Below are 144,179 nucleotides of genomic sequence, written 5' to 3' on the forward strand. Positions count from 1 at the left end.
CCCCACCCTTTTTTCTTTCAGAATAGTATCTTCTGAGAGACAGACAAGCAAAAAAAAACCAAAAAAACCCAAACCCTTTGTGACTACACAGGCTATGGAGTATATCATGAAATCTACACTGAACTCTTAGGAGTTTTTTCTACTTTGTTGAAAAGTTGGAAATGTTTTTAGGTTTTCTTGTTCTTAAAAGCTTCTTCAAAGCACTATGTTTAGAAATGTTGGAGGACTCAATAATGAACCATTCAGAAGGTGAAATCAAAGCAAACTGAAACAAAATGACCAGCCAGTTATATAACACCCTAGGATGTACTACAGAATAGGCAGTTAGAGCCCTTCTCTAGCTTTTTAATGGTGTTAATTGGTTCCAGAGAAAGACCAGCTGTATGTACACATACAGTCAGCTGAGCACACATTACAGGCTCAATTCAGTAAATAGCTCTATGGAGCCATCAGATTTACACAAACTATTTCTGACAGAGTTTTTAAAATTTATATGTAAAAAATAGAATTTATACATAAAAATAAAAGTGTTTACATTTACAAAATTAGTTTATGGCCAATAAAACCATTGAATACAATAAAGAACTTAAGTCATAGTTTGTGTTATAATTATTCTCACCTTCATTAGTATTCTTAAATAACTCTCCTGCAGTAAATGTGGAAAAAAATTAATAATATCCTTGCAAGGAATTTGATTGAACATTTAGAAAGGAGAATTAATGAGAATATTTTGTTTCTATAATTAACTTAAAAAGGTAAATTCTGAAAAAGTATTTCTTTTTCTCCACCCCAAAATTTTGGCAACTTCAAATAAATGAGCAAAGAACATTCTTTCATTATTATTCTTTTTGTTGATAAAGGTAGGAGAAGTGATTGAAGCCAAATTCCCCAAGTGACTTAAGAAGATAATATTTTGTTAAGGTTTTGAAGGTTATGAAAGTATCTGTTTTTAAAAAAAATAAATCCTACATCTAGTAGTGATGTAGAAAAGTAATTTCATTACCCATTTTAGACAAATCAGTGAAAAAAAAATGTATTAGTTACTTTTTACCCAAAACCTGTTTTATATCCTTGAAAATGCCTAGAGTATGCCCGGGATCAGTGTGTTTATAAGATCATCAAGGTCAGGAACTTTGCAGGGTATGAGATTTTAGACTAATTGCGGTTAACCTTTTGTTCTGCTAGTTTCATGGGTGGCAGCAGAAGCAGGAGAGTGTTGGATTTGAGATAAAGTACCATTCACATCCCATAAAGCAATATGAAGGTTCTCCTACATCCCCAGTTACTTGGATGTGATGCAGATAGGTCCACATGGTACATGGGTGGTAGGGATGCATCACAGCTGAGAAGCTACACACACAACCTAGCTTTAAACATACGTGGCGTTTGTTCTAGAAGAAGACATTATCTTTATTACACTGGATGGAAAGAAAATCTGCCCTTTGCTCCAAATGGAGCAGACATTATATTTTTCAAAGCTGTTTAAAGCACATAGATCTTTGAAAAGACAGCCTGGGACCAAAGGGCTATTTGTGCCTTGTTTGTAAAATGTGCAGAAATACCAGAAGCTAATGGCTCCCGACAATCAGGAGCTATCTGATTGTTAGTTTACATAACTAACAATTGTATTAAATGTAACTTACTAGATTTTACTAAGATGTTTTGCCATCTTTTAAGTCATATACTCAGTGAATGATAAAGAAGCAACCTCATATTATAACTGTGCCTGAAGTAAAAGTAGAAATGCGTATTTCTTATGGATTCATTGTATTTTATGTTTAATTTTTATTTGGTTTTAGACATTAAAGAAATTTATTGAGTCAGTGAGTAAATAAATAGGGCTGTGATTAATCTGGCATTTAATACTGGGACAATTTCTGGAATCCGTTGATAGTCTCTCATTAGAAGATCTCTGATGTTAATGTTTTAGAGCAAAGAGGACTAATTTATAACCTCCTAGCATAATTTTTATAGGCCCTCTTGTGCAATCTCTCTGTTTTAAAGTCACCTAATTTCGACCCTCAGTACACCGGTAGAATCCCTTCTCAGCAATACCTAGACTACTGCATGAATAATGGGAATAAGGTTTGCTCAGGGGGCTGGCAGTGTGGGAGCCACCTTAGAATTCTGTCCACCACACTGGCCTCATACCTTTCTGAAAGTGTCAGAACTTCAACACACTTGGGTCTATTACACTGTCTTCTAGGAAGTGTAATTTCAAAATAAATTACAGTCATTTCATAACTGGCATTGAGGTACCTTGCAGCCAGTGGCAATTAGCTACTCCTGTGACCCCTTTGGGGCCCTTGAGTCTCTGAAATGGTTCAAAAGCCTGGTGCCAACATCCAGTTCTCCAGGGTACCCACCCAGCCCTCTCCAATCATTTTTCTTTCTCCCATTTTCTCTCTGCCACAGACCAACAGGTAAGCCCTACTCACTAGAGACCTCTTCATGTTTAAGCGAAATCATTTCTTTTCTCCAGCTATTTTCAAGGCTTTCTTCTTTCTGTGCTTCTCTCTGGGAGACCTTACTTACACACTGCAAAAACAGTGCCCTCAGGTAGTTTTTGCAAATGCTCCTGAGGTAAAGGAATAGAAGGATCTCAAAGATTTTATTTAAGGAATAAGATGAAAAGAAATAAGATGCAATAAAGAAAATAAAAAATATATCAAGGGAGGGACAAATTCCAAGTATGTGGTTAACAGATACAAACTACTATATGTAGAATAGATAAGCAACAAGGATTTACTGTATAGCACAGGGAATTATAGCTGATATCTTGTAATAGCCTATAATAGAATATAATCAGAAAAAAATAACAGAATCACTGTGCTGTATACCTGACACTAATACAATATTGTAAATCAAGTATACTTGAATAAAAAAATAAAAAAATTTGTATATCAAATTATCATGTCAAAAATAATTTTATAAGAGTTCCCTCCATGGTGCAGTGGGTTAAGAATCAGACTGCAGTGGCTCAGGTCACTGCAGAGGTGCAGGTTCAATCCCTGGCATGGATCAGTGGGTTAAAGAATCGGGCTTTGCCATAGCTGTGGTGTAGGTCAAAGCTGTGGCTCGGATTCAGTGCCTGGCCTGGGAAACTTCATATGCCTCAGGTGCAGCCATAAAATGAAAAAAAAATTTTTTTATATTGCTGAAGGGCATCAAGATTGATTCCTTTGGTTTTACAACTGAAAATGAACTGAACCATGGTCTAGGAAGAACTAACAGTTTGGGCTAGGATTTGAGCTTTAAGTGTCTGTACATAATAGAGCCCTTTTTGAATCTTGTCTGAGTAAAACAGGACTGCAAAGTAAAAATTTTTTAAATGAACTTTAAAAATACATTTTAAAAGTAACAAAATTTTGAGTGTGTCAGATAGTTTAGAAGCAGAAGTTTCATACTAGCATTGGTAAGTTTCTCCCACAAACTCTTAAGAAGAGCCTCTGGGCTTATCCAGCAGAGCTGTAATCACTCCATGTGCCACACTGCTGTGTGGAAGGGTCGTGTGCTCAAATAAAGTTGAAAAATGTGTGATTTTAAAAGGCTAATCATTTAACTTATGGCAGGACTTCCAGGGAAAGGCAAATGTAGCCTACTCTTGCCTGTCTAAAAAGAAAATTCTTATTGACTTTTTAAGTCTCAACTTATGTACTGACTTCATAAGCTTTTCCCAAGTTTCCTGGAACCTTTCTGCAGCCTGAGCAATTAGCTATACGTACGTCCTCCTCGGCATAGAAACTTCCAAAGTTTCTTAGAGTCAATTTCTAGCTCATCTCTTATCCAACTCAATGGTTTTTATCTTTGTATTCATAACTTCTGGTTTGATGTCGTACACACAATATGCACTGAAAATGGTTGTTTAATAACTGCTTGACAGATGGGAAGGGTCCGTGATACGTGGGAGGAGATAAGCACATTAAGGATAAGCATTCCTTTGGGGGGAAAAGGAGGACCACTTTTGATTCTATAAATAAGTATGTAATAAGTAATAATAGTAAGACTAGTAATAAGAAAATAGGACTGTGAAGTAGATGTCAATACAATTGTATTGTGGGCATGGAAAGTTAAAGGGGTTCATTCCTGTTGGACTCTGCTTTTTTAGGGCAAAATTGGTTGGGGGGAGTCACAATGGATGGGAAGAGTGTGTCAGAAAGTTTTAGAAATGTAGTTTAGGTTTAAAATAGTTGTGGGATATGGAAGAAAGAAATAGCTGGAAACACAAACAATGATCCCTCCATGACATTAAGAACCTCTATGCAGCTGGATGACATTAATTTTTAAAATGACAATGCAACAGGGCTTAGACCACTTGGGGGGAAGCGTAAGGATATCCACTGTCCAGGTAAAGGAACACTGTTCCAGGTAGCTAGGAGGCCACAGGGTACATACCTACAAATATACTCATCAAGGAAGAGTTTCCAACATTGTCTATTCGTAGTCCATGAAGAGCTTACAAGAAGAGAATGTAAGCAATTAATCCTTGAGAGTTGCTCCATCAACAGATGTCTGGCACTCAACCAGCTGCCATAAATTTTGAAAAAATATACAAGGACAGGAAATTAGCATGAGGCAGTTCTAATAGTGAAACAATAGACAGTCTATAGTAATGAGGGGGGAGGGTCCAGCTCCTAGAAGAAGAATCTTCCAAAGAAAGGTATGTAAAATTGCGCCTGGTCTAAAAGTGTGACATGAGTTAAAATTTTGTACCAAATACCAGATTTGGGCCATGGTTTATTCCACTGGCAAATTAATATATGCAGTAGGAGAATCCTGGTATTTATCGTATTTACTTTTCGTAAAATTGGATATATGTTTTTTTGCATAGTTTTGGAATAATAATTTAGAAATGTGAAATTTTTATCAAAAAATGTTTTCCACACCTCTTCATGTTTGAAAAATATGATTGATAAGAGTTACTAAATATTTCCCTCTTCTTTTTTACTTAAAGAGGAAGTAATTGAGGAGATTCATTCTTAGAATTGCAAACAGCTGGATAATCAACATCAAGTCCCTATCTCTTGCGTAGGTTGCATGTTGAAAAATGAATGCCTGTTGTTTTCTTTGCACAGCCCCAAAGAGGGTCTGAAAGTGATTTATGGTTTCATAACTAGATATTTATGAAAATTGATAAAATTCTACTGGGGACTTACAAAGATATTAGCAACTTCCAACATAAAACAAGATTTTCCTTCCATTATTATGTTCCAAAAAATTTAAGTTGTGTGGTAATCCACATTTTTTTTCTGGAACATTCCTAATTAAAGAGAAAATCATTCAATGAATTAAAATTATTTTCCATGGAGTTCCCATTGGTGGTCAGCGGTAATGAACCTAACTAGTATCCATGACAATGTGGATTCCATCCCTGGCCTTGCTCAGTGGGTTAAGGATCTGACATTGCCATGAGTTGTGGTGTGTACGTTGCTGATGCTTCTGGGATCCTGCGTTGCAATGGCTGTAGTGTAGGCTGGCAGCTATAGCTCTGATTCAGTCCCTATCTTGAGAATTTCCATATTCTGAATGTGTAGCAAAAAAAGCAAATATATATATATATATATGTGTGTATATATATATATATATATACATATTTTCCATGATCTATCCTTCAAGCATTTTTTTTTAACTTTTAGCTTCATACTATCTACTTCAGAGCTACATTTACAATATATTCCCTAGAGATGATTTCATTCTGGTAAATGCATAATATATTTTAGTTTACTAGGAAAGATGTTAAGGGAAAAAGCTTCTTTGTTATTTATTACCATGGCCAAGGACTTAATAGAAGGTGAAGTCCAAATCCATGTCTCTTTTTTATTTTAGAAAGTGATTTTCTGGCCTCTCAGCTTATTAACCGGTATAGAATTAAAAGAGTCTCCATTATATTCTTCTGCTTTATGCTGTAACTTTGGGGTTATAGATACATTTTTATCCACACAGAAATTTCTATTCCATCCATATAATGTATAATAATTGCATTAAAAATTATGAGAAATACTTCAATCAAATTCGAATAAAAGAGGCAAAGTACTTCCAGAATTTCTACTGTGTCTCAGAGGAAGTGAACCCGACTATTATCCATGAGGATGTGGGTTCAATCCCTGGCCTTGCTCAGTGGGTCAAGGATCCAGCATTGCTGTGGCTATCAGCTGAAGCTCTGATTCAGCCCCTAGCCTGGGAACTTCCATGTGCCTCAGGTGCAGCCCTAAAAAGCAAAAAAACAAAAAACAAAAAACAACAACAAAAGAAAAACTAGGAGATGGAGAATAAGAAGCACAGCCACATGTAAATATCCTTACAAACTAGAAAGTGTTTCAATGGGGCATTAACAAAGTGGCCCATTTTATTAGAATCAGCAGAATTCCTCATGTGTCCACACTCAAGTTCTCACACCTGCACATGAAAAGTACCTCTTTCCTTCCCAAATGTCACCAGTGGTAGGACCACCCCTTCCCATAGCCCTTCTTTACTCTTTCCCAGCCTGTGCCAAAATAATTCCACTTTTCACAAAGTGCACAGGGCCTTAAAGAGATAAGCAGATGGAAAGACCTGAGAGTCTCGTCTTCTCACACCCAGCTTTTGTTGTACCTCCGAGTCCCTAAACTTGAGACTGTATCTCCTGACACCCAAGAGAAGCACTAAGTGAGGGCTCAGCCTGCCAGCGTTGCAACATCAAGAGCCAATACAGGGCAGCAGAAACACGTATACTCTTAGCAATCCAATAGAACTTAAATGTGCTATAGTGTAGCATTTTTTCTTTTCCCCTCATGGCAGTCTATCCAGTTCATGAATGCAAATACAACTACATAACAAGTGAATTGGGGTGTTTCTGCATTTAAATGGACACCACAATGAATAGCAAGTTGGTAACCTGTCAAGCCAGAAGGCTAGAATCATAGAGAGTGGGATCCAAACCATGTCTGCGACCTATACCACAACTCATGGCAATGCCAGATCCTTAACCCAGTGAGTAATGCCAGGGATCGAACCTGCATCCTCATGGATGCTAATCATGTTTGTTAACTGCTGAGCCATGATGGTAACTCCCCATTATACTCTTAAATATTGTGAATTTCAAAGAGTTTCCATTTATGTAGGGTACATCTATTGGTATTTATTATATTAGAAATAAAAATGAGAATTTAAAAAATATTTTATATATTAAATCATTTTAATAAGATTTAATAAAGTCAAGAAATCCACTGAGGGTTAACATGAATAAAATGTTAAATGAAACAAACTATATTTTCCAAAAACACACAGTGAGAAGAATAGCATTGTTTTAACATTTTTGCAAATGTCTGTCTTAATAAAAAAGTGTAATCTCAGATTTGCATCTGCATTCAATCTGTTGCAATCTGTTGTTTCAGTTGAGGTATATAAAGAAATTATGGCCTCACGTGTAGTGCAAAAAGGGAAGAGTATTTTAACAACATTTTCAGATAATTGTAAATATTCTTTTTTTTTTTGCTTTTTAGTGGTGCACTTGCGGCATATGGATGTTCACAGGCTAGTGGCTGAACTGGAACTACAACTGTAGGCCTTTGCCACAGCCACAGCAATGCAGGATCCGAGGCATGTCTGTGACCTACACCACTGCTCATGGCAATGCCGGGTCCTTAACCCACTGAGCGAGGCCAGATATCAAACCTGCAACCATATATTTCCTAGTCGGATTTGTTTCCACTGCGCCACAATGGGACCTCCCTGTAAATATTATTCTTGATACTAGATCAAACTCTATAAATGGTATATTCTTATAGTTACACTGTGATCTCTGAAATTATATCAGTGAACTTTGTGTACTCTACTACATCAAAATCCATTGGTCTGTCTTTCACTATGATGAATCTTTTACCCATAAATGCTTTTTAAAATATTGTTCAATGGGCATTGGAAAATATTACTTTGATGAATTATTCAGATATATCGTCCAAAAAAAAAAAAAAGGATAGACTTCCAAATGTTGGCACCTTTCTTTATATAATTTTTTCTTTATATATAATGATTTTTATTTTTTTCCTTTATAGCTGGTTTACAGTGTTCTGTCAATTTTCTACTGTACAGCATGGTGACCCAGTTACACATACACGTATACATTCTTTTTTCTCACATTATCATGCTCCATCATAAGTGACTAGACATAGTTCCCAGTGCTACACAGCAGGATCTCATTGTTTGTACTACTCAGCCATAAAAAAGAACAAAGTAATGCCATTTGCAGCCACATGGATGGAACTAGAGACTCTCACCCTCAGTGAAGTAAGTCAGAAAGAGAAAGACAAATACCATGTGATATCATATATCTGGAATCTAATATATGGCACAAATGAACCTTTCCACAGAAAAGAAAATCATGGACTTGGAGAATAGACTTGTGGTTGCCAAGGGGGAAGGGGAGGGAGTGGAATGGTTTGGGATCTTTATATAATTTTTAAATTTTTATTTTTTTATCAATGACATCAGAAGAAGTCTTCAAATGCTAAGAAACTCTCAATCTCAGGATAATGGTTATACAGCTTCTAAAAATCCTGATTTTCACTTGAAAGTTCAGTTTTCCCTACTGACATGCTATCTGTTGTTTTTCATCACTGGCATTTTTCAGGAAAATATTGCCTGAAACATAATTCCAAGTAACATATCTCTCAGTCATTTTTTTTCAAGTAAAAATGGTATTCCTTGAAAATAGTGAATAGTTCAGCTCACATCTCAAATAATCATACATGGGCTTTTCTAGAAACAAATATCATACTTTAACATGCAGCAAAACTGCTTTACATGTAATTCCATTTTGTCACATGGAATATTTAAAAGATATGTATCAAGAGTTAAGACTTAACAAAAAATAACCATAAAATAACTGCTTTATAAAAATGGTTATCCTTAGGTGAAACTGGCTTTTTTTCCTTTCTGTTTGGTGTCTTTGGTAGTGAAGGTTACAGTGATCAACTCACACGTCAGTGCCACTGCCTTTCTTTTGTACTATGACACTAGCAGTTTTCCCTACCATTTCTTCTGTACCATTTAGTGCAAATATCAACACAGTGAAAAGTTTTTCTCCCTCTGCTCCCTTCACCTCCTAATGATGATGACAATTTTAAAAGCTTTGACTTTACAGACTCCTGAAAGGATCTTGAGGACTCTGAGGGGGTCTGTGGACTGCACTTTGAGAATCAGTGCAAAATACCATAATGATGTGTTTTAGAATATCTTTCTTCTCTCCCTCCCTTCCTCCTTCCTTCCTCCCTCCCTTCCTTCTTTCTGTCTTCTCCACATTCTTTTAATTTCAATTAGCCATGGCAAAACATTTATATTCCTGGTGGTGTTGGGTGGCATGCCTCAGTTATTTGTTAGCTGTGTGGCCTCAGATGGAGTAATAAAAATGGCGAGAGCTGGTAAAGAGTCAGTGCTCTATTGTCTGATTCATCGATGCAATAGTCTCTGAATTCCCAGGTTTATGCAAAGGGCCAACTTTTAGATCTATGTTGTCCAACATGGTAGTCACTAGACATGCTTGAAACAAATACTTGAGCACTTGAAATATGGCTAATCTGAATTGAAATGTGCTGTAAGAGTAAAATACTCATGAGATTTTGATGACACACAGAAAAGTATGTAAAATAATCTCATTAACATTTTAACATTCGTTATATATTAAAGTGAGTATGGTTTGGGATATATTGGGAAAACGACATATTAATAAATTAATTTCACTTAGTTTTTTAAAAAAAATTTAGTGTGACTACTAGAATTTAACCTTTTCTAGGTGGCTTGCATTATATATTTCTTGGATAGTGTTGCTATAGCCCTTGACAAGAATGAGACTAAACCAACCTCTGTGTAACCTGGGATCATAATTAATTTGGTTGTTTTTATTAAATAAGACTGAGTGAAGTAAGTCATAAAGAGAAAGACAAATACCATATGATATCCCTTATATCTGGAATCTAATATATGGCACAAATGAACCTTTCCACAGAAAAGAAAATCATGGACTTGGAGAAGAGACTTGTGGTTGCCAAGGGAGAAGAGGAGAGAGTGGGAGGGACTGGGAGCTTGGGGTAAATAGATGCAGAATGTTGCCTTCAGGTTGGATTAGCAATGGGATCCTGCTGTGTAGCACTGGGAACTCCGACTAGTCAATTATGATGGAACATGTGATGTGAGAAAAAAAAATGTATGCATGTATGTGTAACTGGGTAACCATGCTGTGCAGTAGAAAAAAACTAAAGAAAAATTAATTAATTAATTAATTAATTAAAACTGCAAAAAAAGACGAAAGCTCTGTCAGTTAATTTTATATGGGAAACTATTGACATTTCTCTCTAATTAAAATGCTCTCCATATCCATTGGTATATGTAGATAGGTGTGCAAATATGGCTACATTTTTTTGTTAATATGATTTCTTTTTCTTAAGAAATATGTAAGCACAAATGCATGCACATATAAACACACTCACCTTTCTAATAGATTATATTAGAGAGAGAAAAAGAAATAAAGATAGCATAATATAAGGATCAATGTCAGACATTTCTGATGAGTATTATTTAGTATTATTTCCTTTATTCTGCCATATAGCAAAGTGATCCAGTTATATATATGCATTCCTTTTCTTATCTTTGACCATGGTCTATGCCAAGAGATTATATATAGTTCCCTATGCTATATAGTAGGATCTTGTTGTTTATTCATTCCAAATGTAATATTTTGCATCTACTAACCCCAAACACTCAGTCCATCCCACTCTCTTCCCCCTCTCCCTTGGCAACCACAAGTCTGTTCTCTATGTCTTTGGGTCTGTTTCTGTTTTATAGACATGATTATTTTGCCATATTTTAGATTCCACATATAAGTGGTATATGGTATTTGTCTTTCTCCTTCTGTCTTACTTCACTTAGTATGATAATCTCTGGTTGCATCCATGTTGCTGCAAAGGAAGTGGGAGAAAGTAGTTGCAAACTATGCAAACTACAAAGGCTTAATCTCCAAAAATATACTCAACAACAAAAAACAACCTAATCAAAAAATGGGCAGAATACCTAATTAGACACTTCTCCATACTGATCTAGTAGGCACATGAAAAGTTGTTCAACATTATTAATTATTAGAGAAATGCAAATCAAAACTACAATGAGTTACCACCTCACTCTGGTCAGAATGGACATCTTATAAGTCTACAAATAACAAATTCTGGAGAGAGTTTAGAGAAAAGTGAACCCTCATTCACTGTTGATAGGAATGTAAATTGGTAAAACCACTATGGAAAACAGTATGGAGTTTCCTCCAAAAACTAAATATGGAACTATCATATGATCCAGTAATCTCACTTCTGAGCATAATATCCAGACAGACCTATAATTTGAAAAGATGCATGTACCCCTATGTTCATTACAGCACTATTCACAATAGCCAAAACAGTGGAAGCAACCTAAATGTCCATTGACAGAAGAATAGATTAAGAAGATGTGGTGCATATATACAATGGAATACTACTCAGCCATAAAAAGACCAACCACATATTTTAAATGTTCACTACTTCTGTACAGTGAAAGGCAAAAAGATGCTGGGAAATATGTGTGTGCATCTGTGTCTAACTACATGGATATCCATATTAGAAATTATATATATATTAGAAATCACTAAGATATGTGTCTTTACAGGCCTAAAACATCTAAAATTCTTTCATTGGCATCAGTTTGATTGATGATGAATTAAGTAGATTCAATTCTAATTGTCTCTTGTGACAATTAGAGTTCCCATTGTCACTCAGTGAGTTAAGAACCCTACTGAGGTAGTCATGAGATGCGGGTTTGATCCCTGGCCTCGCTCAGTGAGTTAAAGACCCCACGTTGCTGCGAGCTGCCTTGTAGGTTGCAGATGTGGCTTGGATCCAGTGCTGCTATGGCTGTGGTGTAGGCCGGCAGCTGCAGCTCTGATTCGACCCCAGTCAGGGAACTTCCATATGCCACAGGTGCAGCCACAAAAAGAAAAAAAATCTGTGATAATTAGATTGAAGTAAATCTATTCCCATTAGCCCCTTTCCATCAAAGGACTTACTTTATAGGAAATGTGGTGATGGAGGAGGGGGGAATGCTTGATTAAAACCCAACTCCATCACTTACCAGCAAGTTACTGCACAGTCTAGGTCTCTTTACCTCAAAAATGTACACAGTCTCTTTCACAGGGATTTTTTTTTTTTGAGACTCTAGACAAGATGGAATCATACATGTAAAGCATCCAGCATAGCACCAGAAGTGCCTGAAGGTATAGAAAGCACTTGGGAAAAGTTCCTTTCTCCATTTCACTTCTCCAAAATTAATAAAATAGGTGTCTTTCCTGACAATGATTTTCATTTCTACATTTATCATACAGATAAATGTAGAAATATTCTTTTGGCCCCCTGAGCCCTTCCTTCCATTCTTTCTCTCACTCTCCTTTTTTTCAGGTTGAAATTTATTTTTCTACTCACTCTCACACTGTTGTGTAAGCACACATTTTGTTCTTTGTGATTAAACAGTCCCCTTTGATTCTAGTTCTCAGCTCCTGGTTTATTGTTCCTGCTCTCTGATGTGAACTGTCCCTTAATAATGAATTATAGGAACCAAGAATATCTGTGAAATTAGCTTTTCAGAAAAAGCATAAAAATCAAAGATGAGCTAGAAAATTGGTTTTATGTTTTGTAATGACTAGAAAACGTTGTTTGGATGGCTGAAAATGGCATGATAAACTTTCAGTCACTTTTAATTGTTTTAAATAAATATGCATCAAGTCTCAGAATTTGATCCCTTTTGAGCAGGACATAAATTACATCATCCATGTGAGCAAATCACAATATGATCAGGGCTGCAGAAAAATCAGACAGGAGCCAAAGATCCCCCAAGCAGAGTAATGATAAAGGAATCAGAGATTGAAAGTCTCAGAAACATTTGATAATTTCCATATCTAATTGATTTTGTGAACTTACCAGGTTTGATGAGACCCACTGAGTTTCCTACATATTTAAAAATTCTGTCCAGGTAGATGTGTGTGCTCCGAGAAACACCTGAGGTTGACCGACATCAGAAAAATCTGGGTAGAGCTAAAACAAAGATGGAACTGGTGAAAAGTGCTTATGAGAGTCGCAGATGTTTTTGTTAATTGTCTGGATGGTACCTTAAATTTTCCTTTATTTGGTGTCTTGTATATTTCCCAGAACATAGTATATAGCTCACATGTTCAAATTGGAAATGTATGTCTGTGTGTGTGTGTCTGGTGTATTGCAAATCACACACATTCCCAGCTTTCTTTACTAATCCTAGTTAGTGCTCAAAATAGTGCCAACCTGACATCACTAGACGTATTACTCTTTTCCCCAATCTGTACCATAAATATACACATTCTTATCTCCTCAATGCTATGGGAATTTCCTATGAGGACTCTATGAAGTTTCTCAAAGCATTCCAGTGATGAGAAACTGTCCATGTCAGTATCAGAGCATAAATTTCAATCTAATTCCTCTTTGCCAAATGTTCACAGGATCCCTGCCTTTGTATAAGAACATATTGCAATTATACCTCTGCTCTGCTGTGTATCCTGTACCTTTAACAAGCTTTAGGTTACATATGCTGGGTGGACCATCTTAGGGATATCTATCAATTAGTAAATGAGATAATTAAGGCACATTTGAGGGATTTAATTCCTTATAATTTGATTCTTATAATGGCATGCCTTAAATTGCAAATTATTTTTTCATATGATAATTCTTACATTTTCTCAAGACCACTTTCTGATATCTTTTCATGTGCTCCAAATTATGCTTATTTTTCTATTGAGCATTGCTGTTAGTAAAATGATTTTATTATCACTTAATTTCAACATAACTCAGTCAACAGAGAACTGTAATGATGTCAAGCACCAAAACTGTAGTGAGTGACTTTGCCGGCATAATTAAATAATTTTTTCGAATATCTATTAGCTGTATTCTTGGTAGGCCTTCATCTCATGTATATCTGAAAATATTTTCATTTCAGTAATATATATTAAAAAATACTTCTTTTATCTCACCTCATTAGGAATGCCTGTGGTGTTTGAGCTGGTATTTAAGATAAAACATTTCCCTGCATGTTGCCCTTGAAGAGGGGTTTGGAAAATTATTCAGTAATGAAATTTCACTTGACCTACAGAGATTTGTTTCAGATATGCCCACCTTTACTTTGACCATTTCACTATTGCCCTTCCTGGGCATCACTCTTCTAACTGATCTTTCTTTTAAGAGGAATAAACAGTAGTTGGTCACTAGCATGTCTCTCCATTTTTCTACACTCAGAGAAAATAAGTGGGAAGTTATTTGCAAAGAACAGTGGAATATAGTTCCTACCTTATGGTTTCACTGCTGAATCCTCATTATGTTTTTGATATATTTTATATCAGTCTTTGGGAAAGTTATAATTATTTGGAGAGATGGTTATGCAATTAGAAATATCTTGAGCATGCATTTTGGTTATATTCTGCTGTGTAACAAACCATTCCTGATTTTTGATAAATTAAATCAAGAAATATCACTTCTTGGAGTTCTCATCATGGCTCAGGGATTAATGAATCCGACTAGGAACCATGAGGTTGCAGGTTCAGTCCCTGGCCTTGCTCAGTGGGTTAAGGATCTGGCATTGCCATGAGCTGTGGTGTAGGCTGGCAGCTGTAGCTGCAATTAGACCCCTAGCCTTGGAACCTCCATATGCCATGGGAGCAGCCCTAGAAAAGGCAAAAAAAAATATCACTTCTTTGACTCGCGTATGTGTACTTGGTACAGGGATCCTGTGTGTCTCTGTTCCACACAGCATCACTTAAAGGGGCTCCTCTGCAGGACTGAAGTGTCTGTTTCCAGTATAGCTTTGCCACAAGGCTCCCAATTTGGTGCTGACTATTGGCTGGGTCCATCGCCAGCTGACAAAGGCATCCTTTTCTCTTCATGAGGCTCCCCTACCCTCTTTCTCACAACCTGGCAGGTGGATTCAGAAATGAGTATTCCAAGAGGCCTGGGTAGAAGCCACAATCTTCTTATGGCCTAGCTTCACACTCACTGTGTCCTCTTGGCCAAGCAAATGACTCCAGCCAGCTGGATGCCAGGAGAAAGGAATCAGACTCCCTTTCTTAATGAAAGGAGTGGTGAGGAATTTGTGGTCATAGTCTCCACATCAACTATTCTGATGTCATTATTTACCCTTATCTCACATCTGAAATCAAGGACATTTTTGGTAGTGGTAGTCCTTGGATTCCATGCTGTTTCTTTACTCTCTCCAGGCTGATCGCTTCTGTGTCTCCCTTTTCTCCATTGTTTTAAGAAGGAGGAAGTTCACTCCTGGATGAACTGAAGAGTAATGAGGGTATAATACACAGAAATGGAGTTTATTTAAACCAGTTATAATTTGTGTTGCTGTTTCCCACCATTGCTATACTCAGTAAGTGGAAGGAGGGATGTTATCTGAAGAAGTTCATACCAAGATATTCTCAAGAGGAAAACTTAGGAATAAGAAAGAGAAGGCTGTCATGGGATTGTCAACAGCCACCAATCTCAAGAGTTCTAGGAGGCCCTCAAACTAGTCTGAAAGGGGAACAAATTCAGCCAGTGAGAGTATTCATCACGCAGCAAATGTAAACACCTTGGAATAAAGCTTCCATCAAGTTGTTACCAACAAGCAGCCTTTCTTATGGAGCAGAAGTGTAGTCAGGTCATATCAGAGGCTGTACTGATATATTCGAGGCCACAGAGCCTTGGGGGTTCATCACCAGCTGATGTTCCTAAAAGAATTGTCCTTATCTCAACCAGTTGACTTAGTGTACCTCTTGCCTTTAACAAGACCTTTCAAGTCATGTCAATCATTCCATCCAACATACCATCCAACATTCAGATTATTGTCACACTCAAAAAAATAATTTTAAACTTGTTTGATGTAGCTGTTGCTGAAAACTCCCTCTGGGCATTGTTGGGAGTGTCCATTCTCTGAGAATGTCAACAACTCAGACTGTCATGGGGTTTCCCCTCAAGCTTATTGACTCTTCTTCCTTCACTCACATCTTAAAAGATGAGAAGGTCTCAACATATGGCTTCAGGACTCTTTTCTCATATTCTATACTCTCATTGAATGGTCCCATTTTCCCCAATAACTTCAACTCTCATCACTACATGGATGGCTTGAAAATTTGTATCTCAAGCTCCATCCTTTTCTTATTCTTTCAGAACCATAATTTTATTTGAATTTCCCTTAGGAAATGTCTGTTAGCATCTTAAAACCAACAAATCCAAGACCGAGCTTATTTCCTATTCCCCTCTCATGAAAAACTATTTTTTCTGTTCCTCATAAGATTATTGTAGGCCTATATCCACTTGAGGCTCTTCTTTCTCTCTGTTCTTATAGTCAGTTGTTACCTGAGTCTAGTGCTTTACCTCAGAAGTTATCTCTGGCTCAGTAGTCCTGATTCTCCTATAATTTCTGCTTAGCTCTGACCCTCATCTCTCATACTTGGCCCAGTATAATAATCTTGACTACTCCTACTCTCTCCTGACCTATCTAGTCATTCCTCAGCACTGAAGGTCACATTACTGGACTAAGTACACATTTGATCACATCAACCCTCTTTCTTAAACTTCTTTTTAAGTCCAGTTATCTTACTGTATTTATAAGTTCAGCCATGATCAGACCCAGTACACCTTTCAATTTCATTATCATCTTCTTGCTCTTCCTTCCTCCTGGACTTTGGCCAAAACAGACGATTTACCATTCCCTTAAAGATTCCATAAATTTTCACAATTTGGACGTCCCATACTTTATCTACTCTTCCATGAAATTCCTTTCCCTATGCCAAATCTGAAAAAAAAAAACCCTCTCATTCCCAAAGACAAAACTCAAAATATCATAGGCTTTATGAACCATGACCTGTCAGACGGAATTTATCACCTCCTCCTCTTGTTCCTGTGGTACTAGACAGCTTGGCTTGGCTATGGCGCTAAGTAATAGTTTCCATATAAGCTTTCCTCACTAGGTTAGACAAGACAGTGTTTTATTAATTTTTATATTCATATTTCATAGTGCACTAAATTTTCATTCAATGTCAATTGATAATCTGAATTAAATGATGGGAAAAATAATTTCTTCCATATATTTTAAAGGATTAAAACTGCTATACCCTTTTAAGAAGTCAAGAGACTTTACCATGTTCATACTTGATTTTTTTCACATTTGGAAATCCATCCTCAGGGAATCCTTCTAAATATGGAGAAGGCTTTATGACAAACAATAGAGCAAACACCTTGAAACCAATTTTTATATTTTATTCATCTTGGTATACACAGCATTTAGAACAATGTTTACCATCAGTTATTTATTAAGTCAATCAACCAATAAGATAATATTAAACAAAATTGTTTATCACTACTTAACCTAAATGTACACATCTCCAAGGAAATGACTGATTTCGCATATATACTTCATGGTATATTATACAGTCATTAAGAAGCTATTCACTCTATCTCTGGCCTCAAGAGGATGCTGGTTTCCCCAGGAATCATTCTCCAGGGGAAAGCTCATGTGAGGATGAAAGCCCAAACCTCACTTTTTCCCAGCCTAACCTGCAACTCACCTTCTCATCATTCTTGTCCTTATCTCCTTACTATGCCTTCCCTCAGATCTTTATGTAGCTCTCCATATCATTTCAAATCATATTTCTAACTACAACTATCTCTAATTAGCTGAAAATAAATATTCTATTCCTGGTACCGACACCATTACCCATAAGAGCTAATGAGATTTGGGTGCCAGATATGCCAAATCTTATGCAGATACTTAAAAATGATCTGGATTTGTTATGAACATTTTTATAAAGGATATTTAATCCACATTGAGGCAAATGACCTACTTAAGTGTGGGAGATTAAAGTCATGACTTTCTTGACAAATACTTACCTGTCTTCCATTGTTCTCCATGATTAGGTACTCATAATTCTTCTCTGTCTCCTAATTTATGCCACCCTATTATAACTCACAGCCCTTTTATGTGAAGTTTTTCCTTAATCATTTGCTTCCTTGATAGGTAAGAATTACATAGTTTTTGTATTTCCAGGTCTAATTTCTAGAATGTGTTCCAGAATGATAGAATTGCATTGTTTCCTTAGTCCCCACCCTGATATAGCAAAGCATTGAAACAGCAGGCATGTTACAAATTTATTAAAGCAAAAGTACATTTTCAGAGAGAGAGCACGCAGGCTGCCCTGTGAGTAAAAAAGAGGGCCTGCCTTGCTTTGCAATTGTTTTTATATCCCCATGCTGCAGACCTGAGTGGGGACCTGATTATTCCCTCCCCAGCCCAAGGATTCTTCCCCACACACATACCCCTGGACCACTCTGCAGGCATGCATAAGGGCTGGATGTTGACTGGCCTTCATATGGGTGGGTGGGGACATTTTGATCCTCTGCTAGGTCTCAGACAGGATACCTTATTTGCATGGGGAATGGGTTCTATAGAGGCATGAGGGGTGGGACATATACTTTCCCAGTGGGGAGTAGGAAGGAACAGGCCAGGTTGCTCAAGGAGGTGCCAGGAGCATTACAATGAGACAAGGCCAGAGGCTTTTGGGTTTAATCTCCTTGAAGGGAATTTGAAATATTAGTTCTGTGTGTTACAATATACAGAGAACTCACCAAAAGGAGATTTTATCACTGCATGAGACCAATTTGCCCATACTTTGCTAAATTTAGAATGACAAGCTTGTTGATTTTTTAAAAAAATTATTTACTTCCTGACACTGTGCTCACTGCCTGTGTTGAATTTGTTACAGCATTAATGTTGGGAGAAATAGATTGTAAAACATTGCAGTGGATAATAGAATTTTTAAAATATTTATCTTACACTTAAATTTTCTTTTTCATTTATATTTGTTTTTTAAATTTTCCTTTATTTTCATTTACTATAAGTGTCTGCTCCTCATTTCCCCATATGCCACCTACCTCAGCACTGGGAGGTGAGCTGAGAAGCATAGGTGTGCTCAGCATTCTTTTCTCTTCACATTGCAGCTTTCGATCATGATCAATCCTTTTTTTTTTTTTTTCAAATTATGAACAAGCATTCTCCCCAAATCTGTTCTTCTGCTGGCCTCCTATCTGTCTGTAATATCCCTTCCCTCATCTTATTATTTCTACTCACCGACTACAGCAGAAACTGTATCCTTCTGGCCAGCCAGGTTTCACTTAATGCCAAGAAGTGGACAGTGTGCTCAGCTATGAGAGAGTGGATAATGAGGAGAGTGTTAGCCATTGGATTTGGGGGCAGTGGGCAGGGTCTTAGTGGGCAAAGAAGGAAAGTCTAGGGTGGAAGAGAGTGGAAGGGGTTTGGGTCAAGAGACAGTACATTGCAGTACAGAAATAAAAATAAAGATAACCATGGGGACTTACATTTGTGATATGAAAAATGATGTGTTGGACATCTTAATATCCTTAATGTCATGGCATAATTAGCTGTCTTTTAGCATTTCTTTTACTCCAAATACATGGTTAAATGGATTGCATGTCCAAGAGTGATTGTGGATTAGATATGACAGCAGCCCTGCGTGGATGAGGGGTGGTGGTGAGAAAGCCAGCCAGGGAGCAACTCTAGAGAAAGACAACTAGAATCTGAATATGTTATATTTTAAAACAGCTGTTAAGCAGTAGAACAGATTCAAGCCCATCTCATTTGAAAGCCATGCTATTTCCAGTATGCTCCTCTGTAGTGTTTTTTTCTTCAGATTTTGAAGATGAGATACATATATATCCAATAGTAGTGATTATAGAACAATTAGGCAATGGAGATCAACAGCCCATTTATGGGGAGTCTGAGGCACAGAGGAGAAAAACCTATTCACAAAGGATGTCCTTTGGAGGAAGTATTGGGTTTCAAAAATCTGAAAGTAAACACCACTAATTTAACTCAAACTGTCTCCTTGAGGTTAGAGGGATGTTAGGGCAGGGAGCCAGATAAGCCTTTAGTTATGGTGGAAAGAATATTTTACTTGGTGTCTAAAATTAAGGGTTTGACTTCCAGCTCTTGTCACTAGCTGTGTGGCTTTAGGTCTAGTAATCTCATGTCTTTCAAACTTATCTGAGCTGCAGTTTCCTTATCTATATAATATTTGTTGGATGAATGTGTCATGAAGAATACATTTTCTCATTACAAATACCAAATTTGTAAATTTTGACAAATTGGAGGCTGAGCTAGACAATGATGATTTCATCATCTTGTTCATGTTTACCAGGTTAATCTCTTAGTTTGAACATAATCCTACCCTGATTCACTCTATCCAGAGGAACATCTTTTTCAGTCTGATTCTCAAGGAGTCTCTAGTCTACTGAGAACCTACCTTTCTAGCATAAGAACCTACCCTTTTAGCATAAGTTCCTACTATTTTTCAACATAAATACTCTGGTCCAGCTAAGCTGGTTTATTTGCTACCCATTAAGTGCACCTAAACTTTCATCTCTAACTCTGATTTTCTCATGTGATCATTTTGTAACAGGTACAGATCTCACCCCATCTCAGCTTTCAGGACATTAAATTTGATTACTCTAGATTTAATTTTGTTAAGAGATTTTCTTCAGGCAAAGAGTTAGAGACTTATTCTGTCAAATTCCCCTTTCCTCTCCTCCCAAAATGTTCAAAATTCTTTTTCCTTCTTCCTCCACAAAAAAACATTTAAAAAAAAATCAAGGGTTCTATCTACTTTCCAAAGGAATTCATCTGGTTTGGGTAATCATCTATGCAAGCTAGAATTTTCTAACCTCTCTGTTGTCTACCCAGCATTGGGTCTGTTTGGTTCTCTCTGTTTCAAGCCACTTTTGGAAAAATTAGAACCTCATTCCCACAGGGACCCTGTGCAGCTTTCTCAGGCTCATCAGCCTTAACATTCCAAACACTTTCTGCTCTGGGGTTTTGTTATTTTCCCAGGAAATTCCTATGAGTATAAGCACAAGACCTCTGTTTTCAGATACCTGCCCTTGAAGCAATGAGTGAAAAGGATACTCCCTCCCAGTGTTTACTGACTTTTTGATTTTCACATGCATGTTTCATTTTCTCCAACTTAGAGGAACTTTATCTCGGGGCCAAAGGAGACCAATAGGGATTGGTTCAATGACACTTCCCTATTTTCTCAGACATGTATTGTCTGGGATACAAGCTCTACATTTTCCTCTTAGGGGTAGGATTTGAAACACTCTCTGTTTTTTTTGTGTGTGTTCTATCTTCCCTGGGAAAAAATCTCTGTAAAATGGTTAAGTGTGAGGTTAGAAATGTGGCCTAATATTGGAGTAAGCTAGTCCATGCAACAAACCCTAATGTGAGGATGTCTTTTCCTTGAGGAAGTAGGTGGAAAGGAGTGGGGCTCTAGACCGTGTTGTGTGGTGGAGAAACATGCACTGGGGCCCTCTGGTCCACCAGGTGCCAGGGCTAGGATCACATGCTTTAGTTGCAGCATTAAGAAAATGAATGGGGAAAAAAATTAGATTTTTGGAGTGTTAGCTATTTCTTTTGACTCTCCATAAAGACTGAAAAAAAGAAAGAGAATTAATCCAAAACAGATCAATCTGAAGGCATAGAAGGGGAAAAAGTACATAGCTCTGCTAAAAAGAAAAAAAAAGGTGTATTTTGCTTTCAAACAATCATCTGTAGTGCCTCAAATATCTGTAATTTGAAATCTGGTAGAGTATAAAAGCCAAATACTTAACCCCAAGCTAGAGTCCCTGTGAGCAGAGGTGGAGAGGCAGGATTCATCCAGAAAAGAAAAGGTTGGGCTAGGTACCCCCAGGGGTCTCAGAGGCACATTTTATGAAACACTCTTTGACTCATGAAAGAGAACTCAGTCTCACTCTGAAGATGTGCCTGGGATATAACATGGGGACAAGAGGCAAATTATTAGCACCTCCCTATTAGAGGCGATTTTTCCATTTGCCCAGAGGCAAATTACAGGATGAAGTTAAAGTCTGTTGCATGGACAGCCAGAGGAGATAGACTGTGCACAGATGCCTATTACTACGGAGCATCACTGTAGAACAGAAACTCACAGGTTCTAGGACCTGGGGTCAACTCCGTCTCTGCCTCTGGATGCAAGGCTGTAGAATTTACCAAAAGCAAATAGACCAAAGCTGGCTACATTTTTATGTGCCTTGGATCACCAAAGAAACCTCAAACTTGGGTGAAACCAGTCAGTGATTTCTTCATTCTCCCTCAACCAATCTCCTGAAACCTGAAATCATTCACTGACCTGGGAGGTGGTGCACTGCCTGGAAAGGACGTTGTCCCCAGATATGGCCTATGATGGACAAGGAGGATCTTCCCAGAAAGCAACTTCCAGAGTAGTCACTGTCTGATCAAAAGATTGACTCCATTTCAAGGAAAGGGGAATCCTTCTTCTGGCCAGCAGCATATTGTTTTGTGCTGTGGAATATTGATGAGTATATATTATTTCCCACTCCCTCCTTTATCAAGTGAGAATTTTCATTGGGTTAATGTTATTTCCCCATGATAACATATTTGAAAAATCAGTTATAGATACAGTATCTTTTAGCTGTAGGTCACTGGACCATAGAGAATTTCAGACGGTGCAGTGAAGAGGTTGGCATAACACCAAGAGGCCTTGCATGTGGATCTGAATGCAGCAAATAAAACTGCCTGACATTATCCTTTGGGGAGAATTAAATATTTTCCTATAGTTGCAGGACTTTTTGAAAAGTACATATAAAATTGTGTGTGTGTGTGTGTGTGAGAGAGAGAGAGAGAGAGAGAGAGACAGAGACAGACAGAGACAGACAGAGAGATAGAGAAGCGAGAGGAGATAGAATTGGAGAAACAAAAGAAGCAAGCATTGTGTTGATATGCTGCCCGAACAATCTTTCCATTGCAAATCCCCATGTGTTTTGGGGGTGGAGGGAGACACAAGATTCAGCCTGCTTCTATCTCTAAGCTGTTTTCAAACCTCTTGCCACAAAAGTAAATTCAGGAAATCAACAACTAAGTCAATCAGTGCATAATATTATTCTGGGCAAAGTGATTTCTTGACTTAATTCTGACCAATTGTATATGAGAGTCTTCTGGTTTAGAATGTTCCTCATTCTTCTGGTCAAGCCTGTAGAAGCCATTGTTCTTTCTCCTTTTGGATGGTGTGCTCTAAGCAAATGAAACATCTGGCACTGCTGTAGTTTTCTTGCCACTATGAGGGAAGACCACCGTAGGATGAAACTGTGACGGTGGAAGGTGAAACACTGAGAAGAAAAGAGAAAGTGCTTTTTTTTTTTTTAATTATTTATTATTATTTTTTTCCCACTGTACAGCAAGGGGGTCAGGTTATCCTTACATGTATACATTACAATTACATTTTTCCCCCAGCCTTTCTTCTGTTGCAACATGAAAGTGCTTTTGATTCTATCATTAAGCCATTGTAGCACTGAAGTCTGGCAACCTTCCACTTACATGATACAATCAGTTTTACTGTTTAAACGAAGTTAAGTTTTTGTGTTATTTGTAGCAGGAAAATTAACAGGTGTGATAATGGTTATTACTATTAATAAATAATGAATAAAACAGCTTTTATAATTTCTAAGGTGTTATAATTGCTATTATTAATAAATAATAAATAATATAATTTAGCTTTTCATCTGTTTCTTCTTTTTCACCTAACTAAAGGGTACATTCTTTGAAAGCAGAAGCTATGTCTTATATTACTGTTTCTAGCATAGCACCTCACACATAATAATGGCTTACGAATAGCTTTTAACTGGATCATCAAGGTGTCTGACATGACTGGGTGGTTTGGCCACTGATACAGCATTTAGATGTTTCCGAATTCTTATAAAAACAATAGTACTGAAAATAAACCTTTATTGAAATCAAAGAGTGGTTTATACTTGATGCTAAAGCTGATGTTTTTCAAATCATGTTTCCTGGCCAGTTCTTTAGGGTGATCTATTTCTTTCTAGTCACTGTCTGCAGAGAGCCAGCTCTCTCAAAGTCTGACTCAGTACCCTACTGAATCTCTGCAATGATGAATAGTCATAGATTGACAGTGAATACACTACCTAACCTGGGCAATGAAATCAGTCTTTGAAGATAAAGGTTATTTTTAATTTTAAATGTTTCTTTAAAAGTATCTGAGGATTCATACAGTTTCCTTCTCCAATTGCAGAGCATGAAAAAAAGGTATTCTGTGGTCAAATTAACCATTGCAAGAAAAACCCCAAATATTTAGGAAATTTTCTCTGTGTGTAAATATTGATCTCAGATTGTTTTGCTTCCTCTAATGAAGCAAGAGCATTATTTATAGGGTCATGGCCCAATTACGGACCATTTCATTTGCTCAGCTCAACCTCATAACTGCTCACCAGAAATCCCTGAAGTAAAATTTATCATTATTTTTGTCAAGTTGTTTGAAAAGTCAATGTTAAATAAAATAGTTTCATCATATCTTGCAGCTTGTACATTTTTTTGGCCCTAAAATACAAAGACTATAGCAGAGATCCAGCCAAATGTCTCATATGAAGCTTTAAAATAATGTATTTTTTGAGGTAATCAAATCTCTTATAAATAAAGTCATATTGGATGGAAATATAGGGATTATTATTACTTTATAAAATTATGGAGTCTAAAGGTAGCCAGTTTTTCTTAAACTCTTTCAAGGTTATTTTGTCTTTCCTATTTTTAGTGTACAGTTTCATGGGGTGTTACCATCTGTTATAATTCAATGCTGGATCATTGTAGAGGTTTTTAATATCACCTGTTTTCTGCTGTTTTTCATGAATCCCTTGTTAATTTTCTAGACATTTGACTCCTCAGTCTAGAAGCCCTTGTCTTATCATTTGTGTAGCTGAAGGGCACCAAAAGAAAGCATGAAAGAACTCCATTTTTAGTTTTACTATTTCTTTTGTTTATTTTTAATATCTGAATATTAGTGACTTTCCTACAAAGTTCATAAACGACCACAGTTTACTAACATCATAACAAAATGTTTTTAAAACAAAACATTTTAATAAATTCCTCTCTGAAACTTCTGGTCCAGGTATTTCAAGCCAATTGTAGTTTGCTTTTTTTTTTAATATAAAGGACTCTGTACCATTGCCTTTTACTACCATAGAGATATGATCAACAATGAAATACTGATTTTTCCCAAGATATGATCTCTCTGAGCACATTATTCCATTGTTTTCTTCTGTTCCCCCCACTTGTTCTTATTTTCCACTTATAGAAACACATGGAACCTACTCCAGAAGCCTATAGTTTAAAAAGGTATAATATGAGAGTCTCTAGTTCCATCCATGTTGCTGCAAATGGCATTATTTGGTTCTTTTTTATGGCTGAGTACTATTCCATTGTGTATGTATACCACATCTTCCTAATCCAATCATCTGTCGATGGACATTTGGGTTGTTTTCATGTCTTGGCTATTGTGAATAGTGCTGCAGTGAACATGCGGGTGCATGTGTCTTTTTCAAGGAAAGTTTTGTCCAGATATATGCCCAAGAGCGGGATTACTGCATCATATGGTAGTTCTATGGATAGATTTCTAAGGTACCTCCAAGGGAGAAGGAGTTGGATGGATGGGGTGCTTGGGGTTAGTGGATGAAGACTATTTCCTTTGGAATGGATTAGCAATGAGATCCTGCTGTGTAGCACTGGGAATTATGTCTGGTCACTTATGATGGAGCATGATAATGTGAGAAAAAAGAATTTATAGATGTATGTGTAACTGGGTCACATGCTATACAATAGAAAATTGACAGAACACTGTAAACCAGCTATAATGGAAAAAAATTAAAATCACTATATATTTTAAAAATGTATAATATTATATGACTCACTTTATTTTTTAATTTTTTTATATGAGTTACTTTAAAAAGTTGAAAACAGCTTGCTTGAGAAAGCAAGGAAGGCAGAGTGATACTGTGAATGGAACTGAGCTATGAGTCCAGAAAACTAGATGATCAATTTTTCAATAATGGTCGTGACATTAAACAAGTATGTCGTAGCCACTATTCTTTCTACTTTTGCTAAATTCTAGAATTAATTCACCAAGCGCTGCACCAACTGTTATGACTACACACAAGGCTGAAAGACAGATGATGTGTGTGGCTACCTGGGTTACATCCTCACGGAGACCCATTAGTACAAAGACACTTACATGGGGTCAGTGCTGCATACAGGGAGCCCAAGGGCCTGCAAGAAATCATGATAAGCCCTTACCACTGTCCATCTTAGGAGTCAAGGAAGGCTTTTCTTAGGGAAAGACATCCTATAATTTGAAATTGAATAATTAGTATGAATTTTGTCAGGTAAACAGAGGCAGAGAAGGAGTCCTCCAAAAGCAAGAAATACAGGTGGGGAACTAAATGACATTCATTATGGATGTGTCACAGAGCAGGTGTCTGGCACAAGGTCAAGGGAGCAAGGAAGCAAGGGAGCAAGGGAGCAGGGGGCTGAATGCGTATGATAAGACTGGATAAATACAGGATAGCAGGGGTTGGATGCATATGGTAAGACTGGGTAAGTAAGCATAAGCAAGAGGTGTCTCTTCGAAAGAGAGGGGAAATTGATTAGGGAAATGCAGAGGGATTCTGGGTCAGTGCTGAGGGAACTGTCAGGTCAGAGAAAGTGAAAATGGTGCGCACCATTCTTGATCGTTTGTATCAAGTGTAAACATCACATCCAAGAAAGCATATAATGTTTTCTTGTCTCTATAGCAATCTTTTTTTCTGTTTGGTTTACAAGTATAGGAAAGAGTCAGAAACAACCATTAAAAACCAACAACAAATGAAGTACAAGATCCTTGAGACAAATAACTCAACTTTGTCACCTTTGTCCTTAAATTTTGGTACTAAATTTTCCCCTCTTGCAAAAACAATGAGGTTTGTGCAAACCATGATAATTTAGGAGTTCTTGGAATCATAGACTTGTAGAACTGAAAAGATAATGAGCAGATAGTTTAAATTGGGTATTTTTAGGTGCCTATTTTTTCTCGGTATTAAAACTGTCATATGTTAATGATATGTTTTGGCTTCATAAAAAAGGGGGAGAAAAAGAAACTATTCACCCTCTTCCAATATCATTTTGGAATATCATTCTAGAATATGTCTTTAACAAAATTGACATGCTTGTGCTTTACATATAAGCTTCTAAATTTCTTTTTCTTAATGTTATGTCATACTTAGGTTTCCATGGTATTACGAATTCTTTATAATATCTTAATGACTGTATAATATACCATAAAGTGTGTGTATGTATGTATGTATGTATATATGTTAGCCATTTTCCTAAAGATATATACATTTTTAGTTTGTATTATTTAACAGGTTGATTTATTTAATAAGTAATTCATGTTAAACATTGTGCCAAGTGCTATATATACAGTGACTGATAAGAAACAAAAGTTGGTTTTAGGGAGTTTGCCATTTTCTTGTCAAAAAGCCCTTTTCATATTTAGGATTAGTCCCTTAGGATCGATTTCCTAATGTGAAAAGAAAAATAAAAGTATGGACACAGTAAAGGCTCTTGATTTTGTAAAAGTGTCTACCAATTCACAGTCTTTTCAAAAATATATGAAAGAAATTTATTTATCATCCTTTAATCCAGACCCTTTTTGTTATAACTGACATAAAGCTAACCCAAACTGGAATAAGTGAAAAAAGCAAAGTGGTGATGGTGGGATGGGGACATTGATATAAACTGGAGTAACTGAATAATAATTGGATAATGTTGGCTTGGAGTGTTAAGAGATTCAAGGGCTCAAACAAGGGCATCTGGGCTCATTACCTCTCCGTTTCACAGCCCGGTTTTTTTTTTTAATTGTTTGTTTGTTTTCTGTTATGCCTTCATTCAGGCAGGCTCTGTTCATTTGGGAATTCAGATATTATTCCAAGTTTCTTCCTCCTCATTTCAATTCTAGCAATAAGAGAGCTATTTGTACGTTTCAGTGCTTTTACCAAATGTCCCACAATTGCCTTTCATTGGCTTGGCTTGGTCCTTGTTAATCTTGGAACAGATCCCTGTGCCATAAAATGATATATGCTGATTGGCAAAGCCTGGATATCACACATCCCTCAAAAGATGTGACAGTGCATCTGAGAGGGGTTGTTTCACAGTGCAGACGAGGCTGCCCTCATCAGAAGAAGGTAGGGTGGGTACTGGGAGTGCAAACATGATATCCATGGAAATTACAATATCATGCGTTAAGCAGATGAAAAAACCAAACAGAGGAGATAGAATAACTCAATGTCATCCTGTTAGTTAGGTACAGAACTGACAATAGGGTCCAAATATATGTGCTCAGACTTCAGTGGTATTTGGATGATGCTATGTTTCCTCTTTTCATTATCAACAAATAATTGGGTACCTGTCCTATATAAGGTTCTGGCTCTTTAAAGCAACTTAAAATTTAGTTGGAAAAGACAATAAGCTATCTTCTACATGAGCAAAATAAATAGATAAAGGTAAAGCCAAGAGAAGTATAGGGAAGCCTTACAGCTGAGATAGCAGAATGGGGCAAACCAAAAATTATACTCTTTGTTGTGATGAGCAGAATTTTTGTGGAGGAGGCCCTATCCTGCCTCAAAAAACAAGCCAAGCCAAAACAAAACAAAACAAAACAAAATCATTTCTCTGAAAAGGTCTCAGTCCCCTTTCCCCCATCATAACAAGTGTATAGCCCTACTAGTCATGCGTGTACTGTGTCACTTGGGACACTGAGCTCAGGCTACTTTATGGACTGAATGTTTGCACACACACACCCCTAAATTCATATGTGGAACTGTAAATCCCCAGTGTGTTGGGATTTGGAGGTGGGGCCTTTGGGGAGTAATTAGATCATGAGAGTAGGGCTCTCATGAATGGGATCAGTGCCTTTATAAGAAGAGACATAATACGGATAATCTCTCTCACCACCACGAGAGGACACAGCAAGGTGACAGCCATCTGCAAGGCAGGGGGAGATGGACCATAACCTCACCATGCTGGCACTGTGATCTTGGACTTCCAGCCTCCAGACCTGTGGGAAACAAATTACTATGTTTAAGCCACCCAGTTAATGATATTCTGTTCTAGCAGCCTAGGCAGATGAAGACAGGTGGATTTGGTCAAGAGTGGACACTTGATCCAAACTGAGCCAGTAGGAACCTGGCTAAGTTGAGAAAGTTCTGTAATCTCAGAAAGAAACCAAAACTCCCCTGAGGGCTGACCCTGTGCACAGTTAAATGTTCAGAAAGGAAGCAGGGTCAAGAGATTACCCAGCCCTGAAGAGATTCCTGGATTTCCATTGACTTCTCAGTTTGCAGTTCTGGCTCTTGTGAGGCACAGCCATAGTTCTGGGCAGTCAGTGCATCACATCAATTCCCAACCTTTATTTGTTCAACTCAGCTTCTAATATTTGTTTCCAAAAAAAAAATATTGGCTATGACTTTGGCCTCACACTCATCTTTCTTTCTTTTGGCCTCATACTCATCTTTCAATTCAACTCATGAGTTGAATTCTAATATCTCCTTATTTTATTTCACTCATTTCAAAATCTTAGTGCAAATCGTGTTTCTAAGAGGTTTTGTTCATGTAGATCTTTTTTGCTTTCATTTTTCCATAAGCTCCAAGCAATTTATAGTAAAAATAATTTTGTTTACATTGTGGGCTTTTTAAGTTTCAGGCAATATGTCCTAAGAGAAGGAAACATTTTTTCAAGTTTGTTAAATTTTTGCCTAACTTCCTAAAAGAAGATGTAGTTTATTGTTCATAAATAGTAATGGACAATTCTATTTAGAAGGAATTTTGCATAATTATTTTACATAAACATTCTTCCAGTAACATAAATATCCATAATTAGTTAAATACTCTTCTTATATATGAAACTACCCCATACAACCACACAAATACTACCTTTCCCACAGAAAATCCCTGAGTAGTGATGAATTGCTCAACAAGAGGCAGGTCCCTTGTTAGAAGCGCAGTCTGTATGTGGTGCACGTGCATCTAGGGAAAATCACATTCAGTATCTCCATACTCTTTCCACCAAACTTTGTTTAAAAGTCCAGTAGATTTAAATAAATATGAATGATAGCTGTGGTAAACAAACAAAAAATATAAGAAGTGGCATTTTCCACAGAACTAGAACAAAAAATTTTAAAATTTGTATGGAAACAAAAAAGACCCCAAATAGCCAAAGCAATCCTGAGAAAGAAAATGCAGCTGGAGAAATCAGTCTCCCTGACTTCAGACTCTTCTACAAAGCTATATTCATCAAAACAGTTTGGTACTGGCATAAAAACAGAAATATATATAAATGGAACAGGATAGAAAGCCTAGAAATAAACCCATACACTTCTGGTTAACTAATCTATGACAAAGGCGGCAAGAATATACAATGGAGAAAAGAAAGCCTCTTCAATAAATGGAGCTGGGAAAACTGGACAGCTATGAAAAGGAATGAAATTAGAATACTCTCTAACACCATACACAAAAGTAAATTCGAAATGGTTTAAAGACCTAAATATAAGACCACAGTCACAGCAACGTGGGATCTGAGCCACATATGTGACCTACACCACAGTTAATGACAATGCTGGATCCTTAACCTACTGAGTGAGGCCAGGGATCAAACTTGCATTCTCATGGATACTAGTTGGGTTCATTACTGCTGAGCCACGATGGGAACTCCCAGTATGTCTTTTAGAGAGTTTGTTCTCAGAGGAGTGTAGAGGAAATACTGGAATGGGAAAGACCTCAGACCAGAGGGACTGGAGACTGGGTATGAGTTTATAGACATACAAACCCAGGATAATGCCTGTTGCAGCCTAAGCAGGCTGGCTGGGAGGGTGGGTGAGTGCCTGCATTTGTCAGGGACTGTGTTGTGCTTTTGGACCCTCAGTGCCAGCCCTCTGAGCAGTCAGCCTAAATGGTGCCACATGCTATCCTGTGTCCCTACCTGTTTCACAAACAGGAAAATATGGCTTGAGGACCCAGACAAGTCAGGTTCCCACTTTTTTGTGAGTTGCCCAACTGAGAAATAGATTTGTGACAATTTCCTGTCCCCCATCTTTTTCACTAAAAGAAACATGGCTTGTTTAGAGAGGCCAAGTACCCACAAAGCTTCTCACAGATTTCCTTGCAAACAGTGTGGCCCCATGATATGTTCTGGCCAATAAGAGGGCATTCTACTTGGGCAGGCAAAAAGAGAAAAGGAAGCAGAATAAGAAGCATTCAGCTTTGTGTCCTTTGCTCTTGACCCTCTTTTCTGTCTGTAAATAACACAGGCTGCCCGGAGGTGGAGCAGCTGCCTTACAACCATGGAAATGGAGGAGGAGGAAAGAAAAAAAGGGAAACTAAGTCCTTGGTGACTTCATGGAGCTGCCTCTCGCTAACCTTCTCTTTCTCCTTCCAGGACTGCTGATACGTGACAAAAATCAACCTGTGTGTGATTAAAGCCCTGTGGTGGGTTTCTTCTGCATTCACCTGAAAACAGTCATGACTAAACCAGCCGTTTTCTTTGTCATTGGACAGAGCCTTCTGGTATTCTTTTTTATTTTCCTTTCCTTTCCTTTTTTTTTTTTTTTTTTTATCTTTTTAGGGCCACACCAAAGGCATATGGAGCTTCCCAGGCTAGGGGTCGAATCAGAGCTGTAGCTGCTGACCTACACCACAGCCACAGCAACATGGGATCTGAGCCACATCTATGGCCTACACCAGAGCTCATGGCAACACCGGATCCTTAACCCTCTGGGCAAGGCCAGAATTCGAACCCATGTCCTCATGGATACCAGTCAGGTTCGTTAACCCCTGAGCCACAATGGGAACTCCCTATTTTCCTTTTCTATTGAAGTAGTAAAACAGAAGATCTTTAAGTGAACACATGAGCTTTCCACCTCAATTTTTCAGGCGCTGTTTTGTGATGGAAACATTCAGGAACATCTTCAAGGTCTCCGATGAAGCTGTGATAATCTTTCACCAAAAGAGACTGTGGAAATATTGCTTCCTTTCAGAGCTGTGGCCATTTACAATTTTCCCAGTCACAAAGGGAGAATCAAAGCAAATTTGATTTATTCAGGTAAATAAATTCATTTTCACAACATAATAGTAAAGAAAAAAAAAGAAGATAAGGTTTAACTCATTCATGAAACCTGACCTGTTTTTCAGTCGTGTAGATATGCTGTCTGTTTCAGAGACCTTGTCTTATCTTTGGAAGGTTACAAACCCCGCATGAAACCTCTGGCCCCTCGCCTACCTAATCCTGGTATGAAACGGTGTGCTGTTCATGCACTCATGTAGTTCTTTCACTAAACACTTCCTAAGTGCCTGTTCGAATTACTTGCATTGTACTGGCTATTAGAAATCAAAGCCCCCATTCCTGACTTCAAGAGGCTCATTATACCAGGAAGCAGGGAGACACTTAACAAGCCGATTGTGACACAAGCCCCTCTGTAGTGCAGCTGGACAGGGAGCAGGGGTGAGCTGTTCTCATTGGAGATGAACCAAGTGTCCAGAGAGGATGCAGTGCTTCCGTGAGTCTTAAATCTGCAGCATATTTGCCAGGGAAAGGGGAGGAGTGTGGATGTCAGGCACAAAAAGCAGGCTCCTCAAATCACATAGTCAGAAATGGCCTATGGCACATGAGGCTACAAAAATTATAAAAGGAAGGTTTCAGGAGCTGAGGCTGCTTGGAAGGACATGAGGAACTTGGGCATGAAGGAAACTGTGATGTGATCAAATCTAAATCTGGGTGTTAGGAGGATCATTCCAAAATCACTGATGTGGATAGTCATGAGGTCCCTCACTGGACAAAGAGAAATGATCTATTTTTGGCACCCAAGTTTGAGATCATGAGATTAATAAACTTCCAAGAGTGAAGTTTTGTGTCAGGATGAGAAAGCAGATATTAAAATAGGAAGAATATAAATGGTGTGAAGCTAATGATGGGAAGCAGGAGATCAGAGAAAGTCAGTTCCAGAGAAAATTCCCAAATTTCCTTCTCTTCTCTGAAATAGGAACTAGAGAGAAAGGAATAGGTTGGAGGAGAAAGGTTTCAATATGGTTTTAGAGATCAGGCAGCAGAGTGGTCTAATGGAAAGGTACATTTAGGAGATTGAATTGAGTTCAAACCCCAGCTCTGCAATGCAGGAGGTCTGTAGTCTGGGTCTCCCATTAACCTCCTGAGCTATGATTCCATCTGTAAAATGAGAATCATAATTCCTTCCTTGCAGAATTACTTTTTCCAAAACTTCATGGAAGAGTCTAACCATTTCTTTCTCCACCATGGCTGTTATTATTTCTTTGACAGTGAAGTGCCTACATGAAATCCAGGTGAAATTCTTCAGTGGTTGTTGGAAAGCAGAGATATATCAGTGCTTGTGTGTTTGTGCGCCATCAGCAGCAAATAAATGTTTATTAAATTTAAGTAAATCTCACACTATGAGAGATGTGGTGAAGAGAAAGAGAGGATGGATGTCTTTCTTCAGGGAGGAAGGAAACATCTATTTATAAATTGCTTTGTGCTGGGCAAATTCATATGCTTTTTCTCATTTCAATCTTAAACCCAGTGCTTTTGTCTCAAATTTAACTAAGAAAACTGAAATTCAAGAATAGGAAGTGGCTTTCCCAAGGTCATACAGCCAGTGGTCCTTGGGAATTGAGTCCTTTTTGACAACAAAACCAAGCTGATGTCACCATACCAGTGTGTGCATTTTTCTTCTTCTCGATTTTTCCTTTTCCCACTTGCCGCCAATTTTTGATGGGGAAAGTCACACGCTCAAACAATGGTTTGTCATGCATGTGGCTTAATGGTACAGGGAAAGGTCAAAACACAGGCCTGTGACAGAGCTCATGAGCACCAGCACTCTCATCATAGGCACTGTTGCAAGTGCAAGCAATTTGTAGAAGGCCTAGGGAGAGTGTAGTGTTTTGTCCTGGGAAATAAATCAAATCAGATTTTTTTAAAACATGGTGGTTCCTTCCTACATAATAAATGCCCTGCAGGTGGGATGTATCTTCATCCCACGTAGGAGATTCTGTCTCAGATGCCTTTGGTCTTGTGCTGTTGCAAGAGCAGAAAGAGCAAGCCCGGCACTCTGCCTTCTGCCGAGTGAGCTTCCTGATGCAGGGGAGCCATTTATCAAGTGTGCTTTTGTTCTAACACTATGATGTGTAATTTCTTTATTCTCACATTTTTACTTGTGTGATATCACAGAGTGGTAAGTGGCAGCAACCTGTAACCTTCCTTTAAAGATACAGAAACAAAGATGGACATGCAAATATTCAGGCCTCAAAGCCAGGCATTCTGACTTTGCCCAAACAGTCTCTGAGTGAGCCCTTGTCAGCGACTCCAGTGCATGCAATTCACTTGGGGGTTTGTACCAAACAAGCCTGTCGCCAGTGACTCTGACTCCAGTCTGGGGCAAAGGCCCTGAATTTGCATCTTTTAACAAATAAACACATATGCTGAGACAGGTCTACCACAGACCACGTTTTGACAAACAGTGACCTACAGTCCTCTCAGAGCTCCCAGAGTTTTACAGAAAGCTGATTTTCCAGGAACTTGAGTTTGTAATTTCTTTCCTCCTGTATCACGCTAAGCCACGTAGGCAGCCTCTTGAGTCTGTCTCTCCATCTATGAATGCTAAGTGCTTCCCACACAAAATCTGACCCTTTGTTACTTCTCTGAGTTTATGAACAAAAACGTATAGCACTTGTATGTTGTATTTCGTTTATAATGCATGTCTCAGAGGCCTCATTATTTTTAATCATAACCAAAAATTAGCAAACGGCCATACAGGTTCCCTTGTCCAGAGGGCATGCGTCAGAAAACAAGTCTTGAGGACTGAGTAACAGCTGGTGAGGGCAAGACCTCACTTAAGCCTGATTCTTCTGACTTCAGATCCAATTCTCACGTTGCTACATACTCTGTCACCAGAAGCTTTTCTCAAAATTCTTAGGCCATATGTTTTTAACTAAGAAGTAAAGGCATGCTGAGTTCTCTCAGTGCCCCGCAAAGCTTTGGTCAAACTCAAGGGAAAACTCTGGAATGTTTTCTCTGTTCTTCACAGTAAAGGTCCCTCACTTCTATAGAATGTTCTGCAGATATTACCGGGTTTAGCGCTTGCGCATCTGGTGACCCACACTTTGACCGAAATATAACTGCTGCTCTAATTCCAATCAATCTCAGCCCAAGACATATCTTGAACATGGGCTCCCATGACAGGCTAAGTTTAAGAGTTTTCCTGGCTAGAAACATACTTGTTTTTAATTTGATATAGAGTCTTAGAGATTACATTTGACCCAAACACCCAAAGAGCCTCTTTTCCCTGCCTTTAAATCACAAAAATGTAGAGATTATCTCTATATGATTTATACTAAAAGTAAATTAAGTTTGGAGGTGGTTTTACAGATAGGGAAGCATTTATTCACAATTTGACTCTTATAGTCTATGTGTTAAGAAAGCACATTCACCAGCCCTTTTAAACATCTGTATCTCTGAATCCTGAAGTAAGAGAATCTGTTAAGAAATGTTAATATAAAAGGTGAGGTGGCTTTAAGAATTTTAAGGTCCCAAGCTTGTTTTTGCACAACTGAAGTAGAAAATCAAGGAAGGCTTTAAAAGAAAAGGGAAATTCAGCTATAATAAAAATAAGCAAATTAAATAAACTAAATATAACTTCTCTATTTGAAGAAAAAAGTCTTCCCTTAGGGTATCAGATTTTTTTTTTATAAAAATGTAGATAGAAAGTTGAACTTGAAAGTTACTAAGTCCAACCAAGGAAAGAAACTATCCAAGTAAAAAAAAAAAATTACACTGTATCACTAGATTTTTCAGGTCAAAATTTGGGTCAAAATGCAATTGCAGTCAGCCTTCTATTCTCTGAGCTGTCTAAAATAAATTCAAAATGCCTTAAAACTCCACAATGCAGATCAGCAGAAAAATAAGACGTGGAGAGATGGAAGGCATTTTCTAAAAATTTGGTCCTCAAATCATAGTATAAAATTTGTAATAAGATAGTTGCCTCTCTTAGGAGTGATTAAATAAAATTTGCACAAACATACACAGCCACTTACTCAAAACACACTGTCTACAGGCCTGATGAATGGATAAATCTATTTAAAAAGGAGCTGCATTGGACATACATCTGACATAATTGCACCACAGCTTTCAATTCAATAAATTTCTAATAGCCAAAACAAAACAAAAGCACTCTGCTCAGCTAAATTCCATGTACTCATAATGCTTGATCCAAGAATACCTTTATACACTCTGACTTCAAATTACGTAATCTCTAACATAATACAAACTTGGTTATTTATTTCTATTTAATTAATGTTAAAGTTAGTTAAAAAAAAAAACTCTCAGGAAATCCCACATCAACTGTCAACATTAACAACACATATTTAATTGTACTTCCTTCTCCAATAAAACACCTCTTCCAGAAAATATCATTCTAGCTCTTTTCTTCAAAGACAAGGATAAATGCCTATGGTGGTTTTGCTTATTCTTTTTCTGGTGTTCGACCTTGTCCACTTTCTTTGTTTTTCTTTTTCCTTTTTTGTCTTTTTAGGGTCTTCCACAGCATATGGAAGTTTCCGGGCTAAGGGACTATGGAAATTCCCAGGCTACAGGTTGAATTGGAGCTGCAGCTGCTGGCCTACACCACAGCCACAGCAACGTGGGATCCAAGCCATGCCTGCAACCTACACCACAACTCATGGCAACGTCAGATCCTTAACCCACTGAGCAAGGCCAGGGATAGAACCTGCATCCTCATGCATGCTAGTCAGTTTCACTAACTGCTGAGTCACGATGGGAACTCCAACCTTGTCCATTTTCTATCATCACTCTTTACTTTTTTCTGTGCCAAGGGAGGCTAAACCCTGTATTGGGCATGAACCAGACTCCATTACTGGCTACTTCCAGTTGGCATACTCAGCAGGAGGCACTGTGGTGGAGACCAGAATGCAGGAATGGCTGTTCCCTCCCTGCTTTGTCACCTCCCTGCCTCTGGCTCCTACTGCGTGGCTCCAGTTTTGGATGGATTCTAAAAAAATAATTCTTCCACTTCTCCCTTTGACCCTGGAGTCATAAAAGCTTCCACTGTCTGTTACTTCAAAATAGCCCTCCCCCTACATGGTAAGGAGACAGTGTGAGAATTCTGCAAGGTGCTAAGTATATCTGTTCTGACTCTGCATTCAGAAACTTGGTAAGACCCATGTGTGTTTCCTTGGGCTCACAGAACCCACTATGAGATAACTTCTGCCCAAACTCTACCTGCCACCTGACGTCTAAAGTCACCAGGCTCTTCCCTAATCCTTACAACCATTGGATCCTGGTGATGCATTAAGTCATCAGGGATTAAGATAAACTCAGAGCCAGTGTTGGGAAACTCCTAGGGCATCTGGATATTTACTATTTCCTCATTCACAGTTACTGTGGTCAATGACTCTTGTCCCTCTAGTGAAGCACAGAAGAAAATGTAAGCATATGTTTGAGGTGTGGGGGAAAGCCCTCAATAGTTTATCCCTTCATCAGTGGACTCTTAAGTCCATGAACTGGCTCAGTTCTAAGAAGTAAGTGAAAGATTTGAATTACTACTATGGCAGTCCTGGTATTTTCTGACCACCATGCTGGAGTCTTTGCAAATGATTTAGCTTAAGCGATACCCTTTTAGGCTGCCTACCTGGTATTATTTGATCCAGCAAATCATAAGCTGAGCACAGGCATCAGTATTTCATTGCTGAATGTCCTAAGCAGGTGCAGAAAATATGAAAGAATTGCAGGAGCAAGTGTGCCAGATCCACACTTGCTGTTTTGTGGTCTTCCTCAGCTTACATCTGTGACTTAGTGGGACAGCCACCTAACCAGTACAACTAGTTATCCAGAGAGGGGAAAGTTCAGGCATAGTTTTTGTTTGTTTGTTTGCTTATTTTTTGGTTCATCGGCATAACTTGTGGTTGGGTAGAAGTGGATTTATTGTGTTATAGCCCACTCAAAAATGCCCTTGATAGATGGCTGTGAAATAAGATTTTCCCAGTAGTGATGATCATGGGAACATATCTGGTGGTCCACATCGTTTTGTAGAAAGGGAATTTGACGTATGAATTTATACTGAATAATGAATATTGGATAAGGATTTGGCCAGGTGAAAGAATAAGCTTAGCGACAAAGTGATCTTTTGAAGGAGTCATTGTTTCTGTCTTGTGGAGTGGGCACAAGGTGCATAGATATCTTTGTGGTATGGAAATGCCCACAAGGACATCTTCTGCAGAGGATGCTCTCAGCATCAGATGAGCAAGAGACACTCATTTTCTAGATATTGGGTAACCTCACTAGAACCAGAACCATGATGCTCAATGAAGGTTATAAATAGGCTCAATAGCATAAAATTTCCCTCTTCAAGGCTGATATGGATACAGAGACTGCTGATATTTAGTGGCCTATCTACCAACTGTGAGTATCACCATAGAACTTCCAGCCTGGTGCTGATTTTGAAGTGATCAGGAGAGGCAAGTTACTATCCAGCCAAGTGGCAAGTTCATTACTCCGGATCCTTCCTGCTATGAAGTGCAGTAATTTATCCTTATGGAAAAGATGCCTATCATTGATAGAGATGTGCCTTCCTGGTCTGCACAGCTTCTGCTTGCATCATGATCCCTTTTAAAAATTCTTCATTGTTGTATCCTGTGCAACATTATTTTAAGAAATTAACAAATTTTTTGCTTCCTGCCCTACACCTTTGGGCACACAACCCTTCTGCAAGGCATAAAACCATAGTTCCATTAATGTAGAAGCTAAATCTGCTTTTCAAACACTTAAAACTCCTCTTATTACTGAACAGATGGGCAGAAATTGACTTGTATTAATAAGAGGAAGTTGGTTGCTGCTTTACAAAGTGAATAGGGAGTTCTATATCTAGATTCCAGGGTATTCTTTGGAATACCTCTTAATAGTCCCATGACGGTTAATAAAACTCAGTGGAAGCCTGTAAGGAGACAAAATAGAGAGTCTACAAAATCAGGGACTTGTGGGGTTGGGAAAACATTCCTCTGGGCAACAAAGGCTGATTAAAATTTAGCCTTGAAGGAAGAACAAATCAAGACTGGAGCTGTTTATTCCCATTATAAAACCCTTTGAATAGATTAAGGTAGCACACAGTAAATCCTTTCAATTGGATAAAATAGCTCAGGGAAAAGAGATTAAAGGTGTGGATTGCCCACCTCAGCCTGATTGCCTAAGGCCTGTAATTAAGTTGAGAAAAAGAAAGTATAGGGCAGGAAGCAAAGAAATATTGTAACTCTAAGAAATGTATCTAGAAAGTATCCTGGATGTGGCCATTGGCATAAGTAACTGACTAAGTCAAACATCTTTAAAATTACTAAGGTTTTTAGAGAGTTTACTGCTGAAGAAAATATGAGCATGGAGATATATATATGTGTCTGTATATGTATGTATATATGTGTATGTGTGTGTGTATATATATATAGAGAGAGAGAGAGACAGAGAGAGAGAGTGTGTGTGTTAAGGACCAAGATTCTTGATCTCTAACTTTCTGGGAGGCTGGCGAACCAACTGAGAAAGCTGCTTAGCCTTCAAAACGGACATAACATCACAGTCTCATTTCTAGATGAGCATATTTTACTTTCTAAGAAGAAGAATAAAAAAGGAATAAACAGTAAGAAAGAATAGCCAAGAACCATTGAGAAAAGGTAGTAGGTAGGAACCAGAATTATAGTCTAAACTAAAAATATTCTCCACTCTCCCAACAAAAGGGCTCTTCCTGACATTTCTTTAGCATGATTTTAGAATTCCTACAGACCAGTAATTTCACTGTGTTTCCCATTCCTCAGCATTCCTGGTGATAATGGCAATCTTGCTTCTACCACTGCATGTCCCTGTTGGCACATGAGGGGGTGGTGGATGACAACTCATCTGTTTGGTATGTAGGTCTCCAGGCAAGGAGATAGTCTGGATGAATATAGACACTTGGCATCATTTGGAGATCATGAACATTGAAGAAGAGCCATGACTTGATGGGACTTTCCTTGGGAAATATGTTGGTATATGTTTTTATAGTTAGAAGGAGAAGAATTCAAATAGTGACTAGAAAGGCAAACCATTGTAGTCATTAATAATGGTCACCAAATATTGTTCTCCCTCCCTCTTGGGCACATGGATCAGATTATACCCTCTGGCCAACTTGAAGTTTCTGTGATCAATGAAACATCAGCTGAATTCTATCTGTCACTTCAGGACAGATTTTACATATCAGGGCACAATTTGCCACTCCCTCTCTTTCACTCTGTCATAATTACCCATAATACTCCACAGAATAATTTTTTTGATTCTTCTTAACATAATAGTTTCTGCTTAACATTTTTAACCCAGCTACATTGATATTAGTTATATAGTATGTTTCTAAATAAATCATTTCTTAGGTATAATAAAACTCAAACCTTTGAAAGAAGTAATAAAACTGGGTCTGAACAATTATATACATAGTTAAATGGTACATGCTTGTGTCAAATCAAATTTAAGAGTTCTCAACATTCAGACACTGGCAAGGTGGATGTAAGGCATGAGATGTAAGACACGTGAGTTTCCTCTGTCACACTGACAGTGTGCTGAAAAGAAGAGCCATCATTACAGTTATCATATTTTATTGCCAAGAACAAATAGTGCTAGGCTTTTGTTTTAGTCATAATCATCATTCTACTCTAAACTGTGGAGCATCTTTGAGAATAAATCTGTTCCTTTAGTTTTTCCTTTCACAATCAGTGGATTTTATGCCACCATAAGTAGGAGCAGATAACTTGGTCAATACATGAACAAATTACAAAAAGCAAGTAACCTGGACTTGATTTTCCCACTTCTTCAAGGACTAGTAAATGGAAGATGTTATCAGGGAGATGTCCTCTGCTGTTTTTAATAGATGAAGTTCTGGGCAAGTTTTGGAGATGTGCACTTTATAGACCCTTCTACATTAAAGTACACAGGTGTGAGGGACAGCAGGAGTCACATGCTGTAAGACTGGACAACCAGCCAGAGAACCTCCGAGATGCAACTGCAGCTGAAGCTGACACTGGCCTCTCATTTCTTAAAAGACCAGTTAATGATCTCTATGCATCAGAATCTTCTAAGGAGCTTTTTAAATCAAGAGATCACTTGATCCCTCATTAGATTAGTTATATGATAAAATAGTTAACATTTATCCCAAGGACTTTAGCAGGATAGAATTCTAGTCAAATTCAGCTTGGCTAATATACAAACACCTCTCTGTATGTGTTAATGATTGTGTAATACTTTCCACCACTCAAGATATTTAAAAATAGTTATTTTTATACTATCACAAGATTGATATTATTTTCATTCAACTTTAAGCTTCTCAGGGAAGAAAAATCCATACAAGAATCATCTATGAACAGAATTATTTCTTTTTCTATTATCTCACAAGGGTAGAACTAGAACAAATTTGAACCAAAACACAGTGGAGAAGTGAAAGAGGACTATTTTGTCTTCCTCTCACTTTCCTCCGACAATGCCCCACTCTCTCTGGCAGTTCACATTTCTGATCAGTCAGGTGTTCAAATGCCAACTCCAGTTGTGGTCTGATCATGGATTAAGGTGTTAGCCCTCCCAGAGTTATTTGCACTTTAATAATGAATTCAAAGGATCACATAGCTTTAAGAACCCAAAGCCTAAAACCATCTCCTTGGACACAGTTCCCTGCCTTTCAAGTGCCTCTCCTGCACAACTGCCTCTCCTCTCTAACAGAGGGCTTAGATGTAGGTTGCATGCTCTCCAGCCTCCCTGCAAGCCTTGTGCATTTTCTCCTATGGATGTTTCCACTGCAAGCCTGACCAGAGGTTAAAGAGTCAGGTGATTATTGTTCATAAACCACCAAATGCAATTACCTGACAGCATCTGTCAGAATAAAGAATAGTCAAGAGACATTTATGCTACCCTTAAATATATTAAGTTGTTACAGCCTATAAACATAATGCTTCAACTAATACCACTTGCGGTGTCAGGATAAATATATAGAGGCAGTTCATATTTTACACTTAATTAATGTGTAATAATAGGCTATTTTCTCCATAATCGAATAACTGAGTCTTCTGATATGCTTTGGGTCATAAGCTTGAGTGGCCTTACTCAGGTTAGTTTAAAATATACCTGCTAATGCCTTTTTTTTTCTTTTTGCACAGATATGGGTGGTTTAGCAGAGTAGATAAATGTCAGGGAAGTCCTTTTGTTATGAACAATGAGTCACAAAAAGTTATGGGCATCAGAGGTCATTTATTGTGGTTCTAGGGCATTTTGAAACTGATCATTAGCATAATATGGTTGTGAATCTTTCTGATTTCTACATGTGAGGAATTAAATGGGAAAGAGGCCATCAAAGTACTGTTCACTTTCATGCTTGGCTAAGAAATCCTACATAAAATAAATTTAAATTATGGCTTAAGTTTTGGGGATAGTTAGTATTTTATGAAGATGCTTCCATGTTTATAAAGACAGGGAGAGCTATATAACCAAAAACCAAACCTCTACTTTATCTTAAATAATTGATCCAGGTTGAAAAGGTAATGATGTTTGGGAGTTCCTGTCATGGCTCAGCAGTAATGAACCTGACTAGTATCCATGAGGATGCAGGTTCATTCCCCGGTCTCTCTTCGTGGGTTAAAGGATCTGGCATTGCCATGAACTGTGGTGTAGGTCTCAGAGGCGGTTCGGATCTGGTGTTGCTGTGGCTGTGATGTAGGCCAGCAGCTTATAGCTCTGATTCAACCCCTAGCCTGGAAACTTCCATATGCTGTAGGTGTGGCCCTAAAAAGACAAAAAAAAAAAAAAAAAAAAAAGAAGGAAAGAAAAAAGAAAGAAAGGGTAATGATGTTTGCTACAAGTTTTCAAGCATGTATGGTGTGCTAGGCACTCTTCATCCTTTATCTCATTTAATCCATTTAAGACAAGCCATGAATAAGGTATTTATATTTCCATTAAACAGTTAAAAATATTGAAGCTCATAAAGGCTAATTTGCCTACTTTGAAGCTCAGGGTATCCTAAATGCAAAGCCCACACATCTCCCTCAGTGCCACACTGCTACTCTAGTTATGGCAGCATTGTGGAAGGGACAACATGAATATTTTGATTCATTTAGAGCTATTTTCCAGTAGTTACCAGCTCTTTACTATACGCTTCTCTAAGCCAACCATGCTTGGCTTAAAGTAGTGGTCCTCGAGCAAGCGGCTTCTATTATCTGACTTTCCAAAGGATATTGAATTCTACCAGTCTTTCCTTCTTATAAGAAATAAAACAAATAAATTAGGCCTGAGATAAAACCTCTTAGAAAGAAATACACTATTTTTATAGCAAGCTTTAAGAAGCAAAATACACCAACTATTCGTAATACCATGCATGTGGCATTTTTTTATAGATAAAATACAATCAAACTTTCATGGGCGCCTCAAACCTCCTCTGTGACTATCACACATTTACATGTACAACAAATGGTTTAGTGAAAGAGGCATTCTCCACAGTGTTAGTACAGATGTTGATACATTTTACAAACTAATTTTGATACTTAGCGAGCTTACGCATAGATTAAATATAATATTTTACTCCTTTAGGAAGATATTAGAAGAGTACTTCTTGGGATGGAATTTTGCTTTGAGCTTCTTAGACACAGAAAACAACAGAGCTGAATTTTACTTGAAAGGTTTTAAACACTGAATATCATCAATCTTCCTATTTCTTTAGAAAATACTTTATGAATTTTTTAAAGAATATGCTCTAGAAACAGATATAAATGTGTGTATATATTCCCAGAAAACAAGCTTTAGTCTTATAAAAACAAATACAATAAAGATGAAAATTGTTTGACTGACTGATACCTAAGGCAATAAGCTGGTTTAATGTATATTCAACACGAATATGTTTTCTGAAACTTAAAAAAAAAAAAAAATCTGTTAAGTCTGTGTTTTCAGAAGAAATTCAGAATGGGAGCATACCCTATATCCAGATTCTGTAATTAGCTTAAACTGAATGGATAGATAGAATTACTATATGAAATTTAGCAGAAGGTTTTATTATCTAGAAGGACCCTTTGCATTTCCTCTCATAAAAGCCCCTTGTTCTAACTTTTATATTCTTGGGAAGAATGTCTTCATGTTGATTTATCTATCAGTTGTTAGGACAGCTCCCAGTGTTACATTCCAAATAAACAGTGTTACCTCTTGCCTTGATCCTCCTCCTTCTCACCGTCACATTATCAATGTCCACACCTTGTCACCCATGTAACACAATATAATCCATCACTCACCCTTTTATGATGGGCTTCTTCATGATCTTGCATTATCAAAGTGACCCTTTCTCTCACACTAGTTTTGTTCTTTTTACAAGCTACTGTCCAATATTTTTTAGCCTGAAAATATGAGGATAGCCTTTTTTTGTTTGACATATGTTAAAGCACACCAAATAATTTCTTTAACTTATCGAAAGCACTTATAAATATTTTAAGTTTGAAGGGATGGGATCATGCATATTAAAGGTACTATTTTGGAATTTTTACTGTATTTGAAGGCTACAGTGATATAATTTAAATCATTAGATCTCAGCAGAGATATATATTAAATTTTACAAGCATGAATATTATAAAAGTGGCTTTTATAACTATGATTTTTAGAATTTACTGAAGACCAATAAATTCACAGCAACATTAAGACAAATATGAAAATAACATAATTTCACTTTGTGTATGTGCATATATATTATCATATTTTATGTATAAATGCATATAATTATATGAAAGAAGACTTATGTATATCATGTGTTTGATTATATGTAAAATTTTTTGAGGTCTTCATAATAAGAGGCAGAAGCATATTTTGTATTAAGTTGAGTGTGATTTATATAAAGATAGTTATGCTGTGCATTTCAGATGAGGTGTTACTGTTCTCAATCTGGAAAAATATTTAGACCTGGGTTCTCTGCTTGACACCAGTTTCAAAAATAAGGAGGTTTTTATATAAATTGACATAATTTAATAATCATACATTTGTGTTTTATTTTGGTTTATAAAATAATTGGTGTAAAAATTATGTGACTTTGTTATGAACAACAGATCAAGAAGTGTATAGGCAGTCTGGCTTATAGATCAAATGCTCTATATTATACCCTCCACAATAGTCCTCTCAGAATATTCTGGATTCCAAACATAATTCACTGTCCTCCATTTAATTCTCTCTTCATGTTATTTACTGGCATTTGAGTATATATGATAATGGCCTAATGAGGAGAATATAACTCGAAGTATTCAGGATATCACCATTTGATGAAAACAAATGTAAATCACTTGTACTAATTTAAAATTAAATTCAAAATTTGCTAAATGATGCTTGTGAACAGAATAGTACAAAATTATCTCCTTTAAGTTTTTTCACAAAGGAAAAATACTTTGTATAATGAGGACAAAATAGTGATGAGAGCGAATTTTTTTTAATTTGATATAATTGATATGTTCATTATCAATGAAATAAACCAAAATGTCAAATGACAAAACATTAATATATAATATCACATTTGAGTGTTTAGCTCATCTTAAGTCCTATTGTAATGCAGAAATCTTGGATGTTTTTAACAGGCTTTTGCTTTGGTAATAGTGTTGATTATTCATTGCTAGATATGGGGCAGTGTGAATGGCAATGGAAAAAATTTATACTAGCAGATTCTGAAAAAAGAGGTATAATATATTGGGATATAGCACTTAATTTAATTTTATAAGACTCACCATAAGGTTCAGCTTTCTCTCTGAACTAGCTCTCGTTTCAGGTCTTCTTAAAGAAATTTGTCTTCTCACTAAATGTTTAAAATTCTCCTGACTTTGTGCAACACAGAGAATCCTTATGGGGAGAGACAATGTTGCAAGGTTTTGCAGAAAGACCCCTTGAAATAGAAAGAAAGATCTTGGCAGAAATTCTCAAATTAACATTTTGCCAAATGTAATCAAGAGATTATCCTATGTTATAATGACAGTGATTTAAACTGAACCTTAAGATTCACGTTTGCACAAAGATTTTTCTGTACCAAGAATGACCAAAACTAGGTTTAAATATATATGTGTGTGTGTGTGTGTGTGTATATATACACACTGATACATAAAGATGTGTGTGTGTATATATATTTATACACAGAGATACATAAAGGTGAGTGACCAAAACTAGGTTTAAATGTATGTGTGTATACACAGATAGACGTACACACACACACACATGCATACATACATTAACACATGTTTCCCCACTGTCTTAAAGTAAAACATTCTCAATCCCAGCTCTGCCACTCAGCTAGCTGTGTGCAAACCACTTACTTTCCCGGGTTCCAGTTTCCTTCTAAATAACAACCTACTCCATTGCATTATATAAATAGCAACCTTCCTTATTGTATTATTTGGATCATAGCACCAATTGTTAGCCCTCAAAACATCAAGCATTTTTAATACAGCTACCACATGATCCAGTAACCCCACTTCTGGGTATATATCCAAAGGAAAATGAAAGCAGGCTATCAAAGAGGTATCTACACCCCCATGTTATTACCGCATTAGTCACTGTGGTCAAGAAGTGGAAACATGCTTAGTGGCCATCAATAAATGAATAGATAAAGGGTTAGGGTTATGGTTAGGGTTACCACAATGCTTATATACAGGCCAGACAGAGAAAGACAAATATTGTATTATATCACTTACATGTGGAATCTGAAAAGGCTATACTTGCAGAAACAGAGAGTAGAATGGTGGTTAACAGGCCTGGGGGATAGGGAAATTGGTGAGATGTTGCCAGTGGGTATAAACTTGCAGTTAGAAGATGGAGAAATTCTAGAGATCGAATGCACAAAATAGTGATTACAGTCAACAACTATATTATAAACTGCAAAATTTCTATGAGGCTGGATCTTAAATGTTTTCACAATAAAAAATAAATTATCTGATGTGATGGAGATTTAGCTAAAGGTACGGCAGCAATCATATTACAATATATAAATGTATCAAATCAACGTACACCTTATACTTAACCAATTGTTATATATCAATTATACCTCACTTTAAAAAATAATTGTACAGGAGTTCCCGTCATGGCTCAGTGGAAACAAATCTGACTAGGAACCATGAGGTTTCAGGTTCCATACCTGGCCTTGCTCAGTAGGTTAAGGATCTGGGATTGCCATGAGCTGTGGTGTAGGTCGCCGATGCGGCTCAGACCGTTGCTGTGGCTCTGGAGTAGGCTGGTAGCTGTTGCTCCGGTTGGACCCCTAGCCTGGGAACCTTCGTATGCCGCGGGTTTGGCCCTAAAAAGAAGAAAAAAAAAAAAAAAAACAAGTACAGACAGATTTTTTTCATAGAAGGGCTTAATTATTTCTCAATAAAATAACATTTTCAATTTCTGGTGGCTAAGGAATTTACTAAACTAAATATGGTGGTTAAACAGGGATGTAACGTAAGTTGCATTTTCTGACACATAAACACTAACATTTGTTCACCCTTTCCCAGTGGCTAGAACATTACCGGTCACAAGTAGATCCACTTAATAAACATTTATTGAAACAATGAGTCACAGAAACAATATATCATTTGCTACTTATTTATTTGGTTAAAAAAATAACAATAAAGCACAATTCCAAGTCTTTATAAATTCCCATGAAGCCAGGGTGATCAGGTACCTGTGGCTTAGGCAACATAAGAAGCTGACACATTTTGTTCCACCTTCACATTCACTGTCCCCCACAACCCCCCTGTCTTGGTTTTTCCAACCTGGTGACAGGCTGCAAGAGAAAGAGGCACACAGCCAGAGAGAAGGGAAGAAGAACAGTCTTGAATATACATTCACCCTAACATCACACTTCATCTTGCATGTTATAAATCTTGTAAACCTGAACATCTCTGGACTAAGTTTTCTGTAATTGTTCAGAGTGTCCAAGAGACAGTGATTTACATAGACCAGCCTCTAAGCTATGCCGGTTTGTGTAAAGGACATTGATGTGTTTCTATGTCCTATAGAGAAATCTCGTTGTTTATAGAGTTATATTCCCTTTGAGCCCTCATATCTCTGCTGTCTGAGTGTCAGAAGGAAAGCAGCTAATCAGAAGAGTATAAAAGTTACATGATATTATACCATGGCTCCCTCAGAGGTAGAAGAAAGTGGTCAACTAAAACAAGACAGCTTGCAAGAGGGCCAAGAATGTGAAGAATTCATTCTTCTGGAAGATGCACAGGGCTTGGTGACAGGGCAGACTGGAAGGCTGAGTTAGGAAAGAAGGAAATAATTAGAGGAAAACACTGTTTGGAGAGATTTAAGACTTGAAGGGGAGCTAAAAAAAGGTCAGGGAAAAAGTAAACTGGAATCCTAATGTTATGAAAAAAGTAAAACAGAAAGTCAGAAAAAAAAAGTCTGAAAAAGAAGGAAGAGAAATAAAATAACGAGGAATTGAAAATCAAAAATAGTAAAAAGATAAAAAATAAGTTAAAATCAGAAAAATTGTTTTCATACACCTATAGTGTATCTTATTTGATTTTCTTTGTGCAGAAGTGGAAACTGTAAGGAAGCTATTCTTTATGAAAACCAAATAAGCATCAACAGGCAGTGATTCATATATGTCATTATCGAATGCTGTACTGACCCTCTCTCAGCTTTGGAGAGAATAGAATAAATAGAAAAATACAAGCCAATAACACACTTAATATACTCTGACCTTCAATATACACCTTCTATGAAATTTTGATTTGGGCCGGGGAGTAGGGGAGAGAGGGGGTTGAGCTAGAAAGAAGAGGGGTTTAGATCTGATGCAACTATGCAGCTTGTCTGAGATAAAAGGGCATCTGACACCCAGGGGGCAGTAGTGTGGCAGGAAGGAAACCAGAACTTGCTGATGGAGATGTTCTATGTCCTAAAATCTGACCAACAAGTGCCCAGGCACTCAGCCAGCCCAACAGATGGGCCTTAGTCCTGAAAGCAGTGTGACCAAGGATGCTCATCAAGGTTGTTTTCTACAGAGTGGAATTTTCACCCACACTTGTTCCAACAGCTGTTCACACTGAGCTCATGCACTTCCAGTTGGGACGAGATGTCATGGCCTGTTCATCTTTAAGTGGAATAAACTTTCCTCATGAAAAAAGAAATCGCCATACAAAGTGACCGACCATTCAACAAAGGTAACTGATGCAAAACAGTGCTGTTGAAACCTCCAGTGGGGAAGGTCCACTGGAGAGCACTTCTGAATTTGTGAAAGATTTCTCAGGACTCTCAGACTCTACCCTCCAACTCCCAAAGTACTTTTATTTCTTTATAGTAGGTTCCCATATGTGTGTAACAGTATTTTCACAGACAAGCCGGATATTTGGTTTTACTTCAAATATGGACTTCCCAGAGTAAGGATGTATTTTGTACACCACAAGGAACTCTTAAGGTGCAAAGATTCAAATAACCTAGAATATTATTATCCCTTGTGGGAAGTACAGTCTTAAGACCACACCTGACAACAGATATTCCAGAGCAAAGCCTAGCTGGGATAAGATGGGGTGGTAAAAAGGGATGGGTTACCCACTCAGGCTATAACCTCCTTTAACAGAGGAAACAGACTTGTGTTCATCACTGAAGACTGTAGCGTAGTACCCATCAGTGAGGAATCCTCAGTAAATATATGCTGAATAAACATTATGTATTTTACTTGTATTATAATCTCTATTATTTCCTAATGTGAAAAGTGTGTCCTTAGTTCCTCACGTTCTTATATAAAGGCTCTGCATGTGTGCATTAACTCTGATAGTGAAGTGTGAATTGTGTTCTAATTCATTTCAGCACCTCTGAACCATGGAGAGGGCTTGATTCTGCTAGTAGTATAAAGCAAAGGATACTCGTCTGTTTTTTTAATTGATGTTGGTTGAATGGCTACCATCTTCAGGACAAATTATAAATCACTCAGGATGATATCCAAATTGCTTTCCATTTCTCCAGTCTCATCTCCCACTAATTTCCCAAGAAGACCCTCTTACTAAAAACTTGCAGCTCATTGAACACTCCCCGGATTCCCTTTTCTGCACCTTTGCATTTCATACCCTCTGACTTCTCACTACAGCTTAGCCTTCAGTTCTTGTGTTTCAAGCTTTGATCCAATGGTTAGTGTCCAGATGCACCTTGCCAACCTCATTCCTGCATCTTCAGGTTAAAGAAAATGCCTTTCAGCAGCCCTTCTTTATAGAAATTCTCATTATTTAAAAAAACATTACTGTAATAATTACCCTAGATCAAACCCAAGTGTGTAATAATTCGTATATCTGTGTGTATATATATATATATGATCTAATTTAATCCAAACAACAGACTGTAATGTAATCCACATTTCATTGACAAGGAAAATTTTCCCCAGTCACATAATTAGTAATTGACAAATCAGAGGGATTGGAACCCATACATGTCCGTGACTCCAGAGCCCCTGTTCTCATTCACCTTGATATTTGCTATTTGATATTCAGACTTCTCAGACAGTAAGTTCCTTTAAGGCAAGAACTGAATTTTTTTTTATTTTTATTTTTTTACTTTTTTGTCTTTTTAGGGCTGGCACCCTTGGCATATGGAAGTTCCCAGGCTAGGGTTTGAATTGGAGTTGCAGCTGCTGGCCTATATCACAACCATAGCAACACTGGATTCTTAACCCACTGAGCAAGGCCAGGGATCGAACCTGAGTCCTCATGGATACTAGCTGGGTTTGTTACTGCTGAGTCACAACAGGAATTCCAATAATTGCTTTTTTTGTTTCTGTATCACTTGTGCCTGGTATATTGTTTGTCATTTAGTATATTTTCAGTCAATTCTTACATTTTGAATGACTGCACCAGTGGATGAATGGTAGTTCTCTGTTATGTAAAAGAGGAGGAATGAAAATCCATCAGAATTGTCTGGCTTAGCTTTCCATTTGAATAAAGCGATATAATTTAACTAGTACTCAAACAAAAAAAAAATGCCTTCTTGTGAATACAAGAGTTTACGTCAAAACAAAAACTTTTAACATTCAGTAATTTAAACGATAAACAGTACACAGTTCATTTAGTAATCTTTAAAAACTTCATTCCTCCATTAAATAGTCCATTCTGAACTATAGGCCTAAATCACAAAATCTATTTGAAAGTCTTCTCTAGGTTATTAATGGACTGTTGGAAAATAATCATCAACAAGAGCTTAAAATATAGACAGTATTAAATGAGAAGATTCATGCTGAGTCAGTTATCTTGGACTTGGTTTTGTAGATAATTATTTCTCATTCCCACTCAAATAAAAAAGTTTATTTTTCAATAAACATTTTAGCTAAAATTTGAAACCTTTGAAATATGTGGAATGTTAGTCTTCAAGTTAGCATAGTACGTTGTTTTTCTTTATTTTAAAAAGACTACAGGAGTTTCTGCTATGGCACAGTGGGTTAAGAAGCTGACTGTAGGGGTTCAATCCCCAGCCCCGGCACAGTGGGTTAAATATCTGGCATTGCTATAGCTGCAGCATAGGTCATAGTGGTGGTTTGACTTCAGTCCCTGGCCCAGGAACTTCCGTATGCTGTGGGTGTGGCCATTAAAAAAAAAAGCATTCATATTAATAAATTCAACAGTCTTAAAAATAAAACCAGTAAAATGTATATGTAATAAACTTGAAAATGATGAATTCTGTAGGATTTTTTCTTTTATGAGCTTTAGAAATAATACGTTATGTAGAGTATATTACTTTCTTCCACTTTTCTTCAAATTTATTTCATAAGTATTACTTCTGATATATCTTAATATTCTGTTCTCTAGAGACCAATAACTATATGTTTGATAGTTTCATCTGAAGAGTCTACTTTAGTTATTTATTTACAAATGCCAATGCTATTAAACAGCAAGAAGAAAGGGAAGAAATAATATAGTATTACTGAGAGTAAATAAGGAAGTATTTAACCTTAAATTACTGACATGTAGTAAATCATGTGTTTTGGTTCTGCAATTAGTTATTTTGATATACATTAACATTTGCCTACTGTCAGTCAATCAAAATTTATAGTGCAGTTATTTCCTACAAGATAAAAATCGTTTATCTTCTTTCCTAAAAGTATTTGCATTGACAATTTAGAATTAATAGAGCCACACACAGTTTAGTTTGCTGGGTCAGTCAGAACAGGTCAGGGTTTACTACATTAACAGGCAACTCCCAAATCTTAGTAGATAAAAAGAGTTTAGTTTTATTTCTCAAGATATGTGTCTAACATAGCATATCAGAGGAAATCAATTTATCATGGACACTTAGTAACAGAAGATGATAGAAGCTCCATCTTTTTATAATTTTCTCACCATGATGGCAGGAAAAGAATAATAACATTGGAGGCAATTCAACACTACAACCTGGACATAATGCATTTCACTTCTGCCCATGAACTATTGCTTAGAACTAGTAATTTATATTGCCCAACCTGCAAAGACGGCTGAGAAAAGTAATTATTTTATATATCATGAAAAGAAGAACCAACATAGATGAACATTAGAAGTTTTTATTTCAAAAAAAAGAAGTTTTTATTTCATTTGCAATGCCAATGTAAAGTCATTCTGTATTTATTTACACATAAAAACTGAGCTTTCCATTTTGTAAGGAGTCACCTGTATGTCCTAGAACTGCCTGAGGATAAGTTCTTAGAGGTGGAAGCTTCTTACAGAGCATGGTGACCCTGCACCTTCTGTACACATGGGGGAAAGGCTCAAGGTAGCCCAATGCCACTAACTGATGAGTTGGTTCTAGAACTTATTTTTTCATTCCCAGTCTGTTTATGAATATTCACTGTTGTCTCATGTGCCCTTTCTTTAATGAATATTGGTAATTTTGGGTGGGTCAATCCAGCCCTCCTCACTAATCCCAGTAAAGCATACCCTTGCAGAGAATCCAAACTTCCTTCCAGTTTTCATCCTGCAGAGACTAAGTTAAGGGTGTCAACTTTCAAATGGCGCTCTTGGCAAACTCTAGGCACAAGCCCTCACTCCTCGCACTGCAACTACTTAACTACTTGGAAAGTTACATATCCTGTTATAACCCAGTGAGGAGATAGTTGCCAATGAACAGGGGTCTTTTCAGTTTCCTCGTCCTCAGGTTGCATCATCTGACAGTGATTTCTGTCCATCATTCTTGCTTTTCAGCTCTGTAATTGCTATTAAGCCATTCATTTAATGCCATTTGAATGTGTACATGACTGTCATTGCATATTAATATTTCTATGTATAATTCACAGTTTTAATTAAAAATAACTGTATATTGAAGTTAGAGATATTCTTAAAGGAAAACTTTAGTACAAGTGCTTACTACAAGTATTATCTTAAAAATTCACATAAGTACATTTTCTAAGAGTACTCTTTATGTTAGTATTAGGGATTTGAGTGTAAGGGAAAGGAAAATCACACATTTTGGAAGACATAAGTGGCAGCAGTGCCTTAAGACCAACATGAAATATTTTTTTTGAGAAGCTAACATTCATCTTTGAGTCAACTTATGGGAATTTGAAATTCTGTTTTTGTCATAACATGCAGTGGTTTAGCAGTGAATTGTGTCTAGTTCTTCATTAACGCAACCAAAATAGCTAAATTGACCTCCAAATGGCTTTCTGGTCAGCTGGGGAGGGAGGCCTTTATATCCAAACAGTAATTTAGGCTCTGCCTCATTAAATCACTGAGCAGTGGTTTTATGTATCCTACATAAAAAAAGGCCCAAGGCTCAGCTAGCCAAGACAGAATGTTGATTTTCTTAGTTCTGATCAGTTCATCTAGGCCAGACCTTTGTATGAAATGATGGTCATTCAGTGTTTGCTGGAAGAATCAATCATAATCTGCTTTTGTTTTAATTATGAACATTTAAATTTTGTGCTTGACCAAAATGAACAACTAAGGGATTATTCTGTATAACTCTTTCAAAGTCCAGTTTGATAATATGCAAACCACTTTCTATTATTAGATGGCAGGATTGCCAGAGTTGTAAAGGAGGATTATAAAGGAAAATATAAAAAATTAAAATCCTTTACATACATAAAAAATGTGAGCAAACTGAAAATTCTGTGTTCTGTTATCTTGTAAAATTGAACACAAAGTTAGAAATCAACATCAAAATCTCTAAAATCAAATGCAAGCATCTTGGAAACAAAAGATAGTGCTTTCATCAATGTTTATCTAAAAATCAAGATCTTACTCATTATCACAACTAAAGTTTTTCCTCTACTTCTTCCCTTTTCTGCTATCCTGTTTCCTGGATACACACAAACACACACACACACACCCCTTTTTAATAATGTAATCACCAATTCATTTAGACAATGTCAAAGAATAGTTGAAATATATAATTAAAATATAATAAAACTATTGTTATGCTGTATTAACCTGTGTACTCATTTAATTAAAAAAATGCTGACCGTATTTAAACTTTCTTTGTATTATACTTCATTTGTGTGTCTGTGTGTGTGTGTGAATGTGTGCATGTAGATCACTGTTTCTGACTGTGGGCAAAAGCAGACAGTTAATAAAATTCTTAAGACCATCTAGAAATCTTTAGGAAAATTATTTCTCATTAAAAACAAATTATCTTTATTAGTTCTGAATCTCCTCTTCATGCTTGTGAGCCTGATGCAGCAGAGTTGAAAACTCAGTAAACAAAGTTACCGTAATCAAGATGAAAGTAATATTTCATTCAAGTTGTTTATAGTTTTTGCCCAAAAGACCAATGGACCCAGTCACTTAAAAAATAGTGACTCTTACTTATCTCAAAAAAAGAATTTTTTTTTTTTTTGGCTGTGCCTGCAGCATATGTAAGTTCCTACAGGGATGGAACTTGAGTCACAACACCAACCTGAGCTGCTGCAGTGACAACACCAGATCCTTAATCTGCTGCACCAGAAGGGAACTTCCAATATACTTTTTAAAAATAGTAAACAAAAAGTCAGAAGCACCATCAGTGCTAATCAGGAAATGATTTTTTTTTCATTATCTGCTCAATGTTACATTACATAGGGAGGAATAAAATTCTATTCAAACTATTTTTATCTAGCAATATTTTCATAAGATATTTTTCAGATTTAAGGTGTGTATTTCTGGTCCATTTTCTTTTTAGTCCTACCTAGATCTGTCTAGTATATCTATTTTTTTCTTATTACAAATATCATTACTATGTGCATAAAGCTTTCTAGGAATGACACACTCCAATTAAAACTTTACCATCACTTAAGAAACTGCCAGTGTGTTTCACTTCAACCAATCCCCTAAGGGTAAACATAATCCTGGTTTCTAACACCATAGATTAGTTAGGGTAGGGTAGGGATTACATTAATTACTCATTTACATGAGTAAGCTCTCATTTATTGAGCACTTACTATATGCAAGGGTAAGAGCTATTATTTTTAGACATTATCTCTTTTAATTTCTATGAAACATTGTGAATTAAAGGTATTATAATCTCTATTACAAAAAAAATAATATAAGCATTGAAGAGGTTTACTTGTTCAAGATCATACACCTAGCTAGTGACAGAGTCAATGGTTGAGGTTGTGTCTGCTTTTATAGCACTGGTTCTGAATCAGTTTAACACATGCTATGCTAATATCTGGGACATTGTCTGGAAGGAAGATGGGAAAATTTTCTTTTTTCCAATTATGTTCCAAAAATGTATTTTTAATATACATTACACATTAGTGGAATTGTATGTTTTGGTTAAACTCCTCTGAACTATCTGTCAATTCCTCCACTAGTCACACTAGTTGAGCTTAAATTAGTTAACATTAAATAAAATAGACTTCCTCCCAAATACCCTTGAATTTGAAAATAATGCATGTATGTACAAAACTAACTAATCTATGGTTTTAGAAACCAAGATTATGTTTACCCTTAGGGGATTGGTGGAAGTGCAATGGCACACTGGCAGTTTCTTAAGTGATGGTAAAGTTTTGTTATTTGACCTGAGCACTAATTACGTGGGTACATTTTTGCCAAAATTCTCCCTTCTAAATGTTGTGACTCATGCCTTTTTCGATATGTATGTTATACTTCCATTAAAAGTTTTCTTAGAATTAGTATATGCAAAGCTGTCTACAGAAGCTCCGAAGTATTTAGATTTTGGAAATAGCAGTTCATGTTGTAATGAATGGTCTGTCTACACTTTGAGTTCTGGAAATGCTAATCTTCCCCTTAACCTGTTGGACCAAACCTAGTCACTGCCTTGTCCTTACTCCCTAACATCTCTTTCTGTAAATGGAGTTGATTTTTTTTTCTTTTGAAGTTCCTGTTCATTCTGATGGCTGGACCCATGTACATGGTCAGTGGCCAAAGTTACTGGCGTATGTCAAAGGTAGCAAATCAAGAAGAGGAATGTCAGGGGCTTTTGACTAAACAATATTTCACATCTTTTGTTTTCATCAGTTAAGTATGGCTTTTGGTCAACTGATGGTTAAATTTGAGTAGGGATATAAATTTTGAAAGAGCTGTCTCCAACCAGTAAGTAGCTATTAGTTAAAAGGATAGGATGGTAATCCTAGTAATCATCCAGCTGATAACTACATTTGTGTACAGAAAACAAACACAAATGGTTATTATTACATGAGTCATTCAACAGATAAAGCAAATAGTTTTCCATTCTAATATATATATTAAACACCTTAGATACTGAGAGAAAAAGCATCTACTTAAATTAATTCACGAAGTGATACTTCTGGACCACCAACCCAGCTAATTCTCTTAAGAATAGAAAATTAAGCTTTGCTTTCCCAGCGTTCATATTATGACAGTGTGAAAGTATCAGGTTGGTTACAAAATCTAAATGAAAGACTATTATGACCATGCTTCATATGCTAGCCTAATCACACTGGTATTTGATAAACAGACTGAGACATTTGGCTTTAGGTATAAAGTCTGGCTTCTTAAAGTATTTTCAGAACATTAATGCTGTCACAGTATCCTGGTCTTGAAAAGATGAAAAAGGAAGACATAAAATATAGAAGGAAAAGAAGGTGTAAAAGAAAAAACTTTTTGATGTAGAGGAAGTTCGTAGCCTGTCATCCTATTCTTCTCTTCCTTGTTGTCTTGTCATTGGTCCTGTTAATTTTTAAGTATGAACAATGCCTAATTTGTCAGCTGTGCTTTATGTAGGTAATTCTGTTAATGGCCAGTTGACACATGTGGGAATAGATGCAATAAGTGCTATAAGTGCAATTTTAAAGCTGTGAGTTAGGATAAAGTGAGAGAGATACTGTTACTTATGAATAGGTGAATATGCCCAGTCGGCATGAAAACACAGCTTTACCATCATTAAAAATTCAACCCATTAAACAAATCCAAAGAGTTACAAGTAGTTGCATCATATAATAGAATGAAATGTACTCTTTATTCTGGTAATAATATAAATATACCAGCATATCCAGAAATGTATTTTTGATCTTTGAATAATGAATGTAGATCATATTATTATTAACATCACTATTTTAAAGTAATTCCTAAAGAAGAGAATGAAAAGTAATACAAAATTGGAATTTTTAGCTATTTTTTCAAAACTTTGGCAAATAAAAAAAGAATGATTTCAATCATTGTCTTCAGTAAATACATTATTTGGCTTCCTTTACTGGTTTGAAATTCTTTATACATTTCACAACAATATAATATTATGATTAAATATGATCTATTCCCTGGACTTCACAGAGGATTGTATATCAATCATAATTTTTCTTAACACAAAAATGTGCCCATATGTTTTTTGATTTTTGAGTCAGGAATAACAATCACATCATATCCTTACAGATGAAAAAAGAAGTAGCATTAAAATACTAAGTATGTATTTTAACAATATATTTAACATGTCTTTATATTAAATTTTCATTCAGACATAAAACTCTATAGCTAAATAAAAGTGTAAAACAGAAGCATACAAATGATCTACATTTTCCAGAAGAATTCATGTGCTCACAATAAATGCTCTGAAAAGAAATTTGGATTATTCTTTATCTGAGATTATTTAGATTTTATTTTGACATGTTGTTTAAGGAGGGCAATTGTGAATTAGACAAATTCTTATTTCATCACTTGGACAGTTAAGATTTGGATTGCACATTGTAATATGCTGTACATTAGGTCAATTAATACTAGTGAACCGGAACCAATACCAATGAAGTAGTAAACGTTCAGACTAAATTCTCTGGGTCAACAACTTCCATCACCTATGCAGAAACGTATTCATGGTCTGATTAATCTCTGCGGCCAAGATATTAAATATCTATTGAAGATGTCACTGCTGCCTCCCTTGTCCTATAAACTTTGTATAAAAATTTCCAGAGGTGCCTAATTACACCTTAATGACCTAACAGTTCCCTATTTTGCCAAATACTTAATTTCCACTGAGTAAACACTGTCAGGACTAACTGTAGCATTATATACACACAATGAAATCTTATGTCAAGAATTCTTAGAATTGAAGTATCTGAGGAGCTGCTCTGAGAGTAAATTCAGAAAAGCCCTGTTAATTATAAATAATGCATCACATAGTATAATTGGTTCTGGAATTAGAGACGAATGCTTATTACTTGTTAACTGTGTAGTAAAGGGTACCTGAATAAAAAGTTCTGTGAATCTTTTCACAGAATATTTATAAGAAATCTAAATGTATTATCATATAGCTATATATAATTTGTCATTAAAACTCACATTTGTGTCTATTTAAATAACTGTCACTTTTTTAATTTATGCATTTTATTTGTGCCTCAGTTTTCTCATTTGTAAAAAAACAATCATTTGACCAGAAGATTCAAATATCTTTCCTATTAGACCTCCTAAATTTATGCCACAAAGATATTTCCATCTTGATTCCCCTATTTTTATGCCATTGTTGATGCATTAAAATAACAATCTTATCTTAGATTTTTATTTATTGAGTAGGGAAATAAATGTATGGCAAGTTACCAAATAAATGACATTCTTAAATGTTGGAAACCTGCCAAACTTGCTTTTAATTCAAACTGTATTTAGAATGTGTGGGACACTAGGACTATATTTATGTGAAAGGAAAATAACCTCTTTCCTGGTTTGTTCTATGCCCTGTAAATCTGAGAAAGTTTGAAACATCATTTTCTAATAAATAAGACTTCCTGACTTCCCACATACAAGTTTCTCAGAGTCAAGGATCATTTTTTGTGAATATATACACGGAATATATATATATATGGAATATATATATATATACAGAATATATATATGGAATATATATATATACAGAATATATATATGGAATATATATATATACAGAATATATATATGGAATATATATATACAGAATATATATATGGAAGGTATATATATATGAAAAGAGAGGGAAAGCAAGAGAGAGGATGAAAGAAATAAAAGAAGGAAGGAAGGGAGGGAAGAAGAAAGATCTACCAAAGACCATAGTAGGAAAAAGAATGCTGCAAAACATAGAAATAGACCCTACTGAATATACAGTTTATTGGGGATCAGAGTCAAAGACCTGGAGTATGGGATTAGTAGATGTAAGCTATTGAATTCAGAGTGTGGATAATCAATGAGATCCTGCTATATAGCACAGGGAACTATATCTAGTCACTTGTAATAGAACATGACGGAGGATAATGTGAGAAAAAGATTGTATATATATATATATATGTGTGTGTGTATACTCACATATATATATGTGAGTCACTTTGCTGCACAGCAGAAATCGACAATAATGTAAATCAAGTATAATAGAAAAAATGAAAACATAAATAAATAATAAGTCAGCTTGAAAAAAAAAAAGTCAAAGACCTGGAGTTTGGCCCAACATTAAAAAACAATTTTTTTAAATTGGGGTTCCTGTAATGGTGCAGTGGAAACAAATCTAACTAGTATCCATGAGGATGCAGGTTTGATCCCTGGCCTTGCTCAGGGGGTTAAGGATCTGGTGTTGCTATGAGCTGTAGGTCACAGGTGCAACTTGGATCCGTGTTGCCGTAGCTGTGCTGTAGGCTGGCAGCTGCAGTTCCAATTCGACCCCTAGCCTGGGAACTTCCATATGCCACGGGTGTGGCTCTAAAAATGCTAAAAAAAATTAAAGTGTAATTGATTTACAATGTTCTGTTAATTCCTGCAGTACATAAAAGTGACCCAGTCATACATATATATACATTTTTTGTCTCATATTATTATCCATCATGTTCTATCACAAGTGATTGGATATAGTTCCCTGTACTATACACCAGGGCCTCATTGCTTATTCACTCCAAAATTCTATGGTTTGCATCTACCAATCCCAAACTCCCCATCCATCTCATTCCTTCCCCCTCCCCCTTGGCAACTACAAATATATACTCCCCTGTCTGTGGATTTGTTTCTATTCTGTAGATAGCTTCATTTATGCCATATTTTAGATTGCATATATGTGATATCATATGCTATTTATCTTTCTCTTTCTGACTTACGTCGCTTACTATGAAACTCTCTTTTTGCATCCATGTTTCTGCGAATGGAATTATTTCATTCTTTTTATGTCTGAGTAGCATTCCATTGTGTATATGTATTACATCCTCTTAATCCACTCATCTATTGATGGATGATGTATAGGTTATTTCCATGTCTTGGCTATTGTGAATAGTGCTGCAGTGAACATAAGTGTGAAAATATCTTGTTGAGTGAAACTTAATGAATGAAAATTTTGTCTGGATATATGCCCAGGAGTGGGATTGCTGGATAATATGGTAGTTTTATATTTAGTTTTCTGAGGAACCACCATAATGCTTTCTATGGTGGTTTTTCCAATTTACATTCCCACAGCAGTGAAGGAGGGTTCCCTTTTCTCCACACCCTCTCCAGTATTTGTTATATGTAGACTTATTGATGATGGTCACTCTGACTGGTCTGAGGTAGCTCATTATAGTTTTGATTTGCATTTCTCTAATAATTAGTGATGTTGAGCATTTTTTCATGTGCCTGTTGGAGGCATTTCTTTGGAGAAATATCTATTTAGGTCTTATACCTATTTTTTATTGGATTTTTTTTTATTCTTGTGTTGTATGAGTTTTTTCTATATTTTGATGATTAAGTCAGTTACATTGTTTGCTACTATTTTCTCCTGTTCATTAGGCTGTCTTTTCTCTTTTTTTTATAATTTCTTTTGCTGTGCAAAAGCTTGTAAATTTGATTAGATCTCATTGGTTTATTTTTGTTTTTATTTCTATTGCCTTGGGAGTCGGACCTAAGAAAACATTTGCATGACTGATATTGGAGAATGTTTTGTCTGTGTTCCCTTTGGGAGTTTTATGGTATCATGTCTTAGGTTTAAGTCTTTTTAAGACATTTTGAGTTTCTTTTGTACATGGTGTGAGGGTGTGTTCTAGTTTCCTTGATTTATATCCAGCTGTCCAGTTTTTCCAGCACCACATGCTAAAAAGGTTTTTTTCCCATTTTATATTCTTGCCTCCTTTGCTGAAGATTAATTGACTCTATGGGTCTGGGTTTATTTCTGGGCTCTCTATTCTGTTCCATTGTTCTGTATGTCTGTTTTTGTACCAGTACCACACTGCCTTGATTGTGGTAGCTTTATACTATTGTCTGAGGTCTTGGAGAGTTATACTTCCTGCTTGTTTTGTTTCCCTGAGGATTGCTTTGGCAATTCTGGGTCTTTTATGGTTCCATATAAATTTTTGGATTGTTTATTCCACTTCTATGAAAAATGTTATGGGTAATTTGACAGGGATCATATTCAATCTGTAGGTTGCTTTGTGTAGTATGGTCATTTTAAAAATACTAGTTCTTCCAATCCAGAAGCATGGGATATCTTTCCATTTCTTCGAATCCTCTTTAATTTCCCTGATTAATATTTTATAGTTCTCAGTGTATAAGTCTTTATTCCTAGGTAATTAATTTTGGGGGGTGCAGTTTTAAAAGGTTTTTTTATACTCTTTTCTAATATTTCATTGTTAGTATACAGAAATGTAACTGATTTCTGAATGTTAATCTTGTATCCTGCTACTTTTAGAGTTTTATCAGTTCAAATAGTTTTTGTGTGGAGTCTCTAAAGTTTTCTATACATAATATCATGTCATCATCATAGAGTGGAAATTTTATCTCTTCTTTTACAGTTTGGATACTTTTTGTTTGTCTGATTACTGTGCCTAGGACTTCCAATACTGCATTGAATAAAAGTGGCGAAAATGGGCATCCTTATCTTGTTCCAGATTATAGCAGGAAGGCTTTCAAAAATTTTTCTTCCCCTGCATTCTTGTCGACAAACTTTACAAACTCTAAGAAACCATCCTTCTATGTTTATGTTTATCATACATGTTAGATGTTAATATACTCTTGGTCTGAGTTTGCAGATTCTGTTTCCAAAATGTCCTCATTAGGTTCTCATGAGCCACTCTTTATAGGAAAAATTCATTGTATATCTCTAAACTCACTATAAACCTTTTGGTTAGAAATGTAGTGAGGTAAAGCCTACAAGTGTGAAACACAGTCAAGAGTAAGATGGGCTAGGACGTCATGTTAGGATAAAACATAATGGATTATAATCATTGACCTCTTCAGTTATTCTTTCATTTCTGATTTTCATATTACTTCTTTCTCTCATAAGTCATGTAAGTGTAAGTGTTACTATCTCTATTTTTGGTTTTGGTCATAATTCATACTAACAAATATCAAATCTTTAAGTATTTCACTTAACCTCATCATATCATGTCTCCATATCTACACTGTGGAAATCCTGACCCCACTTACTGTATTATCACAGACCTTTAAAGTATTTGCTCTAATAATAAATATTTTTAAATGAATAACCCAGGAAAAATATCAGTATAACCCCTTGTAAGTGGAGGGGTTACACTTAACATAAAATTTAGTGTAAATGTTATGATGGTGGTGGGTAGAATTCACATCATGATGTATTCCAAGGTGAGTAGGCAGCGAGAAGGTAAAATATCAAGCAGTGAAAACTTTTTCATAAAGTTTGCAACTGAATAGGAAGAAATGTGGCAGGGACTTGAGTGAAATATGAGAGTATATTCACTGGATTTAGCTCTTGCAAAAACCTATCTCTTTGGCTGTCCATGAGATTTTTTTAGGCATCTGTGAAAGTAAAACTATATTCATAAAAATACAAAGACATTATTTGTCCTTTTCACTCTCATTCTTATGAGTGTGCAGTGAGTTTTTCACAGGCTGTTTGAGGTGGTGTGAAATTGCAATAGGATGAATGTAGAAGCAGACAAAAGAATCCAGCTTTCTTTAATTCAAACAAGACTTCCATGATGTAAAACAATGCCACCCTTCTCTTTAAATACTTTTGTTTTGGAAAATGTAGTTATCTAACGTAGTTATTATAAATAAGAAATGAGTTTATTGTTTTAAGTAAACGTGACTAATTTTAATATTCTCTGTTTAATTTCTCATATGATAAATATAAAACAAATTAAAAACTCTAGGATTCTCATTTATCTTTAGGAGTGTAAGGAGGCATGAAAATGGAAAGATTTGAGATTTACCTAATTATTTGGTACTATAATTATTTCCATTACTAATGTTTTCTAAATTCAGTGTCTAGGTTTTGTAGATTAATAAACAAAGGAAAATTTGAACCTAGACTTCAAACCTGAAAGAACTATCTTTATTTAATATGTTTATGCCTTATTGAACCTTCCATTATGTATTTATATTGCATGTCTCTCAGGTGAAATAGAAAATTAATTTTTATTCATTGACTATAACTTGTGAATAGAATGCTGTTGAGTGGGAAAAATTATACTTTACAAACTACAATGAAAGACTCAAGTTCAGCAGTTTCTTGTAGTGTATTTTTGGCATTGTTTCTTAAACACTATAAAGTCTGACTGTATAGAATCAATTTGTCAAGGAATACAGTATTGTGATTATGCTGAGAATTTTTATATCTCCAGGTAAATGAGCTTTTTGAAATATTTTCATTTTAAACTTGGAAGATTTTTGTTTTGTTTTCCTTTCTCTAAAAAAATGCATTAAAGATATATTAACCCATCATTTGTCACATAGACCACACTTCTATGTAGTCATTCTTTAATGACTAATTTTTAAAAATTGTAATAATAGGAGTTCCTGTCATGGCACAGTGGTTAACGAATCCTACTAGGAACCATGTGGTGGCAGGTTCAATCCCTGGCCTTGCTCAGTGGGTTAAGGATCCTGCGTTGCCATGAGCTGTGATGTAGGTTGCAGACGCGGCTCGGATCCCGCGTTGCTGTGGCTCTGGCGTAGGCCGGTGGCTATGGCTCCGATTAGACCCCTAGCCTGGAATCTCCATATGCCGCAGAAGTGGCCCTAGAAAAGGCAAAAAGACAAAAAAAATTGTAATAATAATAATGATTTTACTTTGAGGTAATATTAAGTTATACAGAAGATATATTCTGTACAGTAGAAATACAGAAGATATATTCTGTACAGTAGAAATTGACAGAACATTGACAGAACATTATCAAATATACTTTAATAAAAAATTTTAAAAACATAAAAAGACATCAATGAAGTCATTTCGAAGGGACAGAAAGTCAGGTTGGTATTATCTTAAGAGTAATGTACAAAGGAAGAAGACAAAAGACAAACATTTTGAGGAACTGTGGGAAAGAATGCATTGCTAAGACTTCATATCCAGTCAAGTGGTCATGCATCGATCAAATAAAGTAAATCAGTTGTAAACACTCAAATTTTAAGGATATGCAACTGCATCAGAAGCCTTTCATGAGAAACCTATTGTGGAATACTAGTCACCGAAGAAGCAGTGCTTTGGAAAATTGGCAAGGAACTGATTATCTTTTTAGGCCAAACAGTTTACTCTTTAATTTATATCACTATTAAACATCTGAAGTTAGACTGAATCCACAACATTTGGAGTAGGTAATTTATTAGTGCTTATTATAAAATTCTATTTAAAGCTATCCATTCCAAATGTAATAGTTTGCATCTCCTAAAAAGGGAGAGGGGAGGGATTTGGATGGACTGGGAGTTTGAGGTTAGAAGTAACATTTTTAAAAAACTTTTGCTTCTTGGGGGGTGGAGCAAGATGGCAGAAGAGTAAGAGGTTGTGCTTACCTTCTCCCACAAACACATCAAAAAAACATCTACATGTAAAATGACTCACACAGAACATCAACTGAATGCTGGCAGAAACCTCCAAAATAGCAAGTTTCTTGACATAACTGGGTAGAACAAAGGAAAAAAAGAGAGAGAGAGGGAAAAGGAATCAGGACAGGACTAGCATTCCTGAGAGGGAACAGTGAAGGAGAAAAGAAACACACATCCTGGAAAGCCACCTAACTGATGGAAAGATCAGCCAAGTCAGCAGGAACTCAGAGACTCCAAGAAAAGCACAGCAGCTGGACTGAGAACAGCAAAGCAGAGTGAGAGCCGCACAGATCATCTGAACCACTGGCCCCAACACTACAGCTTGAGATGCTCAGTGGGAGCTGGGCCCTGAGACTCAGGCTCCAGAGGTCAGTCCCAGGGAGAGGACTGGGGCTAGCTGTGTGGGGATAGCCTGAGGAGCAAAGGATCAGTGCGCCACTGGCAGGGGTATGTTATACCACGGGCTGAGCAGGGGAACACCATGGCAGAGGGAACCCAGGAGAAGGTCTGGACCTGCAAGAGAGGCAAGGTGCCATTGTTGGGGGGGGGGGAGAGGAGGAGGGGTGGATGCCATAAGAAACTCCCTGCACTGGAGTGTGCACATGCCCATGGACTCTCAGAGGGCAGAGGGGCTCTGGTGCAGGCTGTGGGTGGCAAGAAGCCTCTTGCTCATTTAGGGGAGATTGGGCACTCCTTGTGCAGGCTACAAGTGGCCAAGCACCTCTTAGGTAGGCTAAGGGCATCAGGGGGCTAAGTGCGATGTGGTGCCTCTTGCATGATCTATAGGTGGCAGGGACAGATCAAGGTGGTTGTCTCAGAGGCCAGAGGGAGGCATGGTTTCCCACCACTGGGGGCCTGTGAGTGGGCTCCACCCGTGACCCCAGTCACCTCAGGGGTTGGCAAAAAAGAAAAAAAGAGTGCACTGCAACCAAGCACCATATGCTGTTGCTTTAACTTCCCTGGGAGTACACCTGCCCGAAGCTGCCAATGTCAAATGCTCTGGCAGCATGCAGACACTTGGTCACTGTCCCTTTCCAAGACCCTACAACTAGGACCAGCTGGTGCAGCACCTCCTTCATGGGCTAAGATGGACAGCATGCTTCTTGCATGGTCTTCAGGTGGTGGGGGCAAACCACCACAGTTATCGCTGACTCTAGAGGTGGTCATGATTTGCTCCCACTAGGGGTCCCTGAACAGGCACCACCTGTAGTTCCAATCACCTCAGAGGAGGGCATTGCAGTCGAACACAAGCTGTTGTTACTCTCACTCCCCTGGGAACTCACACACCCTGCTGCTGCTTCTGCCAAGTGCTCTGGTCACCTTGAAGATCTGCCAAAACTTATTACCACTTCCCAGGGCCATGCACCTAGGTGCAGCCTGTGCCACCTTCCTGGAGGTTCTTGCTGCCATTGAGAGCCCAAAAACCAGGCACTGAATGCTGGCCCTACAATTGCCTCCTTCTCCCTGAAAACACCCTGAGCATCCTGGGAATAACAGCCTGCTCACACTGAAGAAAGAGACAGCAAATATTTAAACTCCCACACCAAAAATAAATAGTAACCCCCCCAAAAATACAAAGGGGTATTCTTGCATAGATGTAGCCTTACAAGACTATAGTTTGGTTTCCCCAAACTCAAAGAAAAAGAAAAACACAAGCAAGATGAAGAAGCTCAGAAATGATTCCCAGTTAAAGGAAGAGGAGAATTCACCTAAAGCAGTCAACAATGAAACAGACCCCTGCAGTCTGACAGACATTGAGTTCAAAAGGGAGATAGTTAAAATACTGAAGGAATTAAGAGAGGATATGAACAGTAATGCAGATTCCTTTAGAAGGGAACTAGAAAATATAAGGAGGAGCCAAGAAAAACTAGAAAATTCACTTGCAGAGATACAAACTGAGCTTCAGGCAATAAAGAGCAGAATGAAAAACGCAGAGGAACAAATTAGTGACATGGAAGAGAGAATAATGGAAATCACCCAATCAGGACAACAGACAGAAAACCAAATGAAAAAAAAAAAAACATGTAAGCAATATGAGACCTATAGGATAATGTAAAGTGGGCTAATCTATGTACAATAGGAATTCCAGAAGGGAAAGAAAAAGAAAAGGGGATTGAAAATATATTTAAAGTAATTATGGCTTAAAACTTTCCAAATCTAAAGGATACTGATATTAAGATACAGGAAGTACAGAGGGCCCCAAACAAGTTGAACCCAAACAGGCCCTCACCAAGACATACTGTAATAAAAATGGCAAAAGTTAAAGATAAAAGAGAGTTCAAAAGACAGCAAGAAAAAAGCTATCAGCTGATTTCTCTACAGAAGCACTACAGGCCAGAACAGAGTGGAAAGATATATATAAAGTGCTGAAAGGAAAAAATTTGAAACCTAGAATACTCTATCCAGCAAGAATATCATTTAAAATAGAAGGGGAAATAAAGAATTTTTCCAACACACACAAACTGAAAGAGTACAGCAATACTAAGCCCATTCTAAAAGAAATACTGAAAGGGCTTCTCTAAATAAAAATAAAAAAAAAGAAATAATAAGAAATAGGATGGAGGAAACCACATTTGGAAAGCAATCACTTAAATAAACCAGCATACAGATCTAAACAGGAAGAGGTTAAAAAAAAAAAAGACTTCAAAATTATACCATGTGGGGAAGGAAAATAAGAAAATATAGACTTTTTTAATTTTAATGATGTATTTGAGCCTATATGACTATCAGGCTAAAGCAAGCAGATATAGGAAGGGATTAACATACTTAAAAAACAGGGCAATCACAAATCAAAATTGAACATTACATTCACAAAAAATGAAAAGAAAAGTACTCAAACATAAAATAAATGGAAACCATCCAACCAAACAAAGAAGAAAAGAGAAACATATAATCAACTGGAAAACAAAGTTTAAAATGGCAATAAATACATAACTATCAATAATCACCTTAAATGTCAACGGACTGAATGCTCCAATCAAAAGACACAGAGTGGAAGAATGGATAAAAAGCAAAAACCTGCAATCTGCTGTCTACAAGAAACTCACCTAAGGCAAAGGACACATATAGATTGAAAGTGAGAGGGTGGGAAAAGATATTTCATGCCAATGGACAAGACAGGAAAGCAGAGTTGCAATACTCATATCAGACAAAATAGACTTTAAAATTAGGGCCATAAAGAAAAAGAAGGACACTATTTAATGGTTAAAGGATCCATTCAAGAAGAGGACATTACAATCATCAATACCTATGCCCCTAATATAGGAGCACCCACATACCTCCAACAAATACTAATAGACATAAAAGGAGAAATTGATGGGAATATAGTCATAGTAGGAGACTTTAACATCCCACTCACATCAATGGACAGATCCTCTAGACAGAAAATCAATAAGGCAACAGAGATCCTAAAGGACACAATAGAAAATTTAGACTTAATTGACATTTTCAGGACATTACATCCAAAAAAAATCAGTATATACATTCTCCTCAAGTGCACATGGAACATTCTCAAGAATTGATCACATCCTGGGGCCAAGAGCTCACCTCAACAAATTTAAGAGTGTAGGAATTATTTCAAGTATCTTCTCTGACCACAAATGGCATGAAACTAGAAATTAATCACAGGAAATGAAATGAAAAAAACTTACTACATGGAGACTAAACAACATCCTACTAAAAAACCCATGGGTCAGTGAGGAAATCAAGAAGGAAATTAAAAAATACCTTGAGACAAATGATAATGAAGACACAACCACTCAAAAGCAGTGCTCAGAGGGAAATTCATAGCAATACAGGCCTTCCTCAGAAAAGAAAAAAAATCTCCAATCAACAACTTAACCCACCACCTAAATGAATTAGAAAAAGAAGAACAAAAAAAAATCTAAAGTCAGCAGAAGGAAGTATATCGTAAAGATCAAAGAGGAAATCAATAAAATCGAAATTCAAAAAAAAAAAAAAATAGAAAAAATCCGTCACACCAAGAGCTGGTTCTTTGAAAAGGTAAACAAAATTGACAAACCTCTGGCTAGACTCACCAAGAAGACGAGAGAAAAAAACCAAATAAACAAAATAAGAAATGAAAAGGGAGAAGTCATAACAGATATTACAGAAATACTAAAAAACATGAGAATACTATCAACAATTATATGCCAACAAATTCAACAACCTAGAAGTAATGGACATCTTTCTAGAGACCTACAGCCTGCCAAAACTGAATCAAGAAGAAATAGATCATCTGAACAGACCAATCACTAGAAATGAAATGGAATATGTCATAAAAACACTCCCTACCAATAAAAGTCCAAGGCAATGGCTTCACAGATCAATTCTACCAAACATAGAAAGAGGAACTTGTACCCATCCTCCTTAAACATTTTCAAAGGTTGAAGAAGAAGGAACACTCCCAAAGACATTCTATGATGCCACCATCACCCTAATTCCAAAACCAGACAAAGATACCACCAAAAAAGAAAATTATAGGCCAGTAACTTTGATGAATATAGACACAAAAATTCTCAAGAAAATTTTAGCCAATTAAATCCAACAACATATCAAAAAAATAGTACACCACGACCAGGTGGGATTCATCCCAGGTGCACAAGGATGGTTCAACATATGCAAATTCATCAACATCATACACCACGTTAACAAAAGAAAAATAAAAAAACCACATGATAATCTCAATAGATGCAAAGAAATCATTTGATAAAGTCCAACATCCATTCATGATCAAAACTCTTACCAAAGTGGCTATACAGGGAACACACCTTAACAGAATAAAAGCCATATATGACAAGCCCACAGCAAATATAATACTCAATGGAGAAAAGCTGAAAGCCTTTGCATTAAAATCTGGAACAAGACAAGGATGTCCACTCTCACTACTGTTATTGAACAAAGTACTTGAAGTCCTAGCCACAGCAATCAGACAAACAAATGAAATAAAAGGCATCCAAATAGGAGGAGAAGAGGTAAAACTCTTACTGTATGCAAATGACATGACACTATATATAGAAAACCCTAAGGACTCAACCCAAAAACTACTTGAACTGATCAACAAATTCAGCAAAGTAGCAGGATGTAAGATTAACATTCAGAAATCAGTCGCATTTCTGTATAAGAACAATGAAATATTGGGAAATGAACACAGAAATACAACCCTTTTTAAAATTGCACCCCAAAAAATCAAATACCTGACCAAGGAGGTGAAAGACTTATATACTTAGAACTCTAAAACATTAATCAAGGGAATTAAAGAATATGTAAAGCAATGGGAAGATATTCCACACTCCGGGGTTGGAAAAATTAATATTGTAAAAATGGCCATACTATCCAAAGCAATCTACAGATTCAATGTAATCCCTATCAAATTACCCATGACATTTTTCACAGAACTAGAACAAACAATCCAAACATTTATATGGAACCTCAAAAGACCCAGAATTGCCAAAGCAATTCTGTGGAACAAAAACCAAGCAGGAGGCATAACTCTCCCAGATGTCAGGCAATATTACAAAGCCACAGTCATCAAGACAGTGTGGTGCTGGTACCAAAACAGACATACCAACCAATGGAACAGAATAGAGAACCCGGAAATAAACCCCAACACCTATGGTCAATTAATCTTTGACAAAGGAGGCAAGAATATAAAACGGGAAAAAAGACAGTCTTTTCAGCAAGTATTGCTGGGAAACCTGGACAGCTGCATGTAAAGCAATGAAACTAGAACACAGCCTCACACCATGCACAAAAATAAACTCAAAATGGCTGAAAGACTTAAATAGAAGACAAGACACCATCAAACTCCTACAAGAAAACATAGGCAAAACATTCTCTGACATCAACCTTACAAATGTTTTCTCAGCTCAGTCTCCCAAAGCAACAGAAATAAGAGCAAAAATAAACCAATGAGACCTCATCAAACTGGCAGGCTTTTGCACAGCAAAGGAAACCAAAAAGACCATTTACAGGATGGGAGAAAGTTGTTTCAAATGATGCAACTGACAAGGGCTTAATCTCTAAAATATACAAACAACTTGTACAACTCAACAGCAAAAAAGCCAACAACCCAATGGAAAGATGGGCAAAAGGCCTGAATAGACATTTTTCCAAGGAAGATATACAGATGGCCACCAAGGACTTGAAACAATGCTCAACATCACTGATTATTAGAAAAATGCAAATCAAAACTACCATGAGATACCACCTCACACCAGTCAGAACGGCCATCATTAATAAGTCCACAAATAGCAAATGCTGGAGGGGGTTTGGGGAAAAGGGAACCCTCTTGCACTGTTAGTGGGAATGTAAGCTGGTACAACCATTATGGAGAACAGTATGGAGATACCTTTGAAATCTATACATAGAACTACCATATGACCCAGCAATCCCACTCTTGGGCATATATCCAGACAAAACTTTCCTTAAAAAAGACAGATAGTTTTCTTTTTTGGTGGTATCTTTGTCTGGTTTTGGAATTAGGGTGATGGTGGCATCATAGAATGTCTTTGGGAGTGTTCCTTCTTCTTCAACCTTTGAAAATGTTTAAGGAGGATGGGTACAAGTTCCTCTTTCTATGTTTGGTAGAATTGATCTGTGAAGCCATTGCCTTGGACTTTTATTGGTAGGGAGTGTTTTTATGACATATTCCATTTCATTTCTAGTGATTGGTCTGTTCAGATGATCTATTTCTTCTTGATTCAGTTTTGGCAGGCTGTAGGTCTCTAGAAAGATGTCCATTACTTCTAGGTTGTTGAATTTGTTGGCATATAATTGTTGATAGTATTCTCATGTTTTTTAGTATTTCTGTAATATCTGTTATGACTTCTCCCTTTTCATTTCTTATTTTGTTTATTTGGTTTTTTTCTCTCGTCTTCTTGGTGAGTCTAGCCAGAGGTTTGTCAATTTTGTTTACCTTTTCAAAGAACCAGCTCTTGATTTAATTGATTTTGCATCATTAAGTCCACAAATAACAAATGCTGGAGGGGTTGTAGAGAAAAGGAAACCCCCCTGCTCTGTTTGTGGGAATGTAAGGTGGTACAATCACTATGGAGAACAGTATGGAGAAAATTATACATAGAACTATCATATGACCCAGCATCCCCCTCTTGGGCATATATCCAGACGAAGTTCTCCTTAAAAAAACACATGGACCCACATGTTCACTTCAGCACTATTCACAATAGCCAAGACATGGAATCAACCCAAATGTCCACTGATAGATAATTGAATTAGGAAGATAGGGGTATATATACACAATGGATTACTACTCAGCCATAAAAAGAAGAAAATAATGCCATTTGCAGCAACATGGATGGAACTAGAGACTCTCATCCTGAGTGAAGTAAGTCAGAAAAAAAAGACAAATACCATATGATATCCCTTATATCTGGAATATAAGATATGGTACAAAGGAACCATATCTTTTTTCTTCCCCACAGAAAAGAAAATAATGGACTTGGAGAATAGACTTGTGGTTGCCAAGGAGGTAGGGGAGGGAGTGGGAGCTTGGTGTAAATAGATGCAGAATGTTACCTTCAGGATGGATTAGCAATGGGATTCTGCTGTGTGGCACTGGGAACTCTGTCTAGTCACTTATGATAGAACATATAATGTGAGAAAAAAGAATGTACACATGTGAGTGTAATTGGGTCACCATGCTGTACAGTAGAAAGAATTGTATTGGGGCAATAACAATACATTTTTTTAATAAATAAATGAAATCTTTCACTTCTTTAAACTTGATTTTGTCTTGACTTTCATTCTTTGATCCTATTTTAAATAAATTTACATTATGAAGTCTGCTTTTCTGCCAGTCTCTTAAATATCAATTTCCACCAAAGCATGGTCCACCACTAATTCTGATTCTACTTTTTCCTGCCCGGATGAGCTTATCTAACATCATATTTTCAATTCTTAATCATAGGTTGGTGTCTTTGTATCTCCAGGATGTCCTCCCCCATTCAATTTCTATAGATCCAGCTTCTCAATGAGTATATTTACAGGCATATTCAAGAGCCTCCCAAACTCCTAATATTCTTCCCATACCTCCTCCTCTTTCTGTCCCCTTAATCTGTCATCTATCAGGTTTTGCATGGCAAACACTGCAGTGGTCTTTCTTAATTTTTTTTTATCCCAAATAAACCATCCAACTGGTAACCAAACCATTTGACTTATGTCTAAGGAGCCTTTCTAACTTCTGTCTCCTGTCTATATCTGCTGCCACTTACACTCTGAATCCCTTTTCTAATTCACTAGATTTTGTTATCGTTTTCTACTAAGTCTTCTTTCTCCAGTGCTTTTGGGCCCAACCCTCTTCTCTTGTTGTTACAATAATATTTTTTATAAAATTCTAACTTGATTATCTCTCCCACTAACATACAAAATGTAATACCCTTAAAAAGTCCCCAGTAACCCACAAGAAAAATTAAAAGTCTAATTTCAAAGGGGTTTACAAAGATATATATTGTAGAGAAAAACAGAAGTTATCATGTTTTAAGTAAAATTAGAATAGAAAATTTGATAATGTAAGAGGTAAAATTAACTTATACATATGTGGAGATAGGATTCAAATCTGGCTGTAACCTTCTAAGTAATACAAAAAAAGAGTTAAAATATCATATGTAAGATTGAGGCTTTTTTCATAAGACTTTTTTTCCTTAGAAGAAAGTAGGTACTTGTGAAACTGTGTTTTAAGAGAAATTTCTCCCCTGGATCCTCACAAAACCATTGTTATGTCACATAATGGTCAATTTCCTCAGACCTGGCTCCATGATAAAATGCAGTCATTTTTGTGGCATGTTGTCAAGGTAAAATTCTCTGGTAAAAAATGATTACGAGTTGAGACAAAGCAGTTGCAGTCTACCTGGTTTTCTGGTTCTCTGGTGAATCCGTTTCATCCAAGGATAAAATTTAATATTTTTGAAACATTTTGTCAGGTATTTTATATGCCCTGAAACTGATATTCCATGATATTATCAAACATTTGTTATGATTTAGGCAGCAACAAATTTAGAGTTGCATTTTCTAGCAAGTGCCTGCAAGACATTTTTTTAATGGTTTTAATTAAGGACAGATTTATTGTCCCTGATCTTGAAGTTGACAGGTGTTAAGATTTTTAAAAGAGATGAATTCATTTTTTTTTAATTAAGAACACAAATTGACTTGTATCTGAAGAGATTACTTTTTAATTCTCTACAGAATTTGGCAAAGTGAGTACCTGCAGATAAGGTCAATATTTCCCTCAGAAAACAGTTTGAGATTATTCAGCATCCTAACTGGTAAGTAAATATGTAAGTTACTGTGGCTACAGTGTACAAAATGTGAATAATGGAAATAAGAAAGGTATAAATATAATAACATAATAACTATAATAGTGACTTAAATGAAAGACCAAAAATTTTGCATATATTCTCACTTCCCTGTTTTTCTGCAAAAGTACTTACTCCTTTGCTTCAAAACTTTGAAAATTCAACACCTGTGGTATATATCTAGATTTTCTCTCTCATATTGCCCCCAAAGGTGAACATGTTGACTTTACAATATGTAGTCAAATTTAGTAATCATAGTAGAAATGAAAACCTCACAGAAATCAAACCAGTATTCTATAGTTAATTTAAAGTTATTTTCATCTTCTTAATATATAGCTAATGGCACAATAAATGCACTGCTACCAAGCCAGTCTAAAGCACAATCAATAAATTTAATAGCATAAATTTTATAATAAAAATCATATATTGATAGTTAAGCCATTTGAAGGTGCTTAGATTGCCAAAAGGATATTGGGTAATTTTTAGTTTTGCATCTTTCTCGCGAGAAAAAGGAAAAAAAAAATACCCCTGAAAAAAGTCTACCTAAATCTTCAGAGTGATCATCTGAGTGATTTCTGACTTAGTATTTGTGCACATTGATTCTTAAGATGGCCAAAATGCCAAATCGGCTTTGTTACTCTAAGCTAAACATGATTTTCCTAAATGTAATTTAAAGATTACGTTAATGCCCAGGAAATGAACACTCGATATTAAATTTGAAAGGAACACCCCTAACTTACTACTGTATTTATTAGTTGGCAGATTCTTTCTTCAAGTCTGTTTTTGATGAAAAACGTGTTTTAGGCTGTGCAGAAAGGTTTCCAGCACACAGAATGAATATATCACTGGCTTGTTTATTGGCCTAAATTACCCTATTATCTCTATGTCAAAGACTTACCATGGAGTTTACTATCTCAGTAGTGCTTATTCCACTAATCCTACCAACTGGAGTTTGTTAAAAAGCTGCTTATACTCTGAGTCATTGAGGAGAACTGTAGTCTGTGTGTTAAAATGTTTAAGAGTCACTCCACAAGTCACACTCTGTGCTACTAGCACTTTAAACAAAGTCATGCTGCATGACAGAAATAACTGATGGTTTGCAAATTACACCAGGCAATGGGTCTCCTGCATATTTGGCTTTGTGTCCTTGGAGTGATTTTAAGCATCATTAAGCAGAGAGTACATCATTTCCTAAGTCACAAGGAATGAATCACACAGAGAGATTGACTTGGCATCTCTTACATAAACTTTCTGTTTTAGATTTGCAGAATTTACATAATATTGGAACAAAACAATACCCAAACATATTTGTGGTGTCAGTTCAATTTCCCCACAGTGCCATTCTGTGGTCAACCCTGCCAAGGGTTTGTCTGGCTATTAAATTTTATGACATGATTTTTTTTAATGCAAAAATATCCTCCACTTTAAAAAAAATAATTATTTCAGAGGCTTTTTCCTACATAGTAGTTGTTATTTGAAATTTAGGATGATTGGTAATTATTTCATATATTGGAAAATATTTTTAGAATGGGCTGGTCATCAGTAATTTTTGAGATATCCACAACTCTACTACTACAAAATTAGTCTCAACTAAAACCAAAGGAATTATGGTTTACGTATCACAGGAATTTTACATATATAAAGGTTTTATAACTTTTCCTTTGCAAGTGCAAACTCTGAGCTGTATATAATGTGTTAAAGATTCTTTTTTTTCTTTGGGAGCTCAAAAACTATACCTCCATCTGCCTTTTGAACATCTCCACTTAGGCACCTGGCCTTTAAAATAGAACTGAATGTATTATCTACCTAAGACACCTCTACCACCTCTGTAGAGGATTTGCCCATTACCTTTGCTCCTATAGGAAAAATATTTTTACCATGGAAGGATATTATTTTATTTATTGTTTTTGTAGGCAGCAATCTCTACTAAATATTTTATGATTAAAAGTCTGGTCATTTTGATAATTAGAAAGGATTTAATAAAATCCCTCTCCTTCCCATGAAGATTGCAAATAAACTACAAATTTGCTTTGGTGAATGTCAGGAATCATCATATTGAATATATGTATGACTAGTAACTTCTACATAGTTACTCAGTTTCCCTCAGAAAACCCAAAGATAAAATTTAATTGCAGGCAGTTTATTTGGAAGCAGATTCTTGGAAGCATCAGTAAGGGAATGAGGAAGTGATACTAAGGAGTGGAGGGTGCTTATGTTGATACCATGAGTGGAGTACAAGGCTTCTGTGGTCTTCCAGGAGATGGTAGATCCTGCGACTTAGAATTGTCTCAATCAGAGTATAAGGTGTTGGGGTGTTTGTGCATTTTTAGAAGTTGCATGAACATCTGGGCATATCTAGTTTTTTTCTACAGCCAACATTGTGCATCCTTATTGAAAAGCCAGAGACAAGCCATGGCTAGACTTTCTGGTATTCTTCTCTCCAGTTCAGCCCAGGGCCCATATGCAGGGGGCACATGGTACAGATTTGTGCATTATTTTGGCAGAACTTTTTCTCAGTGGCTATAAACACCCACCCTCCTTCTCCAGGCCATAATTTTCAATCTCAGTGTAGTTGGTATTGAACTGATCATCTGCTAGGCAGTTACTACTTCATGACAAGAGCAGTGGTTTTGGGCGGGACTGAGAAGTTGGTGAAGCATTTGGTGGCATCCAGCTGTTTTTGGTATATCTTGTTTGGACGTACAGACTTTGATGACAAGTTGGGCAGGTAATCATATATAGTGGAAATGTTATACATAATATAATGTGAATGTTTTCCTTCTTTCCATCTTACCCTGGATTTACTGGAATAGTCAACATTATGCCAAACAAGGCATATTTTTAAATACAATTCTGAATTACTTAGGTTTTGCCATCAGAGTGTTGAAGGATGCCCAGGATTGTACTGACCTATCTGAAATCTCTCTCTGGTATATCTTACATAGAATTTCTTTAATTCTCATGCAGATATTTTAAAAAATTTTAGGCCACTTAGTATTCTGAGGGCAAACGTACCATGACAAATGTGCTGACACTTCCACGATAGTCATCAAAATAATGAAACATCATGTGGAAGGTTGTGTCCTTGATAGCGGGAAAGAGGGAAAACATTAATGAAAGTTTGGAGGTATTTCCTCCACTTTGTGCAGATCAATTACTCCTTGGGAAAAATATTTAAAAATAAATATTAGAAATGTACTGCTAAGAGGCCTGGACCTTCCCCTTCCAGAGCTAAGACTCAAAGGAGGTCAAGACAAAACCCAACCAGCCATAGACACATCAGTTAGGACGGAAACTCCAGCCCCTGTCGTTCTTTACATCTGTGACTTCCTGTACTGACTTGGCTGCCAGGGAACACAGGTGAGAAGTGCTGGTTGACATTGTTCTCTGCAGGATCAGAGCAAAGGCAATGGACTATCTCCACAGCTGCTCACAGGACAGTGTCATGATTGTTACCTGGCACACTTCCCTCATGGGAGGGTCACCTGAGAGCACCAACTTCACTTTGCAGCATGTTATGACTTATGCACATTACACATTACTAACACACTAAGTCAAGTCAGTGTTCTTTGTAATTTCTCCTTTGAGTCACATCCAACACTAAAGCCATTGCCCATACTTGCTCTCATGTATTTCCATTGAATAGCTGCTCCAGAGCTCTGCACTTTGGACACCCAATCCTGGCCTTTAGTCCCACAGCCCAGAAAAAGCACCACAGGCTGAACTGAACACTCTGGATAGGGATTGAAAGACTGAGGGATAGAGCCAGAGTATCAGAAGTGCCAGAGTGTTTTTAGTTAGAATTTCTGGGATTTTTCTTCCCTTTCTATCTGGCTTGTGTTTGTGGGTGGACTTTCTCTCTGCGGTTGAAAGCTAAGGGATGGCGGAATCCAACTGTGTCACATCTTATTCTAGTTGGATTTGTGGTGGCAACCACATTCGATGTTCATTCAGCTGTCCACGAGCTGTTATTAGTGAATTTCCAGAGGTTAGCGACTCAAAATAAACAACGCTCCCATTTTTCCTCCTCTGCTGCCAGGGAAGTTCAAAAGAAGTCAAGCTATTTTACTTTAGATTTCTGATCCATTTCCACACTGCCTGGAGGGTCTTTAAGGATTTTATCATGTAATTGGCCAACTACTAATCTAAACTGTACTATACTTTTATGGAAAGTTTGATGAAATTCGTTATCACTTGCAATCTGAGGTTCATCCTTTCAACAACAAAGCATGTTCCTGGAGTTGTGTTTTTATGTGGAGGAGAAAGCTAGACATGAAGTTCTGTCGTGAAGTGTGTTGGCTTTGCAAGGGAACACAATATAATGGAAGGTGTGATCTTATTGCATTCCAGTTTCTTATTAACATCTTACACAGTTTTTGTCTAAAATGTACCTTCCTTCATTACATTCAAAAGCATTCTTTGTCTTTACAAATACTAGGTTACCCAGGTTATAAAGAGCAGAGAATGTTTTTGAAGACAGTTTATCTGACTTCAAATATTTGAAAATAAATTTATGAATAATCCATTAACATTTTGAAAAGCTAAATCTCCATTAGTTCATAGTGGATTTTTAATTGATCTTCATGGCCCAATGTACTTAAAATTAAAAAGAGTTTGAGGGAGCATACGGGGTTTAAGTTTACATAATTTCAGTCATCATTATCAAGTTTATTTTGGTTTTATTTTATTTTCTGATTTGTAGTATGTGGGGATACTGGTGGTTTGGGAGAATTATAAGTATTATTTCAAATTCTTTGCAAATGTTTCATGAAATAGTCCCTGTGACATATCGTTAATATTAAAAACATAAAATAGAGTCCTACTAAAAGATAATCAAAAGATATAGCCAATTTAGGAAATCAGTGAAAGATCACGTTTATTTCAAGTTGCCCATCTGCAGGTTACAACTAGAGTATTGATTTTATAGTTTGAGCCAAGCATAATGGAAATGGAAATGTATGTTCATGGAAATGTATGTTTTCATGGCAATGACTTCTATGACAAAAGAAGGGGATCCATCTTGCCTTTGAGATCCATCTAATTTTTTCTTAAAGGAGCATCTAAACAATAAGACCATTATTTGCATGTGTTTGCCTGCTGATGAAGCTGGGTCATGGTTATCTGGACCATCAAGTAGTTTCCGTGGCACCACAGGCACTGTCAGTGTGGACTGTGAGAACTTTCAGTCCTCACACTACATATGTAGGCACTGCTTTTCTGTAACTTGTAGAAATTTCAGCTTTAAATTTCAATCTTACCCTATTCCAATTCATTCATTCATTTAACCAATACTTATAGAATGCCTTCCAGGCACTGTCCTCAGTGCTAAGTAGAAAGCAATGAGCAAAGACAGACACAAGCCCCATTTCTAATAGAGCTCCTCATCTGTCGAGAGGAGGTGAACTTTCATTAAACAAGTACATGCATATAAAGTCTTAAGTTATCCTCAGCCACAGGGTGGTCTTCAGAGAGTAGCTGGTGGTGGGGCAAACAGAATTAGATAATCAGGTCATGAAAAGTCTCTGATCAGGGATCATGTTGACATGAACACTGAGTGATGGTAGTGCAGACATGGAGAAGGGATTTCCTGGCCATGGAAAAACCGAGACAAATGATGAGAAGTGAGATTGAGCTTGGCCTGTCTAGGTATGGAAAGAGGACAGTGGAGCTGGAGCATGATGACAAGGGGGCAGAGCACCACACAAGTCTGAAGACAGGTGAGGACCAGCTGGGTAGGCCTTGTAGAAGTTCAGACTTAACTTAGATTGAAATGGAGAGTATTGGGGTGGGGTTGGTAGCAGAGGAACATGTGCTGACATGCACTGTGAGCAATCACTTTATAATCTGCCACGCAAACTCTTCCCAATTTCCTGAATACTGTTTCAAGCATCACACTGCCTATTTAGAATTCCCAAGTGTCTCTTCAGTTCCATCAGAATGAAATGACAGTTTTCATGAACAATAGTCTTGACCTCCCACCATGTGGAATTTATGGGAACCCTCAAACCTTATTGAGCGCAACTTCCATTCATGAACTTAGTGCTGCACTCAGGCTCTCTGGTCAGGATCTTCCTAAATGTATTATTTCCTTTCTTGCCTTCACAACTGTGTCCATCACCCACTTCTCACCACTTCATAGATCATTTTTATTTCCCACAACTCTTCCCATTTTGTTCCTAATACCTGAACATTTGTATGACTGTCGCAGATCATTCTTGAAGAAATTGTTTCCTCCTTTATCACTCATTTGGCACTTAGTGAAGCCTGTCTTTGCATCATGGTACATGAGACCAAATAAATCAACTGTGAATTGCTGATCAGTAACTATGATTTTATCTTCTTTTTTCTTCTCCCATCACTTGCACATAATTCTTAATATAATGGATGCTCTTAAAGGCTTGGGGAAAAAAAAAAGTACTGTAACTAACCCATGATGCCATTTGCAGAAATGTGGATGCAACTAGAGATTCTCATGCTAAGTCAGGTAAGTCAGAAAGAGAAAGACAAACACTATGTGATATCACTTATATGTAGAATCTAAAACATGCCACAAATGAGCCTATCTATAAAAGAGAAACAGACTCATGGACATAGAGAATAGTCTTGTGGTTGCCGGAGGGGAGTGGGGAAAAAATGGGAATGATGGGGAGTTTGGGGTTGTTAGATGCAAATTGTTACATTTAGGATGGATAAGCAATGAGGGCCTACTATATAGCACAGGGAACTATATCTAGTTTCTTGAGATAGACCATAATGCAAGATAATCTGAGAAAAAGTATGTATGTATATGTATGACTGGATCAGTGTGCTGTACAGCAGAAATTGACTCAACATTGTAAATCAACTACACCCTAATAAAAAGTAAATAAAACAAAAAACAAAATAAAAAGCATGTGCTTATCTATCTAAACTTTTGTTGTCGTTAAACTTTGAAGCAACAGACACCCTGAGATGGCTAGTTGATCTGGCATATAGCCCATGATCATTAAATTAAAAAAAAATTTAAACATGTAGAGGAAATGAGCCAATAGCCTTGAATTCACTGGCATCATTTTTAAGATTTCTGTCTAATAATTGTGGAATGTTCAATGTTTTTCTTTAGGGAAATAAAGAACAACATCCATGAAGGGATCTATTAATTTGTCTGAGATAGTTTCACCTCAAGCCCAAGAATTTTGTAAATGAGTGGAATGAGTTCATTTTCCTCCCAAATATCTATTTGGAACACAAAGCAACCGCTTGCTGGAGTTTAAAAATAAATCAACATGGTCAGCTCTGGCCTTTTCCAGCACTTTCCATCAACCTTAAGTCAATGAAATAGATTTAATTAGCTTGTTTTGCTTCAAAATAAACTACAAGAAAGTCTTCAATATTAATGGCTCTAGTCCTCCTGGAGTACAAAGAAAAATTGATTTTAATGGAATATACCAACAAGGAGTGAATACTTAAAATGGACTGAGATGACACAGAAATGTAAACTCTCTGGCACTAAATGTCAAACTGACAATAGCTAAGGTTTTCATTTTCAGCATTAAGAAAATAGAGTGCTTGTTGGTGTGTAATCTGTTGCTAATTATTATGCAGCTGGGAAAGTATGGTGCTATTTGGATATCTGATAATTATGCATGCTATTCACTGAAATACAGGTTTTATCAGTCATGTTTGAACTACGTAGAGCATGTCATCCCAGAAATAAAAATACTTTGAGACTAATTTTGTGAGCTCATAGAAGATGAATACCTTTATATTTAGTATATGTATTCTATCAGTGAATTTCAAAATCACTTTAAAAATTACTGAGAAGCGATCCTGGGCCATGGTATAGAAGAAACACACATGTCTACATAAAGGGAAAAAGCTTCATTTAATATCCTGCTTTTAAAAAATATTTCTTTATCTCTGCTTTTAAAAAAATAAAAAGTTAAATGGGAGGAAAAAGAATGGGCTTATGATGCTGTGATTGGAATTTGTTATATGTTTCTATATCTATTTAAATAATAAATGTATATTATATATCTCTATTCATATATCCCTATATCTACCTATTGAATCTATCTAATCTATCTATCTATCCAGAGAGAGAGTTTATGAATACATTAGTGGTTTATTAGGTATGAGGGGAAGGAAGAAAATTGGGAAGATTAGAGAATAATGACTAAGGAATGTGGGGTTTCTTTTATGAGTGATGAAAAAGTTTTAAAATGACTGTGGTAGTGGATATGCAAATATGTGAATATAGTAAATACGTTTGAATTGTGAACTTTCAATGGGTGAATTGTACAGTATATGAATTATTTCACAATAAAGTTCTTAAAAGTGGAGTGAAGGTAGTGACAATTCGATCAAGCTAAGATGAGAAAAAAATAAAGAAAATTTTTATATTATGATTAAGATGGCCAAAACAATGCCATATATGTAGTAAACTCAGTTTCTACATGAAGGTAAATGAAAGGAGCATCTCTTCTTCCACAAATGAATGGTCACTAACATTTTCTTCATACACATCATCAGAAACAAGATGATGAAAAGTTCAAATTCAACTCAGCTGAAAAAATCACAGCTTCTAAATATTTATTTAGTGTTCATCTTCCTTGGGTCTCCTGAAGTAACTTCTGCCAAATTGGAGGAACATTTTTATTGCTGGAACTCAAACTTCCTCAGCCAGATGTGAAATTGATGTTTATGAGAATGCAGAGCCTAAATTATTCCATAATCAGTTTAATAACACAAATGTTAATTTTTTTTAATTGCGTGTATTCAATGTCTCTAGTATGGTATTTTAGGAGACGCAGATTTTAACCTAGAAATTAGTTTGGTTGTTTCTGCTTCATCATATGACTAATACGTGTCTGGCTATGTCAGGCTTAACTCCTATTGTACCTGTCTCTCATCCTACTTGTATACTAATCTAACTCTTAATAAGACTATGGGGGATTGCTGGATATTTTAAACCTGCAAAATGCACCTATAATTGCCAGAGCCACTGAGCACAGGGATAAGTCAGGAAATAAACTGCCAGCTGCACAAAACTAGCTTTCCTACTTGGAATTCCTCAAGTTGAGCAAAAATGTTTTTCTCCTCATATACATAACTATTTATCTTTTTTGTTTTGTCTTGTTTCCTGAAGACTAAAATTCTGCAGGATGGTATGAAATCTAGCTGCCTTTTTTTTGCTTTTTTTTTTTTTGCTTTTCAGAGTCACACCCACAGCATATGGAGGTTCCCAGACTAGGGGTCGAATCGGAGCTACAGCTGCCAGCCTATACCTCAGCCACAGCAGCATGGGGTCCAAGCTGTGTCTGTGATCCTTGCCAAAGATCAGGGCACCACCAGATCCTTAACCCACTGAGTGAGGCTAGGGGTAGAATCCTGGTCAGATTCGTTTCCGCTGCACCATGACGGGAACTCCTCTAGCTGCTTTTTAAAAGGACTTTTAGTCTCATACTCTAAGCCTCATCATTTGTGATCATTTGTATATGTTTGCTTAGCATATTTCTTTATAACTTCCATAGCCCAGACGCAACCAAGAATAAAACATGACATTAAAAGGCAAAGCAAAATCCTCATCCTAATGTTATTCAGACACTTTACTTATTAATTTCACATTGTAAATGTTTGAGTAAACCAAGTGTTTTCTCACTTTGTATTGCCTAGAAAAGGACAACCTTGAAATATTATTTGGCTTTTCTTCACAGAGGGCTATGTTCTTTGGAACACTATTAAGTAAATCAAAATATCAATTTTAATTGGGAGAGTAACAGAATATTTACTATAAGACACAGCAAATAAAGTATTTTTGTATTATTACACATCTGAGTCATCTCAAGTGAATTTGAACCAATTTAATTTCATAGCATTTCTTCCATAAAAATTAAAAGTGCTTCAAATTTTGTGATACTGACAACTACATTGAGTGTTTACAGGGGTGTGTTTCCCAACATGCTGATTCCCTTCTTTTTTTCCCAATTCAAGTGAATATTTATGGAGCCCTCACAAAATGGACATGGTTACAAGATGCCCCTCCTCTGTGTACCATTCCCTCCACCCTGCTCTTTACCCTCAGTTGGGTTCATCCTAGTCCTTTGCAATTATTATGCCCTTCTTTTCATAATCAAATTCCAGGATGGTCATTCCCCACTTATAGAAAGCACATTTGGGGAATTTGCTTTGATTATCGAAATATGAATGGTAGGGATATTGAGGTGTTCTTGCAGAAAAGTCTTACCCTGAATGGCCTGACTTACCATGTTTGCTCTTCCTGTCTCAGCTTCAGTCTAAATGGTAGCTTTCTCAGTCTGGGTCCCTGAGAGACTAGAGTAAGACAACCCTTTCCCACCAACCTGCCTCCAGCTCGTCAAGTGCATATGAAATAAATAGTTTGTGTATATGGGGCAAGGGGGTTTAAGCTATTGTAAACACTAGCCAATCCTAGATAACCAATCTAGTACATTCAGAGGGGAAATAATCATAATAATTTAAAAAAGAATAGCATGGAGAGATGAGAAAGCAATGTGGATCAAAAAAATAAATAAATAAAAGAACCATAAAACTTATAGCTACTGCACACAACAGTTGAAGAATACACATATATACATTCTTTTTAAACACATATAGAATGTTAATAAAAAAATGATTGGATATTAAGACAAAAGTCATCCTAGATATGTTTTGAAATGACTCATAAAATTATGAAGAATTAGTATCATACACTTTCTCACAAAGCAACTATTAAATAATTAAGGGGTTTATTTCTAAAGAAGTATGGGTCAAGAAAAAATTATGAAAATTTAGGAACTATAACTCAATAGTGACAAAAATGAAGTATACAAAAACATGTGTAATACAGATAAAGTAGAACATATGGGCAAATTCATTTCCATAAAGTTTATATTAGAATAGAAAGCTGAAAGTTAATGGGTCAATTATCATCTAAAGACATTGTAAGAACAAAAGCAAAGCAATTCAAATAAAGCAGTAACAAGGAAATTATAAAGATAAGAGGAAAAGCTGGTAACATAGAAAACAAACATATAATAGGATACAAAAACAAAATTAATTCTTTGAAAAAAATTAAATTGGTGCAACCTGACTTGACTGATTAATTTTAAAATGAAAGAAGGCACAAATAAATGGTACTAAAAAAAAGGAGACACAATGATTGGTGCTACAGATATTAAATAGATGATAAAAGGGTGTTATGAAATAGCTTTTTGTGGTTAATACTGAAAATTTCAATGAAATGGACAAACCCCCTAAATTATATACTTGTTAAAAATAAGAACCTATGTTTACATTATCAAGTAATTTAAAACAGTAATTTATAATCTTCACACAATGACAACTCCAAGCACAGACTTTTTTTTTAAATTGAATTATAGTTTACTCACATTATATTTGTTTCAGGTATACAACATAGTGATTCAATGTTTTTATAGCTTTTACTCCATTTAAAGTTATTACAAAATATTGGCTATATTCACTGTGCTATACAATATATCTTTGTATCTTATCCATTTTATACTTAGTAGTTTGTATATCTTAATCCTGTAACCCTCTCTTGCCCCTTCCCCTTTCCCCCTCACCACTGATAACCACTATTTCTGTTTTGTGTATTCATTTGTTTCATTTTTTTAAATTCCATGTAAGTGTTAATAAGCATTTGTCTTTCTCTGACTTATTCTACTAAGCATATAACCTCTGAGTCCTCCCATGCTGTTGCAAATTGCAATATTACATTCTTTATTATAATGGAGTAGTACTCCATTGTATAAATGAAATACACACACACACACACACACACACACATATATGTATATATGTAAAGGTATGTGTGTACACATCTTCTTATCCACTCATCTGTTAATGGACACTTAGGTTACTTCCATATTTTGGCTATTGTAAATAATGCTGTAATGCTGCTATAAACATTAGGCTGTGTGTATCTTTCCCAAGTAGTATTTTAATTTTCTTTGAACCTATACCTGGGAGTGAAATTGCTAGGTAATAAGAAGTTATAATTTAATTTTTTTGAGAAATCTCCATACTGTTTTTCACAGTGGATATACCAAAACTTTGCCAACGTTTGTTAATTGTGGTCTTTTTGATGATAGCCATTCTGATAGGTATGAGGGGATATCTCATCATGATTTTGATTTGCATTTCTTGATGATTAGTGATGCTGAGCATCTTTTCACCAGGCACAGAAATTTGATTGGGAGATTCTACCAACTTAGGAACACATAATTCTGATGAATCACAAGTTATTCCAAAGCACAGAAAAGTGAAGAATAAGCTCCAGCTCACTTTATTAAGCAAGTGTAATCTTGATACAAAATTTCACACAGATAAAGGAAAAAGGAAAATTATAGTTTGATATCATCTCATTCATGAACATAAAAACAAACATCCTAAAGTAAATATTAATTAAATAAATCTAACAACTCCTAGGAATTTAGTTTTCTTTTAATGTTAGATAATAAATACTTGCAATTTGTTACACTAACAGATTTTTTTAAAGCATACATATTATTATTGTATTAAATTCAGAAAAAAATTGATAAAATCAAATAATCAATCATGACTTTAATGTTTCAAAACTAGCAGTAGAAAGTTTTTAGCCTGATAAGGAGTATCAACAACAATCCTATAGGAGACACCTTCTTTAATTGTGAAACATTGAAATGATTCCTTTAAGATCTGAAACAAGACAAGAATGACCCCTAACTTCAATTCTATTCAACATTATACTTTAATATTTATCCCCTATAGTAGAGCAATATAAAGAAATACTGCAGTTCTTGGAGGACCTCCTGGGAAAACAGGGGTGAATGTGGCTTGTTGTGGGGGAAGGACATTGGAAGCAAAGCTCTTGGGAATATTCATCAGCATTGCCTTTCTCTGGAGGTGGGCATTTGGGGAAAATCTGGCCCCACCCATCACTACTGAGAAGTCCCAGGCCAAACAACAATCCAGGGGGATCACAGCCCCACCCATCAGTAAACAGGCTGCCTAAAGACCCCCTAGGCACACAGCCACCTCTAATCTCACCCAGAGACAAAGCCCCACCCACCAGAGGGATTAGAATCAGCTCCACATACCAGTGGGCAGGCACCAGTCCCTACCATCAGGAAGCTTACAGCAAACCCCTGTACCAATTTCAGCTACAAGGGGGGCAGACACCAGAAGTAAGAGAGGCTACAACTATATTTTCTGTAAAAGTTCACCACACCAAAAAGCTACAAAATGAAAAGACAGAGAACTATAAATTGGATAATGGAGAAAGAAAAAAAAAACAGAAAAAAATAGCTAAGTGACCAGGAGATTCTCAGCCTCCAGAAAAGACTTTAGACTGTTGATGCTGAAGATGATGCAAGACATTGGAAATAAACTGGAGGCAAAGATGAATAATTTACAAGAAACACTAAGCAAAGAGATAGAAGATATAAAACATAAACAAGAAGAGATGAAAAATACAATAACTGAAATAAAAAAAAATCATTAGAAGCAGCCAACAGCAGAATACAGGAGGCAGAAGAACGAATAAGTGAGGTGGAGGACAGAGTAGTAGAAATCACAGATGTGGAACAGAAAAGAGAAAAAATATTGAAAACAAATGAAGAGAGTCTCAGAGAACTCTGGGACAATGTTAAATGCACCAATATCCGCATAATAGGGGTGCCAGAAGGAGAAGAGAGAGAGAAGGAGACAGAAAAAAATATTCCAAGAGATAATAGCCAAAAACTTCCCTAACATGGAAGAGGAAACACTCACTCAAATCCAGGAAGCACAATGAGAACCATATAAAATAAACCCAAGGAGGAAAACTCCGAAATACATATTAATCAAACTGACCAAAATTAAAGATGAAGAGAAAATATTGAAAGCAGCTAGGGAAAAGAAACAAATAACATACAAGGGAACCCCAATAAGGTTATTGGCAGATTTTTCAGCAGAAACTCTGCAGGCCAGAAGGGAGTGGCAAGATATAGTTAATGTGATGAAAGGAAAAAAACTCCAACCAAGATTACTTTACCCAGCAAGTTTCTCATTCAGATTTGAAGGAGAAATGAAAATCTTTACAGATAAGAAAAAGCTAAGAGAATTCAGCAAAACTAAACCAGCTTTACAATAAATAGTAATGGAACTTCTCTAGGCAGAAAAGGCCACAACCAGAAATAAGAATACCACAAATGACAAGATTCACCATTAAAGGTATATATACAGTAAAGATACAAAATCATCCACACACAACTATGCCACCAAAATCAGAAATCATGAGGAGGGTACAAACGCAGGACACTGGAGATGCACTTGCAATTAAGAGACCAACAACTTAAAATAATCTCTTATATATATAGACTCCTATATCAAAACTTCAGGGTAACTGCAAATCAAACTTCTACAATTGATATACACACAAATAAGAAAAATCGACTCAAATACAATGCTAAAGATAGTCATCAAACCACAAGAGAGAACAAGAGAAGAAGGGAAGAAAAAAGAGCAAACAAATCCAAAGAAATTAATAAAATGGCAATAAGAAGATACATATCAATAATTACCTTAAATGTTAATGGACTAAAAGACCCAACAAAAAGACATAGACTGGCTGAATGGATACAAAACAAGACCCACATATATTCTGTCTACAAGAGGCCCATTTCAACTCACAAATTGAAAGTGAGAGGATGGAAGAAAATATTCCAAGCAAATGGGAATCAAAAGAAAGCTGGAGTAGCAATACTCATATCAGACAAAATAGACTTTAAAATGTAGAATATTTTAAGGGACAAGGAAGGTCACTACCTAATGATCAAAGGTCAATCCAAGAAGAAGATATAACAATTTTAAATATATACACACCCAACATAGGTTCACCACAATATATAAGGCAACTGCTAACAACCTTAAAAGGACAAATTGACAATAACACAATAATAGTGGGGGACTTTAACACCCTACTCCCACTTGCAGCAATGAACAGATCATCCAGACAGAAAATCAATAAGGAAATACAAGCACCAAATGATGCATTAAACCAGATGGACTTAATAGATATTTATAGGACATTCCATCCAAAAGCAGCAGAATACACATTTTTCCCAAGTGCACATGGAACATTCTCTAAGATTGATCACATCCTGGGCTGCAAATCCAACCTCGGTAACTTTAAGAAAATTGAAATCATATCAAGCATCTTTTCTGACCACAACACTATACAACTGGACATCAACAACAAGAAAAAAACTGAAAAAACACAAACACATGGAGACTAAACAACATGCTACTAAACAACTAATGGATCACCGAAGAAATCAAAGAGGAAATTTAAAAATACCTAGAAGCAAATGACAAAAAAGATATGACAGTCCAAAACCTATGGGATGCAGCAAAAGCCATTCTAATAGGAAAGCTTATAGCAATACAAGCCTACCTCAGGAAACAAGCAAAAGCTTAAATAAACAGCCTAACTTTACATCTAAATCAGCTAGAGAGAGTAGAACAGACAAGACCTAAAGTTAGTAGAAAGAAAGAAATCATAAAGATCAGTGCAGAAATCAATGAAATAGAAACAAAGAAAACCATAGAAAAGATCAATGAAACTAAAAGCTGGTTCTTTGAAAAGATCAACAAAATTGATAACTCCTTAGCCAGACTTATCATGCAAAAAAGAGCAAGGATGCAAATCAATAAAATTAGGAATGAAAAGGGAGAAGTAAAAACAGACATCGCAGAAATACAAAGGACCATAAGAGGCCACTATATGCAACTACACACCAATAAAATGGAAAGCCTAGAAGAAATGGACAAATTCTTACAAAAGTACAATCTTCCAAGGCTAAATCAAGATGAAATAGAAAAGATGAATAGACCAATCACAAGAACTGAAATTGAAACTATGATTAAAAAACGTGCAACAAACAACATTCCAGGACCTGATGGTTTCACAGGTGAATTCTTTCAAACATTTAGAGAAGAGTTAACACCTATCCTTATGAAACTATTCCAAAAAATTGCAGAGGAAGGGACACTCCCAAACTCATTCTATGAGGCCACATCACCTTGATACTAAAACCAGACAAAGATACCACAACAAAAGAAAACTACAGGCCAATTTCACTGATGAACATCGGTGCAAAAATCCTCAACAAAATAATAGCAAAGTGAGTCCAACAATACAGTAAAATGATTGAATACAATGATCAAGTGTGATTTATCCCGGGGATGCAAGAATTTTTCAATATCCACAAATCAATCTGTATGATAGACCACATTAACAAACTGAAGAATAATAACCATATGACCCTCTCAATAGATGGAGAAAAAGCCTTTGACAAAAGCCAACACCCATTTCTGGTAAAAACCCTCCAGAAAGTGGGCATAGAGGGGACCTATCTCAACATAATGAATGCCATATATGACAAACCCACAGCTAACACCATTCTCAATGGTGAAAACCTGAAAGAATTCCTACTAAGATCAGGAACAAGACAAGGATGTCCACTTTCGCCACTACTATTCAACATAGTTTGGGACGTCCTTGCCACAGCAATCAGAGAAGTAAAAGAAATAAAAGGAATCCAAATTGGAAAGGAAGATTTAAATCTATCACTGTTTACAGATGACATGATCTGTAAACAGAAAATCCTAAACATTCTACCAGAAAACAATTAGAGTTCATCAATGAATTTGGCAAAGTTGCAGGATACAAAATTAATACACAGAAATAGACTGCATTTCTACAGACTAACAATGAATGTTCAGAAAGATAAATTAGGGAAGCAATCCCATTTATCATCACATCCAAAAATAAAATACCTAGGAGTAAACCTACCTAAAGAGACAAAAGACCTGTACCCTGAAAACTATAAGACACTGATGAAAGAAATCAAAGATGACACAAATAGATGGAAAGACATACCATGCTCTTGGATTGGAAGAGTCAATATTATCAAAATGACCATAGACCCAAGGAGATCTACAGATTCAATGCAATCCCTATCAAATTCCCAAGGACATTTGTCACAGAACTCGAACAGAATATTTTAAAGTTTGTTTGGAAGCACAAAAGACCCAGAATAGCCAAAGATATCCTGAAAAAGAAAAACGGAGCTGGAGGAATCAGGCTCCCTGACTTCAGACTATACTACAAAGCAATAGTCATCAAAACTATATGGTATTGGACAGACATATAGATCAGTGGAACAGGATAGAAAGCCCAGAATGAAACCCACGCACTTACAGTTAACTAATCTATGACAAAGGAGGCAAGAATATACAATAGAGAAAAGACAGCCTGTTCCATAAGTGGTGCTGGGAAAACTGGACAGCCATATGTAAATGAATGAAATTAGAATACTCTTTAATACCATACACAAAATAAACTCAAGATGGATTAAAGACCTAGATATAAGACCAGATACTATAAAACTGTTAAAGGAAAACATAGGCCGAACACTCTCCAACATAAATGACAGCAACATCTTCTCATATCCACCTCTTAGAGTAATGACAGTAAAAACAACAATAAACAAATGGGACTTAATTAAACTTAAAAGTTTCTGCACAGCAAAGGAAACCCTAAACAACACAAAAAGACAACCCACAGAATTGGAGAACATACTTGCAAATGAAGTGACTGACAAGGGATTAATCTCTGAAATGTATAAACACTTTCTGCAGTTCAATACCAAGAAAACAACCCCATCAAAAAGTGGGCAGAAGATCTAAAGACAATTCTCCAAAGAAGACATACAGATGGCCAAAAAACACATGAAAACATGTTCAACATCACTCATTATTAGAGAAATGCGAATCAAAACCACTATGAGGTACCACCTTACAGAATGGCCAGAATGGCCATCATCAAAAAGTCTACAAACAATAAGTGCTGGAGAGGGTGTGCAGAAAAAGGAACCCTATTGCACTGTTGGTGGGATTGTAAATTGGTGCAGCCACTGTGGAAAACAGTAGGGAGATTCCTCAGAAAACTGAAAATAGAACTACCATTTGACTGAACAATCCCACTCTTGGGCATCTATCCAGAGAAAACCATGACTCGCAAAGACACATGTACTCCAATGTTCATTGCAGCACTATTTGCAATAGCCAAGACATGGAAACAACCTAAATGTCCATCGACAGAGGAGTGGTACATATACACAGTGGAATATTACTCAGCCATTAAAAGGAATGAAATACTGGCATTTTGAGCAACATGGATGGACCTAGAAATTATCATGCTAAGTGAAGTCAGCCATACAATGAAACACCAACATCAAATGATTCCACTGACATGTGGAATCTGAAAAAAGGACAGACTGGACTTCTTTGTAGAACAGTCTTCTTTCTTTTACAGACTTTGAAAAACTTATGGTCTCTGGAGGAGACAGTTTGGGAGGTGGGGGGATGCACTGGGGATGTGGGATGGAAATAGTATAAAACTGGATTGTAAAGATCATTGTACAACTGTAAATGTAATAATTTCACTGAATAATTATATATATAATTATATATGTAATGAAATATATATTTAGTATATAAATATATATATATTAAATATTTATATATAGTTAAAGATACTTTCAACTTCAATTCCAAGAAAACTGAATCAAAGTTGGATAGGTAGTCCCACTGTTAATTCCACTGCTTAGGGTTTCAGGGCCAAGGTGCATTCAGTCCTTGTATTTGGTCATCTTCAATGGCTTTTGCACTTTGGCGTGAATACTCAAGCTTGCAAAAAAAGCTACCACAGCTCCTGAAATCACATCTTCACATTATCAAGTGCAAATGCAAAACTGGCAATGTTTATGCCTCTCTTCTTATGCATTTTCCAGATGGTACCTATATATTTGAATGACCAGAAATGGATTATATGGGGATCTCTACCACACAAAGAAGAAAATGTTTGGTAATGGCTGTTGAGCTGACCAACAAAGTCTACTACAAAATTTATTCAATTTTAACAAAGGACCTGTCTAACACGCTAGTTATACGTATAGTAAGGCTTACATCGCTTTGTATTTTTCAGTACCCAAACTCTGTCTTGGCAGTGTGGACACTCTGCAAAGTTGTTCAACCCAAGGAAGGTATTATCTTGTGCCTTATTCTGAGACGACTCAGGATCAGCCAATAGTCTGCCCACTGTGGACATATTTTATTTACTTAATTTGTTTATGGTCTGGATTCCCTCGCCAGATTATGGAGCAGGCAGTTTCATCTGCTCTGTTCACTAGGATAGCCCCAGTGCTGAGGGCAGCTCAAGAAATATTTGTTGTGTGACCAAATATCATCATGAAGACACAAGGGTTCCACAGTCACAATTTCTAGCTGCACAAAGAACCCCAGTTCGTGGATCTCATTATTGTGACAATCATCTCCGCCATGTTAATATCCAACACACTTCCTGCTGTACAGCACAGGGAACTACATATCTAATCACTTGTGATGGAACATGATGGAGGATAATGTGGAAAAAACAATGTATATAAGTGTATAACTGGGCTACTTTGCTGAGGAGCAGAAATGGACAGAACATTGTAAATCAACTATAATAAAAAAATCAAAAAATATATGAAAACAAATTTTCATCTTCCATTCATTTTTGTGAATCACTATATTCATACAAAATGTATAAGAACCTACAGATAAATATAGAGCATGTGTATATATTTACACATTTAGTTTAGCAAAAGTTTAGCAAGTGCGCTGATTTAAAATCAATCTGGAAAAATAAATCATATATATCAATAACAATTGAACATTACCATAAAATTTTAAAAATAACATTTTTAAACAGATATTTTCAAAATTATCAAAAATAAAATACTGTGTGATGGTGTATAACCATCAATGAAATAATTTTAAAACTTTATTGAAAGAAATTGAAGTCCTAGGTAAATGCAAAAATATACGACCGTTTGGGATTGGATGCCTGTATATTATAAAGATAAACATTTCTCACCAAACTGAATTATTGACACAAAGCAAAACAATCAAAATCTCAGTAGGGGCGTTCCTGTCATGGCTCAGTGGTTAACGAACCCAGCTAGTATCCATGAGAATGTGGGTTCGATCCCTGGCCTCACTCAGCAGATTAAGGATCTGGCACTGTTGTGAGCTGTGGGGTGTAGTTTGCAGACACGGCTTGGATCCCACGTTACTGTGGCTGTTGTATAGGCTGGCAGCCGTAGCTCTGATATTGGACCCCTAGCCTGGGAATCTCCATATGCCATGGGTGTGGCCCCAAAAAAACAAAAAAAAAGCAAGCCAAAAAAAAACCCAACTCATTAGGGTTTTCCTCAAGATATTTAATTTTAACAAGCTTATTCTTAAATTTTAATGAAATCACACAAAAAATATATCCAAGAATATCAAAGAGATGAATACAAACAAACATTAAGATGACATTTGTCCAAATAAATATAAAGGTTTCTTTTGAATCCATAGTAAATGAATGATAGGGTCTTTTGCTGGTAGAAAAAAACTAATGGAATGGGGTGAAAAACTCAGAAATAGCCTCATGCAGAAATGCATGCGTTTTGATTTATGACTAAGCAGGCATGGTAGACACCAGACAATAAATTCTGCTGAGGCGTTTCGTTAACCTGAAAAACAATTAAACTGGCAGTCTTAACTTTAGGCGGATGAAAGGCCTAAATGTAAAAGGCAAAACTGCAAAACATTTTCTAGAAGAAAATTTCTTTGTAATCTTACAGATAAGTAGGGAATGATTTCTTAAAATTGTTTAATTATAAAAAGTACAAACCACAAAGGAAAGAATTATTCAGTTTGACTACAGTAACATTAGGAACTTCTGTTCATTAAATGACACCACAAAGAAAGTGAAAAAATAGGACACAAATTATGCAAACATATTTGGAAAACATATAATGGATAAATATATATTTAAAAAATCTGAGTCAAAAAGATAAACAACCCAATAGGAGAATATTTGAAAAATGTAGAACATTATAAGAAGTCAGGGAAATGCAAATTTCAATGAGATAGCTTTTTTTTTTTAATCTTTTTAGGGCCACACCTGTGGCATATGGATGTTCCCAGGCTATGGGTCGAATGGGAGATATAGTCGTTGACATACACCACAGCCACAGCAACACAGGATCTGAGCCGCATCTGTGACTTACACCACAGCTTGGGGCAATGCCAGATCCTTAACCCACTTAGCAAGGCCAGGGAACGAATATATGTCCTCATGGATACTAGTCGGATTTGTTTCTGCTGATCCATGACGGAAGCTCCCTCAGTGAGATAGTTTTTTACTCCCATTAATTTGAAAAAAAAAAATCAGTGTGAAAATATAAAATTCTGTAGATGATGTAGAACAGAGGAAACATTCAATGGCTTTAGCGGAGTGTCAATTGGTACAGCCGAACTGAAAAATGACTTAGTATTTACTTATTTAAGTTGAACAAGAGCAAATCAGACGACAGAGCAGTTCCACTTCTGTATCTCTATACGTGTGACACCAGGAGACACATACAAATATGTTCCTAGGAAAAGTTGCTCATAATTACCCCAATCCAGAAGTAATGCCATAATAGAATGGCTAATGCAGTGATGGCATATTTAGGCCAGAATATGGAATATTCTGGAGCAAAGAAAGTGAAAGAAGTAAGGCTAAATATATCAACGAATCAAAAAATATAATATTAAATGAAAGAAGCGTGTTTCCTATATTTATAAGCTAATCACATTCATATTGAAAGGCAGGCAAAACTAATATATCATTTACAAATACATTCATTGACAAAATCATTTTTAAAAAATTAGTAGAATTATTACCATAGACTCTGGGATAGTAATTATATTTGGTGGCCAGGAGAGAAATGCAAATAGAGAGGGGCACTGAGAAAACTTCTAAGATACAAGGGATTTTACTCAGATATTTTACTTTGGTGAGAGATTCTTCAACAAATGAAATTTAGGTAACTGGGGTAACACATCTATAAAGAATAACATAATTTTAAGAGAGTAGAAATAACAATATAAAAAATAAGAATCATAAAAAGAATCTTGATTTAAAGTCCTGGAAAATGTCAACAAACACTAAGAGTAAAGGAGGAATGGATCAAGTACAGCAAAAATGTGCAGTCTCAATTTATTTAGGAAAGAGGTCACAGATTTTCAATAATTTTCTACAGTGATAGAAAATGTAGATTAAATTTACTTTGTAAAAATATAATGGTGACCATATGAATAGAAATATGCTCTGAAACTTTCAAACATCTAGATAACTAAAAGAAAATAATAAATCGGGCAGGGGAAGGTGAAAAGAGAAAAGGAAATTATAAAACGAACTGGATGAAATGAAGTCACATCTAACAACATAATGTGTATCAACGTACAGAGCCTATCTATACGAAGAGTTAATTTTTAATACTAATTTTTGTTCTTCTTTCTTTTCTTTTTTCTTTTTCTTTTTTTTTTTTTTGCCTTTTTAGGGCTGTACCCATGGCATATGGAAATCACCAGGCTAGGGGTCAAATCAGAGCTACAGCTGCCAGCCACAGCCACAGCAACACAGGATCTGAGCCATGACCTACACCACAGCTCATGCAACCCCGGATCCTTAACCCACTGAGCAATGCCAGGGATCAAACCTGTGTGTCCTCATGGATACTAGTCAGGATTATTACCACTGAGCCACAATAGGAACTCCAATCTTTGTTCTTGATTACAAATTTTTGCAAAGTAGAATAACAAAGAAACTTGTTCTTACAGAGATCAAAATATAATATAGTAATTAAAACAGTGACATATCCTATGGCAAACCCACCCAGTGACATCTATTCACACAGCTATACTGAAGACTGGTATCAAAGTTGTTCTGACACATCCTTTGTTAGCAGCATTCTGTGACAGTGTGAAGCAAGGCTAGAGGGTAGTGAGGAGGGAGGGTGACAAAGCAGCACTCCCCCAGAACTTGGAAGTTAAGGACAAAATTCCTACTGTTTCTAGTATGTTCTCACTCTGATTCGACAGTGAGCATAAAGCCATATTCAGGAGGTTCTAAAGAAAGTGGTGTTGATCTTGCCAGAGCCTCTCTGGGCATAAAGTTTTGGATTGAATTGATCTGGCAATTTACGAACTAGTGATCTCTTTTCAGATTATGAAACAAGAACCAACTTTAAAAGACTGGGAGGGAGTTCCCGTCATGGTGCAGCGGAAACAAATCGGACTAGGAACCATGAGGTTGCAGGTTCGATCACTGGCTTCACTCTGTGTGTTAAGGATCTGGCATTGCCGTGAGCTGTGGTGTAGATACAGACATGGCTCGGATCTGGCGTTGCTGTGGCATAAGCCAGCAGCTACAGTTTTTATTTGACCCCTAGCCAAAGAACCTCCATATCCTGCGGGTGTGGCCCTAAAAAGACAATCAATCAATCGATCAATCAATCAATCACTGGGAAAATACAGCACTGTTTCCTTTTTTCTTTAATTTTTTAATTACTCAAATGAATTTATCACATCTGTAGTTGTATAATGATCATAACAATCTGATTTCACAGGACATCCATCCCACAGCCCAAGCATATCCCCCCACCTCCCAAACTGTCTCCTCCAGAGACCATAAGTTTTTCAAAGTCTGTAAAAGAAAGAAGACTGTTCTACAAAGAAGTCCAGTCTGTCCTTTTTTCAGATTCCACATGTCAGTGGAATCATTTGATGTTGGTGTTTCATTGTATGGCTGACTTCACTTAGCATGATAATTTCTAGGTCCATCCATGTTGCTCAAAATGCCAGTATTTCATTCCTTTTAATGGCTGAGTAATATTCCACTGTGTATATGTACCACTCCTCTGTCGATGGACATTTAGGTTGTTTCCATGTCTTGGCTATTGCAAATAGTGCTGCAATGAACATTGGAGTACATGTGTCTTTGCGAGTCATGGTTTTCTCTGGATAGATGCCCAAGAGTGGGATTGTTCAGTCAAATGGTAGTTCTATTTTCAGTTTTCTGAGGAATCTCCCTACTGTTTTCCACAGTGGCTGCACCAATTTACAATCCCACCAACAGTGCAATAGGGTTCCTTTTTCTGCACACCCTCTCCAGCACTTATTGTTTGTAGACTTTTTGATGATGGCCATTCTGGCCATTCTGTAAGGTGGTACCTCATAGTGGTTTTGATTCGCATTTCTCTAATAATGAGTGATGTTGAACATGTTTTCATGTGTTTTTTGGCCATCTGTATGTCTTCTTTGGAGAATTGTCTTTAGATCTTCTGCCCACTTTTTGATGGGGTTGTTTTCTTGGTATTGAACTGCAGAAGGTGTTTATACATTTTGGAGACAGCACTGTTTCTTGATCTAACTTTTCACATCTCCTTTTCACTCTGTCATCTCCAACTATTGTCCCTAAGGAAGAAACTCTCCTTTGCTGTAAACCTTCCCAACCCTTCTTGGCCTTGACTGAAACATAGTTCTCCTATTCCTTCTGCTGAGCCATTCAGAGGAAGATGTTCTTTCTGTCCCATCTCTGTCCTCCTCTCCTCCAGCAAATGTGAGATGGGATCTGGACGTTTCATGCTACTTTGAGATGATCAAGTCCCCACTCATTACAAATGCTGGTGTTTCTTTTTGGTTTCTTCCTGCTGACTGTACCACTTTCTATTCCATTCGTCTCTGTCCTCAATCCACTTCCTCATCCTTCTCCCTCAGTATTGGAAATGCCCACACTTGGTTCAGAATTTCCCTCTACCCCAAGCCCCACCATAAATCTGAGCTATGTCAAAATGTTTAAAGACAGTTCTTCCAGCATCTTGGTTTCTTTGCTACCCATGCATTATTGTATATGCAATACATCCCAGCTTCTCCTCTCATGGATACATCCCAGAATGTCTTATCATTTGGAAACATACCACCTATGAAATAAAATGCCAAACTTCCTGCTACTGGTCATTAACTTCAATCCTTAAATATCAATTGCTTTATCTTTATCAAAAAACTTATTTCTTAAAGCATTTCAGAACATCAGGCTTGACTCCCCTGCTTTCTCCTTATCTGTCTATTCCTGATTGTATGCACTCGCTATCTAGGTAAAAATGAATAAAGAACTTCACTTCCCTTTGACTAAAAGTTTAAATGCCCTTGAGGAAAGTTATTTTGTTTTATTTGCTTAGTAAACCCCAGTGAGCTCATCCAATTGTCTAAATTGCTCCTGTGCCCAGGTTCTGAGTGTTGCTAGAGTAAGTGCACAAAAATACAATAAAAATTGATACCGCTATGATATTCAGAGTCGTCATGATCGATTACAAACTCAACATGGCCTAACAGTCTTATGATATTTCCCTGGAACAATATATTTCTGGTTCTCCACTACCATGTTGTGCAATATCTCCTCCCTTAAAATGTCTTCCTCAGTGGGTTAAGGATCTGGTATTACCATGAGTTGTGGTGTAGGTCACAAATGTGGCTCAGATCTGGTGTTGCTGTGGCTGTGGTGTAGGCTGGCAGCTACCACTCTGACTAGACCCCTAGGCCAGGAAATTCCATGAGCTATAGGTGCGGCCCTAAAAAGAAAAAAAAATGATTATCTTAGAAATTGTTAAAAGTGAGCTTTTCCTGTTAAAATGTTTTTGGTTCCTTTGCATTGCCACTCTTATATGTGACTCTGCATAGTTACAGTGTTTCAATACCATTGATTTCCTGTAGTTTAAAACAGCCATTAATTTACAGTCTCAAACCATATTTTAAATTCTTTGTATCCTGCTTCGTGTTGACAACATCAAGGAACACATTTCCTATCTTTTCACTCACTAATTCATAAAAAGTATTGTTGTCTATTTTCTCTTGGTTTATTTATATTTGTATATTTAAGAGAAATGATTCCTACAATCAAGCTAATTAACATATCCATCTTTTCACATAGAAAAAGAGGTTTATTAATCCCCTACATCCTTATAGAAAATAAAAGGTAGACAATAACTCCTGAAGAACATTTTTAAAAAAATACTGTCTTCTTGATATATTATTCCCTTCATTTATTAATTTAATGAGCATTTTTGGCACTCCAGGCACTGCACCATATATCTAATAAACAACCAGTGATAAAAGTTTGCACATATTACATCTAATGATTTAGTTTTAAAAATAGAATCCATGTAATCTCAAAAATAAGTTCAGCATATATTTAAGATGAACTATAAATATCTTACGTGATGAAAAGAATTTAATAGCTAGAAACTTCTGTCTAGTGTAATTGGAATATAAAATCACATAGTGAAAGACCCAAGGGAGGAACTCCCTTGATTTAACACTGCCGGCACCTCCAGGATTGGGCTGACAAGCAGTGAACAATCACTGAAAAGAACACTAAGACTCACTTGCCATTTTCCCTCTGTAAGCTGAGAATCCATATGTTGCACATGAATCCAGAAAAATAATGAGGGTAAGGTGACCCCCAAACAAATGCTGACTTAATTTTCTCTAGATGTGGTCAGAGTTTTAACTAAAAATTGGAAGTAATAGAAAATTTGTCTCTGTAATCTGAAAAATAATTGAAAGGGACAATAACACTCAAATTTTTCTACCAATGGTTTTATGGACTGCATTAGATATACAAGATCTAATATGAAGAATTATGTTATATTACCAACATAGGATAACATATAGTTTTATATATATTTATGTAAACCACAAGAGTAAGATGATTTGCCCTATATAGTTAACATTGTCGTCAAAATGCTCAGTTAACACCAAGACTTCAACCTTTTTACTAAAACTAAGAAATTTCCATTATTTGCTATTTGAGAAGAAAACAGTGAAAATTGGATTTTCATTGTTTTCTTCACTTTCCATGATCTGCAGGATACTCATAGAAGCTTGAAAACAAAATGTATTTCCTTTTCACCCTGCTCCTTGCCATTGTTTCACATGTTTCAAATTAGCTGAATTAACATCACTGGATTTGTTTAGCAATGACTTCAAATTAGCTGAATTAACATCACTGGATTTGTTTAGCAATGACTTCAAATAACTGGGCCTTTTGTCAGGCATTTTTTGTATACCAGCACTATTTGTGATATTATAAAAGAAAAACAATATTTTGGGTAAATGCTGAGCAAAATGGCAGTGGGGATGATGGAAACAATAAACAAAAGATGCTGGTAAGGAAAGTTAAAACCAAAAATATGGACTTTCAGAAAAAACATTTCAAAGATGTGTGTGAATAAATATCTTCAGAGCTAGTTTCATTTAGTTAGTCATAGGCTAAACATTTTCTCTTCTAAAATGTATTTAATATCTGCACATTATTCTATCATGATTACATGAAACAGACCTTATTTATCCAAATCCACTGGCATTTTATTTATTTTCAGTATCCTGTCATCATGAGTGACACATTTTTGCATGGATTTCTGATTATTTTCATAAGATACAATCCTTGGGTTGCAGTCACTGAGTCAGAGGGCATGATCCTGTCATTTGGAATTTGGGGAGTTGGTTCCACATTGCAACGCCCATCAGTCCCAGGCAGGACCACCCTGACACCTAAAAGTGGCCCTGTGTAAGCTCCCCACTGAGGTCGACCAGGTGTTATTAAAAACTCAATCTTCTCTGACCCTATAAAGACTGATATTTTTTCTTTTTTTTCATTTTTAAAAGCTTTATTGAGATGTAATTTTTTTATAATGCTGTGTTGGTTTGAGGTACATAGCAGAGTGATTCAGTTAAACATATACATGTATCCATTCTTTTTCAGATTCTTTTCCCATATAAATTATCACAGAATATTGAGTAGTTTACTGTGCTATATAGCAGGTCCCCATTGACCATCCATTCCATATACCAATATATCTTTTCTCTCTGCCTTTCCCCTTTGGTAATCATAACTTAGTTTCTATGTCTGTGAGTCTGTTCTGTAAATAATTTCATTTGTATCATTTTTTAAAATTTCACATATAAGTGATATCATATGATATTTGTCTTTCTCTTTCTGATGTCACAATGTAATCTCTAGGTCCATCCATGTTGCTGCAAATAGCATTATTTCATCCTTTTTATGGTTGATAATATTCCATTGGATGTATGTACCACATATTCATTATTTTATTCATTTATTATTTTGGACATTTAGGTTGCTTCTATATCTTGGCTATTGGAAATAGTGCTGCAGTGAACACTGGGGTATAAATGCATATATCTTTTTGAATTTGGTTTTCTCCAGATATATGCCCCAGAAGAGGGATTACTGGATCATATATGTGATTTTATAGAGCTTCCTAATCATACACATGTTTTGGTAGCTGACCCACTCCTCCAGCTTCTTCAATAAAGATAATTAGTTTAAATTAATATTAAAAATAATAACATTCTGACTTCAGAAAGGCTTAAATCCTATTTATACCATATAGAATAATTTAATGTTCTTGAGCAAGTATATTGACTTATTTAGCAGTTTGTATTTTCAGATCCTGAGTAGTGATATTGATTTCCATTTGAATGACTAGGAGAGTATCTGATTAAATTGTGAATTGTGTCTACTTTGAAATATTCCTTTTCATGGATAAATTGAGAATTAATTTGAATATTGAATAATAATTTGTCTTAACAAGTTAGTAGTGAATGAAAGTAAAAAATAACTAGCTTCCATTTCTATATAATAAAATACATATATTTTCCATACTTCCTTCTTGACAACATATTAAGTTGACTATTAAAAATGTACAAATAGGTAAGAAAAAAGAGCAAATGTAATGATCCTGTGGGAATTCCTGCATTTCCTTTTTCACAGCCAATGTGCTCATCCTCAAGCTGCCACAAATATCTGTTGCTGATTGGCTCACAGCTGTGTTTCTCACATGGAAACAGATTCCTCAATGAAATTTTGGATATGAATCAATTGCCAGATATCTGACATTAAGGACTCCATTACCAGTGGTGGATGGAGATGAGATAGCCCATGACTGCTGTAATAATGCAGTTGCTCAACATTTATCATGAGTGGACTGGAATGGAAAAATGGTGGGATGGAGTATATCAGCCAGAGCAGTATTTCTGCACTTGAGAAGTTTGAGGGTATAGATTATTCAATTGTGCAGCTGTGACTGAGTACTATTAATTCAGTGAAGGAAGATAATGACAAGCCCAGGATGATTAATTACCAATTAAGGACAAATTCTGAAAGCCAAGAGGCTTCCTTTCCAGGTTTTAAAGAAGCCCTATCTCCTGCAAAAAGGAGAGCAGACAGAACAGAGTGCTGGGCTCAAGATTAAATCATAGGAGTGGAGATGATTTCAGAGAAGATTTAAATACTGCAGTATTTACAACAGGGTCAGATAAGTGAAAGTGGTCACAAGATTCCACGAAACATGTTCATGTAAAGCATTTCATAAAGACAAAGGATACAGCACAGAAGGACTAAGCAGACATAAGGGCCTAGGAGACTTCCAAGTGTAGCTACTTAGGGCATATTCCAACAGGGCTTCCTTGTCTCTGCAATGAGCCTCCGAGATTTGTGCAAACTAGGTTCTTGGATATCTTCAGCAGGGTATTCCATTTCCTTAGAGTCACCCTAGTCAAGTCAGGCCTTATAACCAGTTATGCCAAATAAAAGCCATCCATAAACAAACCTAGCCTAGGTAAATCTACTCAATAGTTTGTAATAACCTATATGGAAAAAAAAAGTACAGATATATTTATATGTATGGCTGATTCCCTTTGCTGAACATTTGAAACTAATATGACACTGTAAGTCAACTATACTCTAATAAAATGATATTTTAATTTTTTTTTAAATTAACAAACCTACCTGGGTCCCACTAGAGAGTTCCAGGCTTTGAAGAGTATGTTATGTGTCATTAGTTAGCCTCCTACCTATCGGGCCAAGAGTCAGTGCTGCACTTCTAATGCCCCCAGAGATAAGCATGGAACTGACACAGTCCATCTGTAAAATAAACATCCTACAAAATACTCAGCTTCAGGAAGTCTCCTAAGCCAAAGTCAAATCTCTAATAATGAAGAAATTGGACCTGGGGAAATGAGATGTGAATTTCTTAGTAGATTCAGTTTAAAAGTTTGAACTCCAAATTCCCTTGATCCCACTGGTCAGGCAGAAGTGGCCCGTTTCTCAGTAGAAAATAGTGGCCACCATGTGACATCAGCATCATGGCAGCATCGGATACTTTTTTTTCATCCCCCCTTTAATGAGTAATATTTGGCATCCATCCACAAACAGAAGTGCCTCTGGGGAAGGTTGAGGGGTCCAGCACCTGCTGCCAAGGGACCTGGGAGGATTCTTGCCCACTTGTCCCACTTGTGTGTACATGGGTAATGGGCAGACAAACGTTGGAATAGGCTGTCGAACTAACCCACAGAAGCCTGTGAACCAGTTCCTCATAGCCCTCGTCTTGGAGTACCTGCAGAATGCCAACCTGGGAAGACATCCTTGGACCAGAGAGCCTTTGGAGGAGTCCAGGTGTCAGAGGAGAAACTCTGGTGTGCTGCTGGAGAAGAAATGCAAGTTTGGATGCACTGGAGAGAGGATAAGGGGCACTTTACCAGCATTACCCCTTCCCCATGGCAGCACAGCTTTGTGCTGCGGAGGTCTGTGAGTATGTGCCAGGCTCCCTAGCAGCATATGGTTATGAAAAAAAAAGAAAAAGGCATGTAAGAAATTCATGGTACAAATACAAAGCTAATTAAAATGGGTCATCATTTCAATAGTAATTGAAGGCATGTAAGAAAACATCATTGTTTTGACCTTGACCCAGGAACAGGTTTTTTGAGGCAACCCAGCAATGATGACATTGGAAATATAAAACTATATTAAAACAATAAAAACAATTAAAACAATCAAAACTATAAAATGTAATCCTGACCACTCTCTAAAGAGAGCTACATTTATCAAGCCATATGTTTTTCGATACTATATTATTGGTTTTCCACTTTTAAAATCAATCTATAGATAAAACATGAAGAAACAAAACTACCAAGTTGGTAATATAAAAATAAAGGAATAACTGACAGAATGTAGAAGATATTTTTGGAAGAAGAAAGGAGGTTGGAAGGGTATGGCTAGAACAGAGAAACAGGGGACATGATAAATTAATTGGAATAAAATAGAGTTTTAAATATATTTTTTAATCTACAGTGTATAATAAACAAGGAACAAATATTAACTTTCAAGTCCATCTGCTGGAAGTAGAAGAGAAATGATTGTGGTGTGAAATGAGACAGATCCTTTTTTCCTGAAGCAGGAAATCAGATGTCTTAGTGCGTTAGCATCAAATGACCCCATAAACTCATTCTTGGAATTTTAAAATAATTGCATAAAATTCTTTAAATAACTTGTAACTGCTTATGTTTAAACTATTTTAATGGCATCAGATCTGAGCAAACATTCTGAGTACAAATAATTAATTGCACTTTAGATGTCAGATTGAGGCAGTTTAAGTTGCAAAAAAAGTTATTATTTTGTGATTGTGTAAAACATTTATTTTTAATATTGCCAAAATATATGACATCAATTGTGTTAATAACTATGGTGAAAACCCGGATATTCCTGAAACTCCTGTAGCTATTATCTGATCCATAGCTTAAATTTTAAAAATCCTGGGTGGGGATCACAGAAATTAAAAGTTATCCTACACGTTTATATGATACATGGGTAGCCTGAAGTCTGTTCAAAGCAGAATGGAGTGGTTTTTTGAAGTTATATCCTTCGCAGCTGTGTGACCTTGTACTTAATCTTCTCGGATCTCAATTTCCTCACCTGTAAAAATAAAATAATATTAATTCTTACCTTACAGTGACTGTGACAGTAAAATGAGTTAATTAACATAAAATTACTCAAAGATTTCTTGACACATAATGAGCACGATTAATTATTATCATCATCCCAAAGAAAGAATGAGGCTTTATGAGTTTAATTTAAGTACAACGTAAATATATGGAGGGCAGTAGTCTGTGTCATGGATAGTACTGTAGCTGTGGGATCAGCTTGAAAACTAGCCCTGTGGATGCAAGTATGTACCAGAAAGTGAGAGAGAGAAAGAGAGACTGACTTACTTTAAAATTAAGTAATTTTTCTAAAATTTTAAAATGATGGGATACAAATAATGCTGACTTGTGTCAAGCCAAGGAGAAAAATGTCATTCTCCATCCCTATAGACACCTCAAGTCCCCAATTTTACCCTGTACCATATGAATAATGACATAGTGCAGCCTCTGGATAATGGCAATGAACTTCTGTGTTCAGCTCAGTGGCAAGAGAAATGACAGTGCTGGACAGGTCAGTATTAAATGAGGTGATGTCCAGCAGGCTAGATGGCATATGAAGCAGGGTAATGAGAGCACCAGAGGCTGGACATTACCCTTCTCTCCCTCAACCCCTACTCTGCCCCCACAACTATCTCTCCAAATCATACTCTCTGTTGAAAGGATGGCCCCAAATGTAATCATTACTCCAGAAATGAAATGTTAGACTTTCTTCCATATTGACAGCTGTCAAAGTCCCCAAAGTAGTTCAAGAGACCTACAGGGTAAAAATGTTTACATTTATCTGCATTTGTGAAAATGCCCTCTAAACACATCCATGAGTTAAAATCCATGGTAGATGATCATGGACATGGAGAGCAGAGTTGTGGTTGCCAGGGTGGAGAGGGGAGGGAGTGGGATGGACTGGAGTTGGTAGATGCAAACTCTTACATTTGGAATGGATAAGCCGTGGGTTCCAACTGCTAAGCACAGGGAACTATATCCACACTCTTGGGTTAGAACATGATGGAAGATAATATGAAAGAAAAATGTACACATATGTGTGACTGGATCACTTTTCTGAATAACAGAAATTGAAGGAACATTTAAAAATCAACTATAATTAAATTTTTTTTAAAATTTTGAAATGCAAAAAAAAAAGTAAGTAAATAAAATCCATGGTATCCAACAGAAACTTCTGTTCTAATATCAAAGTCCAAAAAAGACGTATGTGCTTCAGGGAGGAAGAAATTGAGAGGATTCTCTTCTGTGATTGTTCTGTAGACTTAATTCTGGAAGATAAATAGGTGATTCTAAACATATTATAACTATTAGAAACCCTGACTTGCTGTTATGTCACAATTAATTTAAATGATATACTTGCTTTCAATACAGAGCTCCAAATAAAATGTAATGACCGATTCAATTGTGTTTCCCTTATCAAGAAAACTAAGTTTAAATTAACTTGGATTCAGGTCAGTCTCTAAGATATAGAGTTTTGTATTTGTTAAAAATGTGCACATTTAAAATAAAATTCCAAATTTCTCTTGCAATTCCTGCCACAGTGTAGCAAGTTAAGGATCAGGCGTTGTCTCTATGACAGCATGAGTTCAATCCCCATCCCAGCACAGTGGGTTAAGGATCTGGCACTGCTGCAGCTGTAGCATAGGTTGCAGCTATGGCTCAGACTTGATCCCTGGATGGGAAATTTCTATATGACGTGGATATGACCAAAAAAAAAAAAAACCCATATTTCCCTTTGCAATTAAGTTCTGACTAAAGGACAAAGCTTTTCAGCATAGGAAACAAAAATGCCCTTGTCTTATCTTCCTTCAGAATTTAAGTGCAAATGTTTCTTGGATTCATAAAACCACTGGGAAATGTTATTGGTTACTTTAAAATATTTTTAATAACTAAAAGGATATGATAATTTTAGTAAATTTCGGAGCTAAATAATTTTATCAATTTCTTTCCACTCCAAACCCCATCTGATCACTTTCCAATCTCCTATTTACTAATTTCTAGGCAATATAGATAAACTTTACTATGAAAAAAATAGTAAACTTCAATAACATCTAAAGAACTTTCAGTTATTCCCCTAAACAAGGAGCCTACTTTCTTCATTAAATACAAATGAGCATATTTTTATCGTTGGGATATTTTGTATTCAGCTGAAAGTGATCATTTCTTTTTAAGCTTTCTCACCATATAACCACGTCCGACCTATACATGAGTAGAACAGTGATATTATAGAAATTAAACTTAAATGGAAGAGGATTCTCTCCTAGTTCTTCTGTAATATTTGGAGCGTTTAAGAATCTGTAACATTTTGTTCATGCAGTCTCTTGGGAAAGCTTCCTGTCCTAGTTAAGTTTCAACAGATTGAAGTCATGCAGGAAAAAGCTTTGACTCCCCTGTCACTAAGCAAATAAAGAACTGACCATCTGGACTCCTGGTTTGATAAAAACTCAGGGAGCCAGAAAAATCCTGGCAAGTAAAAGAACAACTCCAATGGAACTCAGAAGAATTCCCAAAGACATGTTACATTCAGATACTGTTTTATAAACGCTGTGGACTTTAATACACATACACACACACACATACACTCTTCTAATAGTAGGCTTTGTATTTGACAATTAAGGATGATGATTTGGTGACCATATACTTTATTGTTCTAATCAGGACTTTTTTTAAGTGTGAAAGGGAGTACTTTTTATTATTATTATTATTTTGGGGGACTCATCTGTGGCATATGGAAGTTCCCAGGCTAGGGGTATAATCGGATCTGCAGCTCCTGGCCTATGCCACAGCCACAGCATTGTGGGATCTGAGCCACATCTATGACCTACACCACAGCTCATGGCAATACCAGATCCTTAACCCATTGAGTGAGGCCAGGGATTGAACCTGTATCCTCAAAGTTACTAGTCGGATTTGTTTCTGCTGAGCTATGACGGGAACGCCAGGGAGTACTAATAATTACTACACCAGGAGTGCTGTAAATCAGGAAAATCCCTGACCCATCAAATGGTGCAGTCACCCTAAAGTGAATTAAAGGAGAACTGGGTGATGTTCTCTTGGCTAAATAAATCCATGAAAAAGATAAAGAATATTTATGGCTGACAGGTGGATTCAGTCATAATAATATTTTATGCTACCTCTAAATATAACACATTCCCAAAGTTCACTCTAGCTGTGATGTCATAATTTCATTATCAATTTTGACCAATTTTCCAAATGCGAAAATGGCCTCAAGAGAAAATCACTTGCCAATAGATTTATTTGGATATTGCTTGATGTAGTAGGACCAAATCCTTGCTAAATGAATAATCAGTTATAAATATAACTCCTACAGCATGAACACATTTTTTTACTTTATTTTTTAACTTAGTAAATTTTATTACATTTATAGTTGTACAGTGATCATCACAATGCAATTTTATAGCATTTCCATCACAGACCCCCAGCCTATCTCCCCCACCCTCCAACCTGTCTCCTTAGGAAACCATCAGTTTTTCAAAGTCTGGGAGTCAGTTTCTGTTCTGCAAAGAAGTTCATTGTATCCTTTTTTTTTTTTTTAGATTATCACATATAAGTGATAGCATATGACATTGGTGTCTCCCTGTATGACTAACTTTACTTAGCATGATAATTCCTAGGTCCATCTATGTTGCTGCAAATGCCATTATTTCTTTCCCTTTTATTTTGAGTAATATGTACCACATCTTCTTTATCTACTCCTCTGTCAATGGACATTTAGGTTGCTTTCATGTCTTGGCTATTGTATATAGTATTGCAGTGAACATTAGAGTACATGTGTCTTTCAAAGTCATGGTTTTCTCTGATTATGTGCCCAGGAGTGGGATTGCTGGATCAAATGGTAATTCTATTTTTAGTTTTTTGAGGAACCTCCATACTGCTTTCCATAGTGGTTGCACCATTTATGTTACCATGGAGAGCATAAAAGGATGCTCTTTTCTCCATGCCCTCTCCAGAATTTACTGTTGGTTGACTTTTTGATGATGGCCATACTGGCTGGTGTAAGGTGCTACCTCATACTAGTTTAGATTTGCATTTATCTAATAATTAGTGATATTGAACATCCTTTCATGAGCTTTTTGGCCATCTGTATGTCTTCTTTGGAGAATTGTCTGTTTAGATCTTCTGCCCACTTTTTAAAATTTTTATTTCTTTATATATATTTTTTTCTACTGCACAGCATGGTGACCCAGTTATAACATATACATTCCTTTTTCTCACATTACGTGTTCCATCATAATTGACTTGTCAGAGTTCCCAGTGCTAAAAGCAGGATCCCATTGCTAATCCATCCTGAACACAACATTCTGCATTTACGCCAAGCTCCCAGTCCCTCCCACTCCCTCCCCTTCCTCCTTGGCAACCACAAGTCTATTCTCCAAGTCCATGATCTTCTTTTCTGTGGAAAGATTCATTTGTGCTATATATTAGATTCAAGATAAAGGTGATATCATATGGTATTTGTCTTTCTCTTTCTGACTTACTTCACTCAGAATGACAGTCTCTAGTTCCATCCATGTTGCTGCAAATGGCATTATTTTGTACTTTTTTATGGCCGAGTAGTATTCCAATTTGTGTGTGTGTGTGTGTGTGTGTGTGTGTGTGTGTGTGTGTGTTTGTGTGTGTATACCCCATTTTACTGATCCAAATATCTAGCAGTGGACATTTGGGTTGATTCCATATCTTGGCTATTGTGAATAGTGCTGCAATGAACATGCAAGTGCGTGTGTCTTTTTTAAGTAGAGTTTTGTCTGGATATACACCCAAGAGTGGGATTGCTGGGTCATATGGTAGTTCTATGTATAGATTTCTAAGGTACCTCCATACTGTTCTCCATAGTGATTGTACCAGCTTACATTCCCACTAACAGTGCAAGAGGGTTCCCTTTTCCCCACACCCCCTCCAGCATTTGCTATTTGTGGACTTATTAATGATGGCAATTCTGACTGGTGTGAGGTGGTATCTCATGGTAGTTTTGATTTGCATTTCTCTAATAATCAGTGATGTTGAGCATTGTTTCAAGTCCTTGGTGGCCATCTGTATATCTTCCTTGGAAAAATGTCTATTCAGACCTTTTGCCCATCTTTCCATTGGGTTGTTGGCTTTTTTGCTGTTGAGTTGTACAAGTTGTTTGTATATTTTAGAGATTAAGCCCTTGTCAGTTGCATCATTTGAAACAACTTTCTCCCATCCTGTAAATGGTCTTTTTGGTTTCCTTTGCTGTGCAAAAGCCTGCCAGTTTGATGAGGTCTCATTGGTTTATTTTTGCTCTTATTTCTGTTGCTTTGGGAGACTGAGCTGAGAAAACATTTGTAAGGTTGATGTCAGAGAATGTTTTGCCTATGTTTTCTTGTAGGAGTTTGATGGTGTCTTGTCTTCTATTTAAGTCTTTCAGCCATTTTGAGTTTATTTTTGTGCATGGTGTGAGGCTGTGTTCTAGTTTCATTGCTTTACATGCAGCTGTCCAGGTTTCCCAGCAATACTTGCTGAAAAGACTGTCTTTTTTCCCGTTTTATATTCTTGCCTCCTTTGTCAAAGATTAATTGACCATAGGTGTTGGGGTTTATTTCCGGGTTCTCTATTCTGTTCCATTGGTTGGTATGTCTGTTTTGGTACCAGCACCACACTGTCTTGATGACTGTGGCTTTGTAATATTGCCTGACATCTGGGAGAGTTATGCCTCCTGCTTGGTTTTTGTTCCACAGAATTGCTTTGGCAATTCTGGGTCTTTTGAGGTTCCATATAAACGTTTGGATTGTTTGTTCTAGTTCTGTGAAAAATGTCATGGGTAATTTGATAGGGATTACATTGACTCTGTAGATTGTTTTGGGTAGTATGGCCATTTTTACAATATTGATTTTTCCAATCCAGGAGCATGGAATATCTTTCCATTTCTTTATATCTTTTTTAATTTCCTTGAATAATGTTTTATAGTTCTCAGCATATAAGTCCTTTACCTCCTTGGTCAGGTGTATTCCCAGGTATTTGACTCTTTGGGGTGCAATTTTAAAAGGTATTTCTGTGTTCATTTCCCAATATTTCATTGTTCTTATACAGAAATGCAACTGATTTCTGAATGTTAATCTTATATCCTGCTACTTTGCTGAATTTGTCAATCAGTTCAAGTAGTTTTTGGGTTGAGTCCTTAGGGTTTTCTATATATACTGTCATGTCATTTGCATACAGTGAGAGTTTTATCTCTTCTCTTCCTATTTGAATGCCTTTTATTTCTTTTGTTTGTCTAATTGCTATGGCTAGAACTTCCAATACTATGTTGAATAACAGTGGTGAGAGTGGGCATCCTTGTCTTGTTCCAGATTTTAATTCAAAGGCTTTCAGCTTTTCTCCATTGAGTATTACATTTACTGTGGATTTGTCATAAATGTCTTTGATTATGTTCAGGAATGTTCCCTCTGTACCCACTTTGGTAAGAGTTTTTATCACGAAGGATGTTGGACTTTGTCAAATGCTTTTTCTGCATCTATTGAGATGATCATGTGATTTTTGACTTTTCTATTATTAATGTGGTGTATGACATTGATTGATTTATTTTTTGATTTTTTTTTTTGGTATTGGCTGGAGGAGGTGTTTATAAGTTTTGGAGATTAATCCCTGTCATTCGATTCATTTGCAAATATTTTCTCCCATTCTGTGGGCTATTTCATCATTTCCCTTTGCAGTGATGAAACTTTTAGGTATAATTATGTCCCATTTGTTTATTTGTTTATGTTTGTTTTTATTGTCATTACTCTAGGAGGTGTATATGAGAAGATATTGCTGTGGTTTATGTCAGATAGTGGCCTATGTTTGCCTCTAAGATCTTTATAGTTCTTATATTCAGGTCTTAATCAATTTTGAGTTTATTTTTGTGTACAGTGTTAAGAAGTGTTCTAATTTCATTTTTTACATGTATACATCCAGTTTTACCAGCACCACTTATTGAAGGGACTGTCTATTCTTCATTGCATTGAACCTGTAGATTGCCTTGGGTAGTATGGTCATTTTGACAATATTGATTATTCCAATCCAAGAGCATGGTATGTATTTCCATCTGTTTGTGTCATCTTTGATTTCTTTCATCAGTGTATTATAGTTTTCAGAGTACAGGTCTTTTGTCTCTTTAGGCAGGTTTATTCCTAGATATTGTATTCTTTTTGAAGTGATGGTAAATGGGATTGTTTCTCTAATTTATCTTTCTGATCTTTCATTGTTATTATATAGAAATGAAGTTGACTTCTGTGTGTTAATTTTGTATCCTGCAACTTTGACAAATTCATTGATGAGTTCTAATTATTTTCTGGTAGCATGTTTAGGATTTTCTAGGTATAGTATCATGTCATCTGCAAACAGTGATAGATTTACTTCTTCCTTTCCAATTTGAACTCCTTTGTTTTTTTTTTCTTCTCTGATTGCTATGGCTCAGACTTCCAAAACTATGTTGAATAGTAGTGGTGAAAGCAGACATCCTTGTCTTGTTCCTGATCTCAGCAGGAATTCTTTCAGCTTTTCACCATTGAGAATGATGTTCACTGTGGGTTTGTCATATATGGCCTTTATTATGTTGAGGCACCTTCCACTCTGTGTCTACTTTCTGGAGTGTTTTATGAGAAATGGGTTTTGGATTTTGTCAAGGGCTTTTTCTCCATACATTGAGAGGGTCATATGGTTTTTATTCTTCAGTTTGTTAATGTGGTCTATCATACAGATTGACTTGTGAATATTGAAAAATTCTTGCATCCCTGGGATAAATCACACTTGATCATTGTATTCAATCCTTCTACTGTATTGTTGGACTCAGTTTGCTATTATTTTGTTGAGTATTTTTGCATCTATGTTCATCAGTGATATTGGCCTGTAATTTTCTTTTTTTGTGGTACTTTTGTTTGGTTATGGTATCAGGGTGATGGTGGGATCATAGAATGAGTTTGGGGGTGTTCCTTTCTCTGCAATTTTTTGGACTAGTTTCATAAGGATAGGTGTTAGCTCTTCTCTAAATGTTTGATGGAATTCACCTGTGAAGCCATCAGGTCCTGGACTTTTATTTGTTGGAAGTTTTTAAATCACAGTTTCAATTTCAGCACTTGTGATTGCACCATTCATCTTTTCTATTTCATTTTGGTTTAGTCTTATAAGATTGTGCTTTTCTAAGAATTTGTCCATTTCTTGTAAGTTGTCCATTTTATTGGCATATAGTTGGTTGTAGCAGTTTCTTATGATCCTTTGTATTTCTGTGATGTATGTTGTAATTTCTCCTTTTTCATTTCTAATTTTATTGATTTGAGTCCTCACTCTTTTTTTCTTGAAGAGCCTGGTTAAAGCCTTTCAATTAACCTGGTTAAAGGTTTATCAATTTTGTGGATCTTTTCAATGAACCAGCTTTTAGTTTCATTGATCTCTTCTATGGTTTTCTTCATTTATATTTCATTTATTTCTTCTCTGATCTTTATGATTTCTTTCTTTCTAACTTTGGGTCATGTCTGTTCTACTCTCTCTAGCTGATTTAGATGTAAAGTTAGGTTGCTTATTTGAGCTTTTGCTTGTTTCCTGAGGTAGGCTTGTATTGCTATAAACTTACCTCTTAGAACAGCTTTTGCTGCATCCCATAGATTTTGGAGTGTTATATCTTTTGTCAATTGCTTCTAGGTATTTTTAAATTTCCTCTTTGATTTCTTTAGTGAGCCATTGGTTGTTTAGTAGCATGTTGTTTAGTCTCCATGTGTTTGTGTATTTCACACTTTTTTTCTTATTGATTTCCAGTCATATAGCATTTCGGTTGGAAAAGATGCTTGATGTGATTTCCACTTTCTTAAATTTACTGAGGCTTGATTTGTGGCCAAGAATGTGATCAGCCCTAGAGAATGATACCTGTGCCCTTGAGAAGAAAGTGTATTCTGCTGCTTTTGAATGGAATGTTCTAAAAATATCTATTAATCCATCTGGTCTAAGGCATTATTTAAGGCCTGTGTTTCCTTATTGATTTTCTGTCTGGATGATCTGTCCATTGCTGTAAGTGGGGTGCTAATATCCCTGCTATTTTGTGTTATTGTCAGTTTCTCCTTTTAAGAGTGTTAGCAGTTGCCTTATATATTGAGGTGGTCCTATCCTGGGTGCATATATATTTAAAATTGTTAATATTGCAATGATATTCAATACAAAGGAATGATCCTTTTGTCATTATATAATATCCTTCTTTGTCTCTTATTAAATTCCTTATTTTAAAGACTATTTTGTCTGATATGAGTATTGCTACTCCAGCTTTCTTTTGACTGCCGTTTGTGTGGATTATTTTCTTCCATCCTCTCACTTTCAATGTGTGTGTCCCTAGAACTTAAGTGGGTCTCTTGAAGACAGCATATATATGGGCCTTGTTTTTGTAACCATTCAGCCAGTCTATGTCTTTTGGTTGGGGCATTTAGTCCATTTACATTTAAGGTAATTATTGATATGTATGTTCTTATTGCCATTTTATTAAAAGTTTTTGATTTGTTTTTGTTGGTATTTTTTCCTCTCTTCTTCTCCTATTCTCTTCTCTTGTGGTTCAGTGACTATCTTTAGTATTGTATTTAGATTGCTTTTTCTTATTTGTGTGTGTTTCTATTGTATATTTTCAGTTTTCACTTACCCTGGTGTTTTGATACAGGAGCCTATATATACATATAGAAGATTATTTTTGAGATGTTGGTCTCTTAATTGCATGTGTATCTCTGGTGTCCTGCATTTGTGCACTCCTTCTGTCATGATTTCAATTTTGGTAGCATATTTGTGTGTGGATGATTTCCTACCTTTACTATATGTATGCCTTTATTGGTGAACCTTTTTATTTATAATATTTTGTTTCTAGTTGTGGCTTTTCTTTTCCACCTAGAGAAGTTCCTTTAGTATTTGTTGGAAATCTGGTTTAGTGGTGCTAAACTCTTTTAGCTTTTGCTTGTCTATAACACTTTTCATTTCTACTTCAAATATGAATGAGAGCCTTGCTGGGTAGAGTAATCTTGGTTGGAGGTTTTTTCCTTTCTTTACTTTAAGTATATTTTGCCATTCTTTCTGGCCTGCAGAGATTCTGCTGAAAAATTTGCTGATAAACTTCTCAGGGTTCCCTTTTATGTTATTTGTTTCCTTTCCCTAGATGCATTCAATATTTTCTTTGTCTTTAATTTTGGTCAGTTTGATTAATGTGTCTTGGGGTATTCTTCCTTGGGTTTATTTTATATGGTACTCATTGTGCTTCCTAGGTTGGAGTGAGTGTTTCCTTTTCCATGTTAGGGAAGTTCTCAGCTATTATCTCTTTGAATATTTTTTTATGTCCCTTTCTCTCTCTCTTCTCCTTCTGGCACCCCTATAATATGGATTTTGGTGCATTTAATGTTGTCTCAGTATTCTCTTAGACTACCTTCACTTCCTTTCAATCTTTTTTCTCTTTTCTGTTCCACATCAGTAATTTCCACCTGTCTGTCCTCTGCCTTACTTATTTGTTCTTTGCCTCATGTATTTTGCTTTTGGTTACTTCTAATGAATTTTTTAATTCAGTCATTGTATTTTGCATCTCTACTTGCTTAATACTTAAATCTTCTATGTCTTTTGCTCAGTGTTTCTTGTAATTTATCAGTCTTTGCCTCCAGTTTATTTCCAAGATCTGAATCATCTTCACTATCATCAGTCTAAAGCCTTTTTCATGGGGTTGATAATTTCCAGATCACAACATTTTTTCTGTTTTTTTTTCTTGAGTCATAATTCTCTGCCTTTTCATTTTGTATAGATTTTTGGTGTGTCTCCTTTTAGCAGACAATAGAGTTGTAGCCTGTCTTGCTGCTGATGTCTGCTCCCCCTTATGGCTGAAGTCTGTGTGGGGCTTGCTGTTGCCTTCCTGATGGGAAGGACTGTTGTCTGCCCATTGTTGGTGGAGCTGATTCTTATCCATCTGATGGGTGGGGCTTTGTCTCTGGGTGTGATTAGAGTGGCCTGCGTGCCTGGAGGTCTTTAAGCAGCCTGTTTGCTGATGGGTGGGGCTGTAATCTCATCCAAAGTACTGTTTGGCTAGGGCTCTTCAACTCTTATGGGTGGGGCCGTATTTTTCCAAAATGGCCACCTCTAGAGGAGCACACACTGATGATTATTCCTGAGAACTTTGCCTAAAATTTCTTCCACCACAACCAGCCACAGTCACCCCCATTTTCCCAGGAGATCCTCCAAGAACCACAGTCAAATCTGACCCAGATTCCTATAGAGTCTCTGCTTTGCCCTGGGACCCAGTGCACATGAAAACCTGTGGGCACCTTTCAAAAATGGGGTCTACATTTTCCCCAGTCCCATGGATCTCCTGTGCACCAGCCCCACTGGGCTTTAATGCCAAATGTTCCAGGGGCTCCATCTCCCAATGCCAGATCCTGGGCATGAGGAACTGCATGGGGCTCAGAACTCTCACTCCCATAGGTGAGTTTTGGTGATACAGTTACTTTTCAGTCTGAGGCCACCACCTGTAGGTATGGGGTTGTTTATATCACACAATTTCCCCTCCTACTGCTTTGATGTGGCCTCTTCTTTGTTTTCTAGAGTAGGATATCTTTTTTGATAGTTTGAAGTCTATTCAGTTGAAGTTTGTTCAGTGGTTGGTTGTAATTTTGTTGCTTTTTGGAGAGAAGGTGAACTCCAGTCCTCCTCTACCATCTTAATCCCATCTTTTGAACTCCACATTTTTAAAAGGGAGTTATTATCACCACACAATTGAAAACTTATTAAAAATCAATATATCCTAGGAATGAATCAATCCTGAGAAATCTTTCAAAAATAGTGTTACCGATTTGGAGTTTGGTCTCTCTGCTGTAGAAAACTTGGAAGAATACCAAAGTGATTTTTCAGTCTTCCGCCAAAAAGGATTCATGCAACTATCCAAGAAGAATCTCAAACTATCCAAGAAGAGAATGAGATGAGCTCTTTGCTTTCAGAAGAATGTGGAAGAAACCCAACCCAGGAAACGAGTGAATTCTCAGAGAAATGAAAGGGATCAGGGTAACAGGATCCAAGGGTGCATGGCCTCAGTTGCTCTCTTGAAGGTCACAATTGGAAGATTAACCCTCCTTGGGATTCCCATCATAGCTCAGTGGAAATGAATCTGAATAGTATTCATGAGGATGTAGGTTCGATCCCTGACATTGCTCAGTGGGTTAAGGATCCAGCATTCCCATGACCTGTGGTGTAGGTCACAGAAGCAGCCTGGATCTGGTATTGCTGTGGCTGTGGCATAGGCTGGCAGCTGCAGCTCTGATTCAACCCCTAGCCTGGGAACTTTCATATGCTTTGGGTGTGGTCATAAAAAAAAAAGAATAAACCTCCTTGAAAGGACAGGGCGGCAATAATACCTGAGATCTTAGGAATAATTACCATGGGGTTACAATCCTTGGGAAAATTCCCAGTGGCCAGATTAGCATGGATGATTGGAAACCATAGCTTTCCTTATGTGAATAGACATCCAGGCTGAGACACCTTGTGTTCCACCACACACTTCTAAGTCTATACTGTCCACCAATCATTACTGCATAAATAGCTTCCAGCACTTTATCTTGGTCCCACTGGGCATCTGATGCTCTTTGCTCTGGGGCATGGGCCATGTTTGCAGTCATATATGTAAGGTTACAAATGTATGAGCAAGTTGGGAACTCAGGAGGCAAAGTTGACCTTTGGAAGATAGAGGTCAGTGGATAAATAATAAACCTTTCATATCTCAGATGAACAATTCTAAAGTGCATTCTGCAAAGCTCCTCAGAAACAGAAGACTGAATTCCACATACCCACTCAGAATGGATTCTGAAATTGGCTTTCCCTCTTCCTCCATTTCACTCTTCCCAGGCTCTCACTTCTCTGGGATACCTTCTCTGTACTCCCCCCTGCTCCCCCCAAAAAAGAAAATCTTATGCAAAGGTTAAAAGCAGTTAGAATGATAGTAATTTGTCCTCAGTGGATCTCCTCCATCTAAGCATGGAGGCAAGAACAAAGTGGCATAATATTTTTTAAGTGTTGAAAGAAAGGAACCATCAACTCAGAATTCTGTCTTCAGCAAGTGTATCCTTCAGGAGTGAAAGGAAACTCAAGACCTTCACAGATGAAGGAAAACTGACAGAATTTGTTACCAATAATTCTACTATAAAAAAATGGCTAAAGAATTTCTTAAAAACATAAAGAAAATGATAAGGGAAAAAATCTTGGGACATATGGAAGTTGCAAAGGACAACAGAAAGAGTTCAAATATGAGTAAATGAAGTAGATTTTCCTTTTTCCCTCTTGAGTTTTTAACTTATGTTTAATGATTTCAGTAAAAAGTATAGCAATGTTTGATGTGGTTCTCAATAACATGTAGGAAATATTTAGGGCATTTATATTATAAATGGGGAAAAGACAAAGGATGTAAAGGGAGGTAAGATTTCCATCCTTCACTCAAACTGGTGTAGACACTGGAAAATAAAATGGAAGTTTCTTGAAATTCTAGCCATCAGAGAAAATTATGCAGCAACCATACTCCTGGGCATTTATTCTAGAAAAGTAAAAATTTATGTTCACATAAAAACCTCTACACAAATGTTCATAGCAGTTTTGTATGTAATACCCAAAACCAGTATCAACAAAAATATCCCACTATAGATGAATATCACACACTGATGTACATCATACCATGGAAAGCCTCTTAGCAGTAAAAAGGAATGAAGTATTGATACATACAACAATTTTTGTGTGGATCTCAAAGGCATTATGCTAGGCGGGGAAAAAAGCCAAATACGAAAGACCATATTGTATTTTCCTACCTATATAATCGTCTTCATACAATCGTATTGTATTTCCTACATATATAATCATCAGAATGACAAAATTATAGTTATGAAGAAACAAAGTAATAGTTGCTGGGGGTTAAAAGTGTTGGTAGAAGGAAGGGAAGGGGCTACATGTTGTCTTACTATAAAGGGGTTACACAAGGATGATGCAATATTTGTGAATCCTTATTGAGGTGATGGTTACACAAATCTATGTGTGACACAATGGACTAGAACTATACACATCCATTGGGCCAGTATCAGTCTCCTGGCCTTGATACTGTACTATTGTTACTTAAAATGTACCCATTGGGAGAAAACATGCCCTCTCTGTACTATCCTTGCATCTTCCTATGAATTTATAACTATTTCAAAATAAAAATTTAATAAAAGAATTCAAAAAGAAGGCTCACTATGGCAACTTATTAAAATTTATCTCAGAGAGGTAACTCATAAATGCCCACTTTTTGTCACTTACAGATTTCTTCTCCATGCTTTGGTAGCTTTCAGAGTGATTCCAGTTCTGCCTGAACTGCTTCCTTATACAATTTATCTTTCTTTTTGCTGCTTCACTCTAATATCTGTATTAAGGTATTTTTGCCTATCTTCCAATCCTCTTTAGAAGATGAACATTGTGTTCACTTCTGTCTTCCAGCATAAACATGTATTTTTCCAGAGTTTCAGTTAATGCAGAACAATTTATGGGACCAATTTTTCTAAAGGAGCTATTGGCTTCTTTTCAGTATTGCCTCAGTAAAATTATTTAAAAGGAATTATATCATTTAAATAGGTTTGAATAGCAAAAAAATTTTTAACATTTTTTAGTATATATATTCTATATGCATGTAAATTAACCAATAGTAATGTATGCATACACACAAATATATATGTATACCTACATATATATACAAATTAATGCAAATTAATGTGGCCTATAGAGCAAATAAGTTCATTAACACTGAGGAAATACAAAGCAAAAGTGTTATCAGAATAACTGTTAATCAAAAAAAATTTACTTTATTTGAAAAGTACACTAAGATGCGCACCAGCCTCTAAGACATGATGAGGCTAGTGGTCTAGGAAAGAAAATAAGATTAATTATTAGTTATCACTCTAACATGTCAAAATCTTACTTCAAGATAACCAACTCCACAATTCTATACTTAACTCCCTACCAAAGACAAAATTAAATTTCTTAAAAATTCAAGCTAAAGCCCCCTAACCTTTATCATATGGCACACTTTTGATTTGTCAGAAATCTACTGAAAATGTTACTTTGGAGCAGGTGATCCCAGGTGACTGAACAGGAATCCATCCTCACTCCTCATGTCTACAACTTAGAAACAATCAGGAAGTTCTAAAGCAGCCATCCCCAAATACTTTTCTCTCCTTTTAAGTTTTCTTCCATAACTGTTCTGTCAGTAGAGATAAATTGGATTAATTTAAAATTTTTGGAATGATATATTGTCTTTAGGATTGCTTTGGAAGTCTCCTTGCCCCTAAATGTTGAAGGTAATTTGAAAGTAATTGGAGGTAACTTCACTAATCCAAAATGTGATTTCATCCAAAAAACCATAAACATTGAAAACAGGTCCTACCCAAATAGTACAAATCTTTCAACAATGGAAAGAGAGTTAACTGAATTATGAAAACTGATATGGTGATGAAGGAAAAACGCAGAGGAATTGGAAACCAAACACCGTCTTAATAAAAACAAATGAAGACAGATTGGAGCACAATGCCTCATGGAAATTTACCTGGTTAATCATCACTATTAAAATGAATATATCCCTGTCAAAAAAGAGGGGTGAAGTGAACCCCCCAAAATTATCTACACAATATTTTTTAAAATGGTGTTTTAGAACATAAAATATTTCAGTTCTTCCTACTACAAACTCCTCAACCAAAAGAAAATAAAACAGGCTGGAATCTAAACAGTGCAATATTAACTAGACGTTTAAATGCACATAATCAGCTTACTATATGCAAGGCAAATATATTGAAAATACAAAGATGAGTAGGAATCTTGTTTCTACATACAAATTGCCAAGTACCTGATTACCTGATTAACAAAAGAAATACAGGTAATTGAAGAACTAGTATAATTTACCCAATCTATATACCATGCATATATACCAAATAAATAGTCTTTCTCTATACATTGAGGTATGTGACCAAATCCCCAGTTCACTTCTCTTTGAAAAATGCACTGAAATATTGGTTACTTGTAACACATTCTTACCAAGGTGATGATATAATTAAGAAATACTACTCAGTCTTTCAGGTTATCCCTATAGCACATAAGGTTTTTTTCAACTAGTACGAAAGGCACAGTCTTAAAGAAATCAATTTGCATTTGTGTTTCTCAGCCTCTTTCTTTTATGTGTGTGCTTTGAGCTCCGCCACAAGGACTACCTGACTGCTTCTCTTAACTACCCCCCTTTCCTCACTCCAGCCACACTGCCTCCCTGGTGGTTTCTCCAACAGGTCAGAGGTGATCACACCTTAGGGTCTCTGCATAGGCTATTCTCTCTGCTTGGGGCTTCCTTCCACAGGAATCATCTCTTTTAAGTATCTGTTCAAAGGTCACATACTCAATAAACTGTGTCTCTCACCCTATTTAACAGTGCAGACACCTTCCCTTCCACACCACATTCTTGATTCTCTCTTAACATTCTCTGCTTTTTCCTTTTTCCACTTCTCTTGTCAGTAACTTATAAACCTTATCTCATTCATGAGATCTGTTTTTCATCTTTTCACTTGTTTTCCATTTCCTCCCAGTGTAAACTCCATGGGAAAGGAGTCTTTAACTCTTTTATTCACTAACCTAACTCAATTTTCCAGAAATTCCTGGTGCAGAGTAGGCACTTGTGATCCATAAAGATTCGCTGAAAAAATGAATGAATGAATGAATGAATGAATGAATGAATGAGTGAATATCTCACTTATCCTGAATCTTACTCAAAATATTGGTAGAGATTAAAATGGAGAATGACTCTCAACAGGAAACAGATCCTTTGCAATTCAAGTTGTTCCAATTCATTAATTTGAATACAACTAAAGAACATTTAAAAAGCACTTCAGAAGACAATGTAAAGAAGTAATGGGGATATAGAGATTTTTCAAAATTATCTTAGATCATAAAATAAGCTCATAGATGAGCAAAAATAGTTAAGACCTCTGCCACAGAAAAGATCCTAAAAGGCAAATGTGGAGGATACTGGCAAACTGCTTATGAAATCCAGTTCCTCTTTTTTCTAAGGACTAGCTCGTTACAGAGACCATGTTACCAAGTCCCAGACAGTAGATGAGAGAGAAACTGAAGCGCACTGCTTCCAGAACCAGGCTTTTAAAAGCTCCACCCTGGTGATTTCCATACCCTTCTCCATCACTGGCTTGATGCAGATAAACATGGGAGCCCAGGGAGCCACTTGCTGAGCAGTGTGGAACCACCAAATGAAAGAAGCCTTGGCCCTCAAATCACCACATGAAGAGAGGTGCATGTCATTGTGAATACCCATGTGGATGTCACATTAACATGAAGTGTATATTGCCTGTTTTAAATGACTGAGAATTTGCAGTTCAAGTATTATGGTAGCTAACATTAAGTCATATAGGAATATTCCCGCTGTGTTAAGCAGGAAGTTTTTTTCTTTCAGAGACTAAGATTCTGGCATATTTAAATGTGCAGAGTCTAGATGTAGGTCTGAGAACCCAAAAGATATAAAAGATGTTTTCCTTAGGAATGCAAAATCCCATATGGTAAAGGCTTCAATAAATGTTTCTAATAGGCCTCCTCTCATCTTTCGAACACAGCCAACATTTTTGTGATAATAGGGAGTACAGCTGGATTGTTTGAAAAACTTACCTCTGAGAGGGATGAGATAGAAAGCTCATGGGTTAATTGCAGAAATGTTCACTGTGCCACCATGGGACCATTTTTAAAACAATCTTTTTTTCTGGGGGGTGGAATTTCTTCTTGAATCAGATTTGGTTTTTAGTAACTGCTTGCCTAACCTAAACCTCTAAAATTTACAATCTAATCATTATGTAAATCCACTATTTAAGAAGCCCTCTATAATTTTTTTTCATTTACAAGTTTTAACAAGACAAATGATTAACAGATCTTCAATTTAGTAAAAGGAGATTTTGAAAATAGTAGACCCCCAAAAATAATACATGAGTAAATCTGGTTCTTCTGTAGCTTCAGAAGGGTTTTTAACATGTGAATCTTACTCTAAAAAGTCATAATTTCACATATCCTAGAAAAGAAACATCTGTGAAATACAGTTATTTCCTTCATATTTGCTAGTGTAAAACTAGGAAATGGTCAAGCAGCTTAAATTACCAGCTGTTTATGAGGATGTTAGAATCATATTCTTAATTGACACCTCCCAATCTGGAGACATTGTATATTTTTGTTGCCTAAAATAACTATAGCCTCTTTAGAAAAATAATGATGAATATTTTAAATAGTGGCATAAAAGTTTCTATTTTTCGGTTGTTTTCCAATATATATGTCCTCATAATAGTTTACTTTTTATATCATGTGAAAGGATAATTGGTTCCATAAAGAAGCAAAGATTTATACCAGGAAAATCACTAACAAAAGAGAATGTCTCTGCATCTATAGGAACAGATGTTGCCTCTGCCTCTAATGTCCCTCTTCCCTCCTATTCAACCTCAGAAACTCAGATACTGCCACTTGTAATCACCCCTTTTCCCTCTTTACATGTAATCACACCTTCTTTTGTACTCCCTGAGAAATTAAGTTGTACATTGATTTTAGCATTTAGTTACTATATTATAATTAGTCACATAACTGACTTGTATAACCAATTATAAATTCTCATATTCTTTTTTCCGTGGCTTGATATTTTCCATGCTGGCATATAGTAGGTTCTCAATGGATAGTTGTTAAAGCTAGAGGTTTTTTTCCCTCAGTAAAACCATTTTATGCTGTTGGGCAAATTCAGGTATAATATTAGAGATTTCAAAATTATATTCTCCCATATAGTTAAAAGTATGTCTGAGAAAAAAACATTTCTTCATGAAAAAGTGTTTGTATAACATTCAACACCAAATGGCTGGGATTTAGTAGCTACAGAATAAAAGCAAGCTAGAGAGTTGTACTGAGTGGATCAAAGAATGCATCTGTAGTTGGGACCAGAGCCAACCAAAGGACTCAGAGAGTAGAGGCCATAAGGAGAGGCTTTGAGATTGTATCCATAGCAAACACCACACATATCCATATGCCATGAAATAAGCAGAAACAATGAACAAAAGAGGAGAAATGTAAGATCTTACCAGAGGTTAGGTTACTGAAAACAAAGGGAGAGAACAACAAAGTCATCACGAAAGTGAAACAACAGTAGAAAAGGATTAAAGGGAAGAGCGTAGATTTTCTTTTCAAAAAATGAGAGACTAATTGCTTATGTGGAAAGTCTACAGTCTTTCCTGGATTTGGACTCTGCAAGGTGAATTATACAGTTACCCATAGATGAGAGAACTTTTGTGGAAGTCCAGTTTCCAAAGAATGATTTCTAGCATTTCACTGGAGCTAAATGCATGAGTTTAGATGCATTGAGATTGTTAGTAGAAACTGGAAGAAGTGCTTGTACTTCATAGACAAAAACAATGCAAAAGTTTAAAGACCATGAACAATCAAGGTAGCATGACACCACAAAAGGATCACCAAACCTAAACACATGATGATCTGTGACTTACCAGGTAAGAATTCAAAAAATCTCTTTTTAGGAAACTCAGCCAACATAAAATAGAGAAGGGAGGGGGTTCCCATTGTGGATCAGCAGATTAAGAACCTGACATAGTTTCTGTGAGGATTCAGGTTCAATCCCTGGCTTCATTTAGTGGGTTAAGGAACGAGCATTGCTGCAAGCTGTCGCATTGGTCACAAATGAGGCTTGAATCTGGCATTGTCATGCTGTGGCATAGCCCTCAACTGCAGCTCTAATTCAACCCCTAGTCAAATATGAGTCATTTTGCTGTATAGCAGAAATTGACACAAACTTTTATACCAACTATACTTTAATTTTAATTAAAAAATAGAAAGATATCAACTAAACAACCAAACTTGACATCAAGGAGCTAGAAAAAGAAGAACAAACTGAGCTGAAGTTTAGCAGAAGGAAAGAAAGAAAGAGTGAAAATAAATAAAATATAGACTTAAGGACAATAGAAAATACCAACAAAACCTAAAAGCTAATTTTTTGAAAGATAAAATAGACAAAACTTCAGCTCAAGTACAAAAAAAATAGAGAAGAGTAATAAATAAAATAAATGAAAGAGGAGACATTATAATTGATAGCACAGATATACAAGGTATCATAACAGGTTAATATAAACAATTATATGTCCATATTGGATAACCTAGAAGAAAAAGCCAAGACTGAACCATTAAGAAATAGAAAATATGAATAAACCAATAACACATAAGGAGTTTGAATCATTAATCTAAAACCTTCCAAAAGAAGTGAACCCAAGACCAGATGCTTTCACCGGTACATTCACCTAAATATCTAAAGAAGAATTAATGCCAATCCTCCTCAAATTCTTCCAAAAAATGAAAAGTAGCAAACACTCCCAAACTCCCTTTAAGAGGCCATAATTACCCTCATATCAAAGACAGATTAGGACACCAAAAGTAAAGAAAACTACAGACCAATATTCCTGATGAATATAGATGAAAAATTCTCAGCAAAATACTAGCAGACAGAGTTTAACAGCACATTAAAAGACTCATATACCAAGATCAAGTAGACTTACCTATGGAAAGCAAAGACGGTCCAATGTACACAAAGTAATAAATGTGATACACTTCCACTAATAAATGAAAGATAACTATGAACATCAAAATAGAAGCAGAAAAAGCTTTGGCAAAATATATCATTTTAGGATTAAAAACCCTCAACAAAATGATTGTAGATGAGGAGTTCCCGTCGTGAGGCAGTGGTTGACGAATCCGACTAGGAACTATGAGGTTGTGGGTTCAGTCCCTGCCCTTGCTCAGTGGGTTAACGATCTAGCATTGCCATGAGCTGTGGTGTAGGTTGCAGACACGGCTCAGATCCCACGTTGCTGTGGCTCTGGTGTAGGCCGGTGGCTACAGCTCTGATTGGACCCCTAGCCTGGGAATCTCCACATGCCACAGGAGCGGCCCAAGAAATAGCCAAAAAAAAAAAAGACAAAAAAAATGATTGTAGAGGAAATATACATCAATGAAATAAAGGCCACATGTGATAAACTTATAGCTAACATCATTTTCAATGGTGAAAGACTGAAAGCTTTTCCTCTAAGATCAGGAACAAGACAAGGGTGCCCACTCTTACCACTCCATAGTCTTGAAAATTCTAGCCAGAGCAGTCAGCAAGAAAAAAAAAATAAAAGGCATCTGAATCAAAAGGAAGAATTAAAATTGCCTCTGTTTGCAGAATATATGATCTCACATATAGAAAATCCTAAAGACTACCAAAAAGAACCCCTGCTAGATTTAATCAATAAATTCAGCAAAGTATCAGGATAAAAAATAGACATACAGAAATCAGTTGCATTTATATACACTAACATTAAAATATCTGAAAGAAAAAGAAAACTATTTCATTCACAGTAGTATCGAAAACAATAAAATTCTTAGGAACAAAGATAACATAGGAGGTGAAAAATCTATAGACTGAAAGCTGTAAGACTTTGATGAAAGAAACAGAAGAAGACACAAACAAATGGAAAGAGTTAATATTTGTGGTTAAAAGATTAATATGTTTAAGTTAATGTGTCCATACTACCCAAAGCCATCTATGGATTCAATGCAATCCCTAACAAAATTGTCATTTTTCATAGAACTAGAAAAAATAACCCTAAAATTTGTATGTAACCACAAAATATACTGAATAGTGAAAGCAATCCTGAAAAAGAACAAAGCTATGGTCATCACGTTTCCTAATTTCAAACTATACCACAAAGGTATGGTAATAAAAACAGTATGGCATTGCCATTAAAATGGGCACCTAGACCCATGGAACAGAATCAGGGGCCCAGAAATAAACCCTCATAATAAATGGTCAACTAATATTTGACATGAGAGCTGAGACCATACAACATGGAAAGAACAGTCTCTTCAATGAGTGGTTTCAAGAAAACTGGCTAACCATATGCAGAGAAATGAACTTGGACCTCACCCTTGAAATCTGATCCCCTATGTCATGTAATCAAATTCCTTATCCTTACCATTCTCCAAGAAGCTGATTACCTTTGCCTGCCTTCTACAAAAACCTGTAAAATCTGTATAGCCAGAATCCTCCCTTATCACTGATGTTACATCTTAGTAATTTTGTATCCACTACCTTTCAACTGCTCTTGGCTATAAATCCTCATTTGCCCATGCTGTGTTTGGACTCGATCCCAGATCTAGACTGGGGTCTCTTTTTCCCTATTACAGCAGCTCCTTAATAAAATATGTTTTTACTACTTTACTGTCCACCTCTGGTTTTCTTCAACAGTCAGTGGAAAGTGAAAGAATAGAAAATGACATACTATGCAAAAAGGAACTGATAGAAATGAGAATACCCAAATTAATATCAAAGAACATTGACTTCAGAGCAGGGAAAATTACAAGAATTAAAAATGATAAAAAGGTCAGTTCATTAATTACACACAACAGTTTTAAATATGTCTTCATCCAAAAATGAAACTTCAAAATACATAAAGAAAATCTGCTCAAATTGAAATGAAACATAGACATACCCACAATTGCAGTTGGAAACTTTAAAACATTTCTGAGTAATTAATACAAAGGATAGATGGTCAGCAAGAATATAGAAAATATTTTTTAATTGGGCTTCACCAAAATCAAAAACTCTTGCTCCGCAAAAGACATTGTTAAGAGAATAAAAAGACAAGCCACAGTCTGGGAGAAAATAATTACAAATCATGTACCTAACAATGAAATGAAATGAAAACAATGAAAATCATTCAGAATATATAAATATCTTTCAAAAGTCAGTAATAAGAAAATGACCCAATTTTTAAAAATGGGAATATTGTTTGATAGATACTTCACAGAAGACATTTGAATATCAAATAAGTACATGGAAAGATGCTTAACATCATTTGTCACAATGTTAACCATCATAAGGGTTGTAATAGGCTCAAAAATGAAATAATATTCAGCTGGCTAAACTGTTTAGATACTAGAATAACAAAATACCAGAAGAAGGTCAATGTTTTCCAATAAAATATTTACAACCTTCCTTTCATTTTATGTTGTACAGAAATAGAAATAATAGAATATCATAGAGTACAAAGTTTTAAAATGAGAATATGGGAAATATTGTATCTTTGTGTATGTATATATACATATATATATAGTTAATGTAGCATTATCATTTCCAAATAGAGTAGCAAATAAAGCTAAAATTGCATTTTCTTTATGCTATTGACTAAAGAAAATATACTTACTATAACCCAGAGTCCATGAAATCTAAAGTCTAAGACTTCTAATGAAAATATCTCTGCAGCTTGAATACACAGAACATTTTTGCTAGGGTAAATTCATTCTCAAAGTCTAACTTAGTTTAGATCTAATTACTAGCAAATAATTATTTTCTTCAGTTTTCATATTCTTTCTGCAGTGGGTATTATGCAGGAAAATAAAAAACACTTTCATATACTTCTGGGTGGGGTGTATATCCATGAAAAAAAATCTAGAAGGCAATCTTTGATATTTAAAATAATTTTGAAAATAAAAGAATCATTTTGCCTTCAGCATATAACTTTTAACAATTATTAACTAATATTAGCACATAATACATGCTAGGCACTTTGGCAAATAAATGAACTTTATTATCTTCATGAATCATTTCAACAAGTGTATAAAGTAGGCAGTATTTTTGTTATATCCATTTTATCTGTGAGAAAATGAAGTGTTTGAAGTCTTATTCAAGGTCATACAATTAGTAGAAATAGAGCCATGATGGGCTAAATATACATAAAATTCTTAGCATCATACCTCTCCAATAGTAGATGCTTAGTAAATGTTTTCTTAATAATTTTAAATGATTTTATACTCATTTTTCAAAATTACTACTAAAATCTCATTTATTTGGATAAAATTTGGAAAAAATGATTGCAGATATTTCTAGAGAACATTGTTTACAAGAGCAAATGTAACAAAATGTGTTTAACAGTGAATATTTTGTAGTGAATCTGCTGGTTGACCTAAAAAGGTCTGCTGGGGAAAGCATATTTCTTGAGGCCAAGGAAGGAAACAAGTATTGATTAGAAAGGAGATATTTAAATTCCTTGGTTCTAGCAAGAATAGAGATTGAGAAGTGTCACTTCTGTGGTTAAAAGATCATTTGAACCTTTGCTAAAGATGAAGAAATGAATTATGTATTTCCTCTTCTGCGTGCTTTACTTCTATTCTTCTATTAATTTTTTTTCTAAAAAACTAACTGAAACATATTTGCTGATAAACTTTTTTATTACCTTGACATCTACACTGCCTTCTTTCCTAATTTTTCAATGTAAATATCATATTAATCCTAAATTTGTATTTCCATGTAACGGGAGGTAGAAAAAAACACTTCCTAATTGTTTCTATAATAATTATTTTTTGCAAACATCCCAAACACTCTGGACTTCCACTGTTATAAATGAGCTTAATGGAGGAAGATCTGGCTGGCTAATATCTAATTATAGTGCCATGAGTGGTAACAGTAGCATCACCTCTGCTTTCTTGCACTGTTGCTCATCAGGTAGCTTCTGTGACCTCTTGTCCACAGACCATAGGGCATTGATCAGTAATAACTGCCATTAATTTAAAAGACTGGAACTTTGCTTCTTAAGCTCATTTAGAATAATTTCCTGATGTTAATTGCTTTACCTTTTTGCACTAGGTTAATTTTCCTTTCTTTCAAAATAGAGCAAAAGTAAGTTACATCTTAGCAAAAAAAAAAGTTCATCTTCAGCAGAAATTACTGGCCTGAACTGTTAAAGATTTCTTAAAACTATCTTATTTATTCTGGTTAGTTTGCCACTAATCACTAAGTTTATAGAAAAATTCAACAAAATATGAATAATATCTCCTTCTTTAAAGTATGGGACATGTGAAATATAGTTTCAGTGATTCCCTTCTTTATTATCCTCTTCAATTTCTGTGCCAAATAGGAAAATGATACTTCTCACTCTGAGTGTAAGGAGTTGTCAACTCTCATCATCTCTAGATTTCCTTCTCCAATAAATCTAGTATTCTTTTCTTGAAATGCATGCTACTTATGAAAAAAGAAAAAAAATCTGCTTTTCATTTGAAAACAGTGTCTTGACTAGAAGCTCATTAGAAAGAACCAACATCCTCTCTTCCATCCATGTCTTCCAGAAATCCAGAAAGACTTTTTGATCTCATTCACACTTGCAGCCAGAGTACTTGCTTTATCTAGGATGCAAAAGAATTGAAAGTGAGATCACTCACAAGGAAGAGGAAAGGAAAATGCTCGCCACAAAATGCAGATGGAGGAACATAGTCCTCCCTGGCCCACCAAGGCATGAGGGCAGAGTTTACTGCAACAAGAACTCTGGAATTTAGCTTATTGTGTATTCCTTAGACCCAGAGTGACAGAAAGATTCCACCTCAGAATTGCTGAATGAGGGTCTAGGAGAAATTTACTTTAATTCTGTCCATAGAAACTATTCTTTCTCTCTATTTCTAAGAAAGGAATTTCAGCAAGACTTACGTAGCCAGTGAGAGATTCAAAAAGCAATCTGTACTACCTGTCTCCTCTAACTACCTCACCCAATCAAAACACCCTTAGATCAAAAGGCAATGAATAACAATAAAATTATTTACCGGGAACCATGCAAAAACATTTCAGGTCAAGGGAAAGAAGAGCTAAATTTCCAAAACAGTTTGGGGAGTTCTCACTGTGGTTTATTGGTAATGAACCTGACTAATATCCATGAGGACACAGGTTCGATCCCTGGCCTTGCTCGGTGTGTTAAGTTTCCAGCTTCGCCATGAGTTGTGGTGTAGGTCACAGATGTGGCTCAGATTTGGCGTTGATGTGGCTGTGGTGTAGGCTGGCTAGTTAATAGGATTGGGGGGAGTTCCCTCTGCAGCTCAGTAGTAATGAAGCTGACTAGTATCCATGATGACACAGGTTTGGTCCCTGGCCTTGCTCTGTGGGTTGAGGATCCGGTGTCACCATGAGCTGTGATGTGAGTCTTGGACTTGGCTCAGATCCTGCATTGCTGCGGCTATTGTGTAGGCTGACAGCTGCAGCTCCAATTAGACTTTAGCCTGGCCTGAATATGCTGCAGGTTCAGGCCCCCCCGCCCCGCAAAAAAAAAAAAAAAAAAGTAAGACAGAGGGTATTTTTTAATGGACTTGCAAAAGAGATATAGCCAAATATTTAATGTTGTTTTAAGGTCATTAAATAGATGTGAGCCCAAAATAGCAATGATATCCAACTGGACATCCTAAAATACTAAATATTCAGGCTTCTAGTTACAGGATAAAGTGTCAGGTCACTAAAGCCCATCCCTTCTGCTGCACAGAAGGAAATTTTCAGACAAAATTTAAAGAACAATTAATTACCCAAGCTCCCTGAAGATTAAACAAAACAAGTGGATTATATTCAGGGGAATCAAAACTTGGAGAAGCAAATGAGTGGAATGGATTTTCCATTTTCCCTCTGTCTCAACTTTGCTCCCTTTTCTCTGGCACCAAGAATAAATTCTGTTATTAGGTGCATATATGATTATGAAATGTTTCTTTTCATCTCTGGTTATAATCTTATATTGAAATCTATTTTATCTAATATTAAAATAGCCATTCTAGTTTATTTTTCATGCTATATGTTTCTTTCGTACATTTATTCTCAATCCATCGTTGACTTTATGTGTAAATCAACTTCCCAAATTAATGTTTAGCAAGTTTTCTCATTAAAAGGTGCATATAAAGAATCAATTCTTTCTACATATTAGCAACATATAAGAGAAAAATGAAATATATAAAATAATGCCATTAACAATAGCATCAAAAAAGTCAAATACATAAAAATCAGTTTAACAAATATATGGAACACTATAAACAGAAATGTTATTGAGGGAATTTTTTTTCTCTTTGTCTTTTGTCTTTTGAGGGCTATACCTGTGGCATATGGAGGTTCCCAGGCTAGGGGTCCAGTTGGAGCTGTAGCCGCTGGCAACACCAGGTCCAAGCTGCATCTGTGACCTACACCACAGCTCACAGCAACACTGGATCCTTAACCCACTGAGTGAGGCCAGGGATCCAACCCACAACCTCATGCTTCGTAGTCGGATTCATTTCTGCTGCGCCACGATGGGAATTCCATTATTAAGGGAAATTTTTAAAGACCTAAATAAATGGAGTAATGGATCAAGTTGATGATTAAGAAGACTTAACATTTTAAAATGTCAATTCTCTTCTAATATTCTTTAGATTCTGTGTATTCACAATCAAAATCTTTATATGTATTATATGATAAACTTGTATTAAAATTTCCTGCTGTATAGCACAGGGAATTATATCTAGTCACTTCTGACAGAACACGATGGAGGATAATGTGAGAAAAAGAATGTATATATATATGTGTGTGTGTGTGTTTGTGTGTGTGTCTAACTGGGTCACTTTACTGCAACGTAGAAAAATGACAGAACACTATAAACCAAATATAATGGGAAAAATTAAAATCACTTTAAAAATAAAATAAATAAAATAAAATGTATGTGGGAAGTCACTCTTGAAGATGAACAAAGTTGGAGAATTTCCCTACCTGATAGAAAAACTTCCTGTAGATATCAAATCTATAGTAAGAAGGCAGTGTAAGGTTAGGACAAGGTTTGAGGGAAATACACATCTGGAACTAAAGAGGAAGCTCAAAAACACACACATGTGTGTATGGCCCCCTGATTCACAATCCAAGTGACACTACAGGGATGATTTTCAATAAATGGTGCTAGACAAGCTGGATATTCACATGAGAGTCAAAAAAAGTAACCTTGACCCTTACTTTGTTCCAAAAGACAAATTCTGGATGAATCTGAATTTAAATGTACAAAACAAAACATTAAAGTTTTAGAATAATATATACAACAATATCCTTATGACTTTGGCGCTTGGAAAGATTTTTGAGGAGTTCCCGTCGTGGCGCAGTGGTTAACGAATCTGACTAGGAACCATGAAGTTGCGCGTTCGGTCCCTGTCCTTGCTCAGTGGGTTAACGATCTGGCATTGTCCTGAGCTGTGGTGTAGGTCACAGACGAGGCTCGGATCTCGCGTTGCTGTGGCTCTGGCGTAGGCCGGCGGCTACAGCTCCGATTGGACCCCTAGCCTGGGAACCTCCATATGCCGCGGGAGCGGCCCAAGAAATAGCAACAGCAACAACAACTACAACAACAAAAAAGACAAAAAAAAAAAAAAAGAAAGATTTTTGACAGGACTCCAAAACTAATAGCCATAAAAGAAGAAAAAATGACCTATTGGGTTTTATTAAAATTTTTCATCAAAAGTTACCATTAAGAGAGTGGAAGATATATACACCTATTTTATGCATATAAATGTATATGCATATTCAGAATATATAACAAACATCTACAAAGACTGTCTAATAGCCAAATGGACAAAAAATACAATCAATGAGCTCTTCACAAATGGCCAGATATGTTCAATATAATTCACCATCAAGGAAATGCAAATTAAAACCATGTGCTCACGAGAACACTCATGCGAAACACACGTGATAAAGGGTAAGTGATGATTTGGAGCAATGAAAAATATGTGTAGTGCTATTGAGAACCTGAGTTGATAAAATGACTCAGAAAAGTATTTTAGTTATCTACCAGTTCTAAACTATGATACAAGAATTTTACTGTTCTATACCCAAAAGATGTGTATAGATACTAATGGCAGCTAAATTTATGATGTCCACTTAAACAAATATCAAACGTAGAAAAATACTCTTTGGTGATGGAAATCAGAATAGTGATTACTTTGGGGAGGGGGAGGGAGGAATGATAAGGGACAGGCTTGAGGAAAATTTCTGTGGTGCTGATAATTTTCTGTTTGTTCTGCTGAGTGAAGGGTTTCCAAATGCATCCACTTAATAATCCATCTTAGATCCATCCATATAACGCAGTTATGCTTCAGTAATAAAAGTTTGCTCAAAAAGATGAGATAGACAATGTAAAACTAAACTTAAAGAATTGCATTTTAACTTATCAACATTTAATTTAGAATCCCACCTGGTTCTGAACTCCAAACCCCATGTGGCTTAATCATTCTATGTTGCACCTCATTAACACGCAAAATATAGCAATAATTTCATGATTAACTTTCATTCAGTAATTTTCATCATTAATTTTTCTTATTTTATTAACTTTTATTAAGCCTCTCATGTCCATACTGTGGACATCTTTATATGTATACATTACATCCATAAATATTTATATGCCTCCAACACCTAATAAAATCCAGAAGAGTTTGGTATTTTTTTAGAAATTAGAATTAGTGAGAATATATTATTGAAAAATTCCATTTTCATCTCTATCCAGCTGTTGAACTGAGCAAATTGTTATTCTCACTGGGTGGCAGATATAATCGTGGTTTGAGCCTGGGACAGTCAGTCTCTCTGCTGTGTAGGTGAGCCATCAGTAAGCAAAAGGCCACCTTATTTGGTCACTAAGGTTGATTCTAACACACTATGATTCCAGTTTAATAGGTTTCCCTGAGAGAAAGTATCTCAACCAGTCTTTTTATTACTGTCTGATATAGGAGATGCCTCATTTCCTCCATAATTTGCTTGAATGATCAAATTATGAATTAATTGAAACCAGATGACTATTTCTGGCTTGCCCAGAATCAAATATATTGACTTTCCTTTGTTTGGTTAAGTTTTACTTAGTACTCTCTAAGTCATAATTAATAGGCCGTGCCTTAGATTTTCCCAGACATATTAATCACATGACAGATGTTTGCTGCCTGAAGAGACACTGTCTTATAAACGATAATTGTAAATAGGAGAGAAGAGTTAATTAAGCCTAAAATCTACTTGTTAGATTCTATGAATGTGGAATCATTATTGTAATCTAGCAAGACTTGTGCTTTTACTATATTTTATGAAGGAAAGTTTAAAAATCTTCCTTCGAAAAGGCAAATTAACCTGTTTTATATTTAAATGATTTTAATTATATCTCCCGATCTCTTTTAGAATTATTTTCAGATTGCAGTGTGACATAAATCAACAAAACATGTTACTATTGAATGCAGCATGAATTTAAGCAAAGGGGATATGTAATTTTATGGAGAAGGGGACAAGAACATTCTAAGCAAATCAAACTGTATGCACAGAATCACAGGGACCCCGCAAGAGTAAGTCAAATTTCATCAATCAAACAGACTAAGAGAAGCATATACTGAGAGATGAAGCCGAAAAGAGAGTTTGCTAAGATCATAAAGAGACTCCTATGACACAGGCCATTTTCCCTTCCAGGCAGTGGGTGTCACCATGATCAGGAGGGCAGTCACAGATACGAGCGCTACTTAAGGAAAATTTAACCTGGTAGAAAACTTGAAATGTAGTAGTAGAAGGGTTTTCTGAATTCTCCAGTTTTAATTATCATTGTGCATACCCTGATTGTTCCCAAATATTTATTGCTAGCCCTTTAATCTCTTTAATTCTCATTCCATGTGCAAAAATAAAACTACAAATGCATAGTTATCTGACAGGACTCTCAAGGTTAACAAACACAAAACTCGAAATATTACCTTCAAACTATTGTTCTGATCATATTTCCTATTCTCTTTAATAACAACACCATCAGCATCACTGTAAACCTAGAAGCCTCATCCTGCATCTAATGAATGTCCAGTTGGTTTTTCTGCCTTTTACATCCCTCTCATGTCTAGCTTCTATGGTCCGCATCTCCTCTGTACTGACTGAGGTTAAGGTTACATCCTTACAATTGGCCTCCAGCTGATATTCTCCCTTCAAAACCTTCCATCTTTAATTTATGCTATACCCTGTTGCTCCATAATTTAAAACAATGAAATACAAGTAAGCAATGAAGGAAATAAGTAATAAGCGAAAGTTCGAGGTAGCCAATTCATTCATGTCATTGTTCAAGTCTTTCAAGTCTCTTGAATCTAAAGGGCAAAGTTCATACATTTTTACCTATCACACGGGAGGGTGATAGTCAAAAACTTAACTAGTACAAGGTGAATGAAGAATCATCTGCAGATTGAAAGTCAATTCAGAAGGCAGTCTGCCTCTAAAGAGCCAGTGTGCTGTAATGATGAGCCCTGAACACAAGGTCCTTTGTGGTCTTACTCCTGCTTCCCCTTCAGCCAGTGCATAGCTGCTTCCACTGACCCACTTTGTGTTCCTAAGTTCCATCTTGGTCCCTGGAAAGTTCAGGGCTTCAGAACTCATCTTATGCCCAACTTTAGTAATTCCTTGGCATATCAGAGCATGCATTTCAAAGCACGTGTTTTCTTCTTCATGATATCTTATTTTGCTACTTCTCTCAATGTGTCCTTTGTCATAAATAGTAATCTTAAAATATATATACATATATTTCTATTTTGTATGAATCTATATATCTTATATATACATGATAGGTAAGTGTTTAGGATATAAACATACACACATAAACATGTGTGTGTGTGTGTGTGTGTGTGTGTGTGTGTGTGTGTGTGTGTGTGCATGATGATGGAATACCACAGAGCTCTTTCTCATTTCCACTCACTCTCCTGGAAATCTCAACTTGTACCGTGGCTTTAAAATACTTCCAATTGTGCATCTCCAACCCAGAATTCTCTCCTGAACATCAGGGATATATCCACCAACTACATGACACTTTTCACTTGTGTGACTGATGAATGTGTTATACTTAGTATATGCATAACCAATCTACAGATATGCCTCCAAATATTCTCCAACACTGCTGTGACCATCTCAGCCAACAGTTAATTCTATCCTCACTCATTCAAGCCAAACATCCCAGAGTCCTATTTGACTTCTCTTTCTCCCACATCCCCATCCAACCCACCAGGAATTCATGCCAGGTCTATCTTCAGGTTAAATCCAGAACATGACCACTTATCAATATCTCCACTGCTGGGACCTGAGTTCAAGTGGCTGTTTTCCTCTGGATGTACTTCAGGAAACTCTTTCCTGGTCTCCTTGCTCCCAATTTTTCCTCTGCAGTTTATTCACAACACAGCACCTAAAGTGTCCTTTCCTGACCTGTCTAATAGCATCACTCTTTGCTCAAAAACCCTGCAGTCACTGCTGACTTCACTTAGATAAAAAGCTGAAGTCCTCCTGATGGCCTCTATGAGCTCCTTTGTGATCTGTGACCCACAGCCCCCTTCGCTGACCTCTCCCTCACCCCTGTCTGTCCTTACATCCTCTCTCCCGTGCTCATCCTGCTTATCCTGCACCCAACACCTGCTTTACTCCCTCTTCAGCCTGGAAGATGCCAGCCCTCTCTATCTCCTTACAGCCTTCATTCACCATGTCCCTTTTACACCTTCATTGACTTCAAGCCTTTGATCAAATCATACCTTCTCCATGAAGCATAGCTTGTCTGTCCCATTTAATGTTGCCATATCCACATCCTCCCCATGCCAGATGTCCAACTACCCACTACACTGTTCACAGCACCTATCACTTTTTGACATACTATATAAATTACTTATTGGGCTTATTGCTTTTGTATATACTTCTGGCTAGAAATTAAGTACCAAGAGCAGTAGGATATTTGTTTTGTTAACTGATGTGAACAGGTGAACAAGTGCCCATAATAATAACCAGGAGACATTAGGAGCCCAGTTGCTATTTATTAAAGATTGAATATACAAATAAATACCTTGAAAGTCACCTCATGGATCCTTTTTACGAATGAAGAGTGAAACTTCCCTGCCATGAAAATACCTCCAGATCTCATATGCTGCCCTCTTCTCTGCCTAGAACACTTTCACCCACTCAAACTCCTCACCACTGTGCACACCACACACATAAAACCTTTGGACTCAGGTCAGGTAGTACCTTTTATTTGAGGCTTTTCAGGCTTCCATAAAAAGGAAATTGTGGTTTCTTCTCTAAAAACACTATAAGCTGTACCTATCTTAACAGTAGTGTTAATGTATTTTATTTTTATCTTCTATTCAAATGCTTGTCTGGAGGACATTTCTCTTTAAACATGTATCCACAGACCATGAGTTCCTAGAGGGCAAAGTCCATGTCTTATTCACTTTTGAATGGTAGACTTAAGACAGGATAAACATTACTTCCATGTTCATTGAATGAGGAATTAATAAGGTGCTAGGATAGAGAAAACCAGAAGTCACATTCAGAGTCAGTTTATAACTTGCTCTTCTGCTGGTGCTGCCCTGTCTGCCTCATAAACAGAAGCCTAGCCTTCTAGGCGTCACACTCAGACATCAAGGACCAGTGTCCTGAGATTACGACCACACTCGAGCATCATCTTTAGCTGAGCATTTCTTCTTAGACCATATTTGGGGGCAGTTTCCATCTTCCTTTATCAATCAAGGCACCACGCTCACAGTGGTCTATGATGACTAGGTATCTTTGTGCTGTGAGACATGCCACCTATGGAATACGTATTAAAAATTCCTGGGATGTTGAGGATGGTCCTAGGACTTAAGAAATGCCTATAGATAAGCAAATAAAGCTTGTTCAATGCCTTGCTATACTTCATGACAAAAGAAAAGCTTTGAGACACTACTCAATCTCTATTAGTGAGTTGGTTAATATGCGTTAAAGTAAAGCTAGTTATTTTAATGACAGTTTTTTAATGGTAGATTGTGTTCCTTCTCCACTTGTCATTCTGTGAAATGAATTGCATTTCATAAATGGGGTCGAGTTTTCATGAACCAGCAGATGGACACTGAGTAAAACCTGCAATGAGGCCAGGGAACACATGACGTGATGCATCTTTTTGAGCCTGTATAGAAGGCCCTTTGCTAACATTCAGCCTAAGTGGAATGCTTGGTCTAGATTCCAATGATTTAGAATAAACATTTTAAGAAAAGCTTGGATAAAAGACCTCATTTTCCAAGTTTAACAACAATGTTAGCAAAACAGCATCAACTTGTATAAAAATCTCTGAAGAAAGGGTTTTTTAAAAATCTATGTAATACTCCATTTTGAGAAGATCAATATAAAGTAAATATTGCTTGAGGTACTCAAATGTCACATATCCAATAAACCACACTGTTTGCATTGCTTTCAAAATGTGTTTATTTTAAACATAATAACTTATCATTCCATAGTGCATTTATGCTGCACATATGACAAAAATGAATTTTGTTGGATTATAAGCATTTAAATCTCTGGTGACAGAAAACAGCAATGGTTGCCTTTGCCTGAGGTTGAAGTGGGAAAATTATTTGGGGAAGCCCCAGGGAATATAATTGGAGTAATGGAAATATCCTGTATCTCGACTGTTGTCCTGGTTACTAAGGCGTGTATAAATTTGTCAAAACTCACCAGAATTTACACTTAAAATAGGTGCATTTTATTGTATGTAAATTATACTCCAATAAAGTTGACTCGGGATAAATAAAATGTACAAAGTATCAGAATTTAAGAATGATAAAATATTAAATTTCTTCAAATGGAAACAAGGTCTAGAGATGAAGAATGATTGGTCAAAACAAAGTAACTACAATTTATTGAGCACTTACTAGGTGCATTCTGCTAAGCCTTTGAATGCATTATTTTATGTTTTTAAATTAATCTACAGGGTATTACCATTAATCCCACTTTACGGGTGAGAAACTAGGACCTAGACAGTTTATGCTGCTAGACACCATCCTGTTATTATACCCAGTAAAGCAGCAATGCTAGGCCCTGACTGTAGCCCTGTGTGACTCTAAACTACTGTCATATTTTACCATAATTTTCATGATATTTCTTAAGGAACAAGAATAGAACCATTGAGAGAAGAATCGTAGAAGGATTTTATATTTAGAAATAATAATGTGCAATTGAGAAACTAGATTACATTCCACATACTTTCAGTATTGCTTAAGCATGGCTGAGAGTTTGGAATCCTTTGCTAAACATTTGTGCTCTGCTGACACAAACAAATGAGAAAACACAATACAAAGAAGTGTTGCAGTACAAATTCCAGACCTCAGGGTTTCAAAGGAAAGTGATTTAGCAAAAACCCCTGAAAACTGCCCACAGGAGAAGAGAAGGCAGTAGCTGAATGGTTTCCAGGCCACAGATGCTCACTCTGGTTTGGGGGCATCAATCTGAACCACAGGGAAGCTGGTCTTCTTCAGTAACTCACCCCTAATTGATCTAGAGTTATCTAGTGGAGGCGGTGTGGGGTCATGAACTGATCTAAACCCAAAAATCTGCATTCCTTTGTTAACCCTGAAACCATCCCAATTTCCTCAAATTCCTTTGGATCAGTGGCAAATTATCTAGAACAAAGTTTGAAGTTGTTTGGAACAAGCCTGAATCTAAAAATACCTGCTTGCTAACTTTTATCTAACTTCTAGTATTTTGTTACTATTCAGAAGACAGGAAAAATAGATATAACTTTTTTTTCCTCCAATTCTATTGCCATGTTCTAAATATGAAGCCTTCATAATTAATTAGTTAATTATCTCATGGAGGAAATAATGCTAGACTCTATTTAAGGATCAAGTCATCTTCCATGAAGAACATATATTTATCTGTCATAAATTTAAGTATCGCAAATTGAGTTTTAACAAAAGAATTTAGGCCTCTGTTATAAGACGAACACTTGTTGATAAAAATAGTAAAACTAGAGTGCTTTACGGATTTTTTTTTTTTTCCTATTTCTACAGGGAAAAATCACTGCCTGTTCAGAAAAATTCTGGCTGATATTAAAATGAAAAAAAACAAACCCACTAATTTTAGAACAGATTTAGTATATTTGGATCCAGCATTGGCTATGAAGAAATTTCTTCTTTCAGATCTTTTAACACTGAAGCACCCAGTGGCTCAGACCTTGGTCTCTTTCTTTGCCTGTACTCACTCCATGGTGACATCATTTCTTCTCCAGCCTTTAAGCATCATTCATAGGTTGACCTTTCCCACATTCGTTATCCTCTCATGTAGCCTTGCTGAATTGTGTAGCCTCCCCCTCATTTAACCTCTGCACTGGCATCTTCAAATAAACATGACCTCACCAGCTCCACCCCAGCACACATTCACCCTCTGACTTGATTGCAACTCCATCTTTCAGTCAATCCGGCTAAAACCTTGGAGTTCTCTTTAACTCCTCACTTTCTTTCAAATTCCCATCCAGGGCATCAGCAGAACCTGTTGGCTATGCCTTCAAAATACATCCAGAATCCAGCATTTTTTCCCCATCTCTACTGCTACATCCTGATTCAAGAGACCATCTTCGCTTGCCTGAATTCAGAAGCCTTCTTTCTAGTCTCCTTGCTTCCACCCATGTCTCCCTAAAGCCTTTTATGCACACAGCAGCACTGTGATCCACTGAAAGCAAAAGTAAGATGCTGTCACTCTTCTACAGAAACCATTTGAAGGCTCTCCCAGCTCCATCACCACCAAAACCAAAGTAATGACTGGTCAGAAATGCCTACGTTGTCTGACTTGCTCTAGTTGTTTCTTTTGGGAGGAAAATCCTTTATCTGGGTATCCAAATAGTTAATACCATCACTTGCTTCAATTCTCCCCCAAATGTAACCTATTCAATAACGTCTAAACTTATTATTTATTAAAAGTGTGGACCACAGTCCCTCGGCACACCTTATCCTTCTCCATGTTTTTTTCTCTACTACACATTTCTTTCTAAAACACTACATAATGTATTATATTTGTTGTTTATTACTGGTTTTCCCACACTACAAGGTAAACTGCACAAGAGCAGGACTTTTTGTTTCTTTTTTTTACTGAAGTATAGTTAATTTACCATGTTGTGTTAGTTTCAGGTATACAGCAAAGTGATTCAATTATACTGTATATATATGTGTGTATATGTATATATATATATATACACATATATATATATGCTTTTCCAGACTCTTTTCCATTATAGGTTATCATGAGATATTAAATATAGTTCCTCATATTACACATTAGGTCCTTGTTATCTGTTTTATATATAGTAGGGTGTATATGTTAATCCCCAGCTACTAATTTATCTCTCTTTTCCCCCATCCCCCGCTATCCCCTTTGGTAACCATGTCTTCTGTCTGTTTCTGTTTTGTAAATAAGTTAGTTTGTATCAATTTTTTAAGATTCCACATATAAGTGATACTATATGATAGTTGTCTTTCTCTGCCTGACTTAATATGATAGTCTCTAGTGCATCCATGTTGCTGCAGATGGCATTACTTCATTCCTTTTTATGACAAACTTTACATTTTATATATATAATGTATATATATATGTATGTACTATATATATATATACTATATATATATATATACACACACACACACACACAAACACATATATACACAAACACATATCACACCTTTTGATGCTGAAGTGTTTAGATAGAGGTTACCACTTTTAAGCCAGTTTTGGAAAAGCAAATTGAGGAGAACATACAATGTGGGAAACCAGTATTGTGAAGAGGTCTGTGCAATGAAACAGTCAGGGTGTCATTGCAGAGTAAATCCATCTGCCCTGGTTTTCAGTACCCTTCCTGGACCAGTGCAGAATTGACAGGTGTGGACCAGATGAAGCCAGTCTAAGTCAGAGACAGTGGAAAATATGGATTGTTGATTATAGCAGAGAATGGTTCTTTTGGTGAGCTTCCGCTTTATATCCACTCCTGTTGCCTATTCTCTGTTACTAAGCTTGATAACCCATACATCTTACCACTATCTTTTAGAAATTTATTTATTTATTTTTTTCTTTTTTTTTCTTTTCAGGGCTGCACCTGAGGCATATGGAAGTTCCCATACCAGGGCTCAAATCAGATTTTCAGCTGCGGGCCTACACCACAGCTGCAGCAACACTGGATCCTTAACCCCCTGAGCAAGGCCAGGGATTGAACCCACATCCTCATGGATACTCTTCAGGTTTGTTACCAATGAGCCATAGGAACTCCTCTTTTAGAGTTTTAAAACTCCACCAAATGA

The 144,179-nt window shown here is 36.3% G+C and overlaps 1 long non-coding RNA gene across 1 annotated transcript; it reads left to right on the plus strand.

Annotated features, from left to right (window-relative positions):
- The first annotated feature begins 31,156 nt into the window (after positions 1-31,156).
- On the plus strand, positions 31,157-74,432 carry LOC125123091 (uncharacterized). Its single transcript, XR_007133975.1, has 4 exons — positions 31,157-31,536; positions 31,903-32,071; positions 49,080-49,206; positions 74,359-74,432. It is a non-coding gene; the product is annotated as an uncharacterized LOC125123091 (long non-coding RNA).
- Positions 74,433-144,179: the final 69,747 nt, after the last annotated feature.

Source organism: Phacochoerus africanus, chromosome 3, assembly GCF_016906955.1.
Source record: "Phacochoerus africanus isolate WHEZ1 chromosome 3, ROS_Pafr_v1, whole genome shotgun sequence".
Taxonomy (NCBI): Eukaryota; Metazoa; Chordata; class Mammalia; order Artiodactyla; family Suidae; genus Phacochoerus; species Phacochoerus africanus.